At 39.5% G+C, this 121,966-nt stretch overlaps 7 protein-coding genes and 1 pseudogene across 8 annotated transcripts; 4 read left to right on the top strand and 4 right to left on the bottom strand.

Annotated features, from left to right (window-relative positions):
- Positions 1 to 400: 400 nt before the first annotated feature.
- LOC141806892 (protein YIPF7) lies at positions 401 to 4,170 on the bottom strand. Its single transcript, XM_074692592.1, has 6 exons — positions 4,112 to 4,170; positions 3,302 to 3,424; positions 2,466 to 2,611; positions 1,184 to 1,329; positions 919 to 1,100; positions 401 to 785 (listed from the first exon to the last, which is right to left on the bottom strand). Exons 2-6 carry the CDS (start codon positions 3,421 to 3,423, stop codon positions 623 to 625), a joined length of 759 nt encoding a protein of 252 aa, XP_074548693.1. The 5' UTR covers position 3,424; positions 4,112 to 4,170; the 3' UTR covers positions 401 to 622.
- A 1,661-nt stretch (positions 4,171 to 5,831) lies between these two features.
- lamtor3 (late endosomal/lysosomal adaptor, MAPK and MTOR activator 3) lies at positions 5,832 to 9,103 on the top strand. Its single transcript, XM_074692356.1, has 7 exons — positions 5,832 to 5,946; positions 6,188 to 6,237; positions 6,648 to 6,682; positions 6,795 to 6,853; positions 7,874 to 8,007; positions 8,217 to 8,280; positions 8,716 to 9,103. Exons 2-7 carry the CDS (start codon positions 6,229 to 6,231, stop codon positions 8,787 to 8,789), a joined length of 375 nt encoding a protein of 124 aa, XP_074548457.1. The 5' UTR covers positions 5,832 to 5,946; positions 6,188 to 6,228; the 3' UTR covers positions 8,790 to 9,103.
- Positions 9,104 to 10,073: 970 nt separating this feature from the next.
- On the bottom strand, positions 10,074 to 22,171 carry dapp1 (dual adaptor of phosphotyrosine and 3-phosphoinositides). 2 transcript variants are annotated; one of them, XR_012599759.1, is made up of 9 exons: positions 22,036 to 22,171; positions 19,549 to 19,671; positions 19,289 to 19,422; positions 18,542 to 18,672; positions 18,339 to 18,386; positions 18,179 to 18,241; positions 17,928 to 18,013; positions 14,129 to 14,211; positions 10,074 to 11,797 (listed from the first exon to the last, which is right to left on the bottom strand). XR_012599759.1 is itself a non-coding variant. In XM_074691284.1 (9 exons), the coding sequence occupies exons 1-9, from the start codon at positions 22,092 to 22,094 to the stop codon at positions 11,774 to 11,776; spliced, it is 756 nt and encodes a 251-aa protein (XP_074547385.1). In that variant the 5' UTR covers positions 22,095 to 22,171; the 3' UTR covers positions 10,074 to 11,773. The 2 variants fall into 2 exon arrangements, 1 of the variants encoding a protein (XP_074547385.1); XM_074691284.1 differs by having other exon boundaries at positions 14,129 to 14,216.
- Positions 22,172 to 23,931: 1,760 nt separating this feature from the next.
- LOC141806053 (protein NLRC3-like) lies at positions 23,932 to 36,259 on the top strand. The gene is made up of 11 exons (XM_074691280.1): positions 23,932 to 23,995; positions 24,248 to 24,387; positions 26,202 to 26,351; positions 28,336 to 28,529; positions 30,063 to 31,412; positions 31,521 to 31,974; positions 32,221 to 32,394; positions 32,509 to 32,682; positions 33,205 to 33,381; positions 34,582 to 34,752; positions 35,483 to 36,259. The coding sequence occupies exons 2-11, from the start codon at positions 24,260 to 24,262 to the stop codon at positions 35,511 to 35,513; spliced, it is 3,003 nt and encodes a 1,000-aa protein (XP_074547381.1). The 5' UTR covers positions 23,932 to 23,995; positions 24,248 to 24,259; the 3' UTR covers positions 35,514 to 36,259.
- Positions 36,260 to 41,745: 5,486 nt separating this feature from the next.
- Positions 41,746 to 62,152, top strand: LOC141806054 (protein NLRC3-like). Its single transcript, XM_074691281.1, has 10 exons — positions 41,746 to 41,847; positions 45,836 to 47,173; positions 47,243 to 47,735; positions 51,736 to 51,909; positions 55,682 to 55,855; positions 57,254 to 57,427; positions 58,026 to 58,196; positions 60,721 to 60,894; positions 61,288 to 61,461; positions 61,971 to 62,152. The coding sequence occupies exons 1-10, from the start codon at positions 41,829 to 41,831 to the stop codon at positions 61,975 to 61,977; spliced, it is 2,898 nt and encodes a 965-aa protein (XP_074547382.1). The 5' UTR covers positions 41,746 to 41,828; the 3' UTR covers positions 61,978 to 62,152.
- A 6,437-nt stretch (positions 62,153 to 68,589) lies between these two features.
- LOC141806052 (NACHT, LRR and PYD domains-containing protein 12-like) lies at positions 68,590 to 98,433 on the top strand (annotated as a pseudogene).
- Positions 80,998 to 91,235, bottom strand: LOC141806055 (uncharacterized). Its single transcript, XM_074691282.1, has 2 exons — positions 90,908 to 91,235; positions 80,998 to 84,148 (listed from the first exon to the last, which is right to left on the bottom strand). Exons 1-2 carry the CDS (start codon positions 91,074 to 91,076, stop codon positions 82,215 to 82,217), a joined length of 2,103 nt encoding a protein of 700 aa, XP_074547383.1. The 5' UTR covers positions 91,077 to 91,235; the 3' UTR covers positions 80,998 to 82,214.
- On the bottom strand, positions 98,423 to 107,696 carry LOC141806057 (uncharacterized). Its single transcript, XM_074691283.1, has 2 exons — positions 107,389 to 107,696; positions 98,423 to 101,731 (listed from the first exon to the last, which is right to left on the bottom strand). The coding sequence occupies exons 1-2, from the start codon at positions 107,555 to 107,557 to the stop codon at positions 100,332 to 100,334; spliced, it is 1,569 nt and encodes a 522-aa protein (XP_074547384.1). The 5' UTR covers positions 107,558 to 107,696; the 3' UTR covers positions 98,423 to 100,331.
- Between the last annotated feature and the right edge of the window lie 14,270 nt (positions 107,697 to 121,966).

Below are 121,966 nucleotides of genomic sequence, written 5' to 3' on the forward strand. Positions count from 1 at the left end.
TTATCATGGGTAAGACGGCACTCTCCTCACACTCACAGTATGTTTCACATTACATCACATTTCCCAGGATGGCATCGCATGGTTCTGGGGACATCCTGTGAACTCTTTCCTACTTTATTTGAACCCAAGGTGTTTCAGATTTGTTTAACAGAAACTAAAACAGTTGCTCTTGAGGTACAGCTGACACATTCAGTTAAACTGAAATTCACAGCAAACTCCCTTGTCCTTCAGAGGCATCTAGTCTGATTTGAAACCTAGGTAATTAAAAAGGAAAGATCTGTTTGAAGCTGTTAGGAAAAAGTTTCCACAAAGTCTCAAAAACTTGTGATTCACACAGAGACAGGATTACAAAAATCTTTATCCTTAAATACTCTGCTTGAAAACAAAATGTTGGCACAAGAGCTGAATAAAACAAACATGAAATCAAAATACAGAGTATGGAGTGATATACAAAAATAAAGGTTTTATGGTTTAAATTTCAACAAGGACACAGGGAAAAGTCTTCTGAAACAAAACCTCAGTGCATCTCTCCACAAGATAAAAAGATGTAGCTTTAGATCATAGTGTTACTGTTTTTCTTCTAGTGGAAGTAGTCAAATACACGTTTATAATACAAACTGGGTTAAAATATAGTGAGCAGTGCAAAGAGCCCATAGAGCAGAGCGCAGGGATAAGCCACCAACAGCTGCTGGCCCTCCATGGCCAGGGTGGAGCTGAAGATCTTTGAGGCTGAAAAACTGCACCAACAAATCCCCAACAGAACCAGGACTGTTCCCAGGATGCCTCTGTGGAGATGGGAAGAGGGATTTAAACAAGGAAGTAGCTGTGGCTTTGCACAGGACCTTAAAGTTCATTACATTACAGCCCTGCTGAAACATTTAGAAACAATCAGAGTACACATGGTGCAGATGGACCTACTGTAAAGAGTAGAAGACGGCGAATGCAGAGAGCGCCACCATGGGTAAGAGACAGTAGCCCAGGACGCTGGCCACGCAGCCAAAAGACACGGCCAGAGAGCTCATCAGACTAAGCAGGACATACATCCCTGTACAGCCTGTAGCACTGGTCCCATACACATAACCAAAGTGGGCTTTACCAGCCTGTAAGTGACAGAAACAGACACAGTCTGTTAAATCTCTGAAACTGTTGAAATAAATCAAAGTCGACTCGTCTGATAGCTCACCATCATCAAAGTGACCCCCAAAGCAACGCAGAAGACGATGGGACCCGTCAGATCCGTCTCGTTCATGATGCTGCCATCTGCAGGCTTAAAAGGATTCAACACTGTCAGCGTCTTCTGCCAGATGTGATCGAAGTTGATGCCAAGCTCTGGACCATCAGAGAAAAGAGGACAGTAAAGAATCAAAGTAAAGATCTTTGTTTGTAAGCAGTAAGGATGAAGTCCCCATAACACGTCTCTTAGAATTTAAAGTTCAAAGACAGATGTATTGTTTGATGGCTGCATCAGTCTTTTCAGGAGAGAAGGTTTATTTGGGTCGGGAAGGTTCTGGCAATACAGGCTGATTAATGAATTACACAAACTGGCCTCAAATTCTATTGGTATTCATAAAATTTGTCCTACATTAGACAAATGTGACTGTTTTCTCTGTAAACATGAAAGAAGAGTTTGTTTCTTGACTTTTTATTAGTGGCTGACAAATTCAGGTAGAGTGTGACAAACACTGATTTTTTTCAACACTTGCCAAGATTTGTGTTCTTAGATTAGATACACGTTAGGTATATAACCTTGTTTTAAAAACGGTTTTAATTTTCTTTCACTGTTTCCTTCTTTCTTTCTATCTTCAAATTAGAATGATACACCCTGAATTATTTGAACACATCCTGAAGGTGCTTGTTAAAGACGAACACATAACACATTGGGTGACACACATTTTTGCAAAATGAATGTAAAAACATAATGTAAGAGACACCATACGAACAAAATTACACCTCCTGGTACAGAACCACATCCTAATGCCTATTTTTATGCGCAATATTAATACAAAACTTTATACTTTTGACACAAACAAACTTTCTTACAGCAGAAATATTATAATTCTCTAATACCGATTAATTTTTCCTTTACGTAAATTTGTGGTGCTATTCTTGTCTCTTGGCGTTAAAAACCCCCACAAATTAAATTAATTTTATATAATAATAATAATAATAATAATAATAATAATAATAATAATAATAATAATAATAATAATAATAATAATAATAATAAAAGTTTGGATTGGAATTAAAAGAGGGAAGTGATGAAAGGTCATTGGACAGAATTTCAAAAGGAATAGCACTCAGGAAAAACTCAATACCGCTCTTTTTTTGGAGGGCTTTGGGAAAAAATAAGAGCGTTGAAAACATTACTTCACTATCACTTGTTTCTAATTTAACAAAAAGTATCTTCCCAGTTCTTTTAATAGCAAACAAAAGCAGAAATGTGTCGATTATCTCATCATGTCTACCCTCAAGAAGGGGAGGCTCCTCCTCTGAAAACTCTGTTCCTGTGTCTCCGAGACTCCCTGACGGCATGGACGGCTGGTAAAACTGTCCGGTGTAGTCCTGCGGCATTGAAGGGTCCAGAACATCTGGCATGAAGGCTTGTGATCCACTACAAAAGAAGAAAATGACACAGAGGCAAGAACATAAATTAAACAGACCCTGACTGACAGAGATTTAAAAGGACTTATAATAATCAAAAACAAATTTCTAAAACTTTCCACATCAGTTCACCCTGATGTCCTGCAGAGATGGAAGGAAAATCTTAGGGTCAATGTTATTCTGAAAGATTTATCTATATTTGCAAGTTTGGTGAAATTAATGGAGTTAAATGCCTATGTGAAAATACATGCACACAAATATTTGTGAATCAAGCTTTTGTTTCTCTCAAAAATCACATGCTGACTTTTGTCTGTAGTCAGGTTGATTAACTGATTGACTGCCACATGCATTCTTTTAGATTGCAGTTTTTATCTTCTTCTAACATGTTTCTCATCCTGTTATCAGTACAGTCATAGTTAAAATGCAGAAAGATGGCTGAAATGTGCAACAACTGTTCTAATAGCAAGAAAGAGAAAAGTACTTTTTAGGGCTAAGGGAGAAAAAGAAAAGTATCGCCTTTTAAATAGCGTTGCAAAAAACATCAGCATGACGATTTTCTTGCTAATACACACTGTGCAAATTAAAAAAAACATTGTCTGTGTTCCAATAATAATATTACTACAATGCTATCACTTTGGCATGAGACAGTAAAATCTAACAGGCCCAAAAGAGAGCTTCCTTTCAAAGATTTAATACTTACTCATCGTAATAAGCGGGGTTTGTGGAGTCGTAGTTGTCGTAGTAGGCCACAGTTTGACCCTGATCATCAATATAATATTTGGTTTGGTAGAAGTCCTGCTCAAACTGCTGAATGTCCCCCATGCTGGACAGGAAACAGCACAAAAGAGTAAAGGTGTTCAACAAAAAGAGAAAGTACTAACCACTCTTTAAGAGTCGAGAAAGAGACTGAGGCCCCGGGTTAATCTGCTTACAGATTCAGTCTGTAAATGTTACAGATTTGAACTAGAGCTCATTCTTGTGCCCCACTTATCTTGCAGTTTCAACAACCAGATGAAGTATTCAGGTCACCCAAGGAAAGCACTGGTAAAAAGTTAAATAGTAACACCGCTCAGATGTTCATTTATGACTGAATACATGTATATATTGATGTTGTGTGGATACAAGAACAGATAGACCTTTGAGATACCTGCTGCCAGACTGTCATATACAAACATGTTTTCCTGTTAAAACGATTCTGAATCTTCTTATTAAAGGAGCACTCATGCTCATTTAGCTTCCCCAAACCCAGAACCTTGAGTGTTTTTTTCAAAGCACACTTTGGCATGTTTAAACACTGACCTAATGGTTTATAGTTATGTTCATAATGTTCACAAATGACTTTATTTTCTACAAATAAAGCCTTTCAAACAGAGCAATCAGTCTCTTTGTCCTCCAGTTTGAAACCACATAAAACCAGCAACAGTCACACAGTGTCCTTAAAGTTCTTATCATATTCAAAAAGTCTCCTCTGCTGATCTAAATAACTTCAGTTTCTCCTCTGAAAACTCACCCGTTAAGCTTCCTTGTGTAGTGTTGTCAGGACAGAGGACGAGTGAAGCCCAGTCTGTTAGGATGATCTATTAATAACCGTCTATATTTAGATCTTGTCTCAGGGAAATGACAACTGCTCTGGGCCTCTTTTTTTCTATGAATAACTGCAATGTTACTGTCTATGCTTAGTTTTTACATACAAATAATGTGCAAACACACTGTAGCTGGAGCCAGTGTCTCAGTACAATGCTATAACTCCTGTTTCCTGTTATAAAAATAAAATGATTTTTGTGTGTGTGTGTGTGTGTGTGTGTGTGTGTGTGTGTGTGTGTGTGTGTGTGTGTGTGTGTGTGTGTGTGTGTGTGTGTGTGTGTGTGTGTGTGTGTGTGTGTGTGTGTGTGTGTGTGTATACATGTTGATTGAAGAATAAAAGAGATGTCAATTGAAATGCCTCTGAGCAGCAAAATGTGGAGGTCAAATTAAAGGTAAATTATTAACATAAGCCATTATTTTACCTTGGCTTGCATATCGGAGAAAAGCTCTGAAGTCTTATTTATAAACCCCTTGTGTGCTCCATCCCCTATTTATTTGCTTGACAAGATGTCAACTAGTGTCACACTGTATCAGATTTTAGAAGTTGTTTTGTTTTCTTCACACATGAGGATAGTGCCAAATGTGGCAAAAAATTAACTGTTTGCTTACAGTTAACTAGGCTGGTTAAAGTTTGAAAGTAACTAACCAATATCACTCATTTATTTTGTGTTGTTTCGCCATTGTACACCAGAAAACTAGTAGAAGCATCACAGTCAAATACTTTTTTGTAGCTCAGAAATCTGAAGAGCACCTGAAGGTATCCATTCTGGTGACTCTAATGCTAGATTCAGGAAACGTGGGAAAATTGGCTATCATTGAGTAGCCGAAAAGAACCTGAACAGACATGTAGCTACTAAGAAAAGAATAATATATTAAAGAAAAAAAAAAAAAAAAAGTAAAAGTAAAAGCACATAGTGTAGAAATAAAGCTAAATGGTTCAAGTATTATAATAATCGTCTCAACATAAAACTATGGTGGAACAACCACGACAATATATCATTATTCTCTATATTACTAACAACAAAATCTAGATTATTGTGTTATAATAATTTATTTAAGTTGAGCTCCACTAAGTTTGACACCAGAGTGTTTCAGTTGGTCAGCATGGAGCCAGCTTTGTTAATTAAAACTGTAGCTTGTGATTTCATCCGATTGGATTTCACATTTCATTTTTATACGAATCATAAAAAGTAACATGCAATCGCAGATCACTGTGGTTTAAACAGTGAAAGTGAAACTAACATTGTTTTAATCTGAGAAACAATAATATTGGTAATAATAATAATAATAATAATAATAATAATAATAATAATAATAATAATAATAATAATAATAATAATAATGATAATAATAATAATAATGATTGTGATAATAACTTTACTAGGATGGTCTAATGCTATTCAAAGGTTTATTTTATTTTGATAATAGTGTAGTTAAAATAAATTATAGTTTTAATGAATGTTTATAGGTCAGATTTACCAGCCAGTGGTTTTAAATTTAGACGGGGTAAAGGCTGATTTTCCGGCTCCTCAGAAAAATCCCTACTTTTCTCACAGTGTCGGTGGGTATGCCATAAACGTAACTAAATAGTCTATGATAGAAACGTAATGCTGTACATAACGCCAGCGGCGCTGTGGCACGAAGTCGCGTTGTCCTGACGATCGTGAACGTCTCTTTAACTGTATCATGTGATTTCTGCCTGTGCCTCTCTCTAGTATGTAGCTGTTACATGTCAAGTCAATAAGTAAATACTCAAAGAAGGTATGTTTACACAACAGCTTTTATAATTTGAATATTAGTTCGTTATTTCCTATTGATTTGTTACCGGAATTAAGATTACGTTGTTAGTTACGTTTGTATTTTTTACGGAAGTAGCTGTAATATTAGTTAGCTTCCCATTAGCTTTCGAGTTAGCATGTTGTTATTCACTCTAAAGTACTGAAAGTTTTGTTTAGATACAGTCAAAGTGGGTGATAATTAACTAATAAACTTCTTTTCACAGTTGCAAAGTGGTGTATGTAAGACGAGGACTGTGTGAACGCAATGGCAGATGTGAGTATGGCCCTGTGCTACTCTTATTTACTCAAGTCTCACCAAAATACAGTCTGTTTTCTGCTGAGTTGATCTTAAGACGTATTTTTCTGTACTTCTAGAACAAAGTAAAAGCAATATTAAACTCTCTATAGTATGTAAAGACATTCGGCCAAATACGGCTGCGAGAAAACATCGAAATTTAAGTTTATTTATTGGAAAAATCACAAAGTTGGTGAACTTACAGAAGTCAAAGCTGATGAGCTGCTGTCACGTGACGGTTATTCAAGAGGGGAAACACAATAATGACAATTCCACATAGTGCCATATAGTGATTCTGTCACAATTAATATACTGTTCTTCTGTTTACATGTTTAATGAAGAAGAGTAAGTCATTTTTGCTTGTTTATGTAAATGTTTTCCCTGTGCAGGATTTGAAGAGATACCTCTACAAACAGCTACAAAGGTGTGTGATTAAATGCAAAATGCATTAAGCTGTGTTACATGTCACAGTTTGAAATGTAAATATTAATATATGTTGTTGAATCATTTGAAAATGTACCATCTCTCTCATTCAGTGTTGAAGGACTTCATGCTATTGTAGTGACAGACAGAGATGGTGTTCCAGTTATTAAAGGTAAGAAATGAACGTTGAAAAGTTTAAACTTGATTAAAACGGAAGGCAAGTAAATAAAAAAGAGCTTCATGAAATGGAGGGGAAAAAAGTTAAATTGTAGTCATTCTGAATGGGATGTGAGTTATGATTAAGGGCGCAGTGGCCAGTACTTAACAGTATGTATATGAGAACAGACTTGGTAGAAACTAATTCTAATATTCCTAAAATAGTAATTCTTATTCTTAAAATATTTTTTAATCTGCAGAAAGGAAAATTTATTATGATTTGTTAGCTTAATACACTCCTTTTATAATCACAGTAGCAGCAGGTTGCCTTCCACAGCAACTTGAACCATGCACCTTGTTTTTACAGTTGCACAGAATGGACAAACTTATTACATATGCAATTAAATAGCAAGTGGCTGCATAAAATGCTGTTGGGGGTCAAAGAGGCTAATAGGGTGTTGATTAAATTAAATTGGTAGATGTTTCTGATGGTTAAAAACTGACAAATGAGGGATCAGGCTTATCGTTATCCATCTGCACTGCTTTCCCACTCAGAGCTGCAGGGTACACTCTGGACAGCTCGCCAGCCTATTAGAGACAACATGCAGAGACAGACAACCAGTCGTGCACATTCTCACATTACACGGACAGTTCAGAGCGAGCAATAAACCAAATGTGTAGTTTTAGACTGCAGGTGGGAGAAAGAGTGAATCAACACATGCACACCCTACCCAGAAAAGCAGCTACTCAGCTAGAGGTTTGAAGCAGGGGTTGGTATACTCAGAGGCACTTGTGCAGCCTGCTCTGTCATTGATTGAAATTAATTGCAGTGAATTCGTGGAAAGCATGGCACTCAGTCATCATGCTAAAATGCTGTGGTGGTATGTTGTATGATCAGAGCTGTATGATATCAGATTGTGATCAGTCTGTTTTTTCTTGACAGTGGGCAATCTTTTCTGACATAGTCATGTAAATCAACATTTTAAGGTGTCAGTATTAGTTTATATGATTATTGCTCCTTTTTTTCCACACACAGTTGCCAATGACAACGCCCCAGTCCACGCTCTGAGACCAGGCTTCCTGTCCACTTTTGCTCTGGCCACAGATCAGGGCAGCAAGCTGGGTCTGTCCAAGAACAAGAGCATCATCTGCTACTACAACACCTACCAGGTGAGACACCTGCTGCACGATGATCCCATTAAGCAACATCAGAAGTTTGAGCCTCCTGAATGCACAGAATGTGTAAAAAATGCAAATTTTTTAGGCTGAAAAAGTGAGAAAAAAAATTGGTTTCATGACATCAGAACGCAAAGACTTTCATTTAATACCTATTTATTGCTTTAGTCCTAACATATCTGTCATTTCCTTGCGTTGAATAGATTGTGCAGTTCAACCGGTTACCTTTGGTTATCAGCTTCATTGCCAGCAGCAACGCTAACACAGGTAAGCTCTCCTCAGATGCAGAAATATTCCTACAGACAGATGCACTCACTAATCTGGAGATGAATTTGTTATTATTATTGTTATTTTTATAAATCAGATTTTTGAAATACATCTTAAAAATGTTTACAGATGTCTTAAGTTTTGGTCAGGAAATGTCAATATTCACTCAGAGGAGCTTTGAACAGCACCACTTATCTGTAACCAAGCAGCAGCATCTGATCTTAGAATATGAATCCTTTGCAGGAGTGCTAAAATCTGCAGTTCCTCTAGTGTCCACTTGAGGCTGGCTGTGGAAACACCAGAAACAACATATACACTAAAACAAAACACACATACACACACACACACACACACACACACACAAAAAAAAAAAAAAAAAAAAACAGTATGTGTTTGAGCAATGTACTCACAGCTCCTCACCGTGTTTGTTCTCAGGCCTCATCATGAGTCTGGAGAAGGAGCTGGCTCCTCTAATAGAGGAGCTGAGGCAGGTGGTGGAGGTGACATAGACCCCGATGGATCCTGACCAGGATTCACAGCAGTAACACGCGGATCACACTGAATCTCTCCCTGTCAGTTATGGTGCATTCAAGTCCTGTGGGGAAACCCGCCTACTCCTCCCAGTAATAGGTATCATCTCAGCTGTTTCCATCATGATGAAACTGTCCTGTACTCTGATTTTTTTCCTCTGTTGACTTTCCTTTCTGCCAGTTTATGTTGAGCTTCTCTTTTTCATCGTTTCCATGGCTAAGACAGAGTTTATATGTTGAATCAAATGTCCAGTAGTCTGAATAAATGTTTCATTTTCAGCACCTAAAGTGGTTGTCCTTTCTTATCCCCGTTTATCTTTGTCTAAATAGTTTTCATTAGAAAAGGATTTTTGAGAGATTTCTGTGTGACAAACTTAAGAGTGCAGATAAGAAAAGGTTTGTGAAGTAAAAATAAAGTTTGCACTCTTAAATTGGTGGTGTATACATTTAAGACATTTGTGCCCAAATACTTGTTGTTGTTATTTTTCCAGTCTTCATTTAGAGAAGACAGCGAGTATAAGAGGAAGTGGGGATTCAAACCCAGGCTGCTAGCTTGAGGGTTAACCTTCTAGGGCATATGACTGAAATGCACATACATGTGACACAGGTCAGACTGGCCCTGATTTTTTCAGGAACTTACCCATTATACACCTCACAGCTGGGCATTATACCTGGGTTTGATTTGGAAGAAAAGGCTGACACAGTTTCTGTCAGTTCATTGTGTCTGAGGACATTTTAAAAGTAAACACGCCAGCAGTAAACATGATAAAAACATGAGACAACACATCAATTAACCCTGACTTCACACAGACCCAACAAAGTCCAGATAAGAGTTGATGAAGAAAATTTGTAAGCTTGGTGCCTACCCAGAAAAGAACTGTACATTTTCTTTAGCGCTCTGCATGTGCGAAAAAGGGCTTAGGAGAGGATTTCTTCATATATAGCTTCACATGAACTAAATCCGCATTCTCTGATGTGTCACTGTGTACAGACAAAAATTAAACACACATGATCCAGGACAAAGCAGGTGCAAAGTGCTGCTGGGTGGATGTGGCAGCCGTCTTCTCTGATTTTTGGGTTCGGATGTCCCCAATACTCAGTCAACTGCTTTCTTTTACAGGGGTTCCCTCAAATAGTCATAAAAAAAAACTCAATTAGATTTTGAAGTTTTAAGACACAAAGTTTATTACAGATCTTAATGTTACCATGAATAAGAAGTTATTCTGTCCAGAAAACCAAATGTATTTTTTTTTATTGGTGGATTTTCTCATGCATGTGATAAACGAAATTTGCAACAGCTTGTGACAGACACACCTCCACATACAGTACATTCATCATAATGCTACAAGTGTGCCATTTTCTGCTGCAGAAATAATGTTGTTTTTTCTCTTTAAGGGTCCAAGAAAGGTCTTAAAAGTTTTCAATTTTTTTTTCAAAATGTGCAGAAACTGTTTCTTATCCTAATTGTCAATGCTTCCAGATTTCCAGGTAAGCCAGTTTTGTTTGTTTTCTTATAAAGCTGTTTAATCATGAAGCAAAAATGGGGCATACACTTCAGTGAGTTTGAGATTCTTGTGCTGTTCCATTTGGAAACTTTAAAAAGTCTACAACAGGAAGACATGAGGAAGAGGATGGGCTGAAGCAGCAGCTGTTGACATCTTTCTGGTTTTGATAAACCACAGAAAATGCTGCCTTTCAGGTTAAACAAGTTAGATAACAGCATCAGATGGTAAATTGAAAGTTCAGACAGCTTCTTGATTTAGTTGATTTTTGAGATCTTTACCCATGATGAATTTGAAGGTTTAACATTTGCATTTTATACGTAACATCCAGGGAAAAAACTAAAATTGCACGTTCTTTTCAGGCCAAATTTGATTTTGTGAAAATAACCAAGAACAAGCAGCAGTGTGCTCTAACATACTTGTGCCATCATCACAGACTGATAAAATCAAACCTCACCTGTCCCTGAATCCTCTCTTGATACCAGATGATCAGTGGTCAGTTTTCTGCAGTGTTAAATGTTATGTATACATCACAAACTCTGCTTCTGACCAAGGAAAATGTTCTTCATTAAAGGGCGATATGGGAAAAACATGTCAGGAATTATTTTTTAGCCAGGATCAAGATCTGGATTTGATCAGGATTCTTTTTAATTTTCAGACAATTTTGACCTGTAAACAAATTTTTTAAACCCAAATATTTCTGATCCTGCATTCTGAACTATTTCTCATGCACCATTTTTGTCTTCTCTGTGCCATTTCATAACTTTGATCTAGGCTTATGTCCTTTAATGTGTTTTTTGAACTCTCACATTTTCACATTATGAAAAATATGCTCTTTTAAAGACGCCTGCTGTAGGAGTTGTTGAGTTTCTGCAGAATGTACATCTGTAGCTCTATCCAAGTAGTCCATGCACAGTCTAAATATAATTTAGTGAGATGTGGCTAGCTAGGCTTTGAGTTTTTTTTGACACAAACTGTAAATGTACACGTTTAGAAGATGATTCATTTCAGCGCTTTAGGCACATCCAATATAAACCCTTCTCTTCAGTATTTCTCTGAACAATTTTCACTTTTTATGAAGGCATCAAACGACAGTAAGGAAAAACAAGTTGTTTACTGACACAAGTTTACAACACTTCTGAAAAATTGATCTCTCTCTGCTGGAAGTGAAAAGAAAAAATTCTCAGACAGAAAAATAATTTCCTGTTAGAGACTTTTTGTAAGACAGCTGACATGAGACACATGAAAAAAAACCTCTCTGTATAAAATAAATATATCATAAAGCAAATAAGAGTCACATCCATCCGCCAGCCTGAAGTGGCACACTCAGTGTGTGTGTGGAAAATGCCAGAGTGTTATCCTGCTCGAGCTTGCTCTGTAGAAATGTTTCTTATTGTTCATCTGGTTGACGTGATGTCCTCTATGAGGGAGAAGCCAGGGTCCTGGTCCACTCACCAGCCCTCATCGACCTTTTCTGATCTGTGACTGGAGACAGAGATAATTTCACTTAACATGAATAAATCAAAATCCAAGTTATAGAGTGCCAGTTGTTCCTGTTAAAATTGAGAAAGTGTTGTTACACGCCCATCAAGTAGCAGCATGCACAAAAAGTTTGTTCTTAAATAGGTGGAAATACTTTTGAAGATGTGGGGAGAGTGGTTGTAGTCTTGTGTCTCACTCTCATTTCGGCTGACTTAGACCATGTCCACATGTAGCCGGGTACTTGGGGAACCACATATATTTTTATACCTTTAGGCCTATTGTCTACATAACACCGCAGTTTTACGTCACTGAAAGCGATGTTTTCTGAAAGACTTTGGAAAACTCTGGTTTCATGGTTCATGTAGACACCGGTAAATAGAGTTTTTGGTTCTCAAACGTCATCGCTAAATAACAGGACTTCATCCTGATTGGATGGATAAAATAAATGGATAAAAAGAGTCAATTTTAAAAAATATTTTTTAAAGTAATATTCTATATAACATTGGGGATTCTGAAAAGAAATTTAACATCGACCCTCTGCATTTTCTACTTGTTGAGCAGCTTTTTACAGGATTTTTCAGCAGATTTAAAGCTGAGTTGAAAGAACACAGAGTTTCCCTTACATCCGCTTGCTCGCTGATTGAACTGTGAACTTTCTCTCAGCTCACTGCAGGAAACGGCCCAGTTGTGTTAAACCTCTCTCAATCACTAATGAGTCCCAGATCGATCACCTTTGATAAAATCTGCATATCTTAATGTTGGAGCTGTGCATTCTCCCTTGCAGTGAAATGAAATAATTCATGATACCCTGTTTACACTAAAATGTCTCACTCCAAAACACAGAAATGCAGAGAAAAAAAATCTGTTTACACGGAAACGCAGAGGGACTGAAGTGGTGTAGTAAGCACACCAGGCCTGTAGTCGGCACCATAACTGTCTTGTCCAGAAGCCACTTTTGGTAGATCTGCACTGAAGTAGAGTTGAGCTGATCATCTGGTGTATTGGTGAATGCTAAGAGCAGAAGTGGGGCTACAGATGCACATTTTGTTAAAAGACAGTCAGCAGATACAGCAGCAAAGGCACACCCTGGTAGTCCGCAACCATCATAACAACAGTATACTGTTGTATACACACGTGAAGCGGAGCGTGATGCCAGTGTTTCCACTGAAAACGCCGGCTTGTTGTTTACACGGCAACAGTGGTAGCAGAAGAAAAAAATCTACAGGCTGTTTTTAAAAGTTTGTGTTTCAGGTCAGCTAAAACGTCGTTTCTGTGTAAACAAGAAGCTGGAACGCAACAATACTTTTGCGTTTCATCCTGAAAGTGTCATGGTGTTAATGGCCCCTAAGAAATTGTTCCCACACTGCTGTAATGAAGGAGAGAAGCGGGAAAGCTTTTGGAAGAGCCCAGAGCAAGAATCCATAAATGGTCTAAACCATAGTTCCTGCTCTCAAATATTATTAGTCTCATGTTTTTTGTCTCTGGCAGGCTCAGACTTTTATTTCAAATATCTGACAGCATCATTGGAAGGATTTTACTGAGGTACAGCTTTTTAATCAAGAAGAAACAGACGTTACGTCCTTCTCTGAGCAGCTAATAGACGGCAGCACATTGACAGAACAGGATTTTTATGTTCTGAGTCACAGCAGTTTCTTTTGTTGCTATGCAGAAACGGAAATTGAGGCAAGCATTAATATCATTAAACTTCACATTAAGCTGACAAGTACAGAAAATGTCTTAATCTTTTAATATGAGAAGCTCAACAGGTGAAGTTTGGTCCCTCTCTGGCAGATTTCTTCATATTCTACCAGTGTTCAGGGGTTGTTTGTCTTTTAGATTCCTAAATTACCATATATTTCTCTACTTGTCAGCTTAATTTGGCCCACATTACATCAAATTACACATTTCTTCTAAAAAATACACTTAGACTTAAGTTATGTTGTGTGGTTGATTTTTGTTTTGTATAACTGTTTGACTTTGGAGTTAAAATAGTTTAAATTAAATTTAATATTTGTACATCACTTAAGTATAAATGGTAGTTATTCAGTGATAAGACAGTCAACTTTTCACAAGCTAAATGACATATTACTCACTTTTAATCCATCTAAAAAAAAACCTCAGACAGTGCTACAGATGTGTTATTCTCTTGAGTACTGACTCATCAAGTGTTGTAATATCAAAACTTCCCCACCTGCCATGCCTTCCTCTATTTAAACCACACTGGTATTTTTGACTGTTTCCCAGAATGCATGTGCTGCAAGTTATCTAGTAATTTCCACTTTGCTTCGCTTTGCACTGAAAAGAGGAGGTCCTCCAGCACTGTTAGGCACTCACCAGTTTCCACCTCAGGATCTTGATCCACTCGTCCGCTTCCACACCCGTCTTTGCACAGAGATAAAACGTCCTCTCAGGAAACACTAAACTTTGGACACAGAGAGATATAGAGACTCAGAGGAAGAAGGAAGAAAGACTCTTTGGCCACAATTTAGTAGTGTACAGTTGTCTAGATGGACACCAGGACAGTTTTGATGTTTATTTGCTGCTTAGAATTAAAGTTAACAAGAGAGGAATTCAAGTTTCTGCTCTAAAGCTAGACCTGAACTTTTATATCATGTAATGTCTGGTTTTGAGAACAAATACGAAGCTATCTGGACTAAAGTTACATGATTCAGATGCATTAACTTGTTTTGTTATGAGATGACATTTTCTGCCCTCAGCCTCACTCCCACCAACTGACAACACTATGAGAGTACTCTGCAGGAAACTTGTTGGAGATAACTTAAAATAATATAATATTGAAAAACATCATCAATACAGTGAATCATCTATCTGCTAAATTATGGATCTGTTCAGAGTCAAAGAGATCAGATCAGAGTTTTGCCCACATTCAGCTGATGTGGTTGACAGGCTGAAGGCCCGCCTCTTTCCCTGCAGTTAGGTTGTCAAGAAGTTAGATTGAGTTAAGTATTTCCAATACGTCAACTGCTTCAGGTCTCAGAAACAGACTGGTGACGTCACAGAGACTCTATCCATGTTTTATAAGAAAATTGATTCACACTGAATAGTCAGACACTGCTCTCTTTTAGCTGTTTAAAGAGTTCAACTTTAAGCTTTATTAGTGACAGACTTCCCCCTGGCACTGCCTACAGGAGGAATAAAACAGAACTGCAGACACATTTTGCTCTTCAACAGAACACATGGAGAAAGTGGGTTTAAGGCTAAACCAGCACTCCTTTTTCTGCGGATAAAAAGGTGTGCAGCTTTTTTTTACTGTATGTAGGAGATGAAAGGTTGTCAGTGGTTGTAACCCACATTTTCTAAGCCACATCTGTCTCTCAGCTTGTGGTAGCTTCTTCCCCCTGTTTCCTTCTGTTGTTTAAACACTTTGACTTCTCCTTTTTCTAAAATCTCAAATGTCACATTTTGCAGGCATGAGGAAGTTCAGCTGCACTAAAACCCACTGAATCTGACAGCAGGTTGTTGTGAAATATCTGACACAGATTGTTGTTTCTTGTTGTCTGGCACACATTTTACAGTACAGTGGATTTTTTAAATATCTTTGCTTAACCTAAACTTTGTGCTAAATTTATAGTTTTCACTCCACTACATTTAAAAAAATCACTATACTTTTACTTCCACTACATGTCTATGAATGTTCTCGTTTCTCTCTACTTCTGCTTTGAGGTCAGCTGAGGAATTTCCTTTTCTTTTCTAAAATCTGATCCCAAAGACTGTAAACAGTGTTCCTTTAGTTCTGCACATAGTTTGTCTGAGTGGTAATGCTGTACTTGTACGTAGAGCAAATCTAGATTTAATGCCACTTGAGCCACTTACATGACAACAGTTTTAGGGTGAAACGTAAAAGTATCATTGAGTTGTTGATTTAGCGTCATGTTAACATGGAAAAAGCATTTTAGCTGACCTAAAACATAAAATTTTGAAAACAGCCTCTAGAGTGGGATTTTTCTGAAACGCTGTCGACATCGTTGACATGTAAGCAGCAAGTGTCAACCTCTGGTCTAAGAGTATGAGACAATGCTGAAGTGCTAAAATCTGCTGTTTCTTGAGTGTTTGCTTGAGGCTGGCTCCAGAAGTACCGGAAGTCACCAACACACCAAGCCAAAAGAAACGTTTTCACTGGAGAAATTAACCCTTTTACAGCCTGGTTCAAAAAACATCTCCTGTCTGAGTCGCTAGTTTTGCTATCAGCACCCCCACTGTGCGGGGGGATGAATTTTTTTTCTAACTTGGCCCAATCAGAGGCACAGCTCAGATAACGTGATTGAAGGGCACCTTATAGCTGTATGCGAAGCCCCTGCCACTTCCAATATGGCCGCGATAGCCGATTTGCTTAATTTCCTGAGACAGAAACAGACGGGTGACTTCAGGAGACGAGGTCCATTAATTGTACGGTCTATGTTGAACCCTCTGTCAGTACGCAGATTTTTTTTTTGCCACGTTTTAATGTTTTCAGATGAAATGTCATGTTCATTTCTCTGAGGTTACGGTGGCTACTACACTCCACCTGAGCACTTTTGACCCATGGGCATCAGTTTAGGTGGGGACAGAGGGGGGGAAGAGCCCCATCCCCTGACCTCCACACACTCTTTGTCATGAGTCATTTTGTCCCCACCACACAGAGCTCCTCCAGGTGTAAGCTGTAGTAACCCCAGTTAGTTTCAGTGGTATAGAAAACACTCGGTGTGTTTACATGCAGTCAGTAACCCTTTCGTATTCGGAATGCTAGAAATACCCTGGCTGTGCAAGAGCCATGTAAACACCAATAACCCTTTTGAAATAAAGGAATATGCTCATATTCTGGTTTTCAAAAACCCCCAAAACATCCCTAGGGTACTCCTTTTTGAACCCAAATGTTTGGTTATGTATATGCCTTTCAGGATTCCCCCATCGAAATGAATGTCAATTTGTGTTTTATGCATGTTCTGTTCTTCAAGAATCTTGGGTTGTGTCTGAAATCATTCACTCATTCCCTACTCAATACTCACTTTATAGTGAATTAGATGTAGTGGACTATAGAGTCCACTCAATCAGCTAAGTTAAAACAACATTTCAGACACTACTGACTCACGTGCCAGCCGCTGACAGTGGCGTAATTACTCTAGCGTCACTCACGGACGGCTGGGGATTTACAGTTGTAATTTTTTTTCTCAAACACTGCAAAACAGTATTTATTTCAGTGATAACTCGTATTATACTTAGCTTATTTTCCGCAACAGCCAAATATAATAGAAACATTTATATAAATTATTTTAAAATAAATAAACCATATATTTGCGCGGAACTTATGCTGTGTTTGAGAATTACAAGGTCCAGTGAATGCATCACCCGCGATGAATGGTTAAGCGGCCGACATCCGTGTTCTTTGTTTCTCTCCTCAAAGTTGTGAGACAGGCTCGTACGAAAGTTAAACAGAGAGCTAGGTGTTATTCTCTGACAGTTGTTGATGTTGTTTCATGTTCATTAATCATTAAATCATTTATCAATCATTAATCATGTAATCAGCCATTTCTTCTGTTTGAACCGCAATGCATGATGGTATTCATTGCTCATATAGTGAGCATCGCTAATACACTGCTTTTCAAAAGTTGCTTCTCTGTTGTTCAGCTGTGTGAGAAAGTGTTAGAATAAGATTGGCTGATGGCCTCTTACTGTAGCAGTCTCTGCCATGGTAAATGCGACATGCTTTGTGTGGTCAGAATGACAACAAAATAATTCTAAAAGTAAAAGTCAATTTACCATTATCTAACAATCTCTATTTTACCACCAAATCACAACAAACATCCTCAAGATGCTCTACAAAAACATAAACATGACTCAACATTAAGACAAGATAATGAGACTGATCTCTTCTGAACCCACCATGAGTGGAGACATTTGCAGCATTTAGTGAGTTACAGTAGATACAAACCTCCTTTGACAGAAACCTGAACCAGATAAGACTTATGTTCAACAGACATCTGTTGAAACAATGTAAGGGTTAGCGAGAGAAAGAGAGATATTTTTGTGTTTGTTCAAAGTTACACAAAGAAGTTATACCAAACACAGAGAGATCAGTTACCATTAAACACAGCATTAAATAAACAGATGTGGTCCCTCACTGACCATCACTCACCAGAAACAGTTGACTCGGTCCTGGGAGTAGTCAAACTGGACAGCAGAGCAGGCCTTCAGGTCCAGGGTTCGGATAGGCTCCTCGAACTGAAACAGAAACACTCCACAGCTAACACAGAGCAAGCTCAGAGCCCCTCTTTGTTTTCTGCAGAGACTGGGAGAAGCTTAAACGACTGCCCATGACCTCAAATAAAAAACAGGAGGGAGGTCCAGGTTTAGCATGTTTGGCTCACAAGCTGAGAGAAGACTCACCATTTTATCTTTGAAGTATTTCAGTTCATATCTGTTGAGTGTGAACCACCTCTGCTTCCAGCTCTGCAAAAAAGTTTGGAACAGTGTATTTTAATCCAGATGTCTAACCACAAAGTAATCAAACAGAGTCAGTTTCAGCAAGGAGTCTGTCCTCGCTTACCTTCACGATCGCTCCCTGTTTCACCAGGTAACCTTCTTTTGTGCCCAGCTGGAAAGGCAGGGTTTGTGTTTAGACAAACTGACCTTCAACAGTAATTTTAGCATCATTTGAAGCTTGAAATGAGAGGATTAAACCCTCCTGTCAAACACAAAGGTACTTTAAAGTGTTTCTGATGCAGCAGGTGTGTGGACTATGTGGCGTACCGAAGGTGCAGTCGGGACAAGGTCGTTTTCTGTGCGGCCCGTTTGTATTGCTGTGTGAACTCGCACCGACTCATAGATAGACGGCTCCTCCACTCGCCATGGGTATGGACATTTCAGCACGATGAGGGTTCCTGGTTCACGACAGACAGGGGTATTAAAAAAAGAAAATTAAGATGTGTTTTGTTAAAAACTCAAGAGCCAGTAATGCAGTATAAAATCATGAAGTCTCACATTTTGTATTACTCATATGTATCATGTGGATCAGGAAGAAATCAGTTAACCATGAGGGTGAACTTTCTGGGCCTTGTGGTGAAGTAGGCCAAACCTTACTTTTATGTGTTAGAAAACATCCTCTAAGTCACAAAGCATGCATAGAGTTAAGTGCACCACAAACTGCACTGCAGAGCAAACAGTGTCATAGTGTGCCTGTGTTGTTTGTTTTATACATTTAGCACGACATTATGCATCAATTCGGAACAAAATTCTCCTTTCTATGCAAAAGAGCCTCATTGCAAATTACTTATTCACCAGCACCAGAGCCAACAGCAGGGGGAATTTAGAGAGACATGTTTACCTGCTGCTGAGAGCACAACTTCACCTCTACCTGCACATTAAGTCTGTAAGTAATGCTTTAACGTAACATTTCTAATATTATTTGGGGGTTAAATCAGTCTGAGGCTGCTTGTGGCTCAATCCCTGGGTTTACTAGAACACTTCTTACGCCTGAGCTGAATGTGGAGTGTGTACCTGTGTCACTGCCCAGCAGAGGTTGGTTCGCAAAGTGGTTGACAAAGTCCTGGAGTGTTGCAAACTCATTGAACCCAAACACATACGTGTTGTCTCTGCGTGTCACATGAAAATGCTTGACTGAGTCCTTCGCCCTGTGTGTGAACAATAAAACATGCACCTTTCAACTTTTCACACGCAAAAAAATCCAGAAACCTCTAAAGTCTTAAAAGATATTAACCTGAACATTTTGAGTTTATTCATATCACAGGAGGACTGACCTGACTGACAGGGCGAAGCAGCTCGGACCTTCATTACTGTTCCTGAGGAGATAACTTCCATCAGCCCCATTGGACAAGAGAAGAGCCTCTGCAGCGTGACGGGACAGGTCATAGTGGTACCACCTTCAAGAACACACAATAGCTTGTTATTTAAAACTTATCCTGAGATTCTCGAGCCCCCTCAGCTGTTGAGCATCTCAATGAGTTTTATCTTAAGTTAGGGGTTAGAGTCCACACGAATCCAAACATTGAAACAAGTTAGTTTGAAACGTAAGCTGTCACAGAGATGTAAGACTCATCTTAACTCATGAACCATGACGTCAGAAATAACAAAATTTTGTCACCTTTTCATCACATTTGGCCAATCAGTGACAAGTTTATCCCAGTGGGTGTTTTAGCACTAACTCAATTGTTAGCACTTAGGCCTTGTTGCGTCTAAACAAGTTCACAGCTGACCTGAACTGCTTATCGCACTAATCAACCATCAGCAGCATACAGGTATGTAAGATATGACAAAGAATTTTGATACAATGGAAACAACTCTACGAAGCAAATAAAAAAAGTGATATGAGTGGTGTCATCACCAACAACAACAAACTGTAGTTAATATAACAGTTTTTAAACATTGTAACAGTGTGCAGTTTTTGGTGGCTTTAACCGGTTGGAGAGCACATGTTTGCCGACACATCACTGAAAAAAACTATCTCTCCTTGATTCTCCTCACCCCTCAGATGATCTTGTCTTTGCACAAACAGCCTGTTACCATGAGGTAACTCGTGCTTGTGTTGAAACCAGCACAGCTGGTGCAACATCTAAGGTGATCATCGAGTGTGAACTCCTGAAATGGAAATTACAATCAAGCTATGCTACATTTAAACTAAGCTAGTGCAGCCCAATGCTGGAGATGGGTCAAGGACCCTGGCTGGGTTACCCTGATAGAAAACAATTTCAAAAACTATTGTCATCGTCTCACCATGACAGTTTAAATATATATATAGTTGCCATGCTATGGATATCATCTGATTATGATCACGATTAGAGCAGAATTTTATTAACCTGGGTTGTGTTCCACCTGCTTTTGCTCTCCATGCACACTGTTTTTTCTGCATACATCAAAGCCTGTTTAAAAATGAAAAACGATTGGTTGATACTACTCAGACTACAAGCAGAAACCTGAGCACATCTATCGTTGAAATCTAAACCCAACCTCCCAACCCACCACCGAGTGCAGATCTTACAGTGTAAAGTAAAATCTGTAAAATAGAGATTAGGGCGTGGGTGTCTGATGCCTACAGACCTGAAACCTTTGGTGACTCTGGGTTTTGTCACTGATGACATGTCCGAGTTGCACCATAAAGTGTTTTCTAAAAGCTGACACGAGATGCTGGCTTCATTGACTAAATTCAGTCAAATACTGAGTCAATCAACCAAATTTCTACAGAAAAATGATAGTAAAACAAATCCACCAGTGACGAATACACGACACTTCTTGCTTTTGACTGAGTATCACTTTAATTTATAGCTCAGTCCTTTGCAGGAAGTTTGTTGAACTGTAGAATAGACCTCAGTCTGTTGGACAGATGCAGAGGAAACTGTTGAAGGGATGTGAAAGTCCACAATTTGCATTTTTTTTTTCTCTTTTTTTGCTGCAAGTGACTATAAAAACACTGAGGTTAAAAAGAGACACAGAATGTGAAGACAAAAGCATAAAACATGACTGTAGAGTTACAGGAACTGCCTATGTTTCTTACAAGGAGCTTATTCAGGTACAGCGGATAAAAAAGGTCCACACACCCCAATTATAATGCATTGCACCCCAATGCATAATGCATACTACCATAAGCCTTAAAATCAAAAAACAAATGTTGACCTTCAATCCACACTGTTTTTACAGCTGAGCTGGCCTCTGGTCTTGTTGCACTAAAAGGTGAATCTGATTCAAAGAGGAGGAGACGACAAAAGCCGCTGAAGTGGAGTTTAATACTTTTAAACACATCTGTAAGTTATTCTTTATCAGGTTGAAAATCTTCCTACACTGTCCTCAGTATTACTCAGACATGCTACAGTGAGACTGTGCTTCAGATAAGAAGTCTACTACTGCTTTTTTTATGGGTCCGTGATATAACATATTAACTAACTCTGTTGTCCTAAAAACAAAATAGCAAACCATAAATCTAATTGTTTGAGTGAGCTCTGCTAACAGTGTCCCTTGTATAGTGCTAATTCCCTGCAATACAGTGTAATTATGAACCTATCCGGTAATAAATAAAGCCGATTTCGCCCCAACGTCTACATTTTTCTAAATACAACTAAAACACGTTATTCAAGTTGTGTATGTACAGGGATCAGTCAGAATTCTTCAAACTGCAGATTTTGCTGCGGAGTTTGGTAACAGTAAGGACTCGCTCCATTCTACAGCAGGTGCACAGCACAAAAAAGCTTCCAAAATTATTTTAATTTGAGTCTCTATAATCAATATTATCTTACCCCAGAGTCTCTAACTCGTCGCTCATGTCTTCAGTGGAAGCATCGCTGTAAAAACTCATGTCTATAGGCTACGGATATCCAACAGCTTAAAGCGAGGCGAACATCGGAGGGAGAAGCAGCCACACAAAAGTGAAATGTGCCACTTTGTGTCAGGCACGCCCAAAAGGGGAAGTCAGCTTCAGTGTGACAGTATGACAAGATGGGGAAGAATTACACAGGAATTTGACTAAATAAATCAATCAATAAAAAAGCAAAACAACGGAAAAAAAATCTAGAGTGATGTGTCTGGCATTCCTTACCCAAAGTAAAAGATTCACACTTTAAAAGTGTGTTAAACAATGTTTATCCTTCAAATGAGTTACTCTGTGTAGCCTTTAAAACTGAGTACAATTTATGCTCTCTTAATGGAAAAGAAGTTAAGACAACAGACCACATTTTCATCTCATTCAAAAGAATTCTAGTAACTTTCCCCTCCCCTTACTTCATTTCATTTATTTTCTCTGTGTAGAAGTCCCTTAGACTAACTGATGCTGTACAGTTATTGTGTCTTCATTGATTGTTTATGTATTCCCTTTAAATTTTTCCATTGTTTGTTATGGATATTTTGATATATATTAACACTACAAAAAAAATAGAAACTTTATTTTAATTTTGTTCTATTTCTTATTTATCTATTGTAATATATATATATATATATATATATATATATATATATATATATATATATATATATATATATATATATATATATATATATATATATATATATATATATATATATATATATATATGGCACTGTCAGCGGTGCCATTAGCTCGTTCATTTTAGCATCATTCCTTTATTTAGAAAACGATTTTAATTTTCTAAATAAAGGAATGATGCTAAAATGAACGAGCTAATGGCACCGCTGACAGGCTAACGCATATATATATATATATAACACTACAAAAAAAATAGAAACTTTATTTTAATTTTGTTCTATTTCTTATTTATCTATTGTAATATATATAATATATATATATATATATATATCTTTTTTTTTTTCAAAATCTTTCTTTCAAGTTTCCTGTACTTTTACGGAATATTTTGGTGTTAAAAAAATTTTGCTCATGTAAATATTTGAGTGCTTTTTTCTTCTTCTTTTTTGTTATGTCTAAACTGTTATGTTGTTTTTTTTTGTTTTTTTTTGTCATGATGCGTTCAGCCCCAATGACAGCACAAAGCTTGAGGTGAAGTTTATATACCGCGCGTAATGTGTGGGACAACCCTCAGTTTGAATTGGATTGATTATAAGCTGTGAGCATCACAAAGTTAAAGCACATGGTGAAAGCACTACAGTGGTTTGTGCTTTGGCTTCTTTTCTGTTTTTTTTTTTTTTTTTTTTGCTTTTGTTTGTTTGTTTGTTTGTTTTAAAAAAAAAAAGACTTGAAATTTTACAGAGGGGCAATTATTTTGACCTTTAATGATTTTTTATTCATCTGATGGATTTGATTCATAATGAGTAAATCCTTTTGGTTAAATGCACCTTGTCATGGCCCATTTGACATCAACAAATGTTGGTGTAATTGTCACAACAGAAACCCAACACATTTTATTTACTTTTTAAAGCCTAACCCAAAAGTTATCTTGCCAATGTTAGAGCCACAGATTGTACCTCAATAGTTACTAGTTCCATCATGATTAAATTAACTTCTGAATTTTCAAATATTATAAAATATTCTTTGGGAAAAGAGAAAAGCATAAACCAACAGCAAAAACATCTTGTAACCCACTTTTCCTCACATACACACACAAAAAACCCTGGATGCGTTTTCTAATTTTCCTTTAAGTACAGAAGAGGGCAGCAGCTGGTCATGTGATTTCTGAGAACAGGTCCCGAGCTCTGAAAGTGAAAGTGTTAAAATGTCAGTACAGACTCCTCTTACACCATGGATAGAACAAAGTAGGACAACAGAGTGTGGTGAGTGTTAATCCAACATTGTATCATATCACTTCTAAAGTCTTAGATGAAGTTTTCTCTCTCTGAACTGTTAAAGAAGGAAAGGTTCAAATGAATTCAGCAGCTGGATTGAGAAATGAACACAGGAGGTCTGGCTCTTGTGTGTTTTTGTTTCTACATTACTGTGTCTAAATCCTGGGTGTGACTTTGGGACAGACTTATTGGTCCCGATTCTTGTTTGTTCTCAGTAAGTTTTTCTGTTTAACCTTTCAGACTTCGGAGCACATGAGTGACGGATTAGAGGAAGAGGAAGACAGAGCAGAGACTGCTGGACCCAGCTGTCTGCCCCTGAAGAGTGACCAGTCCATAGCTACTCTATGCTTCAGGAATGAGCCTGGACCCTCAGACAAAAAGTGAGAAATCTTGGTTATGTTAAATTTCTCCTAAAATGTATTTGTGTCCCATATTTAAACTGGAAGCACTCAGAGAGTGCAGACCTCCACCAAGCATATTGTGATTGTCACCAACACTTTAGTCCTACTTTAATGTTATACTCCCTTTCAGCTGACTGTCTGCTACAATTTGGTGTTAGTTGCAGGTTTGTACGATAATTTGTTTCCTGACAGTGTTGAAAATTATGATGACCCAGTACATATTTCATATTCTGGATCTTAGTATCCAGAATATTGCCAGGATCTGAATCATACTTTTACATCTGTCAGAAAGGATTGTGACCTTGTCTTGTATTCTTTTGCAAAGCAATCCGACCATTTATCATGGAGTTATATACACATATGATGAAAACAGCCCTCTCTCACAATGATAAAGAATCCTTTTAAAAAATCCTGGATCCAGACGGTGATTCAGATCACCTCCAAAAATTAATCACTTTGTCTTTATCCCATTTTAAACATTTCCTGAAAATGTCATCAAGATTCATTTGTTACTTTTCAAGTTGTCTTGTTCACATATAAACAGTCGAACTCTCCCAAAAACATAACCTCCTTGGCAAAGGTAAAATTCTAATCTTAAAGATAGTTTAAAGCAGGGGGGAAAAATTATTACCCCCCTTTTAAACTGTCTTTTGAGCTGCCAGTCACAGAGAAGAAATTATTCCTAGATTTTCATTTCAAGCCTATCTGAATTATAACTCTGCTGATATATGTTTTTTTTTTCACATCAAGGAGGGTATACAGGTCTAGGGGATTGGTCCTTACAGAAAATGAGTAATGCCTAGCCACCAAAACAGCTGTTTGAGCAAAAATCACAACATAACACAAATATTTATTGTAACACAACTCCCTTGTAATTTTTTTTTTTCACAAATTTTGATGACTTTACGTCAAAGAAAAGTTAAGCAGAGATTTGACTAAAGAGCTTTGCAAGTAGCTTTGCTCATCAATTTATTTTCCAAAATTTGGAAAAGAAAACAGTTGGGTGAAAACAAGGGGAGTCTCAACCTGGAAAATGAAAAACAAAAAAGTTAACGACACCAGATTCAGCTTACATACTTACAGCAGTGTGGTTAGTTGATCTCTTACAGAATTATTGATTTTATCTTCTACCTTTCTGAGAACTTTAAAAGTTATGGAAGTCTCACAGGATTTTGTTTAGATTCTTTCTGCAAACTTTTCAAATACAGTTATACTCATCACAGTTATACACACGTGATACTTATCATTAGAGCCAGATGAAACTACCAGAACAGCTTCAATTCCTTAAGATAAAAAATAAGAATTATAACAATTGCTGACCATTTACCAAGAAACTTTAAGGGTGCAAAAAAAATGTGTCAGATAATGTTTTTGTCCTTTTTTCTCTGTCTGTATCATGTTGTTTTAACAGGGATTAGTGTGATTATTATGGTCAATAACTTCTTCATGTGTTTTGAGCTGTTAAAATTTAACCTGTTGAGGCCAAGAGAGGCACTGATAAAGTGACATGTAAACATAAGAAAGCTATGCGACTTCCTTAAAGAGGTCAAGATAACAGAGTCTATGAGCTAGATCTTTGAGATCAAGGAGGAAACCTTGTAGCTGAAGCTTTTCATGTCTCAGGTGGTGAGTGTCAATCCTAAAAGTCTAAAGTCACAGATGAAGTAATGTTGAGTAGGTAATTTGGGTAATTTGATTGGGTTTTTTTTTTTTTTTTTGACTAAAGAACAGACTTTTTTTCTCTTGGTTCTTGTGTGTTGAGCTCTCTGTGAGTTTCTCTGTTTGACCTTCAGACTGACTTCAACTCACAACATGAGTGCCAGATTGGAGGAAGAGGAGGACAGAGCAGAGTGTCCTGGACCCAGCTGTCTGTCCCTGAAAAGTAACCAGTCCATAGCTAGTCCTCTATGCTTCAGGAATGAGCCTGGACCCTCAGACACAAAGTAAGAAACCCAGTGTGGCTCAGCTAACTCTTTTGTGGACATTTCTATTCCAATGAATTTGTAAGCTTAAATAGAACAATTCAAGGTAAAATATTTTATGACATCTTCAGTATCTTGGCATTCATCCACCACCTAATCTAAGTGGTGTAACTGTGTCGTCTGAGACAGTGCAAGCAGATTGGTAGATTGCGGTCACAGTCCTGATTCGTAAGGGGGGCTGGAGAGTGTGCTAACAGGGTGTCATACTACTGAGCCGGGGATTTGTTTCAGAGCTAAGTTGAAGAGATAGGGTTAGAAACTCTGACATCTGTGGCTACGTGAGGAGGTTCATGCATTTGATTCGAAAGTAAATACACAAACCAACCTCACAGAAATAAATGCATGGATTAGTTTTTTCCATTATTATTAAACATAATGTGTGTGTAGGGTTTTTATTTTTTTATTTTTTGGAATCACAATTTTTTTCTTTAATCATAAGAAATTGCAGCTCTTCTTGCAGTTTCATCTGGCTGCATTGTTAAGTATAATTGATTATTATCTGGGTAACAAATAATGTGGAATGTGGTTGAAAAGATGAGATGTCTTCCTAAAGGAAAAAGGTTTTAAAACTTAAAACAATGGTTAAATCAAAGCACTAGTTAGTTTCTTCGCTGATTTGTAGCTCTTTCCAAAACCATTTGTTACCCAGACCCTGCGTACAATAGGGGTGGGCATATTGATCTAAATATCGATAATATCGATACCAAGATGAGTATTGGTATCGGATCGATACTAGCGTGATGAGATCGATACTGCAGTTCCTCTTATGACATCTAACAATTCACTTTACTTTCCTCCATTTGCCGCTTCTCTGTGCAAATGGGAGCAACCATTTTGTTATTTTGCACTAGTGATTTTTTTTCCTAAAACAATTGTGGTAGAATGATTATTTTATTACTTTTATAAAGTATATCTTTTGTTCTATTGTTGGGGTTAGAAAATACAAAGCATTTTTATTGCCTAAAATCTTTGTGCTGTGTTTTACCATAATCATAATCAAAATCAACCAACTCAAGGCAAAATCACAAAATTATTCAATGATCATTACATTTCATGTAAAAAGTATCGGTATCAGTATCGGTGATACTAGCCCTGTATTTACTTGGTATCAGATCGATACCAAAATTCCCAGTATCGCCCACCCCTAGCGTACAACTGAAAATTAGGGTCAAGTTACAAAGAGATTAATCTTATAAATATACAAAGACAAAGTCATAAATTTATGAGAAAAAAGTCTTTGTGTTAGTCTATAGCTAGGCTATCAGAAAAGCAGCAGTTGACTTTGCGAAAATGAGAAACATGGAGCATTTTGTGAAGCTATACCTTAGTAAAGGTTTCACAAATAAGGAATTATTTCATCTTTTGGCACAGCAGCATAATATTTTCATAGGTAAAAGGACCCTAAAAATAGCCAAGAAACTGTGGCTTTGTTAAGGACTTTGTTAAAGTCAGAAAGATACAGATTCAGCTTTCTCTGCTCAATAACTCATCAGTGGAACATTGCTTTTACAAAATCGACGCCTCTTTGCAATCACAGCGAGGTAGTTTGCCCCCTTTTCTTTTAAGTGGCCCTAATCCTCTGTCATACCCTGCTAGTTGCCTGTGTGGTGACTGAGCTCAGCCGTGGTGTAAATAGTTGTGAGGTATGGAGATCAGCTGCACATAACCAGTTCCCTGGTCACTTGGAGTTTTTCCAAACCAGCACACTACAAGTTTTGTTTATTTAATAGTATGAGCCACTGTTTACTTTCATATCTTCATAATCTACTCTGTATAGCAGGAAAATGTAACATTTTTGCTACCTCATGGGCAAAAAAAGTAGACAAAAGGCACCTTCCCTCTGTTACCCCTTCACAGAAGCTTCTTGATCCTGTTTTTAGTCTCGCTAGTCTTTATTTTTGCACATCAGTCAACAAATCCTATAAATTTAAGGACGTGTTCACAGGGGGAGGAAGAGGAGTCCTGTTTTTGTGGAGGAACAGCCGTCCTACTGTGCTGTGTGTCAGGACTTCCTGAAGGATCCAGTCTCTATCAGCTGTGGACACAGGTTCTGCACACAGTGCCTCGCCTCATACTGGGACCAGGCCGGTTCACCAGGAGACTCCTCCTGTCTCCACTGTGAAGACAATACACAACAAAGTAAGACTGTAAACTTGTCTAATTTTTGGGAAAACATATACACATCTTGTTTAGGTGACATGGTGACATCCTGTCAGACTGTACAAAAGATTTTTTTGACCATCATAGGAATTCTAAGTCCAAGTGAGAAGTCCAAGTCGAAGCTCTTTTTCTGTCTTACAAAACAGTGACAAGAAGATCTGTGTTTACACAGAAACAGGCCATTTGGGTCTGTTAAAACGCTGTTCCCCTGTAAAGGAGAGGTTGAACATAACAATACTTATGCATCATATCCCAAAACCGTTGTCATGTAAATGGCCCCTAAATCTCAAGCCAGACTCTTCTCCTCTTTTGTTCCCATATGGTGGAATAAATTACCCAACTCCATACAATCTGCAGAGTCCCTATTTACTTTAAAGAAATGTCTGAAGATTCATCTGTTCAGGAGCACTTTGGGGGCACTTGATCTGATATTTCTCCTCTTTGTCCTCAGAGGTAGAATAAATCAGAAGGTGAATATTTAGCACTGATTACTGATTGTTGTTGAAGGTTGAATATTTTTGTTGACGTTGATTTTAAGTCGCTAAAAGCAAAAAAAAAAAAAAAATAAAAAAAAAGAATGAATCACCTGTGATGACAGTAATTTTGAAGGGGGAGCACTTCCTCTGGCACTAGATGGCAGCACCTGCAAGTAAAATAACTTGAAGCATTTTGTTGCATTAACTAAGGTTTATACATATATATATATATATATATATATATATATATATATATATATATATATATATATATATATATATATATATATATATATATATATTGAGCAGAAAATTGATAAATTGATTATAAACTATTAAGTAGAGGGGGTGGGTATAAATAAGATTAACTTCTACACTTCTACTCACTCCTTTTCGGATATATGATTTATTTTTCTTATTGAATCATTTGATATGTTTTATTGCTTATTTTTCATGTGTTTGGCTTCTGTAGCGTATTTTTTGTATGTTTGTTTATTATTATCATCATTATTATCATTAATATGACTATATTTTTAGTACTATTATTGTTATTGTCATTATTTTGTCTGATATAAACTTATATAAACTACTGCTACTACTACTACTCTAGTCTGAACTTTTGCTTGTGTTGTTCGTTGCTTTGGATGAAAGTGTCCTTTAAATAGAATTGTAGAACTGGCACCTCCTTTCACATCTTGCCACAAACTGTTTCTGTAAAAGAGACAACATGTGAACATGGAGTACGGGTAAACAAACACTTCTACGAGCTGTAGCTGAAGTCTGATCTGTTATTAGGACCTTGTACCGTAAGAAACATACATTATAGTTTTCCGAGTATTTATTCATAAATAAGCTTGAAACCTTCTCCTCCTCCTCTATTTCATGCTGAACTAGAATACTACAACGCTGGTAGAAATGTCTCATTTTTAGCACGTTAAACAGCAAGAAAAACTTTGTTGATTAAATCAACTCACCAAGCCTGACATGTCCTCAGGGATTTACTTTGTTTTTCTCACTCTTCTTTGTCTTTTTTCAGAGCCACCTGGTCTGCAGGAGGTTTTAAATAACCACAAGATCAGTCTGAGGAGGAGATGTGAACTTGTGACTGAGGGAACTGATGAAACAGGAAGTAGAACCCTCCTCAACAGGATCTACACTGAGCTCTACATCACAGAGGGACCAAGTGAAGAGGTGAATACCCAACATGAGGTGAGACAGCTGGAGACAGCCTCCAAGAAAGAGATCCTCCAGGACACTCCCATCAAGGTCCAGGAAATCTTTAAAGCCTTACCTGAGCAACAGAAAGTCATCAGAGTGGTTCTGACAAACGGCGTGGCTGGGATTGGAAAAACTTTCTCAGTGCAGAAGTTCACTCTGGACTGGGCAGAGGGCTCTGAAAACCAAGACCTCAGTCTGCTGCTTCTGCTTTCATTCAGGGAGCTGAACCTGATCAAAGACCAGCGCTACAGTCTCCTCAAGCTGATCCATGTTTTCCATCCAACATTAGATAAGCTGACAGCAGAGACGCTGGCTGTCTGTAAACTGTTGTTCATCTTTGACGGCCTGGACGAAAGCAGACTGTCTCTGGATTTTAACAACACTCAGCGTGTGTCTGACGTCACACAGGAGTGCTCTGTAAACCTGCTGTTAACTAACCTCATACAGGGGAACCTGCTTCCCTCAGCTCTGGTCTGGATCACTTCTCGACCTGCAGCAGCCATTCAGATCCCTCCTTCACGCGTGGACAGGCTGACAGAAGTACGAGGCTTCACTGATGCCCAGAAGGAGGAGTACTTCAGGAGGAGGTTCAGGGATGAAGATGTGTCCAGCAGAATCATCTCACACATCAAGACCTCCAGGAGCCTCCACATCATGTGTCTGATCCCGGTCTTCTGCTGGATCACTGCTACAGTTCTGGAGCACATGATGAGCACAGAGCAGAGAGGAGAGCTGCCCAAGACCCTGACTGACATGTACTCACACTTCCTGCTGGTTCAGACTCAGAGGAAGAAGAAGAAGTTCGCTGAGGGTCATGAGACCAGTCCTCAGACCAGTCCTCAGGAGCTGATGGAGGCTGACGGAGAAGTTCTCCTGAAGCTGGGCAGGCTGGCATTTGAACAACTGGAGGAAGGAAACATCATGTTCTACCAAGAAGACCTGGAGCGCTGTGGTCTGGACGTCACTGAGGCCTTGGTGTACTCAGGAGTTTGTACCGAGATCTTCAAAAGAGAGAGTGTGATCTTCCAGAAAACCGTCTACTGCTTCGTTCATCTGAGCGTTCAGGAGTTTCTGGCTGCCGTCTACATGTTCCACTGTTTCACACACACAGACACAGCAGTACTGGAGGACTTTCTGAAGGAACAAGACAATGAACACGATGACATTGGTGAGGAAGATCAAGGACTTTATGTTTATGACTGGAGCGCTGATGAAAATGATGATAATGGCAGTCAAACTAGTGTTAAAAGTGATGACAGTAACTCTTGTTTGAAAGTCTTCTTGGATAAAGCCATGAAAAGGTCCCTGAGAAGTAAAACTGGTCACCTGGACCTGTTTGTGCGCTTCCTTCATGGACTGTCTTTGAAGTCAAACCAGAGACTCTTGGGGGGTCTGCTGGGTCACACAGACAACAGTCCAGAGATGATCCAAAGAGTCATCAACAACCTGAAGAAGATGAACAGTCGTGGGGTCTCTCCTGACAGAAGCATCAACATCTTCCACTGTCTGACGGAGATGAAGGACCCCTCAGTCCATCAGGAGATCCAAGAGTTCCTGAGGTCAGAGAACAGATCAGAGCAGGAACTCTCTGAGATCCAGTGCTCTGCTCTGGCCTACATGCTGCAGATGTCAGAGGAGGTTCTGGAGGAGTTAGATCTGGAGAAGTACAACACGTCAGTCCAAGGACGACTGAGATTAATTCCAGCTGTGAGGAACTGCAGGAAGGCTCAGTAAGTTTCCCTGAGATCAACATTAAAAATCAGAGTAGACCCATAGTTTAGAAATAAACATCGGATTAAATCTTTAAGAATTGTTCCAGTCTAATTTAAACAAGAAAACAGAGAAGTAAACATTATGATATACTTTGTCCTTGAATTGTCTTAGACTAATTTTTGATTGCATTCTTTTTTTAAAGTTTAGCTATGTTCTCAAAAAGTATGAAGTCTGCTCTCTTATCTTAACAAACTTTGTAACAGACTTTCCAGAAGTCTGCTCTCAGTGATCCACTGTGAAGTTGTGGCCTCTGCTCTGAAGTCCAACCCCTCCCATCTCAGAGAGCTGGACATGAGCAACAACAAACTGAAAGATTCAGGGACGACGCTTTTGTTTTCTGGTCTGAGGAGTCCACACTGCAGACTGAAGACTCTGAGGTCAGTTCACTGACTGATGGTCAGGATTTTGTGATGTAAAGCACATTACAAACATGAACACATCTTATTTAACAATAAATGAGATTTGATAATTATCATTTATGCTGTATTTAGATTGTCATCATGCAGTTTGTCAGAGATCAGCTGTGCTTCTCTGGCCTCCGCTCTTAAGTCCAACCCTCCTTATCTGAGAGAGCTGGAGCTGGGTAAAAACAAGCTGCAGGATTCAGGAGTGGAGCAGCTGTGTGGTTTTCTGGAGAGTCCACTCTGCAAACTGGAGACTCTGAGGTCAGTTTTATTCTGGTGCTGCGATTAATTTAATGTGAAAGTTGTATAGTATTACAATATGAACTGATACTTGTATGACTGTCATGTTTCCATCTTTTAAATTATATTAATCAAAAGAAATAAATGAGTGGTGGTACTGCATAAATAACATTTATTTAGCTTTTGTGGTCCAGTTCATTAAGATGTTGAGGGAATTCCTGGTGAGGCTGGCGGAGTCAACAGTCAGCATGTACGAGAAAGTTAATGATGAAACATGAAGGTACCACAGAAAAAAAAAACAACATAAAAAAACAAGGAAACCACCATTGGTTAATAAATCAAACACCTGGACTAATTTCAACAACTTTGACAATTAATAAAAGAGATGTATATGAGACATGGGTTTGCAAGGAGTGCTACATGTTAACAACATGTGTCCATCATCAATTTCATGTGATACTTGCAAAAATGTGTCATTTCCTACAGACTCAGTCCACTGGAACCCTATTCAATACAGCTCCATCCTTTTATTTTCTTATATAGATTAAGTTACTGCAGTCTGTCTGAGATTAGCTGTGCTTCTCTGGCCTCTGCTTTGAAGTCCAACCCCTCCCGTCTGAGAGAGCTGGAGCTGAGTGGAAACAATAAGCTGCAGGATTCAGGAGTGAAGATACTGTGTGGATCTCTGGAGAGTCCACTCTGCAGACTGGAAATACTGAGGTGAGTTCACTGACTCTCTGTTTAACAATTGTGTTGTTCTATGCATCACTTAATCCACATCAAATTCTTTTGGTCATATTTTCATGTCTCTCATTCTTAATGTTGCCCAAAGTTAGAGAAGAAGAGAAGTTCTAAAAACCTTAACAACTGTTCACTTATAACGACAGTATTTAATGTTTTACAAATCATTCAAACTGTGTATTGAACTAAAAATGAAGTGAAGACAGTAATGTAAATATTGAGACTGAAAAGATTCATTATTTAGGAATATAAGCTTTAGGTCCAAAACAAACTACATTGTAAACCCACTGTCAGTGAACCGTTTGTTGTTGCATCAATAAATGCAACATAAGGCTTCCATAGAAAGAGGAACGCTTACAAACATGATGCAATCGGTCCCAAACATGAGCTGCTTCTCTGGGCCAAAATTAATTTCTGATGTACCAAGGGGAAGTGGTCTGATGAATAAGACTTTAATGTTCTCTTCTAAAATCCTGGACGCTGTGTCCTCTGCCCTAAAGAGGAGAAGGAGAGCCCAGCTTGTTTTTGGCTCATAGTTTCAAGCCAGCATCCCCGATGGTCTAGGGATCAGAAGAGTCCATGTCATGTGAGACTTACACATCTGTGAAGGATCCATTAATGCTGAACAATATCTGCCGGTTTAGGAGCAACATATGCTGCCATCCAGACAACAACTTTTTTAGGAAGACCTTACAGATTTCCAAGAGCCAGTGACAAACCGCGTTATGCATGGAGTTCAACAACTCTGTACTCGAAGAGTCCAGGTGCTGAACTGACCTGCCTTCAGTCCTGATTTGTTCCCCAATGATTTAACATCTTGAAATAAAGACCCTCGGCTGTTGACTTCAAACTCCAGATCCTGGTCTCCTGGTTCACCAACATTTACAGAGAGTTGATAAAAAAAAAAAGCTGATGGCCCATGATGGAAAACATGTTACCCTAACCCTAACCCTAACCCTAACCCTGTACCAACGGTTTTGACACGTTTATAAAATCAAATTTGAAATGTGCAGATGTTTTTCTGAAACGACATCTCACTTTCTTTGCCCTACTTTTGGTTAAGTACGAACTTAAACAGTCTTTGATTAAGTCTTTGTAATGTTGATCTACACATTTACAACATGAACACATATGATTAGATAATACATCTTTTTTCTTAATCGTTTATTTTTGATTCAGATTGAGTGAATGCAGTTTATCAGAGATCAGCTGTGCTTCCCTGGCCTCTGCTCTGAAGTCCAACCCCTCCCATCTGAGAGAGCTGGAGCTGAGCTTTAACAACCTACAGGATTCAGTGAAGCTTTTGTCTGATCTTAAGGAGAGTCCTCTCTACAGACTGGAGACCCTGAGGTCAGTGTTTGCACTGAGAACTCTTTTATCAACTTTTTGTACAATTTGCAATTTTTATCTCCAGTTTCTAAAAACCCATTGCTATATTGTGTTCTGTGACTATATAAACACCAAAACTACCCAAAGAAGACAAGATGTCTTTTTTTCCCGTTTTTGATTAAAAAAAAAAAAAAACAGTCTCTCCACAAGACCCTGTCTCCCCTTGTTGAAAAACCATTCACATCTATAGACCCAGTCAATGGTTGTAATTGAATTGACATTTATGGACGTCAGCGGCAGCTAATGAGTAAGGATTTATGTCTTCACAACATTATCTGTGCAACTCTGTGCCAAAAGGTGTCGCTGCAATCTGATTAAAACAGATCCCCCTCACAGTCTCTTTAAATAAACTCAACCAGTGAATTTTGACCACCCTGTGATCTCATTATTTACTCTTTACAGTCGAATTGGATCTTACATCAGCTGACATCGAGCTAACACAAAATTATTTGTTGATTTGTGTTGTTTTAAGTGGTAATTGGTGGAAAACACTTAGTTTTCAGGTTTTTCCAGTGGAAAGATTGGCAAGCTCTCTTGTTTTCCTCAGTTTTCAAAGCAGTGGTTGTCACACAATCACACTATCCTCGACTCGAGGCTTTATGGTCTCGGTCAGGAAAGAATTGGATAATGTCACTGTGGTTGTGTCCACTTTTGTTCAGTCAGTGTTAACACTGATTGGTCTTCTCTGCAGCTGGGAGGGTACTCTGTTAGAGTTCTGGTGACCCTGAGATGGTGAAGCAGCAGCAGCTGCCTGTGTGTGGAGAGGCTCTGACTGCACTGTGTTACCGTGAGAAAGAGGAAGAGGAGGGCTTCATACAGCGGTGACTGACAGAGGAATCACAGCAGGTGGAGGTGACGGTCAGTGCTGCAGTCTGAACTAATCTGAGACCAGCTCCACTCTCAGACACAGTGTTAGGTCCAGCATCATCAGAGAGTTAATGTGTGTGGGCTGCTCTGTCCTTTTACACACTCTCTGCAGACACACTGAGACTCCTCCACTCCTTCTGCTCCGCACTCAAACACCTTCTCCACCTGAAAACCCCACCTTGATTTCCTATCGTCTCTTTTTTCCACAGACACAAAAAAAATGTGCTTATTGTTTCTCTGATAATCCTCACTGAAACTCATCTCTGTATCTGTTTTAATAACATTCTCAATTTGGAGGCTAACTGAAGTGTTCATGTTCTAAAGTTGTTGATTGCTCATTTTAACGCTGCCTCCTGAACCCAAAATCCAGAATAGAAGTCCCTCTGATATCCAAATTGTGTTTTGGGGCTGTGCTGTATAATCTATTAACAGACAGATACCCCAGCTCCAGTGTCCGTCACCAGCCTGCTATCTTTTTCCCACTAAACATTAGATGTCTGATGGACGTGCAGATCAAGTCTTTATCACGTATGTCAGTCCAAGACTAATTCTGGACTTCTACACAACTTAAATTAAGTCTGCTATTTTGGCGTCTAACGACAACCCCACTTGGATGTCAATGTGCAGTTCGACATTTAAACGTCAGCTTTTTGAGTGAGCCTGAGGTGTTCAAGGGACATCCTTTCACAGTCATTTTTGGATGTCTAGTTTTGGCCCCCTGAAGGTGCAGACGACAGACTCCAGACAGCATCTTTTTTCAATGTCTACTGAACAGCCATTTATGATGTCCACAGTAACTGCACCACTGTGCAGACGTTAACAGGATGTCACTTTTAGTCGTTTAATTTCAAATATTACTTCTGAATAAAAGTAATTTTGTTTGTTTGTTTACATTTCCTGTTTCCATTCTAAACTTATGATTTGTTATCCTGTACTGATTGATTTTCCCGAAGGCTCATTTGGCTCAGCAGCAGGCTTGAAGTGGAAATGTATGATCCCTTTGTTTGCATTTACAGTTACCATCTGCTGCTGAGAAAGGAAAGAGTTCCAGGGGAGGCGCAGAAAAGGGCAGGAAAAAAAAGGACACACAAAAAAATTAAAAGGCTGAATTTAGGAGTAAGTGCAGAAACTGTAAGACCAGTGTGCCAAGGTTGTGACATTATTTGCCTAGACTGTCCGTCTGCTATATGGAGTGTGCTTGTCTGTGTGTGTACACACATGCATTTATGTATCTGTGAACACATGAGGGCAAACAGAGAGCTGAGGACAACTCTCACATACACACATTTATAAACATATTAACCCAGCCAACCGGCATATGGCAAAATAAACTTCTCCAGACACCTCCCAAAATTTTGCATTTGAAGTGTACAGGAGGTCTCTTGTGTCAATTAAGGGGTCTCAGCACCACAATGTGTGGTTACTTACTGTGAATTTTCAATCTACTACTTCATATAAAAAATCTAATTTTAAATGGTCACCTTCACAAGAATTTGTGAATGCTAAAAACACTAATGTATATGGCAGGGGTCTACAACCTTTACTTCAATAGGAGGCATTTTGCAACAGAATCTACTTCATCTTTGTAAGAATGTAGTAAAAAATGCATACAAAGTAAAAATCTACTAAATACTTATCTAAACAAGAAGTTTTTTGTTTTATGAAATTGAAAAAGTAATGTTTCACTTTTTGATTTTATAAATTTGCAAAAGAAATCAAAGTTTTTTGAAATTTCAAAAATATTTTAAAAAATGTTGATGTTTCAAAAATTTTGAAAACTTTCAAAAAATGTATTAAACTAAAAAAGAACTGCTTTGAAATAAAAAAGTAAAAAAAAAAAAAACATGTAAAAAAAGTTGAACAGTTCAAAAAAATGCAAAAATGTGAGATTAAAAAAAAATTAAAAGTTCAAAAGATTCAATTCAAATAATATGTAAAATTTTCCATGTGTTTAAAAACAGTAAAAAATTGGAAAAAAATATATAAATTTGAAATTGAAAAAAATGTACTAAAATTTTGAAAAACAAAAATTTATAAAATTTGAAAAAAATATATATATATATTTTGGAAAGAGTACTTTGGTTTTTTAAACATATCCTCATTATACCATATTTCTGTTGTAGTTTCTGTGTTTGTTGTTGGCTAATACCTTTCACCTATCAAGCATGTATATCAAGCCGACACATTGCCAGTGTAATGAATCCATTCCCACAAGATAAAAATCTTGTCTTTTTGTAGGTTTAGTAATCTTACCAGGGGTGTAAAAATTGAGGTTAGCCAAAGCTGCATGGAAAGTTGGTGGGCTGTTGATGTTGGAGGAGGTGAAGTAGAAGTGGCGATGGTGGGGGTCTTTATTGTTAGATGTGATGCATATTTAGTTCATCAAAATGTTTATTTAGTGTCAATGTCTACAATTATCGATAACTTCTGTAAGAAAATTTTTTTTTTAATAATAATTCTTTAAATTTACAAGGATCCACAGTAAAGGAGTCATACAGCTGCATGAGGCTCCAGAGCAGCAGGTTGCAGACCCCTGGTTTATGATTTATCTGTAATTGCACTGTTTTTTAACTACTACATTATTTATTAAACTTTTATTCTTTGCTGCTGTAGTGGCTGATTTCTTTCTAGACTCAAGAGCTGTCATCTTATTTTATTTTCATGTTTTTTTGAAGTCAAGTCATTATCATAAATGCACAAATGCTGTAGGCATTCAACCTAGTTCTTACCTATATTTACCAAAATATGGAAGACTTTATTTTGACTGAATGTTCACAATAAATACTTAAGTATTTGTGGTTAAAACCCAGAGTGGATAATTCATTTATTATTAATATTTCTTTTATTAACATATAGGGGACACCCTGGTGACTCCATGTTCTCTGAAGGGAGGCTCACTGTCATTCACTTTGAAAATGACTGGTTTAGGTAGGTATATATATATATATATATATATATATATATATATATATATATATATACAGTGCTGGCCAAAAGTATTGGCACCCCTGCAATTCTGTCAGATAATGCTCAATTTCTCCCAGAAAATGATTGCAATTACAAATGCTTTGGTATTAATATCTTCATTTATCTTGCTTGCAATGAAAAAGCACAAAAGAGAATGAAAAAAAAGTCAAATCAATTATCATTTTACACAAAACTCCAAAAATGGGCCGGACAAAAGTATTGGCACCCTCAGCCTTATACTTGGTAGTACAACCTTTAGACAAAATAACTGTGAACAACCGCTTCTGGTAACCATCAGTGAGTTTCTTACAATGCTCTGCTGGAATTTTAGACCATTCTACTTTGGCAAACTGCTCCAGGTCCCTGAGATTTGAAGGGTGCCTTCTCCAAACTGCTATTTTGAGCTCTCTCCACAGGTGTTCTATGGGATTCAGGTCTGGACTCATTGCTGGCCACTTTAGAAGTCTCCAGTGCTTTCTCTCAAACCATTTTCTTGTGCTATTTGAAGTGTGTTTTGGGTCATTGTCCTGCTGGAAGACCCATGACTGAGGGAGACCCAGCTTTCTCACACTGGGCCCTACATTACGCTGCAAAATTTGTTGGTATTCTTCAGACTTCATAATGCCATGCACACAGTCAAGCAGTCCAGTGCCAGAGGCAGCAAAGCAACCCCAAAACATCAGGGAACCTCCGCCATGTTTGACTGTGGGGACCGTGTTCTTTTCTTTGTAGGCCTCATTTTTTTTCCTGTAAACTCTAAGTTGATTCCTTTTCCCAAAAAGCTCTACTTTTGTCTCATTTGACCAGAGAACATTCTTCCAAAATGTTTTTGGCTTTCTCGGGTAAGTTTTGGCAAACTCCAGCTTGGCTTTTTTATGTCTCTGGGTCAGAAGTGGGGTCTTCCTGGGTATCCTTCCATAGAGTCCCTTTTCATTCAGATGCCGACGTATAGTACGGGTTGACACTGTTGTACCCTCGGACTGCAGGACAGCTTGAACTTGTTTGGATGTTAGTCGAGGTTCTTTATCCACCATCCGCACAATCTTTCGTTGAAATCTCTCATCAATTTGTCTTTTCCGTCCACATCTAGGGAGATTAGCCACAGTGCCATGGGCTTTAAATTTATTGATGACACTGCGCACGGTAGACACAGGAACATTCAGGTCTTTGGAGATGGACTTGTAGCCTTGAGATTACCCATGCTTCCTCACAATTTTGCTTCTCAAGTCCTCAGACAGTTCTTTGGTCTTCTTTCTTTTCTCCATGCTCAATGTGGTACACACAAGGACACATTACAGAGGTTGAGTCAACTTTAATCCATTTTAACTGGCTGCAAGTGTGATTTAGTTATTGCCACCACCTGTTATGTGCCACAGGTAAGTATCAGGTGCTGTTAATTACACAAATTAGAGACGCATCACATGATTTTTCAAAGGGTGCCAATACTTTTGTCCACCCCCTTTTTTATGTTTTGTGTGGAATTATATCCAATTTGGCTTTTTGACAATTCTTTTTGTGGTTTTCCATTAAAGACAAAATAAATGAAGATATTAATACCAAACCATTTGTAATTGCGATCACTTTCTGGGAGAAATTGATCATTATCTGACAGAATTGCAGGGGTGCCAATACTTTTGGCCAGCACTGTATATATATACGTCACAGCCATCAGTTGGAGAAAGAGAACATGAATAATTTAGTTAAATCACTTAAAACAATACCTTTAAAGAAGAGAATATATCAGGAAAAGTTTGATCAGCCGGACATCATAATCACTTTATTATTTTCACTTATGTAAATACACTGATGCAATACATTAGTATTTGTTTGCTTGCTTTTAAATTCCAAAAAGGTGGGCACCTCTCTGGAAGGGGTTGTCTCATCATCAGACAGCTGCTGATTGGTTCAGAGATTGTGGGTTCTTCAGTCTGACATTGATATTTGACTGAATAGAACAAACAGGAGGTTTGTGTTTTTAAGTCAAACTGATCACTCTCTGCAGGGTTGTTCTCCTTCCTTCTCCCCAGTTTGGTTTTATAAAGAATGAATTTCTCACAAAATCAATCTGACTGAAGCAGACAGCTGATGGCTCTTTTTTTCAGTAAAGGAAGCATCAAGTGAAGTGATAAATGCCTTCTTTCTCCCTGTAAGCACGCTCAGAGTCCAGATCCCTTTTCTCTTAAACTGGAGCTTCAGCTTTCTCAAAGAAACTGGCTATGCGAGCTGCTGTCCCTGCCTCCTGCATTTTTTGTATTTGCTAAAGTGAGTGTGTTTTTAAAAGGAGAAGACATAGAAGGGAAGACTACGTCCATGAAAAGTTGACAGTCTCCTGTCCCTTTAAAGATCCAGATCCAGCAGAAGGAGCCGATGTCTAACTGTGTTTCTGTTACAAAAACTTTTTTAAAGAAGGCAGCTCTCAAGTTTGATTCAGTTTGAAATGCGCACACCCACACACCCACACACCCACACATACAGTAACACAGAGATAAGGACAGGTGATTTCCTGTAAGCACAGGAGGTCAAAGTATCAGTAATTATATGGTTAATGATTTATTACAGCAGAGGAGGTCACAGAAGGTAAAGGTGTTCAGGAAGTTCAGTCTGCATCTTGATTCAGGGAATAGAGCAGGACAGTGAAGTGTGGTAAGTGTTATTCCAACATTTGGATCATTTCAGGATTTGAGCTCCCAGTAAGTTTTTCTGTTTAACCTCTTGGACTGACTTTAGACCTGAACATGAGTGTTAGAGCAGAGAAAGAGGACAGAGCAGAGCTGTCCGTCTCTGATGAGTGAACGATATATTTTTGTATTATTATTAAAATTATTATTATACCAATTATTATTATTATTATTATTATTATTATTATTATTATTAATAATAATAATAATAATAATAATAATAATAATAATAATAATAATAATAATAATAATAATAATAATAATAATAATAATAATAATAATAGTAGTAGTGTTGTAGTAGTAGTTGTAGTAGTATCTTTAGGAACTTATTCTCAGTGTCAATGCTTTTAAAACTGAATAGTTCTCTTTTCTCTGAGAAGTTGTCAAAGATTCATGAGTTATTGATAAGAACACATTTGTTTTTGAAGGTTTCGGTCCAGCAGCAGTCCACAGAGAGCAGAGTCCCCCAGACCCAGCTGTCTGTCTCCCTGAAGAGTGATTGGTCCAAAGTCTTCCTCTACAGTAATGAACCTGGACCCTCAAAGTAAGTCACTGAAGCTGTTTTCACTCACGCACTCCTGATGGCTCTAGATAATGTGAGGGCAGCTGAAACCCCTGAAATCTTTCTGGACAGCAGGTTCACATCTGTCCCTCATAGTGTGGAGTCTTCTCAGACAGTGTGAGGTTTGTGTTGGATACAAATGGGAAGGCCTGTCTATCACACAGTCAGACAAGAAAACAGGTGCACTGCTTTTATTAAAATGGAGGGTTCAAATCAAACAGATATCACAGACTGAAGGCTGGTTTCATCCAGAGGAAGAATCAAACTTCAACTTTACTCATTCTCTGCCGCACTCAGTCCATAGACATGCTCTAAAGTTTTATCCTCATTTTCTCCCCTTGTGTCCTTCAAATGTCAGAACAAGTGATGAATAACCAATATCTAGTGTTCCTGCAACACCTTAAACAAGTTATATTACTAAATTTCAGAGTTCATGATCAGATTGGCACTAGATAAGGGCTTAATAATTAATAAATAATCTAACAATGACGCATTTTACTGGTTAACCATTCAGTGTAACTCTAAACAAGACACAGACTAAACAGCGTGCAGTTTTGTTTTGTTTTTTTTTTGTTTTTTTATATGAAAGTGTTGAACAAGTTAAAAACTGAGACAGAGACTCCTCGTTACCTCTCTCTTCTATTAATTTCCTTGAATCTCTCTAATGCATCTCTGGCAGGAGGGACCAAGATTCAAATGAAATAAAGAAATCCTTTCATACATGAAATAAATCCACTGATTTTTTTTTTTTTTTCAATTTCTTCATGTCTGTACTTTGGTGTCAGAACGTCTGACACCAACGTAGAGATAACATTTAGAATAAAGAGGATTCAGAATAGATTCTTTGCTGTCCAACCTTTTTGTTGGAAATCTGTTTTAGACTCAGAATTCTGAGATTATGGTCAAAAGTCACAAAAAATAAAATTAAGAGAATTATTATTATCATTATTATTATTATTATTATTATTATTATTATTATTATTATTATTATTATTATTATTATTATTAGTGTTGTTGTTGTTGTTGTTGTTGTTGTTGTTGTTGTTTATTTGAAACCTGCTGTGGTTTTTAACCTTCATACAAGAACATTGGATCCAAAATCATTTTTGTGACTAAGAATTCAAAGCTAGAACTAAAACATCATGCAATTCTGAATTTGATCGAGTTTTTTAGAGTAAATTCAAACCTTCAAAACATTTTATTGCTTTCATTTATCCCTGTAAGGAGTATTTTCGAGTTTATTGAAGCAAAACTACTAGGATAGATAACATATAATCTGTAGCGTAGCTGTATTGCAGTGTTGAGGAGTTAGATTTACTGTTTTATCTGGTTTGCATAGATTCTGCATGTGTTATGTAAGAAAACAAAGTTGTTCTCTTATGGGTAATTTTAATCATTAGAGTTAATTTAATGGATAAGAGTATGAATCTTCTGAGTGTTTGACAGTTGGGAAGAAAAGGGTTACAGAAGAGGAGAACTGATGAAGGGGATGAGGAAGGAGACAAGAAAGGAAGAAGGAGAAAATGTGTTACCCCTAAATTCCACCGCACGCGCTGCGCTGCGCCCTTCTGCGCAGCACTTAGCTTCCATTGTAATCTATCAGGCAAATTCCACTGCACGCGTTGCTGAAGCGCCGGCGCGAGAAATGCGCTTCAGGTCTATTTTCTGCGTGGCCGCTTCCAAATCTCGTAAATTCACTGTCGAGAAGAAAGCACTAGACAGGAAGTCACCGTGTGATATACCTGGAAGATTCCAAATAAAACACAATGCACATACTCTCAAAGGTAAGTTTCCCCAATATGTTGTAAATACGTCAGTGCATCAGGTAAACAGTCGGTCAGAGGGTCCCAGACGCAACAGGATGCCCATGGATGAAGAGAAGCTGATCTTGGAAGTGGAGAAGTTCAACATTCTGTATGATCCCAAACATCCTTTTTATAAGGATACAGGCAGAAAGGACAAGGTGTGGACTGACATATCAAAAGTTATGGGAGTGGATGGTGATCGTGTGATATCCTATTCACACAAGAGCCTGTGTTTCTCCGAGAACCAGCCCCCCCCAGATTGAGCGGCGTAGCGTGCTGCTTCCAGCGGGGTTTGACAATCGGAGCAAGACCACGGCGCTCTGCTGCACTGCACTGCGCGGCTCGTGCGGTGGAATTTAGGGTGAAGAGAGTATGGGGTTATATTTGTGCTATCAGAAACTGAAATTGAATTAAAATATTGAATTTGAAAAGCATGAAGTGTAACTGAAAATTAGTGTTTTGAAAATGAATTTATTTTTTAATTGAATTATTTTTTAATTGAATTTGAAAAAACACAGAAATCAATTTCAATTCACAAAAAGCAGTTTCAGTTTTAAAATTCAATTTCAATTCAGAGCGGCACGACCGTTACGTCATCTTGTGTCTGTAGGGAGACTAATCGAGCACAGATTCACAGACACCCTCTACACATCCCCGGACCCTCCTGTGTTGTGTCTAGCTATACTCCCTCTCCCCTGAGCGGGACGATCGTCAGTTCAACAATGGTTGAAGACCAGTGGTTAAATAATCAAGTTAGAAATCACATAATACACATGATCGTCTGTCAACTATGTTACCCTGCCATCGACAGGCGACTGGTACCACTCTCTACTACCTCTCTGCTACTGCCTTTCGCCCAGTGACAGCTGCACCCACCCCGCAACCCCGAAAGGGACAGCCGGTATAGAAATGAATGAAATCACGTACACGCCCCTCACCACCCCCGAGTTGACAATCGAGGATGGCTGCCCCCCGTTCTAAACAGTTATCAAGCTCCTGTAATAATCAGTTCATAAGCACTTCTGACAAATGTTTGTAACACTAAATCAGCCGTAAACATAGTATTATTAAACTTATATTTGTAGAAATGCTACCTCAGTATTATTTACATCCCTCGTGTGGTATTTGTGAACTAAACGCAGGGCTTCCTAACAACAACTAACACAACAGTCCTGGTATGTCAGTACAGATAGTGGATGTGTAGAGGGTGTCCGTGAATCTGCTCGATTAGTCTACCCGACGGGCACAAGATGACGTAATGGTCGTGCCACTCTGAATTGAAACTGAATTTTAAAACTGAAACTGCTTTTTTTTAATTGAAATTAAATTCTGTGATTTTTCCAATTCAATCAAAAACATAATTAAATTTAATTAATAAATTCATTTCCACAACATTAATTTTCAGTTACACTTTATGCTTTTCAGATTCAATATTTTAATTCAATTTCAGTTTCTGATGGCACAAATATAACCTCATAAGAGAGGAGGAAAGGAAAGTTAGTGAATTAAACTGATAGAACAGTTTTGAGGATTAATGAAATCTTAACAATCTTTAATTCTTCAAAAAAGAAAAAAAAAGTCTGCTCTACATCTAGTACCGTAGACTTCCATTCATGACTAAATAAGTGAAGCTGAAAGGAGAAGACTTAGAGAAGACTTAGAGAAGATAGTTAAAAACAAGTACATCACATGCTGCCCATAAATTTTAAGCCAGTGTTTAAATTATTTTTTGTTATTTTCCACAAGAAATCATAAAAATATAAAATATGCACTATGATTACAGGAGTATTCTCAACACTTTTAAACTCATGATAATTGTTTTTTGGTAGGCACATAAAGGCTATCCCAAGAAATATATTTGCATACACATAAATGGCTTGAATTAGTGACAGCAACATGCATATCAGAAAAAAAAATAATAATTAAATAAAAAATGAAAAATCTTACTTTTTGGGGGAATGCTCCGAGACTGCCCCTGTTGTCCTGGTGCCTCTTGTTAGACCTGCCCTGAACAAAGTAAATCTGTACACCTGTCTGTTTCTGTGAATTATTGACATTTCATTGGTTTGATTGTTTGCACATCTTCATATTGATGAGTTCATGGAAATGACCATTTAATTTTCACATTCTCTTTATATTTTTTACTCTTCTTTGTCTTTTTTCAGAGCCACCTGGTCTGCAGGAGGTTTTAAATGAGCACAAGATCAGTCTGAGGAGGAGATGTGAACGTGTGACTGAGGGAACTGATGAATCAGGAAGTAGAACCCTCCTCAACAGGATCTACACTGAGCTCTACATCACAGAGGGACCAAGTGAAGAGGTGAACACCCAACATGAGGTGAGACAGTTGGAGACAACCTCCAAGAAGAAGATCCTCCAGGACACTCCCATCAAGGTCCAGGAAATCTTTAAAGCCTTACCTGAGCAACAGAAAGTCATCAGAGTGGTTCTGACAAACGGCGTGGCTGGGATTGGAAAAACTTTCTCAGTGCAGAAGTTCACTCTGGACTGGGCAGAGGGCTCTGAAAACCAAGACCTCAGTCTGCTGCTTCTGCTTTCATTCAGGGAGCTGAACCTGATCAAAGACCAGAGCTACAGTCTCCTCAAGCTGCTCCATGTTTTCCATCCAACATTAGAGAAGCTGACAGCGGAGACGCTGGCTGTCTGTCAACTGTTGTTCATCTTTGACGGCCTGGATGAATGCAGACTGTCTCTGGATTTTAACAACACTCAGCGTGTGTCTGATGTCACACAGGAGTGCTCTGTAAACCTGCTGTTAACTAACCTCATACAGGGGAACCTGCTTCCCTCAGCTCTGGTCTGGATCACTTCTCGACCTGCAGCGGCCAATCAGATCCCTCCTTCACGCGTGGACAGGCTGACAGAAGTACGAGGCTTCACTGACGCCCAGAAGGAGGAGTACTTCAGGAGGAGGTTCAGGGATGAAGATGTGTCCAGCAGAATCATCTCACACATCAAGACCTCCAGGAGCCTCCACATCATGTGTCTGATCCCGGTCTTCTGCTGGATCACTGCTACAGTTCTGGAGCACATGATGAGCACAGAGCAGAGAGGAGAGCTGCCCAAGACCCTGACTGACATGTACTCACACTTCCTGCTGGTTCAGACTCAGAGGAAGAAGAAGAAGTTCGCTGAGGGTCATGAGACCAGTCCTCAGAAGCTGATGGAGGCTGACGGAGAAGTTCTCCTGAAGCTGGGCAGGCTGGCATTTGAACATCTGGAGAAAGGAAACATCATGTTCTACCAAGAAGACCTGGAGCACTGTGGTCTGGACGTCACTGAGGCCTTGGTGTACTCAGGAGTTTGTACAGAGATCTTCAAAAGAGAGAGTGTGATCTTCCAGAAAACCGTCTACTGCTTCGTTCATCTGAGCGTTCAGGAGTTTCTGGCTGCAGTCTACATGTTCCACTGTTTCACACACAAGAACACAGCAGTACTGGAGGACTTTCTGAAGAGACAAGACAATGAACACGATGACATTGGTGAGGAAGATCAAGACTGGGAAAATGAACATGAAGACCAAGATGATGATGATGAAGATAATGAGGTAGATGATTATAGTGATGTGGATAGTAACTCTTGTTTGAAAGTCTTCTTGGATAAAGCCATGAAAAAGTCCCTGAGAAGTAAAACTGGTCACCTGGACCTGTTTGTTCGCTTCCTTCATGGACTGTCTCTGAAGTCAAACCAGAGACTCTTGGGGGGTCTGCTGGGTCACACAGACAACAGTCCAGAGATGATCCAAAGAGTCATCAACAACCTGAAGAAGATGAACAGTCGTGGGGTCTCTCCTGACAGAAGCATCAACATCTTCCACTGTCTGACAGAGATGAAGGACCCCTCAGTCCATCAGGAGATCCAAGAGTTCCTGAGGTCAGAGAACAGATCAAAGAAGGAACTCTCTGTGATCCAGTGTTCTGCTCTGGCCTACATGCTGCAGATGTCAGAGGAGGTTCTGGATGAGTTGGATCTGAAGAAGTACAACACGTCAGAAGAGGGACGGCTGAGATTAATTCCAGCTGTAAGGAACTGTAGGAAGGCGCAGTAAGTTTAACTGAGATCAGCATTAGCAATCAGTTTAGATCTGAAAATAAAAACACTATAAATTATCATTACTCTGAAGATGATAATCTACTTCTTTATTTAAGTGTAACGTGATGTGTTTTGTCCCTGATGTTTTTTAGATGTTTCAGACTCTGTGATCTTTCTGATAATGATGTTTAAACAGGATATGATCCACTCATTCTCATGAAGCACATTCAAAATATCAAGTGTCCTCTCTTATTAAGACAAACTTTATTACAGACTTTCATGCAGTGAGCTCTCAGTGATCCACTGTGAAGTTGTGGCCTCTGCTCTGAGGTCCAACCCCTCCCATCTGAGAGAGCTGGTTATGGGTGAAAACTACGAGGTGAAGGATTTGGGAGTGAAGCTTCTGTCAGCCGGCCTGGAGAGTCCACACTGCAGACTGGAGACTCTGAGGTTTGTTCACTGACTGACTTTTATTGTTCAGCTTTTGTTTCAATTTTTGGGGATGTTTGGGGAGTTTTTTTCTGAGAATTAAAAACCAAGTTCCTCTCAGGTACTCATTCTCCAGGGGTGGTAAATTCTTATTGGAATAAGGAAAAGTGGAGGAGTAAAGGGTTTGTTGGGGCATGTTGTCAGGCTTCCCTCAGACTAACACTGAGTTCAGTTCCACAGAGTAGATAAACTCAGAAGTAACATCCACTCGATGCAAAGAGCTCAGACTGCTGAAGTTTCTTATTAGTTTCAGAGACACTACCACCCATGGCTTGGCCCACCTCTTGCTGGGCCTTCCATTTTCACCCTATGTGGACAGTCAACTCTGCACCCCTCACTGCTTTGTCCCTGGACTTACTCACCTTGAATACAAGATGAGCCCTCTCCTAATTGTACCCAAGGTTTATGGGCTTCAGTAGGAGCTTTAAAGCATTCTTGCCAAGAAGGCCTGCGTCTGTGGAGCAGCAGAGTAGGTCTAACCACTTCCTGATGTAGGAGGACGATGGTTTCTCAATCACTCACTTTCAACTGCCACATTAAATGCCGAAAGAGAATAAACAGATAGGGCCAACTCCCCATCTGTCTATCAGACATTTCGGCTGTGTACTCCTTGCCAAGGCTTTGGATGGGTTGCTGTGTCAGTAGCTGCGTTTCCATTACACTTTTTTGCAAAATAATAGCGATATTTCTGAAGTTTCAATAAAGAACAATTGCGCCTTGCTGGTGTTTCCATTACAACTAGAAGTGCACACAACTTGAGTAAAGTAAAACATAACCTTCATACGGACACTGCACTCATGATGATGCTGATTCATGTCGGCCATGATCACGCCAACTCAAACAGGCAGGAATGAAATACTGAAGAAAACTCATCATCTTCAGCTCGTCTACTTTCTCACTCATGCACACAGACCTCCGCTCTCCCTCCAACTCCTCTCTGACTCTGACCCACTCACAGCCGCCCTGATGCCTTCACAAATGTTGGTCAAAAATGCAAACATCTGCACTGAACACATAACTTACAGCAGAGCTGTTAAAATATGAATGCCAGAGTCCGTAAGTGTGGCAGCGGACATGTATGAGGAGGTGAGGGGGGTGTGCTGCTATGACAACGTGACATGTTTTTGCGAAAAAGGTGTTTCCATTGCACTTTTGCCAGAAACTTCAATATCAAAACTTCTGACAACGTCATGAGAGCTTAAAAACTTTTTATTGATATTTTAGAGGTTTTTTTGAAAATGTGGTGTTCCATTACCATTTCTTTACTGCGATATTTACATTTTGCGCAATTCTAGGTGTAATGGAAACACAGCTAGTAACGGTATCTTTTCCCCCCCGGCAGTGAAAACCATCCTTTCATTCCTCACCCCTTTCCCAATGAACTGGCCTCTGGACTTTGAAGACTTGATCGTCATCCTTGCTCACACTGTCAGCTCATCAAGGCACTTGAGGAGTTATGCCGCATATAGAGTGTGTGCAGTATGTAAGATGGTTGTCGCATGTACCCCCTGCAATGAAGGAAGCCTGTCTCCTGATGGTGATCTAAAGCCGCGTTTCCACCGAGCAGTCCGGTCAGTTCGTCTCGGTACGGTGCGCTTTTAGCTGCATTTCCACCGACTCATCCTGGAACGGATCCCTAAAAACCGAGACGAGCCGGCCTACTTTTTTGGGACCCTTTCGTATGGGTGCCAGACTGATCGGATCCGCTCTCGGGAGGTGGAGCAACACACTGCAGACGGTTGATTGGTCAAAAGAATCGTCACTTACCTCGACAGCGGCTGCATTTCTCCTGGCGGCACACAGACTTCTCTGAAACGAAGCTTGATTGCACTTTGTAACAGAGAGTTACATGAAAATCACAGAGAGGACGAAATGCTGCATGTCTTCCATCCGTGCTCTTTGTTTACTGTGTGGCTTTTGTCTTCTTTGTTGGATTTAACAGCGGGGTAAGCTGCTACAGCGTCGCGCTATTGTTTAACTGCTGCGGCTTCCGGCATCAGGCTTACACACCGCCTACCACGAGAGGGCACAGTTTGCTGTGGAAACGCAAACGGGATGAGACTTAACTGTCCCAAACCGTCCCAAACCGTACTGAACCGACCCGTACTGCTTGGTGGAAACGCAGATTAAGTCTGCCATACACATTGCCCAGGCCAAGTCACACCAATTAAGATCACTCTTCTCTCTTTTAGCATGTCGTATCTGCTCTTAGATCATGGATGCACATTCAATGCACCCAGGAAAGCCCGGAAGCCCGGCCTTTAGACATATTATGCCAATGTAGTTGAAATGAGTGCAGCCCATGAAGATGTGCTTAGTATGGAGGAGATGAATTGTGAGAAGCCACGGCTGTATACATAAATAGGCTTTGTATCAGTTGCTACTTTTTTCTTATCTGCTCAAAAGAGAAAAATGTGATCAAAGTGTTCAGCTTTCCTTTGTGAGCTTACTGAAAACCCTAAGAGTTTCAGATTTTAGTGCAACAGCTAATAGTAGTTTTGGGTCATTACTTGACTTAGCAGCCTAAGCCCACCATTAAAAAGCAGCTCTGTCTTTCCCCCCACAGACTGTGATTGGCTGCAGGCTCCATATTCAACAGCTAATGCCACAAAAGGGTCAGCTGAATAACTTTGGCTTTAGCTGTTCTATTTCATCTTCTTCAGCTGTGAACAGATTATTAAACACTAAATGGTCATTCAACTTGCATCATTCATTTCTGATTCAGATTGGATTGCTGCAATTTGTCAGAGGGCAGCTGTGCTTCTCTGGCCTCAGCTCTGAAGTCCAACCCCTCCTATCTGAGAGAGTTGGAGCTAAGCTACAATGAGCCGCAGGATTCAGGAGTGGGGCAGCTGTGTGGTTTTCTGGAGAGTCCACTCTGTAGACTGGAAACTCTGAGGTCAGTTCACTGACTATCTTGTTACTATTGCTCTGATATGTTTAACTGTGGAGGCTAACCCTCCCACCCTCCTGGGATGCATTGTTGCCAACACAATTGCACAAGCTCACTTTGAATGGCCGTTATTTCTACACTGTTTGTCCTATAAAATAAAAAATAAAATAAATCCCAATGGTATCCAGCGGCTGAGATGTTGCTGTTTCAGCTTATATGTGTTTTTTAAAGTAATTTTGGTCAGGCATCCAAGTAAGTGTGTGAAAACACATGGAGTGCAGAACACCAATCTCAGTTTTTACACACACACACACACACAGACACACACACGCACACACACACACACACACACACACACACACACACACACACACACACACATAAATATAAATATATATATATATATATATATATATATATATATATATATATATATATATATATATATATATATATATATGTGTGTGTGTGTGTGTGTGTGTGTGTGTGTGTGTGTGTGTGTGTGTGTGTGTATATATGAATTATGTTGGCTTTTGCTGTTAGGGCTTTCGAATTCCATCCTTTCCATCTTTGAACAGGTTATTAAACACTAAATGATTTCTGAAATTACATCATTGATTTCTTATTCAGGCTGTATAGCTGCAATTTGTCAGAGACCAGCTGTGCTTCTCTGGCCTCTGTTCTAAAGTCCAAACCCAACCATCTGAGAGAGCTGCAGCTCGGTGATAATGAGCTTCAGGATTCAGGAGTGGGGCAGCTGTGTGGTTTTCTGGAGAGTCCACTCTGCAGACTGGAGACTCTGAGGTCAGTTCACTGACTGTGTTATTACTGTTGTTCTGAATTTTTTTTACAATGGAAATAACCTTTTTTATATACATTCCTTTATGAAGCTGATTGTCTTTCATTTATATTTGGGTGTGTAATGTACTAAATGTAGTCTTCAGTCAAAGAAGAGTGCGTAACTCTTAGTTAGTGTGGAAAATATCCACTGTTTGTCGATTCATCAAATACATTTTGAGTGTTATCACCACACTTTGGATTTTGAAGGTCCTCTGAACTTATTTTTGGTTCCAGCTGTCTTTGGGCGAGAGGCAGGGCACACCCTGGACTGGTTGCCAGTCAATAACGAGGCCAACACAGAGAGACTGTCAATCATTAACAAACTCTCAGCTACACACTCAAGACCTACAATTCAGAGTGACCAACTGACATAGTGTTTCGTGTTTTTGGACGGTGGAAGGAAGCAAGAGTATCTGGAGAGAACCCACACATGCCCTTTTCATTTGATATGAAAAAGAATAAAAGAGAGAGGGGAGGAATGCTCTTGTAGTGGGGCACAGTGTGATATTAGGAAAAAAATGATCTCAGCACATCAGCACGTAATAACCATTACAATGAAACTCTAAGACTTACACATGTGGGAGGGGGAAGGCTGGTGGGAAGGTGTCACAGCATATACACTAGGGGGCGTACACACAGCCTCACTTGGGCGTGTTGCATCAACCCTCAGCAGACTGCACTGTAACAAGGGAGAGAGGGGTATGGGAGCCAAGAAGAGGTTGAGTTAGAGGAGGTGTGCGTGCTATGTGTCTTCGATGTGTGCTTGTGTGTAAGCCTGTGGACTTCATCTTCGCCCAGGCTCAAGAATGTCTCTGCTGTCTGATGATGACAAGGCCGTGGCTGTTGCCTTGAAAACAGCCTCAAAGAATTGTGATCCAGACACAAAGTTTACAAGAGTACGGGGTGGTAGGTGGTTAGGGCCGAGCTTTTGTTTACATAACATCCAGGAGAGTAGAGCGCTATCAGCCTACTAAGGCCAACATGGTAGAGTCGAACGAAAGATAAAGATTGTCTGGGACAGGCCCACTGCAATTTTTGTCTGCCTAAAGTACCTCTGGTTTATCACACACAGAAAGGCCCACCTTGTCCAAAGTGGGATTTGAACTGGTAAATGGTAAATGGTAAATGGACTTGATCTTATATAGCGCTTTTCTAGTCATGGACTACTCAAAGCTGCTTTACACCACAGGTCACACTTACCGATTCACACCCATTCGCGCTCACATTCACTCACTGATGATTCACAGTTTTTCTATGTTAGATATCCATCAGTATGTCAAACACAATCTTGCTCTTTCATGCCCATTCACACACCACTGACGCAGCAGTGGGAGCAACTTGGGGTTAAGTGTCTTGCCCAAGGACACATCGCTGTGTGTCACGTGAACCTGCAACCTTCCGATCACCGACCAAGCGCACTATCCAACTGCGCCACCGACGCCCCCTGGTGACTGTTTTGCTATGAGGCATCACGCCATTGTGCAGCCCTAAGTTTAATTCTTGTCTTCAGTTACTTAGTTCATATCAAACAGTGTTACTTTTGTCGACAAAGACTATGACGAAAAATATTTGTCAACAAACCTTTTTCACGGACGGAACATAAATAAAAACTAAATAAAAAGTCAGACATGATGATGAAGACTGTGACAAAATATAACAAACATTTTCATCAACAAAAAATGACGAGATGAAAATGTTTGGGAGGAACGCAGGCCTATAGTGGCTCTTGGTTAAAATATATCACAGAAGCTGATAACACTAACCCTGGGCTGGCTGCATTGGCAGCTCTTTTTTTTTTTTTTTTCTTTGTTCCTGTCTGGTACCTTGACAACACGTCCGAGTATGCAGGTGCAGCAGTGCTTGTGGGAGGATCATGAAAACGAGTCACAAACCTCTATTTTTACACAGTCTATGGTTGAATCGCAAGAAGAGCCAGGTTGGAGCTGAAAAGGCGAGAAATAGCAAAGGAAAAGCATCTGATGCCACCATATTATAAACTTAGTAACATTTTTATCAAGACGAGCTGCAGGATGAAAAATAAACTCCAGATGGAGAGGACGAAGGCAAGATGTAAGAGAAAATACAACGCTGCCTGCAAACCACCGTCAGTTGCTGAAATCTTTACAGCATACATTTTGAAAGGGTATTATCATAGCTTATTTTTATATATTAATTTCATCTTTTACCTCGCTTTATATGACAGTTTGAATCTCCTTTGGGAAGGACATCAGTTTTGAAAGATTAACCTCAGGGTATGTGGAAAAAATCAACAGGCCATCTGTATTTAAACAAATCTCTTGCTCTTGGTCCCTAACATCTATTCCTTTTGTCATCTGACCCTCTCTGACAGATCAAGCTAAGGATTCAATAAACAAAGCAAAATGAACAGGACTGTAAAAAAGCAGCCCTGGTATCAACCTCACTCCAGATTTATAACATGGGAGAGGTGCCCATTAATTTTTATCTTAGCATTTGGAGAAGAGTAAAAGGTTTTAGTTATCAGGGCTGTCGCTTTAAAGCGATAATTAGATTAATTAATTACACCACAAATTAATGCATTATTAAAAAAAAAAACGCAAGATTAACTCATTAACTAACCTAACAGCCATTTCCAGAGCATGTGGAACAATCTTTCAAGACCCAAATTATTCTGTTTTCTATGACTATGTAAACACCAAAACTACCTAAGAAGAGTGGGCTCTCTTTTTTTTTGTTTCTCTTTCTGTTTTTGATCAAAAAAATAGACAAAATGGTTTTTTTTTCTTTTTTTATCGCGTTTATCTCGGGCACTCCCTCTTTTGATCCTTTCCATGATCTCCGTCGTCTTTTCTCACGATCGCGCCGCTCTTTCTCTCTGAACTACCGTGACACATCCTCTGTTGGAGCATGAGCTGCCGCAACTTTTCTGACTTGCAGCGTCTTGCTGTGTCTCTGTCATCTCACATCTTCTCCTCATATCCATACTAATCTCTCATCCTAAGAGCGCACCGCTCTCACCCACAGTAGTTTGCGAGCAGGATTTTGATTAACATGCTCTGCCAGACCCCGCATCCCCCTGCTGACAAATATGATGTGCTTCTATATACACAGTAAACTGCTGCAATCATCTATAGACGTCAATGGCAGCGAACACATTTCAGTATTGGCCAGCTGAAAAATTGTGGATCTACAAATCTTCTCTTCTTTGTGTATTTACTTGAATAGTCATGCACTACAATTCTGAAATGTCCTAGAATTAAAATTCTTTATTTGGGAACCTTAAGCAGACATGAGAATTAAATGTGATTAATGAGATTAATTAATTAATTACAAATCCTGTAATTGATAACATTTTTTTAATCACCTAACAGCACTTGCTTTAATACAATTCATGAATTTGTCTTAAAACCTGAATTTTCTCAGCACCAATCACAAGTACTCCCTGCGCATGAGGTCATATGCCTTTTTCCTCATCCACACTGATTGCCACAGTACTCCTGTTCTCTTTGCACATGTAACCTAACACATATAGGACCCATCTAATATTGAACATGTCACACACTCGTCTCTAAAGGGACGTATCCAGACATTGTATTGATAGTAATGAAAGATTTTTTTTCTCATGCTGTATTTTACAGTTAACCTATAATGTGGCTTTAGCTGTTTGGACTCTCATATTTCATCATCTTTAACTCTCAACAGATTATTAAACATTGATTGATTTCTGAATTTACACCTTCATTTATTTTTGATTCAGATTAAGTATCTGCAGCTTGTCAGACACCAGCTGTGCTTCTCTGGCCTCGGCTCTGAACGCTAACCCCTCCCATCTGAGAGAGCTGGACCTAAGCTGGAATGAGCTGCAGGATTCAGGAGTGGAGCAGCTGTGCGGTTTCCTGAAGAGTCCACTCTGCAGACTGGAAACTCTGAGGTTAGTTCACTGACTGTGTTATTCTGCTGCTCCAACAAATGTAATGATGGAAGTTAACTTTTTTCATACACTCCCCACATTTATGGAGTTAGGATGAAGATTTTCTTTACTTCATATTTGATGTTTAATTTTCTAAATGTGGTCTACAGTCAGAGAAGACCACGTGACCCTAAGTAAGTATGAAAAATAAACACTGTTTGTAGTTAAATCAAAAGAATTTTTAATTTTTCTCATGTAGTCACATCTTGTTCCAGAAGATCTTCTGAACTCATTCTAGCTTTGTATTATTTCTTTTTCCTTTCACATAAATATTTGTATTCATAAATGCCAAGTCTAAACAGCTTCTTGTCTTTAGACTGTGGATGTTTGCAGGCAGCAGCTTATACCCCTTTTTTCATCATAAGAACCAGGTGCTAATTCAGTTCTGGTGCTTGTGCTCAGTTGTTTTTAATTGTGTTAGTCCTAAGAACCATTTTAGTTTTCTATCAGCAAGGAGCTAATTCTGAACCGCAACATTGTGTCACAGTAAAATGCCTGTACTGCACTGCATATGCCACTGTTTTAGTATTTCATCAAGGTTTGTGGACTCGGAGGGGCTGCAGCCAGTGGGAAGGGGCAAGACTGTTTACAGTGTTGCCATCTTCACAAAGATTACCCTGGAATCGCTCAAGTAAAAGCAGATCTTTTTTCTGCATTTCTTGAGGTGGTTGTGACATTATTTTTCCTGACTGTCTGCTGTATACTGTGCTCATCTGTGTGTGTGTGTTTGTGTATCAGAGCAGAACTCTGCAATGCACAGTACAGAGAGCAAATGAGAACTGCAAACATGCAACCATGTAGAGGCAGAAATGACATCCTGTCGTGAAAATAAGATAAATAACATATGGCTTTTTAGTCTGATAAATACCAGAACAAGGCATAGACCAAGTGAGGCAATGGTTGCTGCAGTAATTTCTCCTCCATTTCAAGTTCTGAATGAGAAACTTCAACGAGTAACAGACGTCAAACTCAGCAACTTTTCTTTTTAAATATGGCTTTTTTACTAGCTTTATTTAAGCAAATGTTTTGGGGTTTTTGTCATGGGAAACCCACCCCCAGCCTCTAAAGAAGTTGGTGTTTTGCTCTGGCCCAGCAAAGAGTTGGTGCTTGCTTAGCCCCAGTTTTGAGCTCCTGGAGCCAACACTTTGTCAGGAAAACAAAGAACCAGTACTTTGTTAGGCACCACCCTAGTGCCAGCATCAGCACCAGCCCTGTCTGATAGGTCTTTTTCAGATGTTGTATTTTGACCCAAATAATGTTGGCTTTGCCTGATTGGACTCATATTTCAACTTCAATTCTCAAATGGTTTCTAAACACTAAATGATTTCTAAACTTACATCATAACTTTTTTCTATTCAGATTGAGGCACTGCAAATTGTCAGAGATCAGCTGTGCTTCTCTGGCCTCTGCTCTGAAGTCCAACCCCTCCTATCTGAAAGAGCTGCAGCTGGGTGACAATAAGCTAAAGGATTCAGGAGTGGAGCAGCTGTGTGGTTTTCTGGAGAGTCCACTCTGCAGACTGGAGACTCTGAGGTCAGTTCACTGACTGTGTTATTACTGTTGCTCTAAAATGTTAAACAATGGAAATTATCTTTGTTCATACATTTTTCACATCTTTAAAGTTCAAATACTAATTATTCTGTGTTCATATTTCAATGTGTAATGTATTACTTGTAGTCTGCAGTCAGTGAAGACTGTGTGACTCTAAGAGTGAGAAATATCCAATTTTTTGGTGAATTAAATGACAGTTGAGAGGGTTTTTTTTAAGAAGCCAGAACTACACAATCTTTAAGCTTTCCACTAATTATGTTCCTGTTTTGATAAATTATGTATTGTATGTAAAACTTATTAAATCAGGAGCATGTTATTAATGTGTGTTGACATTAACAGGAGAAAAGTTCCTTTGCTCATTGAAAGGCCTGTAAGCTGAACTTGACCAAGAAGCCTCAGCATAATATAACACTGCCAGACACAAAGACTGAGATTTCTTTGGACACAACCATCTAGATCCTACATTTCTATGATTTCATGATGATCTTCAGGAACAAAATGACAAATCTCTGTACTGATACCACGACAAAGATCTTTATTGTTGACTCTTCAGTATATTTATAATTTCCTTCTGATTCAGACTGAGTGATTGCAGTTTGTCAAACACCAGCTGTGCTACCCTGGTCTCTGCTCTAAAGTCCAACCCCCATCTGAGAGAGCTGGAGCTGAGTGACAACCAACTGCAGGATTCAGGAGTGGAGCAGCTGTGTGGTTTTCTGGAGAGTCCACTCTGTAGACTGGAGACTCTGAGGTCAGTTCACTGGCTATGTTATTACTGTTGCTCTGACATGTTTAACAGTGGATGTTCACTTTAATCATACATTCATCACATTTATGAAGTTGAATTAAAATTATCTTTTGTTCATATCCTGATGTGTAATGTACTGATTATAACCTTCAGCTTGAGAAGACTGTGTTACTGAAAGTGTGAGAAATAACCAATCTGTTTGGTGAATCAAACGAAAGATGAGAGTTTTATCAAAGAAGTTACATCTTGTTCCACAAGATCCGCTGAACTTATTTTGACTCTCTATGTATTTTGTTTTCGTCTGTTTCCAGAAACAGTCAGGAAGAGACCTGACACATATACTTGGATATTTCTCATGCACTTAAAATTTCTGAAACAGAGATAGGTGCTTTAAAATAAGCATGGTAAAACCAGTTTACACAGAGCCCCTCTAGGGGACACAGAGAAAAAAAAAGATTTCCTGCATGTCTTGCAAGATCTTGCAAAAAAATTGCGAGAGCTCACAAATATTGTCACAAAAGTAATAGGTCTGCGTTATTTCCAGGTCAATTTAACCAAAACAAGGGGACGCACACATCTGTGGGAGAGGTTAATTGAATTTTATTTTGACAGTCTTAACATAACAGACTTAGTGGTCCATTTGTCTGACACAACAGACATCATTACTTTTAGAATTGGAAGAGATATTAGGTTGTTCCACCCAAACAGTAACCACGTATACATGGACCCAAATATTCCGCTTGCATTGGGTGTATTTCCTCAAACGGAAAGAATTTAACCTTTGTTTACACCTCATTCCAAAAGAAAAGTGCCAATCCGAATGGACATTTAATTGGTTTCACAGGGGTGGAATATTCCTTTCCCCATACCGATTGAGGTATCATGTATCCACTCAGACGGAAAGTTGTCAGGGTGTGTTCTTTCAGGGGATGCTAAGATATGATGTAAGACACAACTGGAGATGTTCCCCAACTTTAAAAATGGCGGCGAGCCATCAGCACTGGAGGAAAATTTGCTTTCAATAATAGTTCGCTTTTCATAATTTCAAGACTGGACGGACACTCGTAATATGGAGTATTGCATTACCGTGATAAAAAAAACTGTTGTCCTTCGTCTTTGATAAATCACGTGATGTTAACGTTTTTCTGCGCATGCCTCATTGATTATTCTGTTTGATTATAGCGGCGCATGTACACCAGAGATTGGAAAATTCCTTTCCATGTATACTATTGTTTTCGGAAAAGTCATTCAGAAAGATTCCATTCGGAAAGACGAAAAACTCCTCATATAAACGTGGCTAGTGAAGTCATTTCTTGTTCATCCCCTCAGGATTAAACTGAACTCTTTAAAGCAAACATCCATTAAAAAACGCCAGCATTTACTGCAACACTATGCGGTGAATTGATTAGTGCAAGTACTTAAGCGTTGGCTCACTTGAGTGTCAGCTGATGAAAAGAGAGATCATTGACAGTGTTTTTTATTAAATTCTCTGACTAATGTTACATTAAGTTTGTCACATTTTATCAGGTGAAGTCATGTTCTCCCAATGGACTGTAGCCATGCCCCTGATGCATGTAAGGGAGTTTTGAATTAATTTTATTTCATGCATCTCTGAACTTTACTTAGGCATTATTGTATTTTGTACAATTTCTTGCCACCCCGTGTGCCTGCTGTGAGCCAACTGATAAAACAACTTTACATTAAAGGCAAATTGCAAAATAAAATTCATTGAACCTCTTCCACAGATTCCTATATTCCACTGTGTTGTGTTGAATTGACCCAGAAGTAATACACTGACCGGTTACTTTTGAGACAACATTTGCAAGAAAAATTATTAGTTTTCTTGCAATAGTTTTGAGAGGTCTCAAGTTTATTTATTGATTTGTTTTTTTCAAAATGGCCATTGCACTGATGAACTTTTCTTTAAAAAAAAAAAAAAGAACACTCACATGGTCATTTATAGGGATGGGTATTGGTAAGACATATTAATAGCAATGCCCTTATCGATTCCACTCATCAATCTGATTCTTTATCAATTCCCTCATTGGTTCCTCCTGTGGATTTTGTGTTTACAGAAAGTAGGCTTTACAGGTTTTCTGTGTTAACATTTTATTGAGTTAATATGTTTAAAAAGAAGATATAATTTATAAAAAAAAATAACAATAATTAGATGAATTAAAGTCAAAGTCTTTGCGCATGGATCCTAGATCTATGGATGCCTGTCTCTGTCATTAAGAAAAAAAATGTGAAAACAAAGTGGTAAGTCATAATTATAAAAAATGAACAATAATTATGAGATAGTAAGTCATCATTATGAGATACTAATTCATAAAGAAAAAGAAAATCAATATTAATCACAACTCTCTTTCACGTTTTTTTTTCTTTCTTTATATATTTATTTTACAGTTTTGAAGTAATGTTGGTTTTGGCTGCTTGGACTTGTGTTATGTCCTCCAACTCTCAACAGATTATTAAATGTTGATTGATTTCTTAATTTACATATTTTTTTTTTATTATTATTATTCAGATTGAGGCACTGCAAGTTTTCAAACATCCGCTGTGCTTCTCTGGCCTCTGCTCTAAAGTCCAACCCCTCCTATCTGAGAGAGCTTGAGCTGAGTGGTAATGAGCTGCAGGATTCAGGAGTGGAGCAGCTGTGTGGTTTTCTGGAGAGTCCACTCTGTAGACTGGAGACTCTGAGGTCAGTTCACTAAGTCTCTGTTATTACTGTTACTCTGACATGTTTAATAATGGAAATTAACTTTGTTCATATATTAGTCACATTTGTGATGTTGAGTTTAAGATTTTTTCTACTTCATAATTTGATATTTACATAACGTACTGAATGTAGTCTGCATGCAGAGAAAGAAGTCTGTGTGACAAGAGTGAAGAAAATCCACTGTTGGTAGATAAATCAAATTAAAGTTGTGAGTTTTCTGGATCAGTAACATAAGGATTCAGAAAAACCCTTTGGACTCATTTTTGCTTTCTATTGATTCTGTTTTCTTTCTGATTTATATTTTTATTGTGTTCAAAGTTTTCAGAGATTCTATCTCCATTTATTATTATCATTATTTTATTTTATTTTTTTTAGATTGAGCTGGTGCAGTTTGTCAGAGATCAGCTGTGCCTTCTTAGTCTCTGCTCTGAAGTCCAACCCCTCCCACCTGAGAGAGCTGGAGCTGAGTGGAAATAACCTGAAGGAGTCAGGAGTGAAGCATTTGACTGATCTTGAGGAGAGTCCTCTCTACAGACTGAAGACTCTGAGGTCTGAGATTTCCTTTTAATTCACCACCTTTAAAAAGCACTGAATCCCGTGTTGTGTTCTGTCCGCGTGACGTCTTTTTGTTGATTTCTCTAATTCTCTGGCCTCTTCTCTGGTCTGTTTTCATCTATTTTCTTCTACAATAAATGTTAAATTGACTGGACTTCTTCCGGTAATTGATTTCACATTAGATATAAAAATGCTGACCCTTTTTAGTCACTGAAACAGGAGAAACCAGCTCATGAGCAGGTGTTGGATTAACCACCAGGAGTTGACTTAAACTTTGAGAAGTTAGCCTTTGTAAAGCCCTAACTCCTCTCCAGCTTCACCCTCTGTCCTCATGTGGTCACTTTGGGCTCCTAAAAGCAACTTAACGGTGGTCAGTTGCTGAACTTGAGAGTCCATGTTCAAAGTGGAGAATACGTCATGTTGATGTTTGGTCCATCATTTCTACAGTCTGTGATCTAAACTCTGATTTATGACCTTTGCGCTCTGTCTCCTTCTACACTCAGCTGGTGATCTCTGTAGGAGTGGTGATGATCCAGAGAGGGTGAAGCAGCAGCAGCAGCCTGTGTGTGAAGAGGCTCTGACTGTACTGTGTTTCTTGGAGGAAGAAGAAGGAAGAGAGGAAGAGGAGGGCTTCATCCAGCAGTGACTGACTGAGGAATCACAGCAGGTGTAGGTGACGGTCAGTGCTGCAGTCTGAACTGATCTAAGATCAGGTCCACTCTCAGACACAGTGTTAGGTCCAGCATAATCCTTCTCCACTCCTGCTTCGCACTCGAACACCTCCTCCACTTGGGACCTCCACCTTGATATCCTGTTGTTTTCAAAAATGTGTTGATTTTTCTCTATCTGATGATTCTCACTGAAACTCAACTCTGTATATGTTTTGAGAACGTTTTCAGTTTGGAGGCTAATTGAAGGGTTAATGAAATAAATTAACATGCTCCAGAGTTGTTGATTGCTCATTTTTAACACTGCCCTCATCACTTTAAGTCCAGTGTATATTTATGTGTTTATCAACAATGCCGCAACGTGGGTGGAGTAATGGTTTGTTAAATGGGGTTGGGGAGTAAACCACCAAAATAATGCACTTTTAAACTGAATATCATCACTTATTCACATGGTAAACAGTGTAGAGAGATATCACTATTTCTCATACCAAGATAAATGAACATCCGAACATATTCATTTCAGCCAGGATCAAGGTCAAAAATGTATTACAGTGAATTCAGTAAAAGCATAAACTTCTTGGTGAAGCTAAAAAACAACTTCTTTCTTTCTTGCTGTATATATATATATATATATATATATATATATATATATATATATATATATATATATATATATATATATATATATATATATATATATTTATATATATGTATATATATATATATATATTAGAGTAAATACTATAAATTTTTTAATTTGTATATTGTGAGTGTGTTACAAAATACCTATCATACAACACGTATATCACATATCAGATTATTCTATTACTGTTAAACTCACTTTGAATATTACAATATTCCAATCTATATGTCAAGTATCACTCCTACATGTAGGACATTTGTAGGAAAAAAGACAGCTTGAAAATCAGTTAAGTATTCAGCGAGTTATGATTGATTACATGTGCTGACACTTCAGTGTGCCAGCCAAACAGATTACACTGAGTAGAGCGGTTGACTAGACCAAGATGGCGGCCCCACGGCTCGTCAGCACCAATAGGTGGTATCAGTGGATGCAGCATCTACTTTTTTATGATGTTTATGGCTCCCACTTCTCCCTTTTATAGAGTGCCACCGTGAGGCCATTGGCTGACAGTGACTCTAACAATGCAGCTCATAATGGAGCATGAAAAAGGCTTTCACACGAAGCTTGCCGTCCTGTTCTTGAAATAATACTGCACCTAAACCTTGGTTAAATGCATCTCTGTGCAGAAAAAATGACTTAGTAAAGTCTGGGAATTCAAGGATAGGTGGCTCAACTAGACAGCCCATCAATTTCTCCAGTATGTGTTGGCTTTTTCTCCCTCAGAGCTCTGATAGCAGCAGGATCCATTTTGCTCTCCTCTGCTGACACGATGCGTCCAAGGTAGCGAACTTCACACTTAAACATGTCACACTTACTTGTCTTTAATTTTGTCCCATGATGTTTCAATTGCTGCAAAACCGTTCTGAAGACAAGGGTGTCATCCAAGTATGGTACGCAGATATCATCTTGCAGACGTTCCAGAACGTTCTTCCATGCATCTCTAAAAAGCAGCTGGAGCGTTCATCAGGCTGAATGTAATTCTGTTCCATTCATATAGACTCCAAGGTGTCAGAAAAGCAGTCATGGGTCAAATTTTGTTTGCCATGAATCCCTGGTGACAGGCTTTACCTTGATCCAAGAGCGAGAACCAGGAGATTCCTCCAAGCCCACCCATTATGTCCTGCACTCTGGGAGTAGGCTGGCAATCAGGCAGAGATTTTTTGTTTGGTTCACAGAAATCAATACACAGTCTCAGGGTCCCATCTTTTTTTTCGAACACAGAAAACTGGTGATGAGTACGATGAATTGGACTTTTTCGGCCAGCCTTGTGCGATGAGGTCATACAGGTAATCTTTCAGCTCCCTGTATAATGGCTTAGGCACAGAGAGGTAAGTTTTTGCAACAGGTCAGTGTCACTGAAACAGTGTCTTTCAAAGATATGCTGAGTTGAAGTTTCTCAATACAACCAATTTCATCATCAGTTTTTGACAAAGCTCTGAATGGATTAGGGTTGAAATGAATTAATGATCTTCTAATCCAGTTTAAACCCTAAAGACCAATCTGTTAGTCTGGAACAGGTCTGCTGCCAGCCCTAAGAGCCAGAAGCAAACATGGAGAAGCAGCATTCAGCTTCTATGCTCCAAATATCTGGAACAAACGCCCAGAGAATAACAGGTCTGCTGAAACTCTGAGCTCCTTGAGATCCAGGTCAAACACTCACTGTTTCATGGCTGCTTTTTGTTAGAACATTTTAACATATCTTTTTAATGTCTTTTTTAATGTGCAATCTGCACTGCAACTTTTATGCTTTTACCTCAGACTCTGCTTTAACCTTTTTTTTGGCATTTTTTTTTTAAATTTTCTTTTAAAATGTTTGCTGACCTTCCAATGTGTATTTGTATCACAGTAAAGCGCTTTGGATTGCATTGCTGCTAAAATGTGCTCAATAAATAAACTTGCCTTGCCTGCGAATGCATGCCTTTATTGTTAGTTTTCACATCTAGAATGTTTTTTTTTGTTTGTTTTTCTGTTTTTCTTTTCTTTCTTTCTTTTTTTTTTTCTTTTAATGTGTTACATTAATAAGTTTGACAACTATCCATGGACCACAGTAAAATAATCTATATTTTAAAAAGAATATTTCTTTGCAAAGCCATGGGTTCACAGGTGTTAAAGAAAATAAAGGAGGCAATAAGAAGAGGTATAATTTGACAGGAAAATGAAACATTCCTCATCATCTTTTGATCTTATCTCAAATATCAAGCATGTTGTATGCTGTGCTTTTATCCAAGCTGTATGTTTTTCAGAGTTGGATTTTTAACTTTCTAACCATAAAAGTACTGACTCCTCATAATTGTACAACCTTCAAAACCGAGTGCAACTTTACTCAGGCAGAAAAAACTGTGGTTTAACAGTCATTATCTATTAATATGTTACCTATTTTAGCTTAAAGGTTAAAGTCAACACGCCTCGCCTCCTGTTCCCATGGGTACCAGGTGTTTATGGTAGAAATCATGTGGTGTAAAATGATCCGGTGACACAAATTTCATTTTCATGTGTGTCACCTTTCTGTGTCCCCCTCTCTCAGACAGTATTAACACATTAACTTTAAGAGTAACACGCTTCCTAGTGTGTGAGGGAAAAAAAGATGCATATAGGGAATACATTAAGTGTTACACTTGTTGCCACAATTTTTGTCCAGAGATAAGGGATGAGAACTTTTTTTTTTGTTTGTTTATTGTTTTATTGCTTGTGGTCTGGATAAATCTGGAATAGACATTGTTAAGCAAAACCTTAACTACCAAAGGAAAAGAAAAAGTGCAGTGTTGATGTCACTGCACCATTAAAGCATTTTAATTCAAGGTGAGGTAATAGATCTCCAAATAGATCACACCAAAAAACCTCAAGGTTACAATATGGAATGAATATCCTATCTTAAATCAAGAGCATTTTAAATTGATTTGAGAGCAGTATTATATTGATTTCACGCTCAGATTTTGTGATATTGTCTCTCAAAACTCTGCTCTTGCGCTCAAATTTGCTTTGTGCGTGCTCAAACTGTCTCCTCGTGCTCAATTATAATGCTGCGCGTGCTCAAACTGTGTCCTCGTGCTCGGTTATAATGCTGCTCGCGCAGATTTCCTGCGCTCACACTCCAGTTCTTCCTCTCGCGCTGAGGGATTTTTTGCTCACAGATCTGTGTGCGCTCGAAATTTTTTGTGGATCAACCAATATGGGCTGACTAGTATTGACCAATCAGATTATCCCTGTTTGTTTATGGAAGTGTTTGCTGTTGTTCACGGAGCGTCACATACGGGCGGGCACTCTTTCAACCTGGTTTATCACCCCCTGGCCTGCAGGGCTGTAATAAATGTGATTTCTTTAATTTTTTTGTCCACTGTTAAAATCAAATATCATTCACTAGATACACGAGCACCCGTGTTTTTAACTGAAATGTATACCCATAGCTGCATGACACAGTGCTCTTTGCGGTGTGCTGGTGGGGAAAACAGTGTCACCATCACGAAGCTAGCGCGACAACAGCTCTCATAAAAAATGGACCAACAGAGTCAAGAAAATCAGGCAAGTTGTTTTATGAAAACTATATTGGGCTGTGCACTGAATATTTGATCATATACCTGGGGTTATAGATACATGGAAACTATACAAAAAAATATTTATGTAGGCTAACCCTGTATTTGTTTAATTTGTTTTTTAAATGATTTATAACATTAATAAATGCGAAGTATGATCATACTGTATGCAAGATGTGATCCTTAAGGAGGACTTGGAAAGGGGCTTATCCGAACATTATGCTTATCAATTAGTCATCATTACGTTAACCATTGATTAATGCTTACACACCATTTTAAAACGATGCCTGGCTCTAACGTGTTTGCTCATCATGTTTAGCTCATTCTCCAGTAATCATGCTGTTGACTGGAATACGAAACATCTGTTTTGCACGGTTTATTAGTCTATCAGTAATATCTTGGCTGCAGGAAGAGGCTTCCTAATATCAGTAATTAATGTTCATTTATAGCTGATAACGAAGGGCACAAGGGCATTTATACCTTACTTAATGCATTGGCTAATCAAAGTAAGGTAGCTTATTGACTGTCATACAGGTGTAGTATTGTTCAGACATAATGCTAGGTATATGATCAAATATTCAGTGCACAGCCCAATATAGTTTTCATTAAAATGAATTTAAAACAAAAGCCTGATTTTCTTGACTCTGTTGGTCCATTTTTTATGAGAGCTGTTGTCGCGCTAGCTTCGTGATGGTGACACTGTTTTCCCCACCAGCACACCGCAAAGAGCACTGTGTCATGCAGCTATGGGTATACATTTCAGTTAAAAACACGGGTGCTCGTGTATTTAGTGAATGATATTTGATTTTAACAGTGGACAAATTAAAGAAATCACATTTATTACAGCCCTGGAGGTCAGGGGCTGATAAACCAGGTTGAAAGAGTGCCCGCCCGTATGTGACGCTCCGTGAACAACAGCAAACACACCCATAAACAAACAGGGATAATCTGATTAGTCAATACTAGTCAGCCTCCTATTGGTTGATCCACAAAAAATTTCGAGCGCACACAGAGATCTGTGAGCAAAAATTCCCTCAGCGCGAGAGGAAGAACTGGAGTGTGAGCGCAGGAAATCTGTGCGAGCAGCATTATATCCGAGCGCAAGGACACAGTTTGAGCACGCGCAGCATTATAACCGAGCACGAGGACACAGTTTGAGCACGCGCAGCATTATAATTGAGCACGAGGAGACAGTTTGAGCACGCACAGAGCAAATTTGAGCGCAAGAGCAGAGTTTTGAGAGACAATATCACAAAATCTGAGCGTGAAATCAATATAATACTGCTCTCAAATCAATTTAAAATGCTCTTGATTTAAGATAGGATATTCATTCCATAGTTACAGCTGTTACTCAGTGCTTTGAGAGGAAAGACCATCTCTACACACTACATATTCCATATGTACAGAGACTGACCCCCTCAGAGGAGACTAGCCCCACAGAGGAGACTGACATGGTTTACTCTTTGGGATGCATCACCTGTGGTGGCCACGCACTAATTGGCAATCAGAAGTTATAAAAGCACCAGTTGAGCGTGGCTTGGAGCCTACTCTGTTGACCCCATTTGGCTAGCCTACCACCAGCAACCCCAGAAGCCTGATGGGATTGCCTAGACTGTGGAGTCATCAAGATAAGTTGTGCTTGGCCCTGCTTGATATTTCCTGAGCACATTTGCAGGCATCTTGGGCCTGCTGGAGCATTTTATTTGCATCCAGATGGCATCTCACCATACAGAAGGAGGCTATTGCCCTGCCTGCTGCCACCGCTTACTTTTTCATCAAACTAGCTAGGAGCAAGGATACCTGCTGCATTTCAGCAGCCAGATCTCAGCCTCCTTCCCCCAACTGTTTTGCCAACTGATGCTTTTACAGTGCTAGAATAGCCCCCTGTGTTTACCAGGTGGCTCTGGATTGCCATTGCTCCACGCGTTCTTGTGAGCCTAAAATCCATCATTCTAATATTTCTGCTCAGGCAGCCTGGCTGCCCATACCCACCCACAGTCTACATAGACTTGACCAGTGATGGGCTTCAAATAGAGAAGCAAACTGCCTCTCCTTTAAGTCAGGAAGCAGTGGCTCTGAAAAAGGTGAGCAGCTGACCCACCTTTAAATCATAAAAATGGCAAACCCTCTGGCCTAGCCCCACTGGCATTTCAATCCCCAGTGTGTGTCTAACACACACACACACACACACACGCACACGCACACATACACACTTTTGACTGTGACTCTGACTTCCTGTAAATGAAGGGGGGAGGAGCAATCAAATGTGATCATGTGATCAAGCCTTTTTAGTGCAACCAAGTCACCTGAGGTAAAAGACTTCAGTCTCCTTCAGAGTCAGAGGACAGAGCAGCTAAGTGAAGCGTGGTGAGTTTAAATCGAACGTGTATCATTTCACTTCTTATGTCTTGGATGAAGTTTTTTCTCTGTGCAAAGGAAAGAAAGGCTGGATTGTGTGTGTGTGTGGGGGGGGGGGGGGGGGGGGGCGGGTATTCCGGTTTTACAAGTTCTTGGTGCAACTCCAGAACAAACTTCTACATCCTGATGTGTTGAGCTATCAGTGGCCTTCATTTATCAAGCATTCCAACACACGCAGATCGGCATTTATCAATTTAAATGTGGGTGGGGGATGTGCTCAAATGCCACTCCAGATCTGAGTCTGTGTACACAAGTTTCATGTCGGTGGGGAGCGCAGTGCAGCGAGGAAAATCTGTCTGTGATGGACAATGATTCGATCATATGAGTGCAGTGCATTTGTAGACAGAGGTTCAGAGATTAACATTTAGATAGCTGAATTAGATATGACAACAGGGATGCAGGTAACATTCAACTTTTCCTCTACCAACCTATAAAATACATAGCTTTTAGCATTGAGTTCTGTTGATATGCTTTTCTTGCAATTTGATCATATCACAATTTTTGGGGTGCTGATTCAATTCGATTCAAATTGTGATTCTTTGATATTTACAATTTTTGTGATTATTAGTTTGCTATGAAAAAAATTAAATGATGATGATGATTATGTCTACAGACTATATCAAGAGACATATTTTCCCGTAAAATGCACATCATGTGAGTCAGAGAGATACATTTCACCCTCTGCTGGAGAAAAAGTGGTAACTTTTTCTAATCCAGTTTATAAACAAAGACTGAAATGAAGAATTTGAATTTTGAAAAAAAAAAAAGACGTTTTCGACAAAGTATCTAAATTTTGATATTATTAAATAAAAAATCATGATACATCAATTTTCGATTTTTTTCCCCCACCCCTATGTAGGCTTAGCTTTTTCTAGACATAATGAAATAGACCTAATTGCTTCAATTCTGGGTGTTTAAGCTGTCACACATCAAATCCTCCTCTCCATACTCCCTAAACTTGGCATCTTAGGATCTGTGCTGTCCTGGTTCAAGTCCTACCTCACAGACAGATCCTTCAGAGTGTCATGGCGAGGAGAAGTGTCTAAATCACATGGCCTATCAACAGGGGTACCCCAGGGGTCAGTGCTTGGTCCCCTACTATTCTCCTAATTCACCACCTCACTTGGCACAGTGATCCGTTCTCATGGCTTCTCTTACCACTGCTATGCTGATGACACTCAGCTTTTCCTGTCTTTTCCACCTGATGACATAACTGTCCTGGCTAGGACATCAGCGTGCCTGGCTCATATCTCCACATGGATGAAGGAACACCACCTTCAGCAAAATTTAGCTCATTGTCCTTCCTGCTTGCCCCATGGTTCAACCACGGATCAGTGTCCTGCTTGATTCCAATGAACTTGTGCCCACAAACTCTGCCAGAAATCTGGGTGTCATGATTGATGACCAGCTGATCTTTAAGGTTCATGTCGCCTCGATTGCTCGATCTTGTCGATATGCCCTCTTTAACATCAGGAGGATCAGACCCCACCTGACACAACAGGCCACGCAGCTTCTGGTACAGGCCCTAATGATATCACACATCGACTACTGCAACTTCCTCCTTGTAGCCCTCCCTGCGTGTACATTTAAACCTCTACAGATGATCAAAAATGCAGCAGCACATCTGGTCTTTAACCAGCCTAAAACAGTACATGTCAACCCGCTGTTAATCTCGCTTCTCTGACTTCCAGTAGCAGCTCCAATCACATTTAAAGCTCTTCTTCTGGCTTGCAAAACACTGACGAGAAGAGCTTCTTCCTACCTGGGGTCCCTCATCCAGGTCTGCTCTTCTTCTCACCCACTACGCTCTGCTTGTGAAAGACGCCTGGTGCTCCCAGCCCAGTGCGGCTCCAAATCACTAGCCAGACTCTTCTCCTCTATTGTGCCCAAATGGTGGAATGAATTACCTATCTCTATACGATCCACTGAGTCCCTTTCTACTTTAAGAGATGTCTGAAGACTCATCTGTTCAGGGAACACTTAAGCCCTTTATCTGAGCCTTCTCCTCTTTGTCCTAGTGGTAGAATGAGTCAGAGGTCTAAGACTCAGCTCATAGTGAATTTTCATTACTAATTACTGAATGTTGATGAAGGTTAAAGTATATTGTTGCAGCAGTTTTTTGTAGTTAGTATGCAAGAATGCTTTATGTTACTAAAAAAAAAATCCCGATCTTAAAGGCAGCACCTGCAGCCAAATAACTTGTAGCACTGTTGTTGCACTAACTAGGTTTTCCTTCTGTCAAAATCCTTGCTCGTGTTGTACGTCACTTTGGACAAAAGCGTCTGTTAAATGAAACTGTACAACTGTAATGAAACTGTATATCTTTTTTGGCATGAATGTGGACAAGTGGTTCATTTTATTCATTTGTTGGCCAAGGTATGCAAGGTTCATGAATCCCTTGTGAACGTTACCGTAAGCTTGTTTGTACACACATATCTGCGCAAGTTCCCACACAAGATGGATAAATAAGGGTTACAGAGTGTTTCTTTTATCATTTCAGGCGGACATCAGACCAGAACATGAATGTTAACTTGAAGGAAGTGGAACACGGAGCAGAGTCACCTAGATGCAGCTGTCTGTCTGTAAAGAGTGACCGGTCGAAAGGTTATCCTCCAGACTTCAGAAATGAACCTGGGCCCTCAGACCCAAAGTAAGAAACTGAAGCAGTTTTCACTCATACAATCCTGATTTACTTTTTTCTCACGAGTCAACAAATCCTGAAAATATGAGGACATGTGTTCACAGGAGGAGGAAGAAGAGTCATGTGGGGGAGCAGAAGTTCTACTGTGCTGTGTGTCAGGAAGTTTCTAAGGAACCAGTCTCCACCAGCTGTGGACACTGGTTCTGCTCACAATGCCTCACCTCAGACTCCTCCTGTCCCCAGCGTGGAAAAAGACCCAGAATGGGAGCTGGGCCTCGGACCGCCTGTCAGACCAGCCCTGAACAGAGTGAGCCTGTGCACCTGTCTGTTTCTGTTGAGATGTAAATTTTAAAGTTTAAAGGGAGTGACCAGTAGACATCTGCTTACATGTGACTGATAGCATTGTTTGATAAATGGGAGTGTTCATCTACTCTAAGCTTAAACTTCAGACACGTGCTTGTGAAACATGTTTTTTTTTTTTTATTGACCGTCAGATAAACTTTATGACATCCTCTTTTCTGTCTTACTGTGTATAAGCAAGCGAGGAACTGACCTTTGTTGAACTTCATTATTATACAGACTCGGTAACTCACTGCTTAGCTTTCTTCCTCTTTTAAGAGAATGAAGACCAGACAAAGTTTGTTGTGCTTTACTTAGACCATAGAGAAATTTTCAACACACTGTGAACAGGTCTGAACCACAACATTAGGATTGAACACACTAACATGATCCTGTCTCACAGCACAATGATTTTTAGGATCATCATCTTATTTAAAAGCCAAGTGAAATGTAACTTCGTTTTTCTACTCCAGCAGATATCTCTGCTATTTGTTTTTAATTTGTGTTCTCCTCAGAGAAAACTCAAGACCAGAAGGATTTGTCATGTTTTTATTTGATTGGATTGCCCTCTGTTTCTTCATTCACTTTTCTCTGTTTGCTTCTTAGTTTAGTTTGTACAGATGGTCACAGAGAGCTACAAGGACTTAGCACACGTCTTCTCATATTGATGAGTTCATGGGAATGACCACTCCATTTTCACATCCTCTTTATATTTTTTACTCTTCTTCGTCTTTTTTCAGAGCCACCTGGTCAGCAGGAGGTTTTAAATGAGCACAAGATCAGTCTGAGGAGGAGATGTGAGTGTGTGACTGAGGGAACTGATGAAACAGGAAGTAGAACCCTCCTCAACAGGATCTACACTGAGCTCTACATCACAGAGGGACCAAGTGAAGAGGTGAATACCCAACATGAGGTGAGACAGCTGGAGACAACCTCCAAGAAGAAGATCCTCCAGGACACTCCCATCAACGTCCAGGACATCTTTAAAGCCTTACCTGAGCAACAGAAAGTCATCAGAGTGGTTCTGACAAACGGCGTGGCTGGGATTGGAAAAACTTTCTCAGTGCAGAAGTTCACTCTGGACTGGGCAGAGGGCTCTGAAAACCAAGACCTCAGTCTGCTGCTTCTGCTTTCATTCAGGGAGCTGAACCTGATCAAAGACCAGCGCTACAGTCTCCTCAAGCTGCTCCATGTTTTCCATCCAACATTAGAGAAGCTGACAGCAGAGACGCTGGCTGTCTGTAAACTGTTGTTCATCTTTGACGGCCTGGATGAAAGCAGACTGTCTCTGGATTTTAACATCACTCAGCGTGTGTCTGATGTCACACAGGAGTGCTCAGTAAACCTGCTGTTAACAAACCTCATCCAGGGGAACCTGCTTCCCTCAGCTCTGGTCTGGATCACTTCTTGACCTGCAGCGGCCAATCAGATCCCTCCTTCATGTGTGGACAGGCTGACAGAAGTACGAGGCTTCACTGACGCCCAGAAGGAGGAGTACTTCAGGAGGAGGTTCAGGGATGAAGATGTGTCCAGCAGAATCATCTCACACATCAAGACCTCCAGGAGCCTCCACATCATGTGTCTGATCCCGGTCTTCTGCTGGATCACTGCTACAGTTCTGGAGCACATGATGAGCACAGAGCAGAGAGGAGAGCTGCCCAAGACCCTGACTGACATGTACTCATACTTCCTGCTGGTTCAGACTCAGAGGAAGAAGAAGAAGTTCACTGAGGGTCATGAGACCAGTCCTCAGGAGCTGATGGAGGCTGACGGAGAAGTTCTCCTGAAGTTGGGCAGGCTGGCATTTGAACATCTGGAGGAAGGAAACATCATGTTCTACCAAGAAGACCTGGAGCGCTGTGGTCTGGACGTCACTGAGGCCTTGGTGTACTCAGGAGTTTGTACAGAGATCTTCAAAAGAGAGAGTGTGATCTTCCAGAAAACAGTCTACTGCTTCGTTCATCTGAGCGTTCAGGAGTTTCTGGCTGCAGTCTACATGTTCCACTGTTTCACACACAAGAACACAGCAGTACTGGAGGACTTTCTGAAGGGACAACACAAAGTTTCAACTCTGGCAGACCTCCTGAATGGAGCTATGATGAAAGCTCTGAGAAGTAAAACTGGTCACCTGGACCTGTTTGTTCGTTTCCTTCATGGACTGTCTCTGAAGTCAAACCAGAGACTCTTGGGGGGTCTGCTGGGTCACACAGACAACAGTCCAGAGATGATCCAAAGAGTTATCAACAACCTGAAGAAGATGAACAGTCGTGGGGTCTCTCCTGACAGAAGCGTCAACATCTTCCACTGTCTGACGGAGATGAAGGACCCCTCAGTCCATCAGGAGATCCAAGAGTTCCTGAGGTCAGAGAACAGATCAGAGCAGGAACTCTCTGTGATCCAGTGCTCTGCTCTGGCCTACATGCTGCAGATGTCAGAGGAGGTTCTGGAGGAGTTGGACCTGAAGAACTACAACACGTCAGAAGAGGGACGGCTGAGACTGATTCCAGCTGTGAGGAACTGCAGGAAGGCTCAGTAAGTTTAACTGAGATCAGCATCATGAATCAGTCTATTAGAATAGTCTTTACCTGATTCTTGGATCAGCTCTGTTCTCATCAAGCACATTCACAATATAAAGTGTCCTCTCTCATTCAAACAAACTTATTTACAGGCTGTCAGCATGTGAGCTCATAGAGACTCACTTTGAAGTTGTGGCCTCTGCACTGAAGTCCAACCCCTCCCATCTCAGAGAGCTGGACCTGAGTAAAAACTACAGTCTGAACTATTCAGGAGTGAAACTTCTATCAGCCGGTCTGGAGAGTCCACAATGCAGACTGGAGACTCTGAGGTCAGCTCACTTACTGAAGCTCTTTCTTTTGTTGTTCAGCTTTTGTTTCAGTGTTTTTCTGAGCTTTCACTTTTTTCTACATTTCTGGAGTTTTTGTTGCAATGCTAAGGTGTGCAGGTATCACAGGACCCAGGAGCAGATGAGAGGCAGAGGGAACAATCAACAATCTTTTTTTGCAAATAGTGATGATGATCTAAAAAGCCCAGAGTGAACAAAAGGTGAGTGAGTTTAGGCAGAGTGTGCTGGGCGTCGTGCAGGAAGCAGGGGAGACACTGGAAAAAAGAAGGTGAAACAAGGTTAGCTCTAGGTACAACACACTTTAAAAATTAAAAATTCTCTAAAACTTAAAACTCAGAAGACCAGCCTGTATACCCGGGTTCTCCAACTCCTACCCTGGAGGGCCGAGATGCTGCAGGTTTTCTTTCCAACCAAAAACTCCACCAGCTGATTTCACTGATTAGTCCCTGCTCTCTGCTTGAAGAGGAGGTAATCAGTTCAATCAGCTGGCAGAGTTTTTGGTTGGAAAGAAAACCTGCAGCATCTCGGCCCTCCAGGATAGGAGTTGGAGAACCCTGCTGTATACCAACTGGAGAGCTGGTGCTGGGCCCTGGTCTGAGGAGTCCTAAAGAGCAGTCCCTGATGATCTCAATGGGTACCAGGTGTGCAGGTGAGGGAGTGAGAGCAGGAAAAGGCGCCACCTATGCTCTGCAGCAGGAAGGGAGAAGGAGAGACTCCAGCAGGAGCAGATCACCACAGTTTTCTGAGTATGAAACTAAAAAAAATACTCTGTGGTAAATATTTGGAGGAGTTCTGAATTCTTGTTTGAATAAATGACAGTGGAGAAAAGTTGGGCAGGTTTTTAGGCTGCCTTAGACTGTGGATTGGGCAGCAGTCAAAGGTGGAGGCCTTCGTGGCCTGATCCCTGGTTATGGAAACTGGCTTTTGGGACATGGAACATCACCTCTCTGGTGGGTAAGGGGCAGGAGCTGGTGCAGGAGGTAGAGAGATACTGGCTAGATATAGTCGGCTCACCTCAACGCACAGCTTGGGCTCTTAAATCAACCTTCTCAAGAGCAGTTGGACCCTCCTCTTTGCTGACGTTGTTCCAGGTGAGAGGTGGAAAGCAGGTGTGGGCTTATTTATAGCTCCCCAGCTCTCTACTGGTATGTTGCAGTTTTAACCAGTGGATGTGAGGGTTGCTTTTCTGCGCCGGGTTGGAAAACTGGTCCTGACTGTTGTTTGTCCCCAGGACAGGTGCTGGAAAACCCTCCAATTGGGGACTCCATTGTCCTACTGGGGGACTTCAACGCTCACGTGGGTAATGGCAGTGTGACTTGCAGGGGTTTGATTGGGAGGAATGGCTTGCCTGATCTGAACCAGAATAGTGTTCAGTTGTTGAACTTCTGGTCTAGTTACAGTTTGTCTATAACCAACACCATTTTTGAAGATAAGGGTGTCCATAAGAGCATATAGCACCAGGGCACCCCAGGTTGAGAAGTAAAACAGATCAATGATCAACTTTGTGGTTTCAGCTGATCTACAGCCTTCTGTTCTGGATGCTTGGATGCTTGGGGGGGGTTGGAGCTCAGTCATCATGGAGAGGCTCAGAGTACAGCCACTGCCCCCCTGCAATGAGAAGAGCCAGATAAGGTGGTTCAGGCATCTAGTGAGGATGTCACCTGCAGGCACTCCTGGGGAGGTGTTTCAGGCATGTCCAGCTAGGAGGAGACCCTGGGGAAAATCCAGAACACAGAAGAAAGATTATGTCTCTCGACTGGCCTGGGAACGCCTTGGTATCCCCTCAGAGGAGCTGGTGGAAGTGGCTGGAGACAGGGGCCACTGATCTTCACTGATGGCACTGCTCCTGCAACCTGGATAAGTGGTGGAGAATGAGATGAGATGGGAGGGCGAAAGAGTTTGATCAGGCCGGTTTTCAGGCTTTTATGTTTATTTTATTATAATATTATCAATAATAATTATTTTCATTTTTATCTATTTAATTCAGATTTAGGGACTGCAATTTGTCTGGCATTAGCTGTGGTTTCCTGGCCTCTGCCCTGAAGTCCAACCCCTCCCATCTGAGAGAGCTGGACCTGAGTCTGAACAACAAGCTGCTGGATTCAGGAGTGGAGCTGCTTTGTGGTTTTCTGGCGAATCCACTCTGTAGACTGGAGACTCTGAGGTCAGTTCATTTACTGTCTGTTATTATTGTTGCTCTGACATGTTTAAAAACGGAAGTTAACTTTGCTCATATACTTTTTATCCACATTTAGGAAACTGAGTAAAAGACTTAATAGTTACCACCCAAATACTGTTAATAGATACTTAATAAAACATTTACAAACCATGAACAAATACCTAGTCCATGTGTCTGTCAAGTTTATAGCTTTATAAACCATCTTAAAGGTTTATAAATAATTCGGTCATCATTAACAAACACTTTATAAAGTATTTGAAATGTTATAATGTGAGCATCAATAAACTGTTAACATAACTTCAATTATTGCATTACAAATCATTACCAAATGTTATTAACTATTATTTATTTTTAACAGTAAATAACTATTTAATTGTTAATTTACTATCCTTTTACCCTTATTTATCCTTGATAAATGTTTATTATCAAGGGTTTCTCAAAGTTTTTATGATGTAAAAAACTGAGATGAAGATGAATCACTACATAACTCTTCCACCTTTACTGAGACCTCAGTTCCAGTTGATGAAAAACATCCTCAAAGTGTTGTAACACTCAGTCTTGATGTGGATTTGCTGTGACGTTACAAAAGGCGCTAGCAAAAGGCGCAATCATCTTATGGATTTCTCAGATCCCCTTTCCCTTACTATAGTTCCAGTCTACAAATTAAAATTGTCCAAGCCATTGCTATGCAAAAAGACACGAAGGCCATAAAACAGATTACATGTATTTATACGTACTAGAAACAGAAATTGACAGAAGTAATGTTTATGTATTGCTGTCAATGCAGATATATACAATCTGATACAACAATCCAAAAATGCATCGGTTTTTACTTGTATCAATGGCTCATTATTATCTCATCACAAAGCCGTAATATACAGGCCCTTTGTGGCCGTTCAATATTGAAATGAATAACATTTCATGTGAAATGTTTGTTTTGAATCTAGCATCCAAATTCTAAAAGAAATCATACTTAAAGGATGAATTCTGAACAAATCTTTAAAGGTTCCCTGATCTACAAGATATGTATCCTGATTCTACCACAGTAACCCAACCTGTTAATCGAACAACTTTACCGGTCTCAGAACTTGATGATTTTTTTCCCACTTTGAGAATATATATGTGGCCAAATTATTTGTAAGTATTTTAGGTGTACAGCAACTGTAAGTTGGTCAGACACATCTCTAAAGAATTGAATTTGTTGAAAAAAAATCATGAAAAAAAAACTTTTTTTTTCCAGTTGAAATTCAATAAGTTCTTTCACTTGTAATACTTAGCTTTACATTTGATTTCAAAAGATGCACCAGACTTCAGTGAAGGTGATTTGACCCAATTTGATAATTTATTTTTTGTGTTTGAGTAAGTTTTGGGGTAAAGTGTGCACCCTGGCTCACACCTATGGCAATGATCATAAAATAGGTCATAGCACAGGCCTGGATTACTTTTGGATTTTCTAAAGGTATATTCTTGAGAGTCTCTGGGTGTACAACAAATACCACACAATAGACAAAAAATTGGACTGTGGGCAAAATTACATGTATTGTGAAAGAGGTCCTTCATGATGTAGGCTGGAGAAAAAAAAATGAGCTTCCTCTCCTTGACTGACCAGCAGCCGCCACTAGTCCATACAGCACATTTGGGAACTTATTGTTGCTGACTATGCATATTTAACATTGCTGACAATGTTTCTGTCATGGTTGGTTCAGCAAAAATTCAGACAACAGTAGGTCAAACTTTTTGTCTACTTTCTTTAAAGGAAGCTACTTTGATTAGAGTACTCACCATTAAGGTGATTATTTCACTCCTTACAATATAATCATATTAACAATGTATCTGCAGTTTTTAACCTGAGTGACACTGGTGTCTGTTGTTTAGTCTCTCATGTCATAAAATTATCTCTAAACAGATAATTATACACTGAAAGTTTTCTGACCATAATTTATATCATTTTTTTTCTTCTTCTTTATATTTATTCTTTATTTAGATTAAGTTTCTGCAGATTGTTTGAGAAGGATTGTGCTTCTCTGGCCTCTGCTCTGAAGTCCAACCCCTCCCATCTGAGAAAACTGGAACTCAGGGGAAACAAGCTGCAGGATTCAGGGGTGGAGCTGCTGTGTGATTTTCTGGAGAGTCCACTCTGCAGACTGGAGACTCTGAGGTTGACTTTGATAGTTTGATGCATGCAATATGAAAGCCTGTTTAATGATTTTATTCATTACGTGGTTTAATTCCTCTAGGTGCATTTTTTTCTGATATTTTAGAAAGTTACAGACCTATCCACTTCAGTGGACTGCATGTGCCTTAGCATTAACAAAGAGCAGTATGAACTTAGTGTTAAAGTGAGATAATCAATTAATTATTTATTTTGATTACCATTTTTTCTTATTTATGCCTGGGCAAAAGAACATCCTCAAACATTAAACTTTGTGTTGGAAATATACTTGGTGTAGCATGATGTCTACTTCAGTGGGCATATGGTCAATCATAATCTACAGTTTATTAGAAACTAAAAATTCACAAACAAAAGAATACTTAGATGATTCTGTACATCATCAGTTTTATTTTTTATGTACTTTTTTTTCACCTCTGGGGTTCTTTTGGAATAGAAACTGGTGGTCATTTTGAGCATCAGAGAAAATTTACCTGCAGTTACAGTGACTGACCACTGGATGAACTTTGAAGGAGTGGAGCAGCAGAGAGGACTTCAGAAGCTGATAAGCAGTTCATTGAAATGCTGGTTTCAGCTGTTTGGACTTCCATAATTTTTACCATATTTAAATCTATATAGATAATAATCACTGGATGATCTCTGGGCAAACATCATTTATTTTTCGTTCAGGTTGAGGGACTGCGATTTGTCAGACATTAGCTGTCGTTCTCTGGCCTCTGCTCTGAAGTCCAACCCCTCCTATCTGAGAGAGCTGGACCTGAGTCTGAACAACAAGCTGCTGGATTCAGGAGTGGAGCTGCTTTGTGGTTTTCTGGCGAATCCACTCTGTAGACTGGAGACTCTGAGGTCAGTTCATTGACTATCTGTTATTAGTGTTGCTCTAACATGTTTAAAAATGGTAATTAACTTAGTTCATACACTTTTTTCACATTTATGAAGTTTAGTTAAAATTTTTCTTTGATTCATATTTAGATGTTTAATGTCCCAAATGCAGTCTGCAGTCAGAGAAGACTTAGTGTGAAAATATCCACTGTTTGTGGATAAATTTAAATTAATCAGATAAATGTTTTTTTCTGAAATATTGACCAAATTTCACCTAAGCCTCAGCATAATATAACACTGCCAGACACAGAAACTGAACTGTCTCTTGAGACGCAGACATCTATGGGAAAACTACATTTCTATGACATCATTATGATCCTCAAGAACAGAATGAGTCTCTGTTTATTTCAGGAGGAAGATCTTTGATCAGGACTTTGCAATGTTGAGTGACACATTTGAAACAGGAACACGTTTGATTGGATAACAAATGAATTTTTAATCTTCATCATTATTTTTTTATTCAGATTGAGGTGGTGCAGTTTGTCAGAAATCAGCTCTTCTCTGGCCTCTGCTCTGGAAGCCAACCCTTCCCATCTGAAAGAGCTGGACCTGAGAGAAAACGAGCTGCAGGATTCAGGAAAGAAGCTTCTGTCTGATCTTGTGGAGAGAAATGGTCCAGTATTAGGAGTCATCCTCACTGTCTTCAGTCTCATCTTCACTCTCCTCATGCGTCTCTTCGTAGGTCTCATCATCTTGACTTTAAGTTAATACTACATCTAGTCTGAGAAATTGTCCAACCAAGAATCCAAATAAAACATTTCTACACAAAGTACTTACAGACGTTTCTTTAGCGTGCAGGAGTGAGGAAAACACTCATATCTACTGAGCTGCCGAACGTGCTGCAGCGAACTCACAGGCACATGGACTTTGTTCACTTTGAGCCACGTAAATGCATTAAACCACCACAAGGTGGCACTGTGACACAACACATGATGAAATGATTTTAAACTAAGAATTGTGAGGGGCATAACAGGGACTTTTAAAAACAACTTTAAATCTTTAACCATGTATCCATGTAACAGTGAACAGTGAATATGCAACAAAACTGAACTGTGACTCACATCTTAATCTTCCAACCAAAATATAAACAGCGGATGACTAATTTAGTCAAAGTCATATTTTAATACAAAGAATATAATTATTGGTGTCATTTATGAATGTTAAAATGAACAGCAGAAAAAAAATAGCTCAGGACATTATTATTATTTTTTCTTTTATTTTCCAGATTGTGACTTTCAGTCCAGAACACAGAAATAAGTCTCTCCTCTCTTCTCTCCTCTTCAAAATGGTTCGGTGTAGAGAACTCTTGAGAAGAAAGAGTGAAGTGAGAAGAAGTGCTGGATGGTTTTCTGGTTTTTATGACAGGTGGTCTAAACCAGGGGTTCCCAAATTTTACTATACCAAGCCCCCCAAACAGCATTTGCCTCTGGCCTAGAAACCTCTTTGGAAACCAACAGATAATGTTTCAATGTATGTGAAGAAATGTCAACTTTGAGGAGGTTTTGTTTTTAACTTTCATTCAAAGTGAGATTAAGTACAATTGGGAACTTGAGACTCTGACAATGATGGCACTTTACATGTTGTATGTTCAGGACAAACAAAAAACTGAAATGAAAAAAATATATATCTGTGTGATAATATGAATTGGATCCCATTTCCCCTTTACTCCAATTATCTGAGGCCCCCACTTTAAAAAACAACATAAAGAGAATCTGCTACAACCAGACTAGACAAGGTTTTCCCCTAAACTTAAACTCTAAAGTCAGCTTGAGGGGAAATCAAAACACACAAAGCTGCTGAGTGAGGTCTGTCTCTTCTGGACAATAATGAGTTGTAAAAAAATAATTTGTGATGAAATCTTTTCAAATTCAGAGAAGCCTTTTTTGTTCTTCTAATGACAAAAAGATTGTAAAGTCAAATTTCATTAAATAAACAAATGCAAACTCAAACTTCCTTTTATCTTAAAATTTTACCAAATTTGAAGCAGCTGTAGGGTTTCTCTTTAAATGGACCATAAAATTTACAGTTAGACTCTCTTATTGGGTCAATCTGTTTCCTCATTCAGACCAGCTAAAAAAGTTGTTTCTTTGGTTTTTTTTTCTTAATTTTCTTTTTTTTTAGTCAATCCTTTGTCTTGCTTCCCCACATTCAGAACAACTGAAAAGATTCTGTTTTTAGGCAAAGAGGGAAGTGTGTGCCCTAATCATTTTCAAGAGGGAATGCTTTGCCACAATAAAATAAAAGGTTTTTCATTTGAATGACCAAGCATTTGTGTGGTTAGAGTTCCTTTTTTGGGAAGATCTTTTCCCACTGTGAGAGCAGCTGAAAGGTTTCTCTTTTGATTGAACAAGCATGTTTGCTCAAGTCTCTTTGAACAGTGAATCCTTTATCACATTCAGTGCAATTAAGAGTTTTTATTTTGAGTGAACAAGCATATGTTTTTTCAGATTTCCTTTGTGGTTAAATCTTTTCCCATATTCAGAGCAGCTGAAAGGTTTCTCTTTTGAGTGAACAAGCATATGTTTGATCAGAGTGTGATTTTGGGAAAATCTTTTTCCACACTTGGAGCAGCTGAAGGGTTTCTCTTTTGAGTGAACAAGCATATGTGCGGTCAGATTTCCTTTTTGGGAAAATCCTTTTCCACACTCAGAGCAGCTGAAAGGTTTCTCTTTTGAGTGAACACGCATATGTGTGGTCAGAATGCCTTTTTGGGAAAATCTTTTTCCACATTCAGAGCAGCTGAAAGGTTTCTCTTTTGAGTGAACACGCATATGTGTGGTCAGAATGCCTTTTCGGGAAAATGCTTTTCCACACTCAGAGCAGCTGAAAGGTTTCTCTTTGGAGTGAACAAGCATATGTTTGATCAGAGTGTGATTTTGGGAAAATCTTTTTCCACACTTGGAGCAGCTGAAGGGTTTCTCTTTTGAGTGAACAAGCATATGTGAGGTCAGATTTGCTTTTTGGGAACATCTTTTTCCACATTCAGAGCAGCTGAAAGGTTTCTCTTGTGAGTGAACAAGCATATGTTTGGTCAGACTTCCTTTTTGGTAAAATCCTTTTCCACATTCAGAGCAGCTGAAAGGTTTCTCTTTTGAGTGAACAAGCATATGTGAGGTCAGATGTGCTTTTCGGGAACATCTTTTTCCACATTCAGAGCAGCTGAAAGGTTTCTCTTTTGAGTGAACAAGCATATGTGCGGTCAGATTGCCTTTTTTGGAAAATGCTTTTCCACACTCAGAGCAGCTGAAAGGTTTCTCTTTTGAGTGAACAAGCATATGTGAGGTCAGATTTGCTTTTTTGGAAAATCTTTTTCCACACTCTGAGCAGCTGAAAGGTTTCTCTTTTGAGTGAACAAGCATATGTGAGGTCAGATTTGCTTTTCGGGAACATCTTTTTCCACACTCAGAGCAGCTGAAAGGTTTCTCTTTGGAGTGAACAAGCATATGTGTGGTCAGAATGCATTTTTGGGAAAATCCTTTTCCACATTCAGAGCAGCTGAAAGGTTTCTCTTTTGAGTGAACAAGCATATGTGAGGTCAGATGTGCTTTTCGGGAACATCTTTTTCCACATTCAGAGCAGCTGAAAGGTTTCTCTTTTGAGTGAACAAGCAAATGTGAGGTCAGATGTGCTTTTCGGGAACATCTTTTTCCACATTCAGAGCAGCTGAAAGGTTTCTCTTTTGAGTGAACAAGCATATGTGTGGTCAGAATGCCTTTTTTGGAAAATGCTTTTCCACACTCAGAGCAGCTGAAAGGTTTCTCTTTGGCGTGAACAAGCATATGTGTATCTAGATTTTCTCTAAGGTTAATACTTTTACCACTATCAGCACAGCTTAAGGGATGCTCTTTTGAGTGAACAAAAATGTGTCTGCCCAAATATCTTTGAAGACTGAATCCTTTTCCAGACTCTGAACAGCTAAAAGGTTTTTTAATTGTCAGAGATACTTTATGATTGGTATTACCAGACTGTAAACAACAGTGGTGCAATTTTACAGTATCTTCCTTATTGTTTGTGGCAGATGTTTCTGAATCTGAGGTCTTTGCTGGTTCTGGTCTTCCACAGTCCTCTCCACCAGCTGCTGTGTCCATTTGGTCAGTTCCTCTCTGATGAAGCAATGAGGACTCCGGTTTCTCTTCATCATTTTCATCCTTCATATGAACTGGAGTAAACAGGACCTTGGTATCAGACTCCTCCAGACCTTGAAGCTGCTCTCTCCCCTGACCGATCCACACTTCCTCCTGCTCCTCTTTAATGAGTGGGGACTCATTATCATCCAGGTCTGGATAGGGAATCCTCTCGTGCTGCTCAGGGGGAAGCTCCTCTTTCTCCACCTTAAGTAGCTGAACCTCTGCAGGAAACAGTGAACAAATATCAATGAGATATCAGATCATTTTACCTTTATGGAAACACTCCATGTCTTATTACCTAAAAAGGACTTAACCGTGAAATAAATATATCATCTAACTGATCCTGGACTTGTTTTCTGGGCTTCCTTTTGTGCCCAAATAGCTGCTTGTTGCATTCCTGTAGACAGAAACAGGTTCTGCATGTTTTCATGGGATGCTTGTTGCATTGTTCAGGGACAGGTGAGAACGGTCAGGGGTGTTGGGCTGTGAAGAATTTATTTTTAGGATGATAAGTAGCGTGTGATAGGCGGACAAAGAAATGTACAGTCCATTGACTGCCAAGCTGATGATTATGTAAAACTAAACTACACACCATGACCTGTGATCACTCGCTAAGAATGTCCATGCTGCAGTTTCCTGACATCATTATATTTTTAGTTTTGTTAATACAGTGTTTTATTATGAATAAGTGACTTAAAAACCACACATGACTGATATGTAATCACTGTTCATAATTAAGTCTGTTATGGGGCAGCATAAGCACTCAACCCTAGTGCACACTATTTTGTTGTTGAGTGTATTTCTTTGAGGATAAACAGAGAAATTCTGCTTGCAACATTGTACCCAGCATTGTAGTTTTACAACATGCTTCTAAATACTTACTGAATGCTTAGTTCAGTAAGTTTTTAAACCTCTTTTCTTTTGTCAAAACAACTCACACACAGACACAGACGCACAGACTCCCTACAACAGCATCTGAGGGGTGAGAATATGTTGTTGCTCATTTTCTTCTATATTTAGGTCTTACGGGGGTCAATTGAAGACGGTTATTTTTAAAAAGGAATACCCCCGTTGGTTTTTAAAAACACTTCCGTCCACACGCAGCGGGTAAAGCCGCCGGTGAGTGCGGCTCGAGGCATGCCAAACCCATAAAGGGCAGTATTTTCCTGACGTAAAACCCGTGTCAGCCAACCAGAATGAGCCCCCGCCATTCAACTGTGACTTTTAAAAAACCGAAAACACCATTTACCAACGTCTACAGGAAACCATGAAACCAGAGTTTTCCAAAATCTTCACTTTGGCCGGACTTTTAAAAAAAAAAAACCTTGTTGTCCGTAACGTAAAACTGCGGTTCCGTATGAACGACAGGTGTAAACGCATTAAAATACATGCGTTTTCCTAAATACCCGGCTACGTGTGGACATGGCCTACAGCTTCCAGAGAAGTTTTTTTCCTGCCGACACCGTTGCCGTGTAAACAGTAAGCCGGCGTCTTCAGTGAAAACGCTGACGTCACACTCCACTTCGCGCAAGCACATACAACAGGACAACAGACCATTGTTACGATCCCCGCAAACACATACAGTTGGGGCCCATATGGGCCTTGCTTGGGCTAGTTGGGCTTTGGGTTGGCATGGGCTTCGAGTGGGCTTCGTTGTTGGGCCCCACAAGGGCAGTGGGCGGGCAGTACGTGGGCTAAACTAAGCTTGGGCAATAAGTGGGCTCCAGCTGGGCATTGCTGTTGGGCAATAGGTGGGCTCCATATGGACTCCACTCAAAAATGTTCAAAATTGATTATGTCAGGCATGGATGAATTTTAACAATAATGACTGACCTGGGCCCACTTTTATATGAGGGTTAGGGCAATAAACTTAAAAGTTGCTTTAGCAGTTTCTATATTTATTTACAATTCAATACGTTTTGTCATGCATTTTTTCTCTAATAATACTCCTAAAAAATGCTAACAAACTCATACATAAACTCTATATTCAAACCTTGAAAACAGCACCGCACTGCTTTCCCACAAGAAAACTTTATGGGAAAACTCCTCCTCCTTCGAGAAAAAAAAAAAGTTCGTCTGCCCAGCAAGAGTTTGCTGCAGGTTTGCTGCTTGAAATTGGGATACGCTCATCTTCAGGTACGAATCAACTTAATCACGAGGAGAATAAGCTTATATCCCCTGTGCTGATAATCTGGAGTTTTTTTCTACCACATGATGTTAAAACTGTTTTGTTTTTTCTGAGCGGACAGGACTAGTCAGCTTTTTGCTAATGTAAGCTAACGCTAGTGCTACTGCTAGCTGTAGTTAGCTTTGGTAAAAACCTTGATGTTGAGCACACGAGTCTCATCTTTAAGTAAATATGAAGCATATCTTCAGATTTTTTTTTTGTGGTTGACACAACTTTAAACGGAATAGGCTGTGCACCTACCAAGGTAGTCAAACAGACATAGATTGAACTGTTTTAAAATTATCCCGCCAATGCAGATGTGTGGCATTTCACGTTGGCACTTGTTGCATATATAGTTACGATACAAACACTATAAATCCTTATGAAAACCATCAAAATGTTATCGGCAACTGTACATAGGTGTCATGCAGAAGTGAATAAGGAGCAATGAATGGATGAACTAGATCAGACACATGTTGTGTGAGAATTAGAGCGTCTGATAAAGTCAGTTAGTTGTGGGTTGATTGTAAAATGGATTCGGTTATGTTAAGTCCAGTAATAACCAGTAAAGAAAGATGTTTTCTGGGAGTGTTTTGTTCTGTTGTTGATTGCACTTGTGGCTGTTTTAATCAGCTCATACAGGACTTTAGACATTTCCTCTTAGATAAACTAAAATAAATGAACACAACTTTTGTCCATGAGCCAGTTTGCCAGTAGGTACCATCTGATGTAAAAGCGCAGTAATTTTTTTTTAATTATTTACCTTTTTTTTTTTTTTATGATATACCAGCCTCATTGTAGAAAATAAATGATAGGATTGCATTTAATGGGAGCTTTTGTGTATTATCATCCTGTTTACACCCAGTTTAACCCTATGGAAAGATATATTGTAAATATATAGGGTGGAATATTAATTTACAGATATTCCCTCAAAACTTCCCAGCTTATTTTTTAAATTATGACAATCATTATTTTCTATCATAAGTTTTCTGATCCAGACTGACATATTTCATGTGTTTATTTTAATATTAATGATTATAACTAGTCAGGCGATTAAAAAAATTAATCTAATTAATTACAGGATTTGTAATTAATTAATCTAATTAATCACATTTTAATCTCATATCTGCTTAAGGTCCCAAAATAAAGAATTTGAATTCCAGGACATTAAAATAACATTAAAAGACATTTAAAAATAAGGTGGGAATATATACAACACATTTTTAGGTACCCTGAGGCATAAGGAACACATGAAAAAAGTTTTATGGTTCTATCTTTACAAAATCTACACAGTCCTGCACCTAAGATAAGCTGATTTGATTTTTAGGACGTTTTTTGCTTCTGTTCACATTTTTACTCAATGTGGACTCAATTTTCACTGCAATATGAACTTCTATACTTCTATGAGGTCAGGTGAACCAGGGCTAAAGGCTAAAAACTGTGAGGAACTATGTACAAAACACTTTTTTCAAGTCTTGGATCAAAGAAAAGTGAAGTATTCTCAGTTTAACGTGCTCTGAACACAAACTGTTGCTCATTGGTGCAGAGCAGCCCCAAGCTGAAACATGACACCAGGAAGATGGAAGGAAATTTTCAAAGAATTCTTTAGATTTAAATACAAGACCTTTTTCGATCATTCGGGGCTTGTTTGATGCAGTAGAGAGTGTAAAATTACCTGTTTTTTACAGAATTGAGCTAGAGCAAACGGTTGATTTTCTGTAGATTTTCAAAAAGGACGTGTGAATAAACGAGATGTGGACGGCAGTCCCCTCAAAGGATAAGTTCGGTTCATACAGCTTTTACATTGTTTGTAGAATGAAGTAGAACAAAATACTCACTCAGAAGGTTTTCCTGATCCAAGCAGTGCTTCTGGAGATATTTACATCCAAAATCGTGCAGCGGACGTCCGTATGATGGGATCCATCGGGGCAGAGACAGCACCGCCCCTTAAAACTGCATTAATTGTCCAAAAACTTGTGTTTTTCACCAATAATCCATCATGGTCTGCTCTGAGATAGTCCTCTGCTGCAGTCTGCGTCTTTCCAGACAGCGCTGTGCGGCTGTACTGACCTCTGAATTGACGCAGACTTTGTTTACGCTTGCCCCTCAAAGAAAGGAGTCAGTGCTCCAGAGAGTACTGCGCAGTTTTAGGAGCGGCACTGTCTATGCCCCGATGGATCCCATTATACGGACGTCCACTGCACGATTTTGGATGTAAATATCTCCTGAAGCACTGCTTGGATCAGATAAGCCTTCTGGGTGAGTACTTTTTTCTACTTCATTCTATAAACAATGTAAAAGCTGTATAAACCGAACTTATCCTTTAACAGTGCTCTCCCTTCCCCCCGGTTCAAAGCATGTTGCTAGATGTGATACATTCAGGGACCGTCGGAAATTTGAAAATCTGACGAGAACACCACCTTTTTCATGTAGGACAAACGGTTTGTAAATGCTAGACATTTGAAAATAAGTGCGTCTTTGAACGCCTCGCGGGTTTGGGATCCAGATTAATCTGCGTTAATTTTTATGACGCGTTAATTTGCGGTGTAATTGATTAACGCGTTAAACTGACAGCCCTAATTATAACAGACAAAAACTTATCGAACTCATCAAACTTTTTCATGATTTTCTTATTATATGATCAGCATCTGTAGTGCACAGACCACTTTAAAAGATTACTAGCAGAATACTAGTTGGAAAAATTAGCCACTTTAAAACCTGCTTCAACAAGCTAAACATTTACAGTAGTAATCTAGAATTTGTCATTCCTGACCCTTGATTAGTCATTGCTGAAATCTTAAATTCTTTTTTGTTTTGCTTTGTTTTTATCTCAGGTGGCAGCTGTGGCTGATATCGGGGGAGCAACTGTAGACGAGGACACAAGAAGGATGATGAGCTTCCTCCTAGACCATGGCTTATCCAGGCAGTACAACTTTGTGGGACGAAACGGGAAGAGAGAGTTCAAGGTCTTAAAGCTGTTTGAAGTCATATATGGTAAGTGCATGTGAATAAAGGTGTCACAATATCCTAATGTTATAAATGTGTTGGTTGGACTGTAAAGGCACCCACAGGTTTGTCTCAAAAAAATTGAATATTGTGGAAATGTTAGTTGATTAAGTAATTCAATTTAAAACATTTAAGTCATACAGTGGGGGGAAAAGTATTTGGTCAGTTCCCAATATTTAATTTTGGCCATATACTTTTTGCCCCATTGAAACAAACAATGTAGAAAAAATTGAAAATATTTTATTATATTGGTTTGTCTGGTGAGTCTTTGCCGCACCCCTTTAAGTCCAAGCACACCACTTTGTGCATGTTTTTAATAGTGCTGAGGACTGGAGAGAAATCTCTTGCAGTCCCTCATGAGGGTCAGTAGGACAGAAATGCTGCAATAAATGCATTTAAAAAAAGACAGTGTTCGGAGATTTTTCTCTACTCCTCCATTTAAGTACCATCGTCTCTTGTGCACCATCTTGTTTGAATGTAACTCCTTACTGAGCTTCTTAAAGTGGGGGAATAAAATTAGTTTTGTACTTCATATATTTTAATGGGAGGCTATTTTGTCCAAAAATACATTTTTGTCTTTTGAAAGGCTTTTAATTCATCATTAACTGGCAGATGAATTTGTGTTTGTTTTTGTTGTTGTTGTTTTTTAAACGGTTTTTCCTCCTACAAGTTGTGAAACATGATTTTAATCCCTGTGAAGAATTTGCATGTTAGGAATTCATCATGAAAGTCAGGGATTGTGTGGACCACAAAAAAAAATCAAATTCAAAATTTTAGTGACCCTGCACCATTGTCAAAATTAGGTATAGGTCTTTGATGAATTAGAATTAAGCTAAATTATTTAAGACGTGCCTCTACTTGTTTTTGCAGTCCTGGCCGAGAGTTGTGTTGAAACATGAATTAAGTGGCTGTTATGTTTGTTTTTTGCAGGAGGCTTAAAGAAAAACGCCATGATCAGTCAAATCACCCGTAAAGATGCAGAGAAGGCTGTTGCCAAGTGGCTCATTGGTGCTAGGGACCAGGGAGGTAATAGACAGGCCCGTCAGACCCAACAAGCAACACCACAACAAGGACTTCAGGCTCATTTGATGTGGAAAATTAGTGATTTTTTTCAGAAACTTCTCTTTAAAAGGAGCTGTTAGTTTGGCCACGTATTTTACATTTTTGCTGGAAAAGTACAAATAAAAAAGGTAACTGTATTTAGTGGTCTCTTTGTTCTTATACCTAGTATAACAATACCTGCATGGCACGAGTGTAAAATATAAATTTGTAACAACAATAATAATGGGCAACCAAAATCAGCCCACACGGGGCCCAGCTAGTGTGGGCCCCAGATCTGAGAAACCTAGGTTTCCCGTGTGGGTTTTAGCTAGGGCCCATGTAAGGCCCACCTTGAGCTCATCTGGGCCTGCCCACATAGGGCCCCCGGACAAAATTGACTGAGACCCAGCTGGGGAGCCCAAATGGAGCCCATTCACCAGCCCATATCCAACCCACATGGGCCCCGCATGGATGTGTTGACAGGGATCGTCGTGGACTACGGTGTTGTTCCCGTGTTAAAGCTTTACAAATAAATTATCAGATAAAGAAATCGGCTAATATTCTCACCAAAACACCACAAAACTCACATCAACTTTTTTTTCCACACAATGAATCCACAGTAAATTCCCCATTTCCAGAGGCAGGCTGGGCTATTTATGGTGGTTTATGCTTTACCTGAAGGGCTTACGTCTATGAACCTTAGCTAATGGCTCGATTCCCTGTAACAATATCACACACACACACACACACACTTTCAGAAACTCACCTGCTCTGTGCAGCTTTATCTCAGGGATTAAAATCACATCCAGAAGTTTTCTTTGTCGCTGGAGCTCCTCTTCGTATCCAGATACTGTTCTTTGTTCTCCCAGGTCTCTGATAACCGCAGCGAGCAGCCGCCGCTCGAATAAATCTTTAAGATCCTTAAATCTGAACATCTCCTCACATCCAAGAGTCAGAAGAGAAAGAGAAAGAAGATAAAAATCAATAATCGCTGGTGTCTTTGTCTGGGCCGATGTTAAGTATCTGGCGGGAAGAGGCTCCTGCACGCTTTAAAAAAGGTAAGCATTAACTTCTTCTGTAGTGTTTTTATGGTAATTGTCACCAGCCATCGTTGCATTACCGCCACCTAGTGGATAATATTAGTTTGGCTCTTACCATCAGGACGCAAACTGGATGACCTTCAAATTTGTTTTCACTCAACTTGTTGTTTGACTAGGCTGGATTTCTCAAGGTTCAAGTAAGGAAGCGCCTTAAATATCATTTTAATGATGATTACAAGTCAACACTAACAAATAATTTCCTCATACTTGTGTAAAGACATTTCTTGAATTGTGTTTTAAGTATGTTATGGAAATGTTATAATTTTTCAACACTGTGTGGAGCAAAAAAAAAAGAGCACCTGACACATTACATGAGGGCAGTGGTAATTTAATGTGTTCACATATGGACAGATTTACCGATAAAAAAAAAATGTGTTTGATTAATGCTGCTATAACTAACTCTAAGTGTTTTCTGTTGTTTTTCTTGGAGTTTTGAGCATAATTGAATCAATTATTCCTGGTTCGAGTGTTTGAAACTCTACCTGTATTAGTGTTTGAAACTTTTTTCTTGTGTCAACACTTGAAAACATCTAACTGTGGAAAAACCACAAAATCTAACTGATTCTGGACTTGTTTTCTGAGCTTTGTTTTCTGCCAAAATAGCTGCTGGTTGTATTGCTGTAGACAGAAACATGTTCTGCATGTTTTCGGGGGATGCTCATTGTATTATTCAGGGACTGGTGAGAACTGTCAGGAGTGTTGGGCTGTGAAGTGTTCTCTTTAAGGATGATAAGTAGAGAGTGTGAAAGGCTGTCCAGACACTACTGTGTGAATTTAGTTGAATATTAAAGTAAGATTAGGATTTATTTCAACTGAAACTATGTAGCCTCGAGAAAGCAGTTCAAATGTATTAATTACAATTCTATTTGTTTGTTTTTCCATTTCAAAATGTGTTGAATGTGTAGAAAATGTTTTAACCCGAATATTTGGCACTTTGAAAAGAAAAAAACTGTGTGCTCAAAAACAGATTCAGAAGAACACAGAAAATGGAGCTAAGGCTATAAGCAGATGGCGCTATAAGCTAAGGCTTATAACGATCTTGTCCAGAAGCTGCTTTAGGTAGATCATCTGGTGTTTTGGCGAATGCTTAGAGCAGGAGTGGAGCAACAGAAGCACAAGCACAAAATGGAAGTCCGTGACCATCTTATCAACAGTATTGTTGTACTGTTGTAAGCGCTTGTGCAAAGCGGAGCGTGGAACGCCGGCTTATTATTTACACAGCATCGGTGGTGGACGCGTTTTAGAAAAGTTCCACTCTGAAGGCCATTTTCAAAAATTTGCACTTTAGTTCAGCTGAAACATGCTTTCCGTGTAGACGTGAGGCCGAAAGCAACAAAACTTTTGCATTTCACCCTGAAATCGTTGTCGTGTAGACGGCCCCTGAGGCATCTTGCAGGGTCTGGGTGGACCCAGAGTTCCTCTGCTTAAACACTTCATAAGTTAATTTTCCTAACGCCCTTTTGCTAAACTATTTGAAGAATGTTGCAGAGGGGCTCCTCTAGTGAACTGTCCCTTGATTGTTTGATGGGCTGCAGGGGGGTCCAGCTCCATGTGCCCATGGGCTGCAGAACACAGGCTGGGGGAGGTAGTGGAGGGAGAGTGGTGTGTGGTGCCTCTCTATGAAGGGTAGAGGGGCAGTTTCCCCTGGTTTGCACAGATGGTCACAGAGCTGTGAGGACTCTGTGCACATCATTTCATTTTGATGAGTTCATGGAAATTATCACTGGTCTGCAGGAGGTTTTAAATGAGCACAAGTTCGATCTGAGGAGGAGATGTGAGTGTGTGACTGAGGGAGGTGATGAAACAGGAAGTAGAACCCTCCTCAACATGATCTACACTGAGCTCTACATCACAGAGGGACCAAGTGAAGAGGTGAATACCCAACATGAGGTGAGACAGTTGGAGACAACCTCCAAGAAGAAGATCCTCCAGGACACTCCCATCAAGGTCCAGGAAATCTTTAAAGCCTTACCTGAGCAACAGAAAGTCATCAGAGTAGTTCTGACAAACGGCGTGGCTGGGATTGGAAAAACTTTCTCAGTGCAGAAGTTCACTCTGGACTGGGCAGAGGGCTCTGAAAACCAAGACCTCAGTCTGCTGCTTCTGCTTTCATTCAGGGAGCTGAACCTGATCAAAGACCAGCGCTACAGTCTCCTCAAGCTGATCCATGTTTTCCATCCACCATTAGAGAAGCTGAGAGCAGAGACGCTGGGATAACAGTCTAGCTTCCTACATCCCAATAGTTCAATCAATCAATCAAACTTTATTTATAGAGCACTTTTCATGCCTAATGTTGCAACACAAAGTGCTTGACAAATCAAAAAAAAACAACAAAGCAAAAAATCGGTGTACAACCCTCCACCTCTAACCCACCAACCCACACCCCTACTGCACGAGGTGAACACAGTTGATTAAAATCCCTGCAGATGACCTGAGGAACTGTGGAAACGCTATCTGGAGACCTTCTTGAGGAGACACTGAAGGTAAAGTAAAATGTTAAACTCACAGGGATACCAGGGTTCTCCAACTCCTACCCTGGAGGGCTGAGACGCTGCAGGTTTTCTTTCCAACCAAAAACTCCACCAGCTGATTTCACTGATTAGTCCCTGCTCTCTGCTTGAAGAGGAGGTAATCAGTTCAACTGGAGAGCTGGTGCTGGGCCCTGGTCTGAGGAGTCCTAAAGAGCAGTCCCTGATGATCTCAATGGGTACCAGGTGTGCAGGTGAGGGAGTGAGAGCAGGAAAAGGCGCCACCTATGCTCTGCAGCAGGAAGGGAGAAGGAGAGACTCCAGCAGGAGCAGATCACCACAGTTTTCTGAGTATGAAACTAAAAAAAATACTCTGTGGTAAATATTTGGAGGAGTTCTGAATTCTTGTTTGAATAAATGACAGTGGAGAAAAGTTGGGCAGGTTTTTAGGCTGCCTTAGACTGTGGATTGGGCAGCAGTCAAAGGTGGAGGCCTTGGTGGCCTGATCCCTGGTTATGGAAACTGGCTTTTGGGACATGGAACATCACCTCTCTGGTGGGTAAGGGGCAGGAGCTGGTGCAGGAGGTAGAGAGATACTGGCTAGATATAGTCGGCTCACCTCAACGCACAGCTTGGGCTCTTAAATCAACCTTCTCAAGAGCAGTTGGACCCTCCTCTTTGCTGACGTTGTTCCAGGTGAGAGGTGGAAAGCAGGTGTGGGCTTATTTATAGCTCCCCAGCTCTCTACTGGTATGTTGCAGTTTTAACCAGTGGATGTGAGGGTTGCTTTTCTGCGCCTTCAGGTTGGAAAACTGGTCCTGACTGTTGTTTGTCCCCAGGACAGGTGCTGGAAAACCCTCCAATTGGGGACTCCATTGTCCTACTGGGGGACTTCAACGCTCACGTGGGTAATGGCAGTGTGACTTGCAGGGGTGTGATTGGGAGGAATGGCTTTCCTGATCTGAACCAGAGTAGTGTTTGGAGTGGGGGTTTGGAGCTCAGTCATCATGGAGAGGCTCAGAGTACAGCCACTGCCCCCCTGCAATGAGAAGAGCCAGATAAGGTGGTTCAGGCATCTAGTGAGGATGCCACCTGCAGGCCCTCCTGGGGAGGTGTTTCAGGCATGTCCAGGCAGCTAGGAGGAGACCCTGGGGAAAATCCAGAACACAGAAGAAAGATTATGTCTCTCGACTGGCCTGGGAACGCCTTGGTATCCCCTCAGAGGAGCTGGTGGAAGTGGCTGGAGACAGGGGCCACTGATCTTCACTGATGGCACTGCTCCTGCAACCTGGATAAGTGGTGGAGAATGAGATGAGATGGGAGGGCTAAAGAGTTTGATCAGTCCGGTTTTCAGGCTTTTATGTTTATTTTATTATAATATTGTCAATAATAATTATTTTCATTTTTATCTATTTAATTCAGATTTAGGGACTGCAATTTGTCTGGCATTAGCTGTGGTTTCCTGGCCTCTGCCCTGAAGTCCAACCCCTCCCATCTGAGAGAGCTGGACCTGAGTCTGAACAACAAGCTGCTGGATTCAGGAGTGGAGCTGCTTTGTGGTTTTCTGGCGAATCCACTCTGTAGACTGGAGACTCTGAGGTCAGTTCATTTACTGTCTGTTATTATTGTTGCTCTGACATGTTTAAAAACGGAAGTTAACTTTGCTCATATACTTTTTATCCACATTTAGGAAACTGAGTAAAAGACTTAATAGTTACCACCCAAATACTGTTAATAGATACTTAATAAAACATTTACAAACCATGAACAAATACCTAGTCCATGTGTCTGTCAAGTTTATAGCTTTATAAACCATCTTAAAGGTTTATAAATAATTCGGTCATCATTAACAAACACTTTATAAAGTATTTGAAATGTTATAATGTGAGCATCAATAAACTGTTAACATAACTTCAATTATTGCATTACAAATCATTACCAAATGTTATTAACTATTATTTATTTTTAACAGTAAATAACTATTTAATTGTTAATTTACTATCCTTTTACCCTTATTTATCCTTGATAAATGTTTATTATCAAAGGTTTCTCAAAGTTTTTATGATGTAAAAAACTGAGATGAAGATGAATCACTACATAACTCTTCCACCTTTACTGAGACCTCAGTTCCAGTTGATGAAAAACATCCTCAAAGTGTTGTAACACTCAGTCTTGATGTGGATTTGCTGTGACGTTACAAAAGGCGCTATCAAAAGGCGCAGTCATCTTATGGATTTCTCAGATCCCCTTTCCCTTACTATAGTTCCAGTCTACAAATTAAAATTGTCCAAGCCATTGCTATGCAAAAAGACACGAAGGCCATAAAACAGATTACATGTATTTATACGTACTAGAAACAGAAATTGACAGAAGTAATGTTTATGTATTGCTGTCAATGCAGATATATACAATCTGATACAACAATCCAAAAATGCATCGGTTTTTACTTGTATCAATGGCTCATTATTATCTCATCACAAAGCCATAATATACAGGCCCTTTGTGGCCATTCAATATTGAAATGAATAACAGTTCATGTGAAATGTTTGTTTTGAATCTAGCATCCAAATTCTAAAAGAAATCATACTTAAAGGATGAATTCTGAACAAATCTTTAAAGGTTCCCTGATCTACAAGATATGTATCCTGATTCTACCACAGTAACCCAACCTGTTAATCGAACAACTTTACCGGTCTCAGAACTTGATGATTTTTTTCCCACTTTGAGAATATATATGTGGCCAAATTATTTGTAAGTATTTTAGGTGTACAGCAACTGTAAGTTGGTCAGACACATCTCTAAAGAATTGAATTTGTTGAAAAAAATCATGAAAAAAAAACTTTTTTTTTCCAGTTGAAATTCAATAAGTTCTTTCACTTGTAATACTTAGCTTACATTTGATTTCAAAAGATGCACCAGACTTCAGTGAAGGTGATTTGACCCAATTTGATAATTTATTATTTGTGTTTGAGTAAGTTTTGGGGTAAAGTGTGCACCCTGGCTCACACCTATGGCAATGATCATAAAATAGGTCATAGCACAGGCCCTGGATGACTTTTGGATTTTCTAAAGGTATATTCTTGAGAGTCTCTGGGTGTACTACAAATACCACACAATTAACAAAAAATTGGGCTGTGGGCAAAATTACATGTATTGTGAAAGAGGTCCTTTATGATGTAGGCTGGAGAAAAAAAAAATGAGCTTCCTCTCCTTGACTGACCAGCAGCCGCCACTAGTCCATACAGCACATTTGGGAACTTATTGTTGCTGACTATGCATATTAAACATTGCTGACAATGTTTCTGTCATGGTTGGTTCAGCAAAAATTCAGACAACAGTAGGTCAAACTTTTTGTCTACTTTCTTTAAAGGAAGCTACTTTGATTAGAGTACTCACCATTAAGGTGATTATTTCACTCCTTACAATATAATCATATTAACATATTTCTACCTTGACTGTCAGTCCTTCACTACCGCAATATTCAAAAAGATCAGCCAAACCCAGAAAAATCTGTTTTCAAGCTGTTCTCCTCCCACAGAACCTGAGGCGCAACATAGAAGCTATGAACAGGTTACAGTCACACACTCATCTCTGGAGGAATGTAACAAGACACTGGGATTACTTTAAATAAGAGTTACCATCAAATAATGTATCTGCAGTTTTTAACCTGAGTGACATTGGTGTCTGTTGTTTGGTCTCTCATGTCATAAAATTATCTCTAAACAGATAATTATACACTGAAAGTTTTCTGACCACAATTTATATCATTTTTTTCTTCTTCTTCTTTATATTTATTCTTTATTTAGATTAAGTTTCTGCAGATTGTTTGAGAAGGATTGTGCTTCTCTGGCCTCTGCTCTGAAGTCCAACCCCTCCCATCTGAGAAAACTGGAACTCAGGGGAAACAAGCTGCAGGATTCAGGGGTGGAGCTGCTGTGTGGTTTTCTGGAGGATCCACTCTGCAGACTGGAGACTCTGAGGTCAGTTCATTGACTATCTGTTATTAGTGTTGCTCTAACATGTTTAAAAATGGTAATTAACTTAGTTCATACACTTTTTTCACATTTATGAAGTTTAGTTAAAAATTTTCTTTGATTCATATTTAGATGTTTAATGTCCCAAATTCAGTCTGCAGTCAGAGAAGACTTAGTGTGAAAATATCCACTGTTTGTGGATAAATTTAAATTAATCAGTTAAATGTTTTTTTCTGAAATATTGACCAAATTTCACCTAAGCCTCAGCATAATATAACACTGCCAGACACAGAAACTGAACTGTCTCTTGAGATGCAGACATCTATGGGAAAACTACATTTCTATGACATCATTATGATCCTCAAGAACAGAATGAGTCTCTGTTTATTTCAGGAGGAAGATCTTTGATCAGGACTTTGCAATGTTGAGTGACACATTTGAAACAGGAACACGTCTGATTGGATAACAAATGAATTTTTAATCTTCATCATTATTTTTTTATTCAGATTGAGGTGGTGCAGTTTGTCAGAGATCAGCTCTTCTCTGGCCTCTGCTCTGGAAGCCAACCCTTCCCATCTGAAAGAGCTGGACCTGAGAGAAAACGAGCTGCAGGATTCAGGAAAGAAGCTTCTGTCTGATCTTGTGGAGAGAAATGGTCCAGTATTAGGAGTCATCCTCACTGTCTTCAGTCTCATCTTCACTCTCCTCATGCGTCTCTTCATAGGTCTCATCATCTTGACTTTAAGTTAATCCTACATCTAGTCTGAGAAATTGTCCAGCCAAGAATCCAAATAAAACATTTCTACACAAAGTACTTACAGACGTTTCTTTAGCGTGCAGGAGTGAGGAAAACACTCATATCTACTGAGCTGCCGAACGTGCTGCAGTGAACTCACAGGCACATGGACTTTGTTCACTTTGAGCCACGTAAATGCATTAAACTACCACAAGGTGGCACTGTGACACAACACATGATGAAATGATTTTAAACTAAGAATTGTGAGGGGCATAACAGGGACTTTTAAAAACAACTTTAAATCTTTAACCATGTATCCATGTAACAGTGAACAGTGAATATGCAACAAAACTGAACTGTGACTCACATCTTAATCTTCCAACCAAATATAAACAGTGGTTAACTAATTTAGTCAGTCATATTTTTAATACAAAGAATATAATTATTGGTGTCATTTATGAATGTTAAAATGAACAGCAGAAAAAAAATAGCTCAGGACATTTTTTTTTATTTATTTTATTTTCCAGATTGTGACTTTCAGTCCAGAACACAGAAATAAGTATCTCCTCTCTTCTCTCCTCTTCAAAATGGTTCGGTGTAGAGAACTCTTGAGAAGAAAGAGTGAAGTGAGAAGAAGTGCTGGATGGTTTTCTGGTTTTTATGACAGGTGGTCTAAGCCGGGGGTTCCCAAATTTTACTATACCAGGCCCCCCCAAACAGCATTTGCCTCTGGCCTAGAAACCTCTTTGGAAACCAACAGATAATGTTTCAATGTATGTGAAGAAATGTCAACTTTGAGGATGTTTTGTTTTTAACTTTCATTCAAAGTGAGATTAAGTACAATTGGGAACTTGAGACTCTGACAATGATGGCACTTTACATGTTGTATGTTCAGGACAAACAAAAAACTGAAATGAAAAAAATATATATCTGTGTGATAATATGAATTGGATCCCATTTCCCCTTTACTCCAATTATCTGAGGCCCCCACTTTAAAAAACAACATAAAGAGAATCTGCTACAACCAGACTAGACAAGGTTTTCCCCTAAACTTAAACTCTAAAGTCAGCTTGAGGGGAAATCAAAACACACAAAGCTGCTGAGTGAGGTCTGTCTCTTCTGGACAATAATGAGTTGTAAAAAATTAATTTGTGATGAAATCTTTTCAAATTCAGAGAAGCCTTTTTTGTTCTTCTAATGACAAAAAGATTGTAAAGTCAAATTTCATTAAATAAACAAATGCAGACTCAAACTTCCTTTTATCTTAAAATTTTACCAAATTTGAAGCAGCTGTAGGGTTTCTCTTTAAATGGACCATAAAATTTACAGTTACTCTCTTATTGGGTCAACCTGTTTCCTCATTCAGACCAGCTAAAAAAGTTGTTTCTTTGTTTTTTTTCTTAATTTTCTTTTTTTTTAGTCAATCCTTTGTCTTGCTTCCCCACATTCAGAACAACTGAAAAGATTCTGTTTTTAGGCAAAGAGGGAAGTGTGTGCCCTAATCATTTTCAAGAGGGAATGCTTTGCCACAATAAAATAAAAGGTTTTTCATTTGAATGACCAAGCATTTGTGTGGTTAGAGTTCCTTTTTTGGGAACATCTTTTCCCACTGTGAGAGCAGCTGAAAGGTTTCTCTTTTGATTGAACAAGCATATGTTTGCTCAAGTCTCTTTGAAGAGTGAATCCTTTATCACATTCAGTGCAATTAAGAGTTTTTATTTTGAGTGAACAAGCATATGTTTTTTCAGATTTCCTTTGTGGTTAAATCTTTTCCCATATTCAGAGCAGCTGAAAGGTTTCTCTTGTGAGTGAACAAGCATATGATTGGTCAGATTTCCTTTTTGGGAAAATCTTTTTCCACATTCAGTGCAGCTGAAAGGTTTCTCTTGTGAGTGAACAAGCATATGTGCGGTCAGATTTCCTTTTTGGGAAAATCGTTTCCACACTCAGAGCAGCTGAAAGGTTTCTCTTTTGAGTGAACAAGCATATGTGTGGTCAGAATGCCTTTATGGGAAAATCCTTTTCCACATTCAGAGCAGCTGAAAGGTTTGTCTTTTGAGTGAACACGCATATGTGTGGTCAGAATGCCTTTTCGGGAAAATGCTTTTCCACACTCAGAGCAGCTGAAAGGTTTCTCTTTTGAGTGAACAAGCATATGTTTGATCAGAGTGTGATTTTGGGAAAATCTTTTTCCACATTCAGAGCAGCTGAAAGGTTTCTCTTTTGAGTGAACAAGCATATGTGTGGTCAGATGTCCTTTTTGGGAACATCTTTTTCCACATTCAGTGCAGCTGAAAGGTTTCTCTTTTGAGTGAACAAGCATATGTTTGGTCAGATTTCCTTTTTGGGAAAATCCTTTTCCACATTCAGAGCAGCTGAAAGGTTTCTCTTTTGAGTGAACAAGCATATGTGAGGTCAGATTTGCTTTTCGGGAACATCTTTTTCCACACTCAGAGCAGCTGAAAGGTTTCTCTTTTGAGTGAACAAGCATATGTGAGGTCAGATTTGCTTTTAGGGAACATCTTTTTCCACATTCAGAGCAGCTGAAAGGTTTCTCTTTTGAGTGAACAAGCATATGTGTGGTCAGATGTGCTTTTTGGGAACATCTTTTTCCACATTCAGAGCAGCTGAAAGGTTTCTCTTTTGAGTGAACAAGCATATGTGTGGTCAGAATGCCTTTTTTGGAAAATGCTTTTCCACACTCAGAGCAGCTGAAAGGTTTCTCTTTGGCGTGAACAAGCATATGTGTATCTAGATTTTCTCTAAGGTTAATACTTTTACCACTATCAGCACAGCTTAAGGGATGCTCTTTTGAGTGAACAAAAATGTGTCTGCCCAAATATCTTTGAAGACTGAATCCTTTTCCAGACTCTGAACAGCTAAAAGGTTTTTCAATTGTCAGAGATACTTTATGATTGGTATTACCAGACTGTAAACAACAGTGGTGCAATTTTACAGTATCTTCCTTATTGTTTGTGGCAGATGTTTCTGAATCTGAGGTCTTTGCTGGTTCTGGTCTTCCACAGTCCTCTCCACCAGCTGCTGTGTCCATTTGGTCAGTTCCTCTCTGATGAAGCAATGAGGACTCCGGTTTCTCTTCATCATTTTCATTCTTCATATGGACTGAAGTGAACAGGACCTTGGTATCAGCCTCCTCCAGACCTTGAAGCTGCTCTCTCCCCTGACCGATCCACACTTCCTCCTGCTCCTCTTTAATGAGTGGGGACTCATTATCATTCAGGTCTGGATAGGGAATCCTCTCGTGCTGCTCAGGGGGAAGCTCCTCTTTCTCCACCTTAAGTAGCTGAACCTCTGCAGGAAACAGTGAACAAATATCAATGAGATATCAGATCATTTTACCTTTACGGAAACACTCCATGTCTTATTGCCTAAAAAGGACTTAACCGTGAAGTAAATATATCATCTAACTGATCCTGGACTTGTTTTCTGGGCTTCCTTTTGTGCCCAAATAGCTGCTTGTTGCATTCCTGTAGACAGAAACAGGTTCTGCATGTTTTCATGGGATGCTTGTTGCATTGTTCAGGGATAGGTGAGAACGGTCAGGGGTGTTGGGCTGTGAAGAATTTATTTTTAGGATGATAAGTAGCGTGTGATAGGCGGACAAAGAAATGTACAGTCCATTGACTGCCAAGCTGATGATTATGTAAAACTAAACTACACACCATGACCTGTGATCACTCGCTAAGAATGTCCGTGCTGCAGTTTCCTGACATCATTATATTTTTAGTTTTGTTAATACAGTGTTTTATTATGAATAAGTGACTTAAAAACCACACATGACTGATATGTAATCACTGTTCATAATTAAGTCTGTTATGGGGCAGCACAAGCACTCAACCCTAGTGCACACTATTTTGTTGTTGAGTGTATTTCTTTGAGGATAAACAGAGAAATTCTGCTTGCAACATTGTACCCAGCATTGTAGTTTTACAACATGCTTCTAAATACTTACTGAATGCTTAGTTCAGTAAGTTTTTAAACCTCTTTTCTTTTGTCAAAACAACTCACACACAGACACAGACGCACAGACTCCATACAACAGCATCTGAGGGGTGAGAATATGTTGTTGCTCATTTTCTTCTATATTTAGGTCTTACGGGGTCAATTGAAGACGGTTATTTTTAAAAAGGAATACCCCCGTTGGTTTTTAAAAACACTTCCGTCCACACGCAGCGGGTAAAGCCGCCGGTGAGTGCGGCTCGAGGCATGCCAAACCCATAAAGGGCAGTATTTTCCTGACGTAAAACCCGTGTCAGCCAACCAGAATGAGCCCCCGCCATTCAACTGTGACTTTTAAAAAACTGAAAACACCATTTACCAACGTCTACAGGAAACCATGAAACCGGAGTTTTCCAAAATCTTCACTTTGGCCGGAGTTTTTAGAAAAACCTCGTTGTCGGTAACGTAAAACTGCGGTTTCGTATGAACGACAGGTGTAAACACATTAAAATACATGCGTTTTCCTAAATACCCGGCTACGTGTGGACATGGCCTACAGCTTCCAGAGTAGTTTTTTTCTGAAGAGCTGCCGACACCGTTGCGGTGTAAACAGTAAGCCAGCGTCTTCAATGAAAACGCTGACGTCACACTCCGCTTCTCGCGAGCACATACAACAGGGCAACAGACCATTGTTACGATCCCAGCAAACACATACAGTTGGGGCCCATATGGGCCTTGCTTGGGCTAGTTGGGCTTTGGGTGGGCATGGGCTTAGAGTGGGCTTTGTTGTTGGGCCCCACAAAGGCAATAGGCGGGCAGTAGATGGGCATAATTAAGGTTGGGCTTAGAGTGGGCTTTGTTGTTGGGCCCCACATGGGCAGTAGATGGGCTAAACTAAGCATGGGCAATAAGTGGGCTACAGCTGGGCATTGCTGTTGGGCAGTACGTGGGCAGTAGGTGGGCTAAATTAAGCATGGGCAATAGGTGGGCTCCATATGGACTCCACTCAAAAATGTTCAAAATTGATTATGTCAGGCATGGATGAATTTTAACAATAATGACTGACCTGGGCCCACTTTTATATGAAGGTTAGGGCAATAAACTTAAAAGTGGCTTTAGCAATTTCTATATTTATTTACAATTCAATGTGTTTTGTCATGCAATTTTTCTCTAATAATACTCCTAAAAAAATGCTAACAAACTCATACAAAAACTCTTTATTCAAACCTTGAAAACAGCACCGCACTGCTTTCCCAAATCGGGATACGCTCACCTTCAGGTAAGAATCAACTTAATCACGAAGAGAATAAGCTTATATCCCCTGTGGTGATAATCTGGAGGTTTTTTTCTACCACATGATGTTAAAAGTGTTTTGTTGTTTTTGAGCGGACAGGACTAGTCAGCTTTTTGCTAATGTAAGTTAACGCTAGTGCTACTGCTAGCTGTAGTTAGCTTTGGTAAAAACCTTGATCACACGAGTCTCATCTTTAAGTAAATATGAAGCATATCTTCAGATTTTTTTTTTGTGGTTGACATAACTTTAAACGGAATAGGCTGTGCACCTAAAAAGGTAGTCAAACAGACATAGATTAAACTGTTTTAAAATTATCCCGCCAATGCAGACCGGTGGCATTTAACGTTGGCACTTGTTGCATATATAGTTGTGATACAAACATTATAAATCCTTAAGAAAACCATCAAAATGTTATCGGCAACTGTACATAGGTGTCATGCAGAAGTGAATAAGGAGCAATGAATGGATGAACTGGATCAGACACATGTTGTGTGAGAATTAGAGTGTCTGATAAAGTCAGTTAGTTGTGGGTTGATTGTAAAATGGATTCGGTTATGTTAAGTCCAGTAATAACCAGTAAAGAAAGATGTTTTCTGGGAGTGTTTTGTTCTGTTGTTGATTGCACTTGTGGCTGTTTTAATCAGCTCATACAGGACTTTAGACATTTCCTCTTAGATAAACTAAAATAAATGAACACAACTTTTGTCCATGAGCCAGTTGGCCAGTAGGTACCATCTGATGGAAAAGCGCAGTATTTTTTTTTTAATTATTTACCTTTTTTTTTTTTTTAATGATATACCAGCCTCATTGTAGAAAATAAATGATAGGATTGCATTAATGGGAGCTTTTGTGTATTATCATCCTGTTTATACCCAGTTTAACCCTATGGAAAGATATATTGTAAATATATAGGGTGAAATATTAATTTACAGATATTCCCTCAAAACTTCCCAGCTTATTTTTTAAATTATGACAATCATTATTTTCTATCACAAGTTTTCTGATCGGGGCTGCACGGTGGTGCAACGGTTAGCGCTGCAGCCTCACAGCAAGAAGGTCACCGGTTCAAATCCCCACCTCGGCCGGTGGGTCTTTCTGTGTGGAGTTTGCATGTTCTCCCCGTGCATGCGTGGGTTCTCTCCGGGTACTCCGGCTTCCTCCCACAGTCCAAAAAACATGCTTACCAGGTTAATTGGTCACACCAAATTGTCCCTAGGTGTGAGTGTGTGCGTGCATGGTTGTTTGTCAATGTCAGCCCTGCGATTGACTGGCGACCAGTCCAGGGTGTACCCTGCCTCTCTCCCAATGATTGCTGGGATAGGCTCCAGCCACCCGCGACCCTAAACAGGACAAGCGGTATAGAAAATGGATGGAAGTTTTCTGATCCAGACTGACATATTTCATGTGTTTATTTTAATATTAATGATTATAACAGACAAAAACTTATCGAACTCATCAAACTTTTTCATGATTTTCTTATTATATGATCAGCATCTGTAGTGCACAGACCACTTTAAAAGATTACTAGCAGAATACTAGTTGGAAAAATTAGCCACTTTAAAACCTGCTTCAACAAGCTAAACATTTACAGTAGTAATCTAGAGTTTGTCATTCCTGACCCTTGATTAGTCATTGCTGAAATCTTAAATTCTTTTTTGTTTTGCTTTGTTTTTATCTCAGGTGGCAGCTGTGGCTGATATCGGGGGAGCAACTGTAGACGAGGACACAAGAAGGATGATGAGCTTCCTCCTAGACCATGGCTTATCCAGGCAGTACAACTTTGTGGGACGAAACGGGAAGAGAGAGTTCAAGGTCTTAAAGCTGTTTGAAGTCATATATGGTAAGTGCATGTGAACAAAGGTGTCACAATATCCTAATGTTATAAATGTGTTGGTTGGACTATAAAGGCACCCATAGGTTTGTCTCAAAAAAATTGAATATTGTGGAAATGTTAGTTGATTAAGTAATTCAATTTAAAACATTTAAGTCATACAGTGGGGGGAAAAGTATTTGGTCAGTTCCCAATATTTAATTTTGGCCATATACTTTTTGCCCCATTGAAACAAACAATGTAGAAAAAATTGAAAATATTTTATTATATTGGTTTGTCTGGTGAGTCTTTGCCGCACCCCTTTAAGTCCAAGCACACCACTTTGTGCATGTTTTTAATAGTGCTGAGGACTGGAGAGAAATCTCTTGCAGTCCCTCATGAGGGTCAGTAGGACAGAAATGCTGCAATAAATGCATTTTAAAAAAGACAGTGTTCAGAGATTTTTCTCTACTCCTCCATTTAAGTACCATCGTCTCTTGTGCACCATCTTGTTTGAATGTAACTCCTTACTGAGCTTTTTAAAGTGGGGGAATAAAATTAGTTTTGTCCTTCATATATTTTAAAGGGAGGCTATTTTGCCCAAAAATACATTTTTGTCTTTTGAAAGGCTTTTAATTCATCATTAACTGGCAGATGAATTGGTGTTTGTTTTTGTTGTTGTTGTTTTTTAAATGGTTTTTCCTCCTACAAGTTGTGAAACATGATTTTAATCCCTGTGAAGAATTTGCATGTTAGAAATTCATTATGAAAGTCAGGGATTGTGTGGACCACAAAAAAAAATCAAATTCAAAATTTTAGTGACCCTGCACCATTGTCAAAATTAGGTATAGGTCTTTGATGAATTAGAATTAAGCTAAATTATTTAAGACGTGCCTCTACTTGTTTTTGCAGTCCTGGCCGAGAGTTGTGTTGAAACATGAATTAAGTGGCTGTTATGTTTGTTTTTTGCAGGAGGCTTAAAGAAAAACGCCATGATCAGTCAAATCACCCGTAAAGATGCAGAGAAGGCTGTTGCCAAGTGGCTCATTGGTGCTAGGGACCAGGGAGGTAATAGACAGGCCCGTCAGACCCAACAAGCAACACCACAACAAGGACTTCAGGCTCATTTGATATGGAAAATTAGTGATTTTTTTCAGAAACTTCTCTTTAAAAGGAGCTGTTAGTTTGGCCACGTATTTTACATTTTTGCTGGAAAAGTTCAAATAAAAAAGGTAACTGTATTTAGTGGTCTCTTTGTTCTTATACCTAGTATAACAATACCTGCATGGCACGAGTGTAAAATATAAATTTGTAACAACAATAATAATGGGCAACCAAAATCAGCCCCATGTGGGCTGATTATGGGTCCCTGATGGTACCTATATGGGACCCATAATCAGCCCACACGGGGCCCAGCTAGTGTGGGCCCCAGATCTGAGAAACCTAGGTTTCCCGTGTGGGTTTTAGCTAGGGCCCATGTAAGGCCCACCTTGAGCTCATCTGGGCCTGCCCACATAGGGCCCCCGGACAAAATTGACTGGGACCCAGCTGGGGAGCCCAAATGGAGCCCATTCACCAGCCCATATCCAACCCACATGGGCCCCGCATGGATGTGTTGACAGGGATCGTCGTGGACTACGGTGTTGTTCCCGTGTTAAAGCTTTACAAATAAATTATCAGATAAAGAAATCGGCTAATATTCTCACCAAAACACCACAAAACTCACATCAACTTTTTTTTCCACACAATGAATCCACAGTAAATTCCCCATTTCCAGAGGCAGGCTGGGCTATTTATGGTGGTTTATGCTTTACCTGAAGGGCTTACGTCTATGAACCTTAGCTAATGGCTCGATTCCCTGTAACAATATCACACACACACACACACACATTTTCAGAAACTCACCTGCTCTGTGCAGCTTTATCTCAGGGATTAAAATCACATCCAGTAGTTTTCTTTGTCGCTGGAGCTCCTCTTCGTATCCAGATACTGTTCTTTGTTCTCCCAGGTCTCTGATAACCGCAGCGAGCAGCCGCCGCTCGAATAAATCTTTAAGATCCTTAAATCTGAACATCTCCTCACATCCAAGAGTCAGAAGAGAAAGAGAAAGAAGATAAAAATCACTAATCGCTGGTGTCTTTGTCTGAGCCGATGTTAAGTGTCTGGCGGGAAGAAGCTCCTGCACGCTTTAAAAAAGGTAAGCATTAACTTCTTCTGTAGTGTTTTTATGGTAATTGTCACCAGCCATCGTTGCATTACCGCCACCTAGTGGATAATATTAGTTTGGCTCTTACCATCAGGGCGCAAACTGGATGACCTTCAAATTTGTTTTCACTCAACTTGTTGTTTGACTAGGCTGGATTTCTCAAGGTTCAAGTAAGGAAGCGCCTTAAATATCATTTTAATGATGATTACAAGTCAACACTAACAAATAATTTTCTCATACTTGTGCAAAGACATTTCTTGAATTGTATTTTAAGTATGTTATGGTAATGTTATAATTTTTCAACACTGTGTGGAGCAAAAGAAAAGTAGAGCACCTGACACATTACATTAGGGCAGTGGTCATTTAATGTGTTCACATATGGACAGATTTACCGATAAAAAAAAAATGTGTTTGATGATTGCTGCTATAACTAACCCTAAGTGTTTTCTGTTGTTATTCTTGGAGTTTTGAGCATAAATGAATCAATTATTCCTGGTTCGAGTGTTTGAAACTCTACCTGTATTAGTGTTTGAAACTTTTTTCTTGTGTCAACACTTGAAAACATCTAACTGTGGAAAAACCACAAAATCTAACTGATTCTGGACTTGTTTTCTGAGCTTTGTTTTCAACCCATATAGCTGCTTGTTGTATTGCTGACAGAAACAGGTTCTGCATTATTCAGGAACAAGTGAGAACGGTCAGGAGTGTTGGGCTGTGAAGAGTTCTCTTTAAGGATGATAAGTAGAGAGGGTGATAGGCTGTCCAGACACTACTGTGTGAATTTAGTTGAATATTAAAGTAAGATTAGGATTTATTTCAACTGAAACTATGTAGCCTTGAGAAAGCAGTTCAAATGTATTTATTACAATTCTATTTCTTAGCAGAAGGCGCTATAAGCTAAGGCTTATAACGATCTTGTCCAGAAGCTGCTTTAGATAGATCATCTGGTGTTTTGGCGAATGCTTAGAGCAGGAGTGGAGCAACAGAAGCACAAGCACAAAATGGAAGTCCGTGACAATCTTATCAACAGTATTGTTATACTGTTGTAAGCGCTTGTGCAAAGCGGAGCGTGGAACGCCGGCTTATTATTTACACAGCATCGGTGGTGGACGCGTTTTAGAAAAGTCCCACTCTGGAGGCCATTTTCAAAAATTTGCACTTAAATTCAGCTGAAACATGCTTTCCGTATAGGCGTGAAGCCAAAAAGCAACAAAACTTTTGCATGTCATCCAGAAACCGTTGTCGTGTAAACGGCCCCTGAGGCATCTTGCAGGGTCTGGGTGGACCCAGAGTTCCTCTGCTTAAACACTTCAGAAGTTAGTTTTCCTAACGCCCTTTTGCTAAACTATTTGAAGAATGCTGCAGAGGGGCTCCTCTAGTGAACACTCCCTTGATTGTTTGATGGGCTGCAGGGGGGTCCAGCTCCATGTGCCCATGGGCTGCAGAACACAGGCTGGGGGAGGTAGTGGAGGGAGAGTGGTGTGTGGTGCCTCTCTATGAAGGGTAAGAGGGGCAGTTTCCCCTGGTTTGCACAGATGGTCACAGAGCTATGAGGACTCTGTGCACATCATTTCATTTTGATGAGTTCATGGAAATTAACAATGGTCTGCAGGAGGTTTTAAATGAGCACAAGATTGGTCTGAGGAGATGTGAGTGTGTGACTGGGGGAGGTGATGAAACAGGAAGTAGAAGTCTCCTCAACAGGATCTACACTGAGCTCTACATCACAGAGGGGCCAAGTGAAGAGGTGAATACCCAACATGAGGTGAGACAGCTGGAGACAACCTCCAAGAAAGAGATCCTCCAGGACACTCCCATCAACGTCCAGGACACCTTTAAAGCCTCACCTGAGCAACAGAAAGTCATCAGAGTGGTTCTGGCAAACGGCGTGGCTGGGATTGGAAAAACTTTCTCAGTGCAGAAGTTCACTCTGGACTGGGCAGAGGGCTCTGAAAACCAAGACCTCAGTCTGCTGCTTCTGCTTTCATTCAGGGAGCTGAACCTGATCAAAGACCAGCGCTACTGTCTCCTCAAGCTGCTCCATGTTTTCCATCCAACATTAGAGAAGCTGAGAGCAGAGACGCTGGGATAACAGTCTAGCTTCCTACATCCCAATAGTTCAATCAATCAATCAAACTTTATTTAAAGAGCACTTTTCATGCTTAACGGTGGCAACACAAAGTGCTTGACAAATCAAAACAAAACACAACAAAGCAAAAGAATCGGTGTACAACCCTCCACCTCTAACCCACCAACCCACACCCCTGCTGCACGAGGTGAACACAGTTGATTAAAATCTCTGCAGATGACCTGAGGAACTGTGGAAACGCTATCTGGAGACCTTCTTGAGGAGACACTGAAGGTAAAGTAAAATGTTAAACCCACTGTAAGAAAATAAAACAGCCAAGCTAAAAGAAACAAATAATATATATATAAAAAAAGTATTACAAGATTAAAGCAGTAAAAAAGAAACGATGTAGAACTAAAACTTTAAGAAACAAAAATTAAAAAGCTGAAAATAACGGTGCAGTAAATAAGAAGATAAATAGGTTAAGACACATTAAAAAAAGATGGTAGCACTTTAGATTACAGCCCGCGTCTTACAGTGTAGTTTCTCGTCTCTTACAGTGTAGTTTCCTCAACTGTAGGGGTAACTCTCACACATGTACCTTGACATTTTGCGGTACCTATCGGGTAGTTACGCTCTCGTCTTACAGTGTAAGTCCTGGAGTCTTACAGTGTAGTTTCCTCAACTGTAGGAGTAACTCTTACACATGTACCATGACATTTTGCGGTACCTATCGGGTAGTTACGCTCTGGTCTTACAGTGTAGTTTCCCGTGTCTTACCATGAACTTATCAAAACAGTGTAATTTTCCTGGGCATATGCTTTTGCTGTTAATGTGCCACTTCCTCTTAACAATCAGTATTGTGAATAAAGTAGACCAATGATGAACCTAAACACTGTAATGTATTGATGAGTATGTGTTTCACACAATAACAAGACTTGCAGATGTAAAAAAAAAAAAAAAAACTTTATTTTTCTAAACACACAGAGACCCCACATAGTAATTCACCTTTTGAGTAACCCGGCCATTAAGTTAACACTTGCATCTGCTTACTGTCTAACTGTCCAGTACTTCCACTGCGACAACCCACTACTTTACCTGTAACTACTGGTTAACAACTGGAACCGGGCTGGATTTTAAAGTGCACACTTGTTGGCTTTACTTACTGTGTAACTACCCACTACTTTACTGTAACTACTGGTCAACATCTGGAACCGGGCTGGATTTTAAAGTGCACACTTGTTGGCTTTACTTACAGTGTAACTACCCACTACCTTACCTGTAACTACTGGTCAACACCTGGAACCGGGCTGGATTATAAAGTCCACACTTGTTGGCTTTACTTAATGTTTAACTACCCTCTACTAGTGTGCATTTTATACTCTAGTCCAGTTCTAGGTGTTGACCAGTAGTTACAGGTAAAGTGCTGGGTTGTTGCAGTGGAACTGTTGAAGCTACTGACATCTGTGTTTCTATGATGAATAATGCTTGGACACTTTATCCACACAGATACTACTGTCAGAGAGTAAAGGCAGATACACAGTTCACAGTTCAGTCTTTTATGTATCCTTTTAGAAACAGCATTACACCAACGGCCGGATGCATGGAGATTGAATGAACGCAGAGGATGAATAATGTGTGTGACATCAACGTCCAACAGCCACTTATCAGTAGTGCATCTCAACAGGGCTGGCAGTGTATGGTATCTGAAACAATAAATAACAGAAGGTGAATCAAAGACAGTGTCTACCAGACGTTAATGATGCGCCCACTAGCTGTTTAGCATTAGCAGTGCAACGTAAGGGAAATAAGAACCAAAATTCCTGCCACATAAACAAACATAAACTAAATGTTTATTCCCCTCTCAACACTCCTTAAAGATAACTTGTAAGCTATTGAAGTACTTACTTCCTCAAGAATGCATCACTGATAACTTATAAGATGTTTTGAAGATGCTTTAAAACAATCGCGGAATCTCCGTTCGGGCTTTACAACTTTTAGGACCCCAGGCTGCCCGCATAAAGGCATGAACGCGAATATGCAAAATCCTAAGGACCCTGGTCTGCCCTCTAAGTTGCCTGAATAAAATTATATACAAAATGCTTACAACACATCAACGAAGAACAGAGGCAATTTATAACAGAAAATACTGGATAGTTAGCCAGTAAGCAAAGACAAGTGTGATCTTAATGGATCAGTAACTTAAAAGGAGAATTACAATGTGGGGTCTCTGTGTGTATAAAAAAATAAAGATATTTTATACGTCTGAATATCATTATTATGTGAAACCCAAACTCATCAATACATTACAGCTTTTAACTTTATCATTGGTCTACATAATCTTTATCCATGCTGATGAGGAAGTGATACATCAAGGTTTGCATAGTTAGAGCATATGTCCAGGAAAATTACACTGTTTTGATAAGTTCATGGTAAGTCACGGGAAACTACACTGTAAGACTCCAGGACTTACACTGTAAGACGAGAGCGTAACTACCCGATAGATACCGCAAAATGTCATGGTACATGTGTGAGAGTTACCCCTACAGTTGAGGAAACTACACTGTAAGACGCGGGCTGTAATCTAAAGTGCTACCAAAAAGATCAATATATATTGAACTAAAAGTTAGGACTTTAAGAAGTGGAAGATCCAAACATAATTAGATAAATAGATAAATAAAACTCAGTTAAAGGCCAGACTAAAAAGGTAAGTTTTAAGTTTGCTTTTAAAAAGATTTTTAACAGTGCCAATAGTTAAAGTCTGCCTGCTCACCTTGGTTCCAGCACTAACTGGAATAAACCATCAGGGATAAGGGAAAACAGTTAAAATCCCCCTGAAACAAATCTCAAACATGACATGATGAACATATTTCAAAAGTCAGAAATCAAAACACATCACTGACAATTTAAATACAAAGCTGTCATACTTAACCTGTAGCTCTGCCCTATTTGTGGTAACACAATCAACTGTGGTGACTAATGACCTCTGCACTGACCAGCCAGGCACACGTGTGACTCATGTGAAAAGACAAGAGGGAATTTCTTTCTTAAGCATTTGAAAGTAAGATAGTAGTGTAGGAAATTTTCAAGGATTCAAGTGATGACAGATAAAAAATGTGAAGACAAGACAGGCATTTTTTGTCTTAGTCAGCGTCACAGAGTCTCTTTTCCCTCTGATGCAGACTGGCAGAGAACATCGCCACAGAAGCCTCTGAGGGGCAAAAAGAGACAACGGCTTGTTTCACAGGATGGTTTGTGACAGTTCAGTGATACTTACAGGGAAGAGACTGTGCGTCGCTATCATCTCCTCTGTCCAAAATGGGAATCTTTCAGAAATCTTTTAGAATGGAAAACAAAACAAAGGCATGATATTTTTTTATGATAATTTCCGTCTCTCAAAATTCACATGAAATGAAACAACAGATTGTGTGTCTTGGAAAAAACCCTGGTCTGCTCTCAAAGTTGATTCAAGCTCTGCATGTTATCTTCATCCTTGTACACAGTTTGGATATGTTTACTATGGAGCCCTCTGCTGGAGAAAACAAAAACTGCATTGAGCCTGGGAAAAAATAAATAAATATATAGAAATAAAATATAAATGATTTGAAAGTGTAGTCAAACTCTTTTGAAATCAGATGTGTACATGACAGCACAAATAGATTAAGAATCCACATTCTTGTTGGACATGCTAATCCTCTATTTGATAGACATTTTAAACCTATGTTTACTGCTCAGTACACTGAAAAAAATGTTTTGTTGAATTTACCCAATTTTATTAATTTTAGCAGTTGCACGCAATATCTTTATCTAGATCTAGATAATTTATTTAATCCTAATGTACATGTTATATTGAAGTTATTTCAAATTAAAAACGTTTGTTGTTGTAACTCAAATACACATAGTAGATTTTACTCAAATTTTCTAAGAGTTCACAACTAAACCCATGTTCATCGAACTAAATTGTATTGTGTTGCCTTGACTGCAATAAACCTTTTGCAATAAACCGTGAGTGAGGAGGGAATGCAGTGGATATAAGACCCCGCTGTACATTAAGATGTTAACCTGCCAAGGGCACAAGCTTTCTGTGCTTCACATTGCATGGACTTGCTGTCTGTGCCCTGTGTCATGGACCGTGTACTTTTTAGCATGTTTAATATTTTATCTGTTAATAAATGAGATGTGTTGATGGGCTAAAATTATGATCAGAAATGACAAACTGGGTTTTGTCTTCAGTTATATTCATGTCACCACTACTGAGAGTATTTTAATTGGAGCCCTCACTGTCATGGAGCACAGACAGCCAGGCAGCCAGGACAAGCAGCCTATGCCGTGGAGCAGAGCCAAGTAGCCAATGCCATGGGGCACAGCCAAGCAGCCTATGCTGTGTAGCACAGACAGCCAGCCAGCCAGACACTTCGACAGCCAGCCAGCTAGCACACTGTCCCACAGACAGGCAGCTGGTCTATGCCATGGAGCACAGACACACTGTCCCTGCGTGGTATCTTAATGTGCATCAGAGTCTCATATCCACAGTGTTCCCTCCTCACCCACGGTTTTTCCTTTTAGGTTTTGCAGATTATTGAGTTGAAACAACTTAAAACTTTGAGCTGGATCGATGCAAAATATTGATTTGAGAAGAATTAAAATATTTAATTTATTTAACCTATTAAGTTGGGTTGATAAAACTTATTAATTTCATTTCAAAGAACTTAATTTATTTAGGTGTGACCAATTGAAGCAATTCATTTAAGTTGCTCCAACTACTTCTTTTTATTAGTTGTAGAAATACAGAATTTCAAATTGATATGATCCACAAAAATACATTGGAAACCTTAACTTAAATATTGAGATGGATTGATTCAAAAAATTACATCACTTCAACTGATTGACAGATTTTTACAGTTCAGGTTATCCTCTGGCTCTGCTCTCTGATGAATAGGGCCTATTGCACATTACTGCCACCTCCTGCTCTGGAGAGGTGTTGCAGATAGGATTCCTACCTAAACCAATTAGGTTGAGTTAACATAAAGTGATCTTGTTGTTTTAACAATTTTGCACATCATGCTGAAACAACATGATTTAATCATGTTTAATCACTGAACATGAAATAATCTAGTAGAAGCTACATGTTTTATTTATGCTGATTGAACAAACACCAAAGTTCCTTTTTTGAGTGTACTCTCACATGTGTACTTTGCTACTTGAAATTGCTTAAAGCACAGGAGTTACACAGAAATTTCCTCTCAGGTGTCAAGAATTCTAAATCTGGTGTTAAAAAAACAGGAAACAGTCTCTGCAACCAATGTGCCTGAGTGCTTCAGGTATAACAGATCCACATTAATCAATCTCTGCCTGACTGAGAGAACACCTGTCACACAGTCATCACCACACAGAGAAATAGACAGAGGTTTCCACGCCTAACACTGATCCTTTCCCTCTTCATTCTCTCCTATTTTTCCTCCTCTCACTCATCCTGTCATCTTCTGTCAGTCCAAGCGTCTGTCTCTTTACTCATCCAGCTTCCTGTTCAATGGCTCTTCTATTAGCCCTCCCGAGTGGTTTCAACTTTATATTTGGCCGTCAACCAGGGAAATGGTACGGCTGATGGGTGCAGCTGGAGTGACACATGTCAGTCTCCATGGTGACAGGCAGTATGTTCTGCATGCTGATGTCCAGTCAGTGTGGTGTGATGTGGGAGGCGTATTCTCAGGACACAACTCATCTGAAAGACTAAGCTTTAACTTTTCTCATTTTGTTTCCTACTTAAGGATCAAACATCCAATTTGCTCTGAGATCTATAAGTAGAGGGGTTTGTCTGCCACAAAGAATCTTAAGCCAGATTTGGGGTCCAATTTGCCTCCATCGGTGATCAAGGGTTATGACCTGGTTTGGGGCTCATCGTAACTGATTATTTTTCCAAATAATCCTAAAGGGCGTGGTGTTCATAAAACCTTTAACTGCCTCAGTCTGGAATCTTAGTTATCAAACACACCAATATCTATGATTCCTACCTCTGATGGGACAACTTTGGACCCCCTTTTGCCTTCAGAATGACTTAATCCTTGGTGGCATAGATTCAACAAGGTACTGGAAACATTCCTCAGAGAGTTTGGTCCATATTGACATGATGGCATCACACAGTTGCTGCAGATTTGTCATCTGAACATCCATGATGAGAATCTCCCATTCCACCACATCCCAAAGGTGCTCTATTGGATTGAGATCTGGGGACTGTGGAGACCATTTGAGTACAGGGAACTCATTGTCATGTTGAAGAAACCAGTCTGAGATGATTCCAGCTTCATGACATGGAGCATTATCCTGCTGGAAGTAGCCATCAGAAGATGGGTACACTGTGCTCATAAAGGGATGGACATGGTCAGCAACAACACTCAGGTAGGCTGTGGACTTTAAACCATGCTCAGTTGGTACTAAGGGGCCCAAAGTGAGCCAAGAAAATTTCCCCCACATCATTACGCCACCAGGATCCTTATTTATTGGCCCACCTCTGACCCAATAAATACATTAAAAAAAACATAAAAATATTACCACAACTTAAAATTTGCATAAATAAGTTGTTTATTTTACACAAACATAATTCAGCCATATCTAATGACACGGTTTCAGCCAGGCTAATATTTGTCTTTGTATCTGGGCTTAAAAAGTTACTGTAAATTTAATAGACTGGCTGATTCATCTTTACACTAAAATCATACAGTGGAATATAACATTTATAGTCCTGAGTCCTGTCACATTCAAAAATACTCCGATGACACTGCTATTGTGGCGTGTATCCAAAATGGACAGGAATCTGAATACAGGGATCTGATAAAGGCTTTCTGTGACTGGAGTCATAGAAATTGTCTCCTACTGAACACCTCAAAAACAAAGGAAATGATTGTGGATTTCCGAAGATCTGGGCTCTGCCATCAGCCAGTTAACATCCATGGGGTGGACGTGGAGGTGGTGCCAACCTACAAATATCTTGTGTACATCTGGACAACAAGTCTCTTTTTCTTAAGGAAGCTCAGATCAATTGATGTCTGTGGAAAGCTGCTGCTGATGTTTTATCAGTCTGTGGTAGCCAGTGCTTTGTTTTATGGTGCAGTCTGCTGGGGAAACAGTTTAAAGCAGAAGGACAAGAGGCGACTGGAAAAACTGGTGAAGAGAGCTAGCTCTGTGGTTGGATTCAGTTTGGACTCACTGGAGGCTGTGATGGAAAGGTATACACTGAAGAAAGTGGAGGCCATCATTCATCACACTGATCACCCACTTCACATCATCCTTGACCAGAGAAACAGCAGCAGTGGACGACTCACCTCTCTGCTCTGCAGGACTGAGAGATACAGAAGATCGTTCCTCCCTGCAGCCATCAGAGTTTTTAATTCTTTAATCTTTGGAAGATGAGCCCAAACTACATGAATTTCCCTTCTGGGATGAATAAAGTATTTTATCTATCTATCTATCTATCTATCTATCTATCTATCTATCTATCTATCTATCTATCTATCTATCTATCTATCTATCTATCTATCTATCTATCTACCTATCTATCTACCTATCTATCTACCTATCTATCTATCTATCTATCTATCTATCTATCTATCTATCTATCTATCTATCTATCTATACATAATCTGTATGTAGGCGGCAACTTCCAACTGTGAGGAAGTTCAAAAAACTGCAGTTCATCAAGTGTCCATTAAAGGCCGGCCAAAAGTACAGTAAACCACAGACTAAAGAAAAATAAGACAATTTTTATAGCATTAGAAAACATATTTACAGCCTGTTTGAAAAAAACATCTCAATTATGGGTCGCTTATTTCTCCATTGGCACGCATTATAAAGGTTAATGTTTTTATAACTCAGTGGTTAAGATAATGTTTATATCATGAGCTTGTCCCGTCAAAGGCACAGCTCACCTGACACAAAGGCAGGCACCCTGTAGCTGTTGGAGAGGAGCCTCACAGTTTGCTTCATTTTTAATATGACTTAATATAACAAAGGCTTTCAAAGCTCTTTATCACAAACAGATGGGTGATGTCACAGATACTATGAAGCCTACAGTGTAATTCAAGGATTGTCATGTTAAAACTGAGCTGTCCTTCTGCACAGGTGGAAGAGGTGGAGTCAGGGGGACGATACCGCATCTCTGAAAGGAGAAACCTGAGCAAAATACTGTTGAGGGTTGGAGGATGAGATGGGGCTCATGTGTGGAGAATGAGCAGCTGGAACCTGGGAGCCACGCCCTAAACCACACTGACATATTCACACAGAGAGGGGCCGCATGCAAAACAAGAGAGGACACGGAGAAACCAGAGAGAAATGCTGCCAACAATGACACTTAAGTTGAATTCACAAGAAGTTTTTCTGTAATAATTATCAAAGGTTTCTAAAAGGTTTAGAAATCCATCTCACACAAACGGGCAGCATTGAATCAGTCTTCTTCAAAGGGCATCTTCCCCATAAATCCCTTCTTTCTTTTCGAAGGATGTTTTCGGTATGAGATGACAGGAAAAGACGGATGCTTATCTGTCCTCCTGTCTCCTAGAAAAGTGTCAGGCTGTGTGTGTGTGTGTGTGTGTGTGTGTGTGTGTGTGTGTGTGTGTGTGTGTGTGTGTGTGTGTGTGTGTGTGTGTGTGTGTGTGTGTGTGTGAGAGAGAGAGAGTGAGACTAGTCATCCACTCAGCAGCATTACTAAATCAAAAGAATAGGGCTCCTGCCTCGTGGATGGTGGGTGATGCTGAGCTCCCATCATGGAGTTTCAGTAATGAAGCATCTTGAGCACGGCTGCAGCAGCATCAGGGGGTGGTGGAGCTCCAGGGGTTGCATTAAAAACTCTCTGTTCCCTGTCACACTTGGTACGCTGGTTACCATCCCTCCTGATTGAAGGTAGAAAAGGAAGCTTAATACAGAAACTGGTTACATGTGACTCTTCTTTTTATGTTACCCTTCATCTATTTGAGATATTTGATGCATTGCTCTGTGCTAACTTTTGCTGGATTGTTAATGCTACCAAATCACAAACAGCTCATACAACATCATCTTGTTTAATTGCTCTGATGAGTCAAAGATGGAGGTGGTACTTTGAGCTTCTCATTTAGCAATATTAGATTTAAGGAGATATTTGATGATTCATTTTAACACTCAACTGTGATGAGTGGCATCTTTAGAAGCTTGCACTTGTGGGAGTATTTGTGGGTGTGAAAGGTAGACAGGAGGAAAGAAACAAAAAGAAGAAACAAGCAAAAATAAGCTCCACAAATGACTTCCTAGAGCCAAAGGTGGTGCTCAATCTATTACAGTTGGCTGTTGCCATGGTAGCAGTCCATCCTGTATCTATTATTTTTTTCACAACCACTTTAAAGCCCTCTGATGTGTTATTAAGAGGCAGTCACACAATGTCACTTCTGTTAGTGTGTTGGCAGCTGTCAGTTTCTCACAATCAGTGGACCATGCACTGAAAACCATCAAAGACATTCATCATTACAACGTCAAAGTCCATTACATGTTTGCAAAGACTGCATAATTTACAACATGCTCTGACACATTAAATCAGCCCTTGACACATGTTATTGAGTGGAGGGAGGCTGTTGATCTGTTGAGAAAAAGCACGCTGTCTTCTTCTGGGAAAGTTGTCTTGAGCAGGAAGCAGTGTGATCAAAGCTCATTATTGACCGGGATGAGAACCTAAACCTTTGAGCCAGAAAACTAATTAACATTAACCTGCAGAAAACGTGTGCATTTCCATTATCCTTCTTCAGTTGTGCTGCAGTAAGCTTGCTCACTTTAGGATAACAATTCAATTTTTCTCCTCAGCTCCCTGCTACACACACGTTCACACTCCAGCTTCTATCACCACTACTTCAATAATACTATACATATTATATTACTATTAGGAGATGTCAGGAAGTAACATGTCATTGGATTCAGGCCTTATGAAAATGAGTGATGATGCTCATGGGAAAACAGAGTCTTTTACCTTGAAAACACGAGCTTTCTGGATAGGGCCTTTAAAAAGGCTGTGATGAAAGGATTATATGAGAACAACTCAAGTCATACTAAAAACATTACAAGAGTTTGGGCCTTCTTATTTTGTCTGGGAATCATTGCTTATTATCACCCTGTCATTGATTAGATATGTCTCTTATGTTCTCAGTAATCCCTGTGCAGCCAGTGTTAGGTGTGATAAACAGCTTCGAAGAAGTAATTGTGAATAAAACAACTTTTAGTGGAACTCCTTAATGGGATATTTATGTTGCAGACTTTCACACTGTCAACTTTTCTTGGTTCCTACATCCCCAAGGGGTGTGCCAATTTCTCTGTTTCTCCCCTTGGTAGCAAAAAACAAATGAACAAATGAAACAGGGTTCTGTATTTGACCAGGAGGCTGGACAGAGCAACTCCATGCAAGTTTTACTCTAATCAAAGCCATGTTTTCACCAAGCAATGTTCAGTTAGGTTCGTCTTGGTGCTCCACTTTTATGGAGTTTCCACTGACTAATACCGGGACGGAACTCCAAATAACTGAGACGAGCCATCCCACTTTTTGAGATCCTTCCATTGGGGTGCCAGACTAAAGCTGTGTCCCAACTCAGGGGCTGCAGCCCACGGAGGCTGAATTTGGAGACCAATTACGTCACAGCGGTGCATCCAAGGCTGTCCCATTTCAAAGGCTCCTCCAAATGCGGTCGACAAATCCGGCCTCTTTTTCAGGTTCAACAAAGGACGGATTCAGTGAATCCTTCGTGGCGTCAAGTATTCCAAGATACCTTGTGACGGCATGTGAACACCGAAGGTGATGGACATGGCAGAATTCCAGAAGGAGTCCTGATTTATCCAGATGTGAAGGATTTCTGGCAACAACTATGTGACTGTATTTCAAAGATAAGAAAGAATAAATAATTCAAGAATATTTTGTTTTAATGTGTAAAAATGTGTTGTTTGGGCTCTTTTCAAGTAATATACAGAGGAAAACGGTTCTTTGTAAATCTATACATTATTAAATAAAAATATGTTCATAAATGTAAATTCTCTGAAGAAAAACATTTAGTGTTTTGCTATTCATTATTTTTTACAGGGAATTCAAAAACGACATTAATTCATTTTAGCAGCTGGTATTTTATACTTCTTTTTAATCTATCATCCCCCAGCACTTGTTTAGATGTTGAAAATGTACGTTGTCGCCTTACTCTCATGAAAATGGTGGTTTTATACTCAATGATCAATAAAGAAAATATTATTATTATTGTTATTATTATTATAATTATTATTGTTATTAATAATAATAATAATAATAATAATAATAATAATAATAATAATAATAATAACAATAAAACATCCTGTTTTCAATGTGAGGTTTTGGTTTACGTGTGTTTGAAAGTAATGTAAGCCTAAAAGGTGGCGAAGGGCAGCGCTGTGTGGCGTTGAAGGTGGGGCTTTAGTGTTTCAATCAGAATCAGAAATAGTTTATTAATCCCAGGGGGGAAATTGCTTTTATCTATTATTTATTACTTTAATGTATTATTATTATTAGTATTATTATTATTGTTATTATTATTATTGTTATTATTATCATCAGTATTTTATGCAACAGAACATACGTCCTGAACAGATCATTTTATTTTTGTGTTAGTGTAAACTGTGAGGTTGAAATCTCAGCAGCTGTATTTATCATCCCCACCTTCTAGTGCGCTGTTGCATCACAATGAAGGACATTATTGTGACCCATCAACGAGAACGTGAAGTTCTTGTTAAAGCTGAGGATGAGTATAGACTCAATCTGTGTCCGTGGAGCGACACTTAGACAAAATGTGCAGCAGCAGCTTGACACGTATAAGCACTCCCAGCACCTCATCACCCAGCTGTCACTCTGAACTGGACGGGTTTGGCTGAAGTGTTACATCTTCTTAGCCCCTGGGGGAAACACAGGAAGAGCCAGACATCCCCTCTTTATGACCTCCACTCCTTTCCACATACTTTCAGACCAATTAATCTCAGACTGCTTTCAAGTTAACGACATTGTCATGCATTGACTTGCAGTCAAAATTACATCATAGACGAGGTATATTTCTCTCAAATCATCCCCTGAAAATCTCATAATTAGCATTCATTAGCATAGATTAGCATAGACAGGGTCAGTGGTGATCCATTTTCTCCTGCTCTCTGTGGGAAACTCCCTCCTCTTTTGGATTCAGTTCATTCAGACA

The sequence above is a fragment of the Halichoeres trimaculatus genome, unplaced genomic scaffold, assembly GCF_033239565.1.
Source record: "Halichoeres trimaculatus isolate MK-OKI-2021-1 unplaced genomic scaffold, fHalTri1.1 fHalTri1_scaffold_17, whole genome shotgun sequence".
NCBI classification, from domain to species: Eukaryota; Metazoa; Chordata; class Actinopteri; order Labriformes; family Labridae; genus Halichoeres; species Halichoeres trimaculatus.

Coding starts and splice junctions, on each gene's coding strand:
- LOC141806053 (XM_074691280.1), top strand. CDS start 24,260: ATGAGTGACGGATTAGAGGAAGAGGAAGACAGAGCAGAGACTGCTGGA. Junction 24,388..26,201: donor CCTGGACCCTCAGACAAAAA/GTGAGAAATCTT, acceptor TTTGACCTTCAG/ACTGACTTCAACTCACAACA. Junction 32,395..32,508: donor TGCAGACTGAAGACTCTGAG/GTCAGTTCACTG, acceptor TGCTGTATTTAG/ATTGTCATCATGCAGTTTGT.
- LOC141806055 (XM_074691282.1), bottom strand. CDS start 91,076: ATGTTCAGATTTAAGGATCTTAAAGATTTATTCGAGCGGCGGCTGCTC. Junction 84,149..90,907: donor GATAAAGCTGCACAGAGCAG/GTGAGTTTCTGA, acceptor TGTTTCCTGCAG/AGGTTCAGCTACTTAAGGTG.
- LOC141806054 (XM_074691281.1), top strand. Junction 47,736..51,735: donor AGGAACTGTAGGAAGGCGCA/GTAAGTTTAACT, acceptor TTTCTTATTCAG/GCTGTATAGCTGCAATTTGT. Junction 51,910..55,681: donor TGCAGACTGGAGACTCTGAG/GTCAGTTCACTG, acceptor TTTTTGATTCAG/ATTAAGTATCTGCAGCTTGT.
- dapp1 (XM_074691284.1), bottom strand. CDS start 22,094: ATGAGTTTTTACAGCGATGCTTCCACTGAAGACATGAGCGACGAGTTA. Junction 18,673..19,288: donor TCTGCTGGGCAGTGACACAG/GTACACACTCCA, acceptor GTCGTGAACCAG/GAACCCTCATCGTGCTGAAA. Junction 18,387..18,541: donor TTGTCCCGACTGCACCTTCG/GTACGCCACATA, acceptor CTGCCTTTCCAG/CTGGGCACAAAAGAAGGTTA.
- LOC141806892 (XM_074692592.1), bottom strand. CDS start 3,423: ATGGGGGACATTCAGCAGTTTGAGCAGGACTTCTACCAAACCAAATAT. Junction 1,330..2,465: donor GGAGCCTCCCCTTCTTGAGG/GTAGACATGATG, acceptor CTGATGGTCCAG/AGCTTGGCATCAACTTCGAT. Junction 1,101..1,183: donor TGGGGGTCACTTTGATGATG/GTGAGCTATCAG, acceptor TGTCACTTACAG/GCTGGTAAAGCCCACTTTGG.
- lamtor3 (XM_074692356.1), top strand. Junction 6,683..6,794: donor CTCTACAAACAGCTACAAAG/GTGTGTGATTAA, acceptor TCTCTCATTCAG/TGTTGAAGGACTTCATGCTA. Junction 8,281..8,715: donor CAGCAGCAACGCTAACACAG/GTAAGCTCTCCT, acceptor GTTTGTTCTCAG/GCCTCATCATGAGTCTGGAG.
- LOC141806057 (XM_074691283.1), bottom strand. CDS start 107,557: ATGTTCAGATTTAAGGATCTTAAAGATTTATTCGAGCGGCGGCTGCTC. Junction 101,732..107,388: donor GATAAAGCTGCACAGAGCAG/GTGAGTTTCTGA, acceptor TGTTTCCTGCAG/AGGTTCAGCTACTTAAGGTG.